Genomic DNA, 121,896 nt, shown 5'->3' on the forward strand with positions numbered 1-121,896 from the left:
GAGAGAGTGAAAGAGGCAGGAGAGAGAGAGGGGGGAACTAGGATTAAACTAAAAATCTAGCCCTGGCCATGTGACTTAGTTGGTTGGGCATTTTCTCTTTCTCTTTCTCTCTCTCAATGGTTGGGCATTTTCTCTTTCTCTTTCTCTCTCTCAAAGAAAGAGAGAGAGAGAAAGAGAAACATTGATATGGGAGAAATATCAATTGGCTTCTTCCTGCACAATTTCTGGAATGAGCCTGCAACTTGACCAGGAACTGAATCAGTAAACTTTTGGTGTACAGGAAAATGCCCAACCAACTAAGTCACATGGCCAGGGCTAGATTTTTAGTTTAATCCTAGTTCCCCCCCCCTCTCTCCTGCCTCTTTCACTCTCTCTTATCTCATTCTCTATCTTCTATCTCTCACTATCATTCTTTTTCTCTCTTAAAATGACACAGTATCCTATATAATAGAGGTAATATGTAAATAGACCATCACTCCAACACACAAGATGCCGCCTCCATGTAGTCAAAGATGTGGACATAAGATGGTTACCACAAGATGGCCAGCAAAGGAGGGCAGTTGGGAGGGGCCAGGCCTGCAAGGGAGGGCAGTTGGGGGCAATCGGGCCTGCAAAGGAGGACAGTTAGGGATGACTGGGCTGGCAGAGAAGGGGAGTTAGGGGCAATTAGGCCTGCAGGGGAAACAGTGGCGGGGGGGGGGGGGGGCATGCCTGCAGGAGAGGGCAGTTGGGGGTGACCAGGCCTGCAGAGGAGGACAGTTGGGATGGGATTCATGCCTGCAGGGGAGGGCAGTTAGGGATAACCAGGCTGTCAAGGAAAGGCAGTTAGGGATGTCCATCCTGCAGGGGAGGGCAGTTGGGGGCAACCAGGCAGGCAGGGGAGAGCAGTTGGGTATCAATCAGGCTGGCAGGGAAGTGGTTAGGAGATAATTAGGCAGGCAGGAAGGCTAGCAGTTGGAAGCCAGCAGTCCTGGATTGTGAGAGGGATGTCCAACTGCCCATTTAGGCCCAATCCTAAACAGGCAATCAAACATCCCTTGAGGGGTCCCAGATTGGATAGGGTGCAGGCTGTGCTGAGAGACACACACACATATCCCTATGCACAAATTTTGTGCACCGGGCCTCTGGTAAATGGACATTTTTCATTAATTTCTCAAGTGCTGTTTTTATCTCCCCCTTACATAGTTCTACAGCTCAACTTTGTCTTGATAGTTGTGACTTTTGTTTGTTTAATATAACGAATTTCTCATTACATTGTGAGTGTTTCTCTTGGTATTTGTGCTCAGTGTAAGAGGGAATTGACGTTTGGAAGCATGTCAAAACATTTGACCTATGATTTACAACATTTACTTAATAACACAAAAGATAACAAACAAAAAAACATGTTTTAGAGTCCCCTGAGATTTTCCCCATTAACGTCTAATTTTAGATTGTTTCAGTTCCTGCTATTAGCAGTCTTAGGAGCTGCTGGTTCACACAGTGCTTTCAAATTTACATGAGTAGGCAATGAGAACATATGGGACAAAAGTTCTGCTTTCATAGTCTCCATTTTAACCTTTCCCTTTAAAATTTAATCAGCAGGAGAGGAAATAAACACTTTTTATCTCCATTGTACAATGGAAGTGATCTCCTTCCTTTCCCCAGTGGTAGTCAAGTTCCAGATGGCTGCCTTGAACTGCAAATTTTAAATTAGGTTGACTCCTAAGAAAACTTGGCAGGTAAATTTATTTTCTTAAGTTTGTTTTCTATTGTCCCCTATTTTCCCCTAGACCCGGTCCCACCCCAGGCCTTTACCACACTACTGTCTGTGTCCATGGACTATGCATATATGGATGTAAGCTCTTTGTTTAATTTCTTCCTGCCTCCTCCCCCCCCACTCAGAGATCTGTTAATCTGTTCCATGCTTGTGGATATATTTTGTTCAGCAGTCTGTTATGTTTATGAGATTCCACAAGTTAATGAGATCATATGATATTTATCTTTCACTGACTAGCTTATTTCACTTAACTCCAGTTCCATATATTTTGTTGCAAAGAGTAAAATATCTTTCTTTTAAACAGTAACGTAGTATTTTATTCTGAAAATAAATGCACCACAGATTTTTTTATCTACTGTACTCACCTACTGTTGGGTACTTGGGTTATTTCTAGACCTTAGCTATTGTAAATAATGCCGCTGTGACCATGGGGGTGTGTATATTCTTTCTGACTGGTGTTTCAAGATATATTTCAAGAAATGGGATTTCTGGGTCAAAAATCAGTTTCATTTTTTAATTTTAGGGAATTCTGTATTGTTTTTCACAGTAGCAACACCATTATGCATTCCCACCGAAAGTGCACTAGGATTCCTTTTTCTCCACATCCGCACCAGCACTTGCTGTTTGTTGATTTATTGATGATAGCCATTTTGTCAGGTATGAAAGGAGGCAACAGTATGCAATGGAATAAAGACAGTATCTTTAATAAATAGTGTTGGGAATATTGGATAGATAAGTTTAAAAAAAATGAAACTAGTGTACTGATTTACACCATACACAAAAATAAATTCAAAATGGATAAAATACTTAAATGTAAGTCACTAAACCATAAAAACCTAGAAGAAAACACAGGCAGAAAAATCTCAAAACTTCTCCTAGGGCCGGGGTCGGCAAACTGTGGCTCGCGAGCCACATGTGGCTCTTTGGCCCCTTCAGTGTGGCTCTTCCACAAAATACCATGGCCTGGGTGAGCTTATTTTGAAGAAGAGGTGTTAGAAGAAGTTTAAGTTTAAACAATTTGGCTCTCAAAAAAAAATTCAATTGTTGTATTGTTGATATTTGGCTCTGTTGACTAATGAGTTTGCCGACCACTTTCCTAGGGCAAGAGAAACAAAGGAAAAACGAAACAAATGGAACTACATCAAACTAAAAAGCATCTGCACAGCAAAAGAATCCACTTCTGAAATGAAAAGCGAGCCCACTTTATGGGAAAACATATTTTCCAATGATGCATCTGATAAGGAGTGAATTTCCAAAATATATAAAGAACTTAATACCACTCAACAAAAGTAAGACAATCAATCAATTAAAAAATGGGCAAATGACCCAAATAAACACTTCTCTAAAGAGGACAGACAGATGGCCAATAGATATATGAAAAATACTCAATATCACTCATCATCAGAGAGAGACAGGTATTTTTTACCAAGTAAAGGACAAGTGTTTTTACTTTGGAGCCTCCAACTACCCCCACCCCCACCCCCTCCAGCCTGGTTGTCGCATGCAGCCTGCTGTTCAGTTCTCTGTCCGGTTGTTGCAGTCATTACGGCCCCTGACTTTTATATATTAGGATGATACATAATATATTTATATTACTATCTTATTTAATAGGATTGTCCTATAAAACTATTATTTAAATTGAGAAGATTGAAACTTAGGAGTTTAAACTAGCTTGCCTAGTTTCACAAAGAAGCCAGAATTTCCAACTCTGAAGCCCAAGTGTGTAAGCTGATGCTCTTGTTTCTCCAATATTCCCTCTCCACATACCATCTCCCAGTATATATACAACCTAAGTATGAGGGAGGACTGGGCCTCAGTAATAAACATGTGCTCAGTTATGAAAAGTCTATCTTGCTTACTGGAAAAGCACTCAACTCAACAGTGCTCTTTAAGTAGGGTTTTTCACTCTATTTTGTACTTACTGGGTTCTAGTCCTCTTTTCTGTGTCTGTTTTATATTTGTTTGCTTTCTGGTTCTCCTGCCCATTTTCCCTCCACCTATTCCATCCTTTATCTTCAAACCATCCAATCTGCCATGGTGAAAACCAGAAAGCTTCCCCCCATCCCCCTTGAGTTCTCAGTAGCTATGACACAATGTTAAGTTTATTTAGTCCCAAAATTTGAATTTGAAAATTTGTTGTTGTTAACCATTACCTGAGAATGTTTTTTCATTGATTTTTTAGAGAGAGTGGAAAAGAGTGAGAGACAGAGAGATAGAAACTTTGATGACTCACACCGATTAGTTATCTCCTACACACTCCCTGACTCGGGCCAGGACTCGAGTCCTGCAACCAAAGTATGAAGTATGTAATACGTGCCCTTGACTGGAATTGAACCCGGACACTCTCCAGTCCTTGGGCCAATGTTCTCTCCACTGAGCCAAACCAAACAAGTTTCTAATTTTTATAGGTGGTTAGGAATACCTCATTAAGAGATTACAATAGGCTCTTCTTAAGAAATTGTGTAAATTTGCATTGAAGAAATGAAACACCAATTATGTTTTTATGTGTGTATAAGGTGCTCAGGATCAAACATTATATGGTTGCCATGAGAAAGAATGCTTATCTCTCCTCAAAACAGTTGACAGAAAAATATTGTACTTCTTTGTGCATCTTAAATCTTTGTAAGAGTGAAACCAGATGGAAAAAGTAAATGTTTGAGGCAAGAATGTATAAATTGGAAAATTTTTTGGAAAAAGTACTTTGAGTATTAATTTTCATCTTTTATAGTACAGATATAGGGTCTCTAAGTTAAGCAGTTCTATAATGGAAGAACTGCTGCGCTATAAAGACACACTTATGGTGCAGGTCTTTTTCAGTGGGGCTTTGATGCTCACTGAGTCTGCTTCCTGAATGTGTCACTTATGGATGTAAGGAGTTGAAATCGGATGTCTCACACTGACCACTAGGTACACTGACTTCTGGATCTCCAATGGGGTACAGTTCAGCTACTGTCTGAGGCCATCCTGCAGGAGCTACAGTGAGAACCACAGTCTTCTCCTCCCTGCTTGGAACTTGGAGGCTTTGGAGCTGTCTGCACCAGGTTGCAAGTTTGCTAGGTTAAACAGCAATAGAGAAGCCACTGCTTGGAGCTTGGATGTGTTTGTAGATTGTGCGGGGCAGAGTCTCAGAACATCCCTAGGCTAGGACGTCAGCCATCTCTGCCTCTTTGACAGTCCCCGCATCTCATGCCCCAGGACAGCAAACAATTATTCTTGCGTGCAGCTCTGTAAGCAAGCAACCCTCACTTTCTGACCCAATGGCAGACAGTACAGCTTCTCCCCAGAAACTGGATTTCAGAGAGATTGGGAGCTTTTCGGGATGACGAAAGCAACACCCTCTGCTAGCCAGGATTTGCTGCCAGCCCGTATCGCATGTGTGCCTCCGTATCTCAATTTCTCAGCTCTTGTGAAATGCTCCTTTCTCTTTCAGTCTAGTTGTAGAGCTTCCACTCAGCCAGTGTTCCCGTGGTTCTGGGTGATAGATGTTTTGTCTTTTAGTTGTAGTTTTGGAATTGTTGTGCATGGCAGCAGTTAAGGTGTGTTTACCTACACAACCATCTTGGATCTGTTCTCCTTCAGTCCTTTAATTAACAACTGGTCAACATGTAATCACTGGAATAAAAATCAAGAGGAAAAGTCATCTTGCTATTTCCTGCCTTTCAATTAGGAATATAAGCAAACCTTTGGTAACTCTTCCTGTTCTCATAGCATTAGCCTTCATCCTAATGACCTAGAGATAACTTTTCCTGATTTTTTTCTGCAAGAGTAAGTCAATGACAATTTCTCCTATAGAGACTGGATTGCTATGGAAATCGGGACTGTTTATTTCTCAAGATTCTATTCTTAAATGATTACTTTGAATGCTTTACATGTGCTAAGTAATCTATCAGGAGATGAAGCACTTATAATTTATAAGAATAAAATCAACACTACTCTATAATATACTAACGTATCTGTTTTTCTTGCTTTTACCATCTCTGGGCAACAAATCCTGAATGAATTGATCACATAGCATTTCTAATGGAAATAATTAAAGGGCTCAACATTATTTGTTGCAGATGAATAAACATTTAGTGTGAAGTAAGACATTTATAAAACTAAGTTAGAAAGACTTTCCATATTGTAAAACTATGTGGTAAGTTCTAATGTAACTTCTAGATACTCATTTCTCAATGACTATTCATTTATGAGACCAAATTCATTCTTATATATTTAGTAATTTATTCCTTTATTATCTATATTTCTTCATCTGGCCAACTTCCTCATCTGTAATGATATTTTTGTTTTGTTCAATTTACTTAATCTTATGACCACTAATTCTCTCATGACTCAGAGTCCCATGATATGCACATGTTTGTAATGTGATATGTGTGCTTATGGAATTTGGGGATAAGTGACTGTCGATTTCCCTTATCTAAAAATTCAGAAACAATGTATTTTTTAAAAAAATTAATTATACTTTACATTTAATATTATTTTTATTAGTTTTAGGTATATAGTATAGTGGTTAGGTATTCATATACTTTACAATCAGATTAAAATATTAATAGATACTTTTTGGGTGTAAAAATGGTCTGATAGGGAATGATGCTATCAACAGATATCTTCATTTATCTATAAAATTGTCAATAGTTTATGGAAATTTTTAATTTTCTTTTTTACAACCTTAGAGCAAGTAAGGGAGAGACAAAAAGAAACATATCAATGTGAGAAAGAAACATCAATTGGTTGCCTTCCATATGCTCCCCAACTGGGGATCAGACCCACTAGTCAGGCATATACCCTGAGCAGGAATCAAACTGGCAATATTTCTGTGCACTGGATGACATACTTAACCAACTGAGCCATTCTGGCCTGGTTGAACATTTTTTTTTTTCTTCTGAAAAATTTTCACTAGTTTCTAAAGTTAAGACTATTTCCTTTTAGTGTTTTATTTTTATTTTTGTATATTTATGTTATTTTTTTCACTAATTCCTTATAAAATTAATTTAACTCATGGGCAACATGTGCTAGATAGATATCTCTGTTTTTAAATAATTATGCAAGATATTAGGTATTATGGACTGAATATGTCTTCCAAATGTTTATATGTTAAAGCCTTAATCCCCACTGTAACGATATTTGGAGATGGGGTCTTGGTGAGGTCCCTAGGTTTAGATGAGATCTGAGGGCAGAGCCCCAGCATGGAATTAACGCCCTTATAAGATGACGAGACCTGAGCTCTTTCTCCCCAAGAAGGTTTATTTCAGGACCTCACCAAGAACTTAACCATCCTGACACCTAATCTCAGACTTCCAGGCTCTAGACTGTGAGAAATAAACTGTTAATTCAGCTACCCAGTCTCTGGTAAAATGTTATAGTAGCTTTACCTAACTAAAATATTAGGGCTTAGTCTCTGAGTGAGTGTCTTTTTTTTTTTTTTTTTTTTTGAGTTGTTTATATTATATACATATATGAGCGAGGCATGCATTAAGCTCACATGGAGCTTATAATCTAGTAAGCAAAAACCAACCTATATACAGCAATTTACTACAATTGACTCAAACCAAAATTGAGCTAGTATGAGAGCCACATCCCATCCACCATGAGAAGAAAAAGAAAAAAGAAGAAGAAGAAGAAGAAGAAGAAGAAGAAGAAGGAGGAGGAGGAGGAGGAGGAGGAGGAGGAGGAGGAGGAGGAGGAGGAGGAGGAGGAGGAAGAGGAGGAGGAGGAAGAGGGGGAGGAGGAGGAGGAGGAGGAGGAGGAGGAGGAGGAGGAGGAGGAGAAGAAGAAAGAAGAAGAAGAAGAAGAAGAAGAAGAAGAAGAAGAAGAAGAAGAAGAAGAAGAAGAAGAAGAAGAAGAAGAAGAAGATTAATTAACAAGGAAGGAGAAAGAGAAAGAGAAAGAGAAAGAGAAGGAGAAGGAGAAGGAGAAGGAGAAGGAGAAGGAGAAGGAGAAGGAGAAGGAAAGGAGAAGAAGAAATGGAGGAGAAGAAGGAGAAAGAGCAGGAGAAGGAGGAGAAATTTGGGTGGTGACAACTGGCTCCAGTGTATGAAGTGCTTCAGTTTGTCAGGTTCCAGCTCACGTTTGCTGGTTAGACTTATGATCATTCCTGTGAGGCTTCACTGAGTGTTTTATCAAATTTCTTTCTCATTCCTCATGTGTAATCCTTCAACATGGACATGCTACTTTGGCTAAGATATGGCCAGAAATGAATAGTAGTGAGACATGTGCTGATTAGAAGACTCACTTATGTAGTATGGAGCATAAGACAGTGTTATTGAACACTGAGGTTTGGGAGTGACCTGAAGAATTAACATGAAGCTGTGTTAAAATTGCAAGACTTGGAATTATGGTTATGGGAACATTAAAGAAATGTATGGCCCTGAGGATAAAAAGTGATAAAAAAAAATATGCATCTACTTTACAGTACCTTTGTAATCAAATTGATAAGGTAAGTACTAGCCAAATAAATTATGTCAGCAATGTATTTAATGTCTTGACTTATGATTCAGTGGATGTAACAATTTGGTAGAAAAACGTAGACACATACAGAGGGCCTTAATTCTAGACCTTTACACAGTCTCTCGCATGATTATCAAAGATAAGCAGCAGGTGAAGAAATGTTATATATGTTTCATCTGCAGATAGAGGTAGAGATGATCAAATACAGAAGCAGATAAATTAAAATCTAGCTAGCTATAGACAATTAATAAAAGAAATTAATTCTGCCAAAGAGAAATATAAAGAAGCGTTAGCTAAAGGGAAAGAAACTGAAAAGGCCAAGAAACATTACTACAAAACCACATGCATTGCCTAGTTAAGTAGGTATTGGCATTGAAAGTGGCACAATTTCATCAGAATCAGTATTATGACACCATACTTTCTCTACTTATGAACACCTTACACAAGATGCAAGCATAAATTATAAAAGCACTAACTGGCATTTTTTATTAATACAGCCATATAACTTGTCTTGTTACAGAGGAAATAGTGAATGTTCATAAAGAGATTCAAATGTTGGTTTGAGTAGGTAGACCATACCACAGGATACAATAAATACAAAACATCAGCTGCTCAAGAGCAAGAAATTGAGTTTAATACTGCCATACTAGAAAAAAAATAAAAATCTTTAGGCAAATAAAATTATGTGGAGTAATTTAACAGCACAAAGTTTGCAAGTAATGCTGAGAACTTCAGCAGAGGAACTTATGCAGAACAGCAGATGCATTTAAACGAGGAAGAAGGCTGTCCTGGAGCTAGAGAAAAGAATTAAGGGTTCTTCTAAGCCCTATGTAAAGAAGTGTGATATTGTGCTTCTTTCTTTATTTTTTTTTATCCTCCTCCAAGGATAGATATGCTTATTGATTTTAGAGGGAGGGGAAGAGAGAGGGAGAGAGAGCTACACCTTCTGGAGAGGCCCGCATATAGGTGTGTGCCCTGATAGGGAATGAAACCTGCAATCTTGGGATGTACAGGATGATGTTCCACCCAACTGAGCAACATGGCCAGGACTGATACTGTGCTTCTGATGAGCCATAAAGAGACACTTAAACAGCTGAAATAGTCATTGTAGCAGCTGAGGTGCAGAGGCCAAATTTACAGCACAGAAAGAATTACTAGAGTAAATAATTCAATAAAATGATGGAAAAGAGCCACCTCTGGTAATAAATTATGAATAAGATGCATGATCAGGTACATTTATTGAAAGGAAGGAGATGCTATTTAAATTTGAGTCTATTTATCATTCAATTTCTTTTTTTTCTTTTAAATATATTTTATTGATTTTTTACAGAGAGGAAGAGAGAGGGATAGAGAGTTAGAAACATCGATGAGAGAGAATCATCGGATCAGCTGCCTCTTGCACACCCCCTACTGGGGATGTGCCTGCAACCAAGGTACATGCCCTTTGAGCGGAATCGAACCCGGGACCTTTCAGTCCGCAGGTCGACTCTCTATCCATTGAGCCAAACCGGTTTCGGCTATTTGTCATTCAATTTCTGGAATAATTAAGTCTCCAAAATCTGCATTGGGCTTTTCAACATTCTGTGTTTCATTCCCTGTAAGTGAGAAGCCCAGGCAGAACAGGAGTGGTGCCGTGGTGCAATTCCAAGAATAGAAGCACAGATCTGTTAAAACAAGGAGACTTCTTGGTAAATGAGAGCCATGGGGAACTTGGTGAATATGTCCGTTCTATATATTCTGATGGACAAAGGAGACATTTTTACCATACAATATGTTGATAATTTGTATGACATTTTAAAACACTGGTTTTTCAAACATCCATATACTTACAGATTATCACTATACAACAAAACTAGCCATCACTAAGAAATCAGGTGTAGTTCTGCTAAATCCTATTTCTAAGGATATGAAATGGATTCTCAATCATGAAGGTGTCGCATTGGGAGAATTACCGGGCAAGGGAAATTTTGGTGAAATATTTAAAGCATATTAAAGCACAAAACTGCTGTTGCTATTAAAACATGTAAAAATCTTCCTAAGAAACTAAAAATACATTTTTTATTACAAGAAGCCAATGTTTTTAAGCAATATGATCAACCCAATATTGTGAAACTTACAGGAATTTACACACAAAGATAGCCTATCTATGTCATTATTGAACCGATTCCGGGATACCAGAACAGTGTCATGTCACTTTTTATAAAGTACTACTGTGTGTAGTACTTTTTATGTCTTCATCCAAATTCTTAATAAAAACATTGAAAAAAAAGAGGATCAAGCATGTAATTATAAGCCGTACCTTGGATCACTTTCTGACAGAACTCCATCAAACCTTAAATCAAGATTCTAGTATGTTAGGTTGAATGGCTTTCACAGAAGAGAACATAAAGGCAGGAAGGTCAGTTTACATGGCTAGGTATGCTAGCTACAGGAGTACTGATGAAATAATGTTGAGCACAGGGTATAGAAAAGAACAAGAAGTTGTGGGTATTTTCTAAAATAACTTGTTAGAATGTGGCAACTGACTTAATATGGATCACAAGAGGAAAGGGAGAGGTAAACTAAAGAAGGGAATCATGCCGAAACGGGTTTGCTCAGTGGATAGAGCGTCGGCCTGCAGACTGAAAGGTCCCAGGTTCGATTCTGGTCAAGGGCATGTACCTTGGTTGCGGGCACATCCCCAGTAGGGGGTGTGTAGGAGGCAGCTGATCAATGATTCTTTCTCATCGATGTTTCTGGCTCTCTATCCTTCTCTCTTCCTCTCTGTAAAAAATCAATAAAGTACATTTAAAAAAAAAGAAGGGAATCATAATAAACTCATTTTTACTGAATATTTACCTTACATTAAACACAATGCTAAATATTTTACTCCAATTATTTCATTAAAGTGTTAATAAATCTCAAAGTCAAATACCATGACTTTTTTCCTATTTTTTTTTAAAAAGAGGAAAATGTGGGAAAAGATACTTAGAAAATATTAATAATAAGAACTTGCAAGTAGAAGACTATGCTGCAAGGCCAAACTTGTGTGATTTTATAATCTCTCATTTTTCTATAATGTCTCTCTAGGAGATATTTCAAAGAAGATTTTGAGTCTGAGTGAAGAGCAAAAAGATGAGGTTACTAATCATGACAAGAGGAAAACCTAGACATGAAGAATGATAATGAGTTTGGTTTGAAAGTAAAAAAGTCTGGTTGTCCTACAGTACTCATTCTCCTCTTCCATAGTAAATTACCACCCAATTTTTAACTGAAATTGCACTGTCAAGAGTAAAGTAAATATTTTCCAACTTTTCTTACAAACAGGTGTTGACCTGCAACAAAATTCTGGCCAGTAGGAAGTAGGGCAAATGCTAAATTCACTGTCTAGAGAATGCCATGAAGGGACAAAGTTATGTTTTTCTTCCACACCTTCTCCTGATAGATGGAAGGCAGAGGTCATGGCTGAGGCCTCGGCAGGAATTCTAAAAGATTGCTCTTTCGTACCATGAGACCGGAAGCCACAGCCAAATAAGATAAAAGTGGTCTGGATCTCTGCCACTGTGAAAGGAGAGAATCAACTTTTTAAAAAAATATGACTTCAGTGGAATTTCTACCAAGGGATGTATAATCTCTTCCTACCAGATTTCAATGCAATGAATTTTCTTTTTCTTTCTCAAACCTTTTTTTTCCCCAATTGTGTAAAAGTAAAATATCATCAACATATAAATGCCTATTTTTATGTTATTCTTATTCATAATCTTAGATATATTGATTATTTTAGTCCCATGGATTATATATGAGTATATATTATATGGTACCAATTTACATACCACATGGCTTGTCTGTCATCCAAGTGCTCCTGAATTCTCAGTTCAGTTACCATCATGCCATTGAAGAGTGTGTGGTTCTTATTTATAACGCTATAAAAACTGCCCAAGGGTCTCTCTCACTGAAGGCACACACAGACTAACTCCCAAACTGAGGAAGTTTGTAAAGTGAAGGATTTTTCTCCTAAAGCATTAAAAACGGGAAGAACCCACTTTGACCGTATGTTTGAGGTGCCAATCCTAATTAAAAATTTACATCTGATCAACAGACTAATGTAGGAGCTTGAGAAGTCAGCTGCAGCAGGTAACTGTGAATTGCTCAGTCTTACTAGCAGCAATCATTTGGGAAAGAAACTACAGTTACTGATGGCCAGAGTGGATAAAATGAGCCAAGATATAGTTAAATATCACATGTGCATGAGGAATATGAGTGAACAGCAGCAGCAGAAATGCCAGTAACAGCGACACTGCCAGCAGAAGCATATGCAGTTGCCAGATTTGAGGAGAACCTCCGCTTCCTGAGGAGGATCTGTCCAAACTTCAAACCATCCACCCCCTAGTTAGGAAGGATTCTCGGTTCTTTGCCAGCCAGGTTAATACTTACTGCCGGAACATAAAGGAAGTCATTCTGTAAAACTTAGGCAAACTTTTCATGTCCTAGGCTCTTCAAGTATGCCACTAAAAGGAATTTCCTGAAAAGAGCTTAATATTGACTCTTGCAGGCACATTAGGGCAACTCTTGGAAAGAAATATATTTGCATAATGAAAAGTCTTACTGGCAAGTAATCTAAAATTTTAAAATATCAATAGAAAGGCTGAGTAGCTATTTTTTTTTTTCTCCTAGAGTTGAATGCCTAAAATTTAGAGTTGATCTAAATTTTTATGACTAAAAACACTTCATAGAGAGGTAAGCTACTGGATGAAGAAAAACTTACATTTGCATGTAATCCCTCAAAATTTACAGTACTTAGTACAAACATAACAGAGATATTTGATTTTATAACCTATTATTCTTAATTTTAATTCTTACTTGCGCTTCAGTGAACTCATATAAATATATAATACTACATCATGTTTAAAAGACAGTAGATATTTTGAGCTAAAGCTGCTAATATTAAAATTGTTTAGATAATTTATTATAATAAATATTACTACTAATAAATTCATTAATATGATAATAGGAAACATTCAATGAAATTCAAATATTTCTTGAATCAGTGATGAGGCTTATATGGAGCATCTTTGATTAACAAATGACTGTGTTTGATTTCCAAGAAAATGGTGGAAGCTTTAGATACTTATGTGCTTCTTAACTATTACCTATTCAACATCTTTCCTGTTCTTGTGAGGCGTTGGCTTATCCCAAACTAGTTATCTATATAACTAATCTATAATAATAAAAGGGGAATATGCTAATTAGATCAGAGGAAGCCCAGGTGGAGTGCAGCCCAGGTCCCAGGTGCCTGCTGGTGTGGCAGCCAGGGGAAGAAAGGCCTACTCTTGCACAAATTTTCCTGCATTGGGCCTTTAATAAATGTGTAATATACAATAAATAATTGAAAAAGATGGGTCTATGTAGTTAGGATGTTGGGAGAATTTTTGTGTGGAAAAAGGAAGAGTTAAAAAGCAAAAGCAAAAGGGAAAATGAGTTATTAAGGAATGACACCTCACTGCCAGGAACTATAACCTGGCTCTGTTTTGATATTTTGAGAGACACAGTTAAATATATGCTTTGATTTTAATTATTTTGAATGACAGAGTGTGGCACTGGGCCATACCTTGTGCCATGAGCTCCTGGTGGACTAGGGAGCACCTGGCATTTGGGTCAGGTTGCATGGTTGTTGTAACATGGAAAGGAATAGAATAAGGCTTGGGTTCTGATGATATGTAAAGAGATGAAAGGGATTTTGAGGCTGGTGAATTCTTTGCTTCAGATATCTGAACGTGTGTAAAACAATCATTCAAGGTAGCATACATTGTTGGTGTAGTATATTAGATGGAGGAGCTCTGAGGCTAAGCAGAACATGATTGAATTTTTGGCAGCATCTCTAACTTCTGCTTCTATATTTTGTATTCACTTCTAATATTCTTTGGGAGAGTAAAAGCACTTATATTAAGAGTAGAAAATATGATGATGTGGATTGGTATCATTCTTCCTTGCTTGGAAATGAAATGTAGGCTCATTTAGGTTGGGAACATGCTTTGTCCATTCCTCATTTCAGGACAGAACTTAGCATATAGAATAAACTCAGCAATTATTTATTAAATGAATAAAAATATAATTGATAAATATAAATGATCATCCCAAATTATGCTGAAAAATATTTCCTTTCCAGTTATATATACATGTGTATATATATATGTGTATATGAACATACATATATCTATATATTGACTATGAGCAAGAGTTCATATATATGTGTATGTATTCGCATGTATGTAATATATAAATATAAAATCATATAAATATGAGTGAACTATCACATAAGTTGTGGTAGTGTAAAATTTGAAGACATGTATATTTGACTTCAGAGACCACACTCTTAAGCAATGTATACGGGTTTATAAAGATGTCTAAAGAACAAATTAACAATTATGTTTTTACTGCCTTTTAGTAAACTAGGAATAATTCACTTTTAACAAAATGTTTAAAATTTTTTTCATTTCTTTATGCTGTCACATACATGCAGAAAATAAAGAAAATGATGTGTCTTTCTCTCTATTCAATTTACAATACTACATTTTTTTTAATTTTAGAATATTAGTCTAAAGATGACAGAGTACACCAGTGAATCTGGCTAACTATGAATATGTTCAGGGTAAGTTATATTCTTACTTTCTCTTTTTTTAAAAAAAATAAAACAGGAATCCAATCCCTAGTGTTATTCCTAGTGTTATTCCATTACCTACTCTATATAAGCAAAAACAAACTTTTATATAGAACATATATGTATCATTATACAAAATATAAAATGATAATGATTTTTTTTCACTTCTTTTATTGGTTTGGAGCCATATATCTGAACTCTGGATAACTCTTCATTCTGTGAAACTCTTAGCAGGTTTCTCAGTACTTAATCTGGACATCCTCCAGAGTTCTGTCTTCTTCTGGACTGTACTCAACCTGGCAGCCTTCTAAGTCACCTGATAAATTACTTGGAGCAGTATTCTCAAATGTCATATATGCTGCTTCCAAAATTCAAACAGACTCACCAAATTGTGTATCTCTTTCTTTGATGTAGGAAGGTACAACCTGTCTTTTATCTTAAAAGGAATATCTAAAAAATAAACATTTCACTGGATTCCTAAGACTCTCTTTGATGATCTGGCTCATGAATCTTTACAGGTTCATCTTCCATCCTCTAGCTCAAAGGTTTCTAATGGGCCATCATCCAGAGGACTTGTGCTGTATGCTCACCAGTTTCAATCATCATGTCATGTTCTTTTTTTCCTCTATAGAATTACAGTGAAATTCTGCAGAATCTGAGGATGAGCAAGCATCCTATGTACTTTATGATAGACTGTGATATTATGATAGACTTAGAGCAAGCGATTGAACATAGCATTGGGCCATGCCTGTGAGTATTTGCTTCCCCTCCTACGTAAAGCTGCAATTACAGCTGCAATCAGAGATATTTAGTTAGCCTATGGTGTTCTATTTTCATTCATATATAGTTTTTATAAGAGCCATTCTGATTGCAAGAGAATTAAATGGGAATATCATGGGAACCATCACACAGATATCCTTGAGTCATTGAGGATGGCACTGATCTCTACAATTCCAGCCAGAAAATGGTGTTGCTCCTTAAATTTCAGAGGTGAGATATACCAGGGGCTTTCACTTGGTTCTTATGCTACCATAATGGCTCTTTCTCCACCGGTCATTTAACCAATACAAGGGCTTTTCCTACCACAAGTAGACTGTTGGTAATCAAGGAGGAGATCATAGAGAGGTCTTTAGATTTGTTGCCCTAGACTCTTTGTTACACTGTTCACATCAACCCAGTCTCGTGGGAAGCCATATGTGCTTTCAATTCCCTGGTATCTGTCATTTCATCTTGAGGAACTGAAAAGATTAGGATATTCCCTTTTCTTTTTTCTTTTTTCTTTTTTTTGTAAAGTTATTCTGGTAAATGTCTTAAAGTCCTCTTGGGGAAATATTGATGCAGTATTTGATTCTCTATGTTTGCAAATTTCTGAGAAACATGTCACTAAGCCCAGCCCCTACACCCAAAGGGAAGGAAGTCAAGATCTCTTGAATGGAGAAGTGTCAAATAATATGTGAAAAGATTTCAATGATAGTGGAAAGAACGTGTTAACCACAGAATTTTATTTTGTTTCTGGAAATATCTCAAAGACACTCTTTAATGCATTTGTCCTATTTGCTGCTTTATTTCTCTTAGACTTGGTGGGAATAACAAAAACAAAGTGAATTCCTTGCTCTGGTTATCCTTAACTTTTTTTGGCTGGATAGTAGACTTTTTCTATGTTTTGGACAGATTATTTCCGGGCAAATCACTAGGTTATTTCAAATGGAAAATAATCTATCCTTAGAGAATCAAGAATGAGATAGAAAGCTAAATGGTAAGTACTTTTATGTAAATAGTGTAGATAACCTGAAAAAATTACTTTGAGTTAACTAATATTTCTGATACTTAATTTCCTATTTGTGAAATGAAGTGGTCAAACAAGATGGCTTCTAAGTTCTGCCAAACTTGAACATTTATAATTATATTAGTTTTATTTGCCTTACAAATCTCTACCTTCCTTTTCATGGAACTATGCTGGCCTAAGCAGTTTCAACAAAGCATCATCTATATCCTACTGCTTTTCACTTAGTATCTTCACTATGTTCATGGCTGCACATGAAATTTGGCAGATAATATAGATAATATTTTGCCACTCTTCATTAAAAAGCAACTTCTTTCAAGGTTAATAATTAAAAGGAAAGGATTGTTTTTATCTTAATTGTTGTTGAAGTCTTAACTCCGGACTGGCCATTTAAGTTCATGTATTTGGGGACCCTTTAGCTATGTCTTTAGGGAGTATATGTATTAGAAGCTTATGTATATTTTGATCTGATAAAGCTGGTAGGATATAACTATATCCAGGAAAGCTTACTTGTTCTCAAAGGCTAAGTCAGATAGATGTTCAAAGGCAACCATCCAGGATTCATCATGATGTTTCACGTTCCTTCATATCTTCTCTCCACACAGCCCTCTCTGATCACTTTCCTGATCTGAGTTGACATATGCTCCCAGTCCCTCTTAGCTTGTGTTGAATTGAGCAGCATCGTCCTACCTGCAAACATGGCCCTAGCTATGGAATAAAAAAGCCCATTCTCCAATAAAAAAACTAAGCCTTAAAATACTCATCTCCTTAAGACACATGAGGAAGTTTTGCCCATCTGAAGTCTTAACTAAGGGGTGTAAATGTATGATTTCAAAAGAGGAGGCCTGACAATGACACAAGGGCTTTTGATCATGGGACAAGAGAGAGGACAACTCTAGAAGAGAAGAATTTCACAAGAACGGGAGGCCAGGGGATCTCAACCAAACTTGCAGCTACTTCAGATTTTTGCCTGGGAGGAGCCTTTGGGAGCTTTCCTCTTGCAAGGGTTCCTTGCTGGGTGTCCGCAGCTTCACTGAGCTGTGCTGTTGGGCTTGGTGCCAGGCTTTATTACAGGCACGTGACCATGACACAGTAAAAACCAGACTATAAGATTGGAAAGGCAAACACTTTTATTTCTGTTTAACAGATGATAAAACCGAGGCCCAGAGGGCTCACTCACGTGGACGTGGTCATGACAGAAACACACCAAGAATGCGGGTCTTCTCCTTGTTCTTTCTAGACCATGAGTACAATTCAGACGTTAGGAGTATTATTTTCATAAAGCATGTCATGTTTTCTTTCATTCTGCACCTATTTCTTTTTCACCTCCCTTCTTGTAGCACCGTTCTCTCATTTTCCTTGTCCTGCCCTCTATTTTCCAGGCACCTTTTGCATCTTGGCTTTGATGTGGTGTATGTTGCTCCATCATCTTAAATAAACTCAGTCAGAGATTTCCAGGCTAATCTCTGCCTTAAGCATGCCAGCACATTTCATAAGTGCCTTCCTTGGTCCTGTAACCAGATACCGTGACACGGGACAACGTAGCAAGGGGAGCCAAAGAAGGAAAACAGAGTGAAAGAGAAAAGGAGGAAACCACAGAATTACTAGCACAATCCACTAGAAGCAGAACAGGCTGTTGGGTTTTGCAGTTAGACTGTTTACTGTTTGTAAGCACAGGAAAGATGTTTAAATAAAACCTAGAGTCTGATGAAGTGAACATGTGTCAGGTCATTCGATCCATGATCAAAGACAAGAAATAGACATTTCCTTTGCAGCTCAGGACGCATGCTCTCCCTGAGCAGAGCTGGGCTACACAAGACTGCCATGGAGGCCTGGTTAGCTCACTAATGTTTGCAGCTCATTTTTCTCTGAAATTTGTGGCAGGTTTTGTTCCAGGGGATTCTAGGATAATCGGGAAATGTCTTAGAATATGCTTTTATGCAATCTTGTTTACATTTTTAAAACAATTGAAAAGGAGAGGGGTTTTACTTCACATAGCATTTTCTCATTCCAGGCGCCATCATTTCTGCTCACCTCAAACAGTTGCTTCATAATATTTGTTTAAATATTTGGCAAAAAATATATAGGTAATCAATACATTCTAGTGTTGAATACAGCGAAGGTTAGAAAATGATTGTGGTAAGGGACGCTTAAGGAAAGCACACATGTCTATCTCCTATCCCTTGTAAAAGAACTTCAAGATGATTTTTTCCCCCCAAATCATGTTATTTAACCCCAGCTGTTAGAGTCCTTATTGTCCCTGGTTATCTATACCCAAGATTTTAAAAATAGCTTTCATATTACAAAAAGAAACATTCTTGGAGTGGGTGTATGAGACTCATCTAGATGTGGGAGAATTTAGGATATGAGCTCATTCTGTGTATTTACAGCTCAATTCCTCTAAGGAAGAAATTTAATCCCTTTTTCATTTATAGGATCTCCCAGGTGGAAAACAATTGTTCTTAAGTCATTCCATTTTTTTTCCCAATCAAAATTCTTAAGCTTGAAAGAATTTTATTTTAAGCTGTATAGTTGGTAGAATGATTTGGATAAGGTACAAGAGGGAAAATTTGACATGCTATTTCATGTAATTTCTTAATGAATCTTCAATTGTATGATGAACTTCCCCAAATGCTATTTTTTTATTGCCTAATGGTGACACTTAATGAAGATAAACTATTGTATCAAAAATTTAGAAATTCAATGTTATTATTTAGAATAGAAAAAATGATAGAAAAAATAGACTAAATTCATTATGATAACTTAGCCCTCATTCATTTGGCTTTGCCTTTATTGGATTCTTACACTTTTTTTTTTTAGGGGGGGTGGGGTTTGGAGGAGTATTTTTTTGATGTTCTAAATACCTAATATTATAGTACATTTTGACCACTATTCCTAGATATTATGGCAGCAAATATCTACAGAGCCTAAACACACACACACACACACACACACACACACAAACAAAAAAACAAAAAACAACAACAACAACAAAAAATAAGAAACAAAAAAATCTCTGATTCTGATATCAGGCCTTTTGTTCATTTCAATTTCAATTTTGTAGTGATGAGTCCACTGCCAAGTGCAGAATTTATATAATCCACAAGCCACGATTCTGATACTTCTGGTTCATAGTTGAGAAAAGGTGGTCCTTGATTAAAAAACAAACAAACAAACAAACAAACAAACAAAAAACCTACTTGAGGCAGTTGAGTATTGGGAAAGAAATATTCATTGTGATCCGTGGAAAATGAAATTTATTCACTGGCCATGGCGGACTGTAGTTGCAAAGGTAAAAAGAGTAACTGGATACCATGATAAGGAAGATGCTACAATGAAAATAAAACTAAGTGTGAGCACTTGCTGAGGAGCTACTCCAGCAGCAATGGTAAAGAAGAAGGCCTGACTGAAAGCAAGGATGCCTTCCTCATCTCCTATGTGATCTGCTCTACAGTGCTCATTACACGAGGGCCTTAAGGATGGTTAATGTGCTGCCTGACTACTAAACACCTGTAAGGTGGAGTGTAGTAGCAGGGGTAGAAGTCGTATGAGGTTAGGTATAAACTGTGTACTGAGGGGAAATGAGCCCTAATTTTCTTGGAGACAAACTCAGTGTAGTGTAAAGACCAGGAGTTTGTAATGGAGTGTCCTCTAATAGTTATGGAGCCTTGAGGAATGCATTTAACTTTTCTCATCTGCCTCATATCTGACTCGAATTAGCACTATTAATTTGCATTCACTTCAAATAAGTTTCTTTATGTATATGTGTTAGCCAGTCTGGTTTTCATAGTCATAAGCCATCAGAAGAATCTTTAGTTTTTTACAAGTTTTTCATGCTGACTCTTAGTGGTAAGTGGTCTGATTAAAATATTTTCCTCAATATTATTGTGCATTGGTCATGGGTCTTGAGGATTGGGATTCAATAAAAGTATTGATTGATAGTTGATTCTTTCATTGAAGTATTGATAAATATATGTGATAGGCACAGTGATGACTGAAAAACTATAATCACTTCCTTCCAGGAACTCATAATTTAGTAGGTAACGATAATTAATAATATAAGACAGCATTTGTTAATTTTCAAATGAGTGTCACTGATAGTAAATTTCTCCAGGTGTTTTTAAGAATAAACAATCTCTCTGAATAGAGCAGCCCATAAATTCTCTGTTCTCCTGACACTATTTGTCCACCTTTCCTAAGAAACTAAATGCTCAACTAAATGAGTAGTCTTATCCAAGATGAATTAGCTGGTGTTTATGTTGACTTTTGTCTTGTTGTTGCCATAAGCAACATATCCTTTATTTCTGTCTCGTACATGGCTGGGAGCAGCAGCAAACATAAGTGGAGACACTAGTAGTAGTTCCTGAACATATTTCATTTATGCTTTAAAAACAAAATGTTTTTCATGCCACAATGCAAAACTATTAGAAGTGTCTGTTATATGACTGTAATTGTGAAAAACTTCCTTAAAAAGGAAGCTCCTAAGATATAAGAAAAACAGAAAATCATTAATCCTACTCATAAAATAAATTAGTGAAGATTAATCTAGGACTAGGGTTCTTGGTAGAGAGAAAAAAGTGGTTGCTTTGATAATATATCTTGATTCAATCTCTTACATTGCAATTGCATAAAAACATTTTAAAATTTTATTAAGCCTTCAAAATAGTTGACTTACCTACCCTTTCCTGAGGGAAATTGTGATTTTTTTTTTTAAAGCATATGTGGCATGCTATTCATTTAGTGGTTATTCAAAGGCTTGCAAAAGAAATATTGTGAATTTAGCCTTAGCTGATTTGGCTCAGTGAATAGAGCATTGGACTGCAGACTGGAAGGTCTGGGTTCAATTCTGGTCAAGGACACATGCTCAGGTTGCAGGCCTGATCCCCAGTAGAGGACGTGCAGGAGACAGCCAATCAATGATACTCTCTCATCATTGTTGTTTCTGTTTCTTTCCCTCTCCCTTCCTCTCTGAAAACAATAAAAATATATTTAAAAAAAGAAATATTGTGAATTTATAGAATTATCAATGCAAAGTCAGAAGATGGCAACAATTTTCACCAATTTTCTGAAACTATTCAAAGGCATCCACTGAGATACATCACATAATGTAGAAATGTGAAAAAAAAAAATGTTTTCTGGTTTTTATGTACCCTATCCAAATGCTTTATATGGGTTTTAGAGTGTGTCTAAGTATTGCTCAGAAATTTAAGATTGATAGGACTGTTATGGAGACTGTCCTCAAGATATTTAAGCTCTTTACAGGTCAGAATGTTGCACAAGTTACTCATTTTCTATAGTTTCTTCCTGTGAATATGGAAGTGAAATTCTCATCATTCTCATCTCTCAACAGCAAAAAGTAAAGGGAAATCCCATCTAGTTATTTAATTTAAAAGTATCTTCAAAAATGGAGAAGGGAAACTGGGTGTGGAAAGGTCGGAAAGGAAGATGGAGAGTCACTGGTTATATACATCTTCTGTTGTTAGTGCCTCGTTTGTGCTCATTGGAGTGTGTGAAGATTAGCTGATGTCTTTGGATAGCTGGTTTTCTAATTGGCCCAGAACTGACTTGGCTCAAACAAATGAGATTGACTGGCTTTTGTCTTCAGAGTATTACTAGCCCTTCCTTTGTCACCTGGTTAGTATATCAATCTCTCAATTATCTATTCTAGTGTCCAGAAGTTTCTTCACATACTTTATTGGAATAATTTGTCCCATTAATTTCCATAGAAAGCCTATACTCAACAATGATAAATTCACTAAGTTGGGACTGGCAAATAACTGAGACAACCCTCCAAGGGAATTTATATTATAATGTGACAAAGCCCCTATTTGACATGAAGGCAATGCACTAGAGCTCTCATTTGAAGTATTGTTAAGAAAAATAGAAATGACAATTTTAGACTCAGTGATTTATACTATCTCTTCATCCTACAGCTTTCTTCATATAACTAGCATATTACAGTGAGATAAACCTAATCAGTTTCTTCTGCTTTGGTATGCATGCAAAGCAAACATAACATTTTATGACTTTTTTTCCTCTAATGATTTCCACCCTTGATCTTTTCTATTCTAATCTAATCTCTGATTTAGCTTCCAACATCCAATATCTACACATCCCTCCATATTTCAGGTGGGCTTTATATTTCCTTTCCTAGTCATCAAGGCCTTTTGGACTGAATATCTCAATGTGTCTTGCTGTCCACATGGCCAATTGTTGATAAACATTGAAGCTGGGGAATGGTCATACATATCTTTATTTTCAGTTTTAAAAAGTCCAAAATACAAAGTTAAAAGATAAAAAACCATAATAAAAGTCATATTCAGATATTGTGTCTGTGAACAAGTTGAGGTCAAAGTTGACTTTTTATAGGAGAGAGAAGTTTATAGGAAGATTTACAGATCTAATTGCTTCCTCTGCCCATTAAAATACACACAAATATACCCACTAAAAAGCATTAAGTATTTTCTGCTTTATGCATTTTGTATGCAATGAAAGTCCTTGTATAAAAGACTGTCAGGCTCCTACGGTTTCTAAGTTTCCTTGATGGAGTGATGTCACGTAAATCCTGAACTAGAGTTAGGCCTTAAAATTGTAACTGCTGGACTCACTCCCTTCTATGTTGTGATCATTGTTGTTAACTTAATTTTCGAATTCCATAGGTCTGTTTCTTTTTTAACATATCACTAAGATTAGGGAGCAGATGTTTCCTTTAGATCCGGCTAGAGCTTCTTAGCTGCTTCCCCTTTTGCTTTTATAATGCATATCAATTAATATCTCTGTACAGTTGTTTGAGGGACATTATAATCTAGAGTCCTTGAACTGGGAGCTTGGCATAATGTCTCAGGGACAAGGAAGGAAACTACGTGAAAAATGGAAAAAACAAAAAGCTAACATAGTGTAAGCTAACAAAGTGTATAGATATACCAGATGAAGCTAAGAAAAAAAATAATAACATTCTCCAACTTCTTTAACTGTAGTCTTAATGTAGACAGAAAAGAAAATGTATTGTAGAAAAATGTTCCAATTTGCATTGTTGGTTTACTTCAATATTCAGGTAAACTTTTAATAATTGTCTTTTAGGTATGACTATCTCAATGGCTTAATATTATCATTGTATCATTAAGTATTCTATTATATACCATTTAATGGGGGGGAACAGTGCTAACAATGTTATTCATTATGTTTCTTTTTATATAACATTTGCTTCAGATGACCAAATAGAAAATATGGACCATAAAAAGGCATCCAAGATTGTACTGGCTACTATAAACTCAAGTTAGTCAGGCCATATTAATTTATCATATTTTTGCTGCATTTTAAAAATAATATAATTAAAGTTTAGGGAGGTTAAGTGGCCTAGCATCATGCATCTAAGGAGGAGAATCAGCACTCCCACTTACAAGCACTCCCTGATCTCCTGACTCACAATTAAATGTTAAGCGTTACCTAATTGAAAAACACATTATTTTCTTTGACAATAGAAAAAAAATCATTTAAAAATATATTCTGGCTTTTCTTTCAGCTTTTCTGAAGTCTTCTCTACAAGATTGAAATGACTCTCAACCAGGCTGTCATTTAATTTTTCAAACAAATTGAATTATTGAATTCTGTATTTTATGTAAATCTTATTGCTAATAATTGCAAACTGTTTTTGCCTGAAAAATTATACTATTTCTAAAGATACCATTAGATTTAAAATCAGGGTATTTCAGAGAAATTCTTGTGTCATATTCACCTAAAATGATATTTAGGACCAATGGACACAGACACTGGGGCGGTGGAGGTTTGCCCGGGGTGGCGGTTGGAGGGTGGTTATTAGGGGAAAAGGAGACATATGTAAAACTTTAGATAGTAAAAAAATAAAGCTATATAGGTCTGGCAAGAAACTATTGAGGTCCCAGTTCATTGTGTTTCCCCACTATTTTCCATAAACCTGACTGAATGCTGTTATGAAAAGAGAAAATGTGCTGGGATTACTTTTAGATATTTATTGAGTAATAAAATATATCTATATTAACAATGGAATTTTAGGATCATTAATTTTGGTTCCATTAGCATAAGAATGTATGCCTTAACAAGGAACATTGCATGATTCCTGCTTTAGAAATCCTTGGTATAAGAATTAATCTGTTGTCAATATAATGCATAACTCTAAAATAAATTAGTTTGTTGGATTAGTAACATGTTAATTTTCAATATCCATGTCTAGCAATATGTATATTATTATTTTTAAATTCACATCAAATAATTAGTTTAAGGTGGAAAAACAAGCACAGTGATTTTTAATAGATGATAGATACTGAAATTTAAATAACACCAGTCTCCTAGACTAGGAAGCTGCAATTGCTATGCCAATTCCATGGAAATAAGCAGCCATTTATCTCTCAGCTCTTCAGAATGTGAATAGTAACAACACAATTTGACTTGATTTGGAATAGTAGCATATTAGGTGTGGCAGACAGAATGCCTTGATGGTCCACTGTCCTGTTCCTAATACACACACCTGATAAATTTTCTGCTCTTGAGTATAATTAGGACTGTGAATATGGTAATTGCCACTCCAACAATCTGGCTATGTTATATTGCAAAATTGAAGGAAGTCAATTAGCTGGGAAGCTTAAAAAGTGGATAGAGATTTCAAGAATGAGAAATGGGTTTGCTTGTTTTTGAGAAGTAAGCTGCTATGTTGTGAGAGTCAAGTACTAGTATAAATAGGACCTGAGGGTCACCTCTAAGACCTCAGACAGTCTCTAGCAAACAGCAAGCCAGGAAGCAGGAAACTTAGCTCGAAAACCACAAAAATCTTACTCTGTCCAACAATAGGTGAGGTTAGAAGACTCCATACCTCAAACAAGAATGTAGCCCAGTAGAAACTTTGCTTTCTTTATTTTTCTTTATTGATTAAGGTATTACATATGTTCCTTATCCCCCTATTGCCCCCCCTCATGCCCTCACCCCCCTATTGTCTGTGTCCATTGGTTAGGCTTATATGCATGCATACAAGTGACTTGGTTGATTTCTCCCTCTTACCCCTACCTTCCCTTACTTTCCCTCTGAGGTTTGATAATCTGATCGATGTTTCTCTGTCTCTGTTTTTGTTGATCAGTTTATGTGGTTCATTATCCTAATATATAAAAAGCCAGGGACCGTTACGACTGAAACAACTGGACAGACAACCGGACAGCAGGCCGTGTGGGGCAACAAGGCTGGAAGGGGGGATTAGTGAGGGATGACCAAATGATTGAACAGCAGGCTGCATGGGGTGACCAGGTTGGCAGAGGGGACAGTTGGGGGCAACCAGGTCAGTGGGGGGGAGGATGGGGGCAATTGGGGAAAAGCAGGGGGTCAGTTAGGGGCCATCAGGTCAACAGGCAGAGGAGAAAGCAGGCTGGCAGTGGGGGCCATTAGGTGTGATCGAGCAGGCAGGCAGGTAAGCAGTTAGGAGCCAGCGGTCCCGGATTATGAGAGGGTGCAGGCTGGGCTGAGGCCCCCCCCCCCCATGCATGAATTTTGTGCACCTGGCATCTAGTAGTCCATAAATAAGTGAGATAATGTGATATTTATCTTTCTCTAACTGGCTTATTTCGCTTAGCATAATGCTCTCCAGTTCCATCCATGCTGTTGCAAATGGTAAGAATTTCTTCTTTTTTACCACAACATCGTAGTCCATTGTGTAGATGTACTACATTTTTTTAATCCACTCATATGCTGATGGGCACTTAGGCTGTTTCCAAATCTTAGCTACGATAAATTGTGCCTCTATGAGCATATGGGTGCATATATCCTTTCTGGCTGGTGTTTCTAGTTTCTTGGGATATATTCCTAGAAATAGGATCACTGGGTCAAGTGAAAGTTCCATTTTTAGTTTTTTGAGGAAACTCCATACTGTTCTCCACAGTGGCTGTCCCAGTCTGCATTTCCACCAGCAGAGCATAAGGGTTCCTTTTTCTCTGCACCCTCGCCAGCATTTGTTGTTTGTCGATTTGTTGATGATAGCCATTCTGACAGGTGTGATATGGTACTGCATTACTGTTTTGATTTGTATCTCTCTGATGATTAGTGACTTTAAGCATGTTTTCATATGTCTCTTGACCTTCCTTATGTTTTCTTTTGAAAAGTATCTATTTAGGTCCATTGCCCATTTTTTGATTGGGTTGTTTATCTTCCTTTTGCTAAGTTGTATGAGTTCCCTGTAAATGTTGGAGATCAAATCCTTATCAGTGATAACATTGACAAACATGTTCTCCCATGCAGTGGGCTTTCTTATTTGTTTTGTTGATGCTTTCTTTTGCTGTACAAAAGCTTTTTATTTTGATGTAGTCCCATTTGTTTATTTTCTCCTTAGTTTCCATTGCTGGTTCTGCTCCCTCTCTTTATTGAGCTTCTCTGCTCAAATGTTCTCTCTCTAGGGGCCACTATATTGAAAAATAATAATATCTCCCCATACTCCGTATTCTAACTTCACTTTACTTCCTGTATTATGCTACCTGACTTTATCACATACAGGGTTTGGAAAAAGTATGTTTACAATTGTTTGTGTGAAAAAATAATAAATAGTAATACAAATTAATAAATAAGTCATAATACAAGAATAAACTCTGTTTTGCATACTCACAACTGTAAACCTACTTTTGTCAACCCCTGTATTAGTTTGGTGTTTTTAAAATTTTTAATATCTTTCTTCCATATGAAAATGTAATTTCCTAGAGGCCAGGGGATTTTCACTGTCTTGTTCACATCCATATTCCACATTAAGAAGAGAACACAGCACATGGAGAGCATATCAGAAACATCTGTTCCCTATTTAAAAATAAGCTATGTTTCGCATATTTATTCCTTTAACCCACAACTAATATGCTTAAAATTTAATGCTGAACCTTAATTCCATGAAATAATTTATATGGGAATGGAACACCTATAGCCCCTAAAATAGCTTTCCTATTATTTACCTTTATGCAGGAAATTATAAAAATAGCAAAAACAAAAAGCCATAATTAATGTACTGGTTTCCTATTACTTCATAACACATCACTATAAACTTAGAAACTTAATGCAAAATCCATTTATCATCTTGCACTTCTGTCTGCCACAAGTCTGGGAAAAACTTAACTAAGGAGGTAAAAGACCTGTACTGGGAAAACTACAGGACATTGAAAAAAAAGAGCTAGAGGAAAACATAAACAGATGGAAGAACATTCCGTGTTCATTGATGGGTAGAATCAACATCATTAAAATGTCCATTCTATCCAAAGCAATCTGTAGATTCAATGTATTTCTTATTAAAATACCAATGGTATATTTCACAGACCTAGAATGAACTCTCCAAAAATTCATCTGGAATTAAAAAAGACCCCGAATAGCTGCAGCAATCCTGAGAAAGAAGAACAAAGTGGGTGGGATATCAAGTTGTATTACAAAGCCACTGTTTTCAAAACTGCCTAGTACTGGCACAAGAACAGACATATAGATCAATGGAATAGAATGGAGAACCCAGAAATTGACCCAAACCACTATGCTCAATTAATATTTGACAAAGGAGGCAAGAACATACAATGGAGTCAAGACAGTCTCTTCAATAAATGGTGCTGCGAAAATTGGACAGATACATGCAAAAAAAAAAAGAGAGAGAGAGAGAGAGAGAGAGAGAGAGAGAGAGAGAGAGAGAGAGAGAGAGAGAGAGAGAGAGAGAAGCTTTGCTTTTAAGCTTCTGAGGCCCTGAGAAGAGAATTTAGCCACTTCAAGCCCAGACTTTTTATTTTCCTATTGACTTTTCATTGACCCATTGACAACTTAGTAGAGTGCTGTTTATCCTTCACATTTTTATATAATTTTTAAAAATATTTTTTTATCCCTTTAGTTTGAGACTGTGTGTGTCTCTTGATCTGAAGTGATTTTCATATAGGGAGCATATGCATAGGTCTTGTTTTTTTTATCCATTTAGCCACCCTAAGTACTTTAATTGGAGTATTTAGTCCATTTTAATTTAAAGTAATTATGTATAGATACCTACATATTGCCATTTCATTAATTTTTAATTTTTAATTTTTAATTTTTAATTTTTAATTTTTATTTATTTATTTATTTATTTATTTATTTATTTATTTATTGGTGGCCAGTTGAACGTAAGCTGGAGTATGAGCCAAAGTGAGTCCTGGGGGCATGTAGCACCAGAGCCACTTTGGCAGGCCAGTTGAAGCTGGGATTGAAGTAGGTGGGTCTGTGGGAAGGCCCAAGAAGAAGAAGTACTAAGGCCCTGAGCTAAAGCTTGAATAGATACAACCCATGCAGTGTCTCAAGGGCAGACATTATGGGGGCCACATTAGTGGGCAGCTGGGGCTGTATTGGGAGCTGGCTCAGGCCACAGTATGTCCCAGGGTCAATGTCATTAGAGCCACCTTGACAGGCTAGCTGGAACTGGAGTTGGAGCAGGCTTGGACTGCAGGGAGTCCTGGGGACAAGCTGTACTGAGGGCCAGAGTGATAGCTAGAGTGGGCAAGGGCCATGGGCAGTTCAAAGGTAGGGGTGGGGTTTGCAAGCTGCATTGCAACCACCTTGACAGGACGATTGGACCTGTAGCTGAAGTGGGTGCAGTCTGTTGGAAGTCCAAGAGATAAGCTACATGGGGGGTTGGGACCTAGAGATGAAGCTGGAGTGGGTGTGAGCCTTGAGAAGTCCTAGGGTAAGCCATGCCAGGGCCTAGAGCTATAGATGAAGTGGAAGCAGATGGTGGGGAGTCCCTGGGTCAAATTGCCAGGTTGGTGTGATCCTTGTGTACACTCTTTCGGCTTTGGCTGGGAGGCTAGAGTGCCTGGATTGTGCTCCTGCCTGGGTGATCAAGAGGTGATGGGAGAGCAACAAATGGCAGTCTTCAGTGCCAGAGACTGATTTTGCAGTCCGCTCCCATTTGGCAGATGATTTGGGGTGTCAATAGATTTCCTTTCATATCATCTAGCTGCCCTTTAAACAACTGTTTTTTTCTCTGTACTCCAGGGTGGGCAAGTCAGCTCCCCGGCCCTTTAGTGAATGCTTTCTACTTCTCTACTTCCCTATACTTTATTGGTATAGGTAAGATGTGTTTACGGAAGAGGTGAGTTCAGGGTCTTCTTAGGCCACCATCTTGGACAGAAGCCCTAAAAATTTTAGGTGGAAGAAATATTTGAAGCAGTGGGAAATGCAAGGTGAGAATACAGGGATCATTTCCTTGAACAATAGACATTATGCAGGAATAGAAACGATAGTTGAGAGGGCCTTCAATAATGGTATGAGAAACTTAGAAATCATTTTTTAGGCAATGGGTATTATTAATGTTAATTTTACATAAATAAAGAGAAACATCTAACTTGCATTTTTAAAAATTAGTCTGAAAGCATTGGGAGGACAAGTGAGAGAGAAGTAGTTCTGCATGCAGGAAAATCAATTAGGAGACTATGGCAATAGTCAAGGTAGCTGGTAATAAAAAAAAAAAAAACCGACTTAGGCAGACAGTGAAAACGAAGCACAAGAAACAAATGGAGAGTGTATGGTGAAGTAGAGTTGTTAGGAATTGGAAGATAATTGGGTATATGGAGAACAGTTTTAGGCTGGGTGATAGAAAGTATGATGACATCACTTTACAGACTGAGAAGACAGACTTAAAGGTAGAGAAGGGGAAATATGTGTTTAAGACATCTGGGAAGAGATGTCCACAGAAGGTTTACATGCAGTTGTAGCTCAGGGAAGTCAATCACAACACTGAGAGCTCAAGACCTAGAGCCAGGAAGAGCTGGGCCCAAACCTGGCCCTTTGGAGCATTGCAACAGTGAAGTTACTTAACTTTACTAAATTTACATTCAAACCTGTAAAACTGTAAATAGTGGTTAGACCTATAGAGTTTTTACAAAATTAAATGAGATAATACAGGCATGGGTATAGTTTAGCTAGCATATGGGATTCTCAAAAATGCTAACTGAATTTACTATTAGGATAGAATTTAGGGGTAAAAATGGTTTTGGGGATTAGCTGTGCGAAAGTGCTAAATTAAGTCCACAGAAACTCAAATATTGCTCTGGAAGAGAAGATAAAGGAAGAAAAGAGCAAGAATAGGCATAAGCCTTAGTAGATTCTTACTAGAACAGGGAAATGATAGCCAAGAAAATGAGTGTCTGATCTTTACATGAAGAAAAAAAAAAGCAGAAACTTTTAAAATATTAAAAGAGGAATCATATGTGATGGACAATCTAAGGGCTGGAGTTCTTCATTCTAGAGCTTTTTAAGAATCTTTGGATTTACCAGAGATTTGTCCTACTCGGTCTTCCCATTTCTTTTGAAGAAAAGAGCACAGAGCTACTGTGTACTAGACACTGCTTTGTACAATTGTTCATCAAGAAAATACGTAAGAATTGTTTGATTATTAGCTGATTATTATGTGATAAGATCGAAACAAAATTTCATAAACAGAAATTGCCTCAGCAGGGAAGTAATAATTATAACCAAGGCTCCGTATGATTTAAAAACCAGTGGGACATCTGCTTGGTTGCTGCCATAATTGGCTACTGGCCTGTTGTTTTGTTGTGCTAGAGAAGGACTTTATGTTCTGTGGATATTATTTTTCTTGGTCCAGAGGGACCCAAGTTTCCATTGGATTACAAACTCTATACACATAGCCAGATTTTGCAAGATGCTTGCACAATTTCTCTAAATCACTGTAAATTTTATTCTTTCAGGATTGGATTCATTCAGTTTCCTGTGGTCCTTCCTCTGTAGAATTAACTATCTCACTGGATTTTTTTTGTCTCTAAGGTATCACTTGGTTCATTGTGACTCTCCCTGCCAAAGCCCTGTGAAAACTTCCTGATAACCCAAACAAAACTGGTATATTGATGATACAATATAACTGCTGACTCCTGTTCACACTGTACTCAATTCTATTCATTCACTCATTTCATTCAAAAAATGTTTCATCACCAGCTATGTGCTAATCAATTGGCTAGATCCATTTTCATATATTATCTGAAGAATAAATGTTTGTTAGGGTATAGAATAATTTCTAGAACAGCTTTGAATTAAAGACTACCTCAATTATTATTCTCCTTTTTTCATCTACCACCTGAACCTGTTATTACCTTCTAAATATTTATTAAGTCTATGTTGTTTTTCCCACATCCATTTTAGAACAAGCTACAATTAAAGTCAGTAATAGTTGCCTTATCTGTTTCCTCACATCCATTCTTTTTTTTTTTTTTTCTTCTTCTTCTTTCAGAAAAGAAGGGAGCGATAGAAACATCAATGATGAGAGAGAAACTTGATCAGCTGCCTCCTGCATGCCCCCTACTGGAGATTGAGCCTATAATCTGAGCATGTGCCCTTGACTGGAATCAAACTGAGACTCTTCAGTCTGCAGGCTGTCGCCCTATCCACTGAGCCAAACCAGTTAGGCCCTAATTCAGTGGTCCGCAAACCGCGGCTCGCAAGCCACATGAGGCTCTTTGGCCCCTTGAGTGTGGCTCTTCCACAAAATACCACGGTCTAGGCTAGTTTATTTTGAAAAAGTGGCATTAGAAGAAGTTTAAGTTTAAAAAATTTGGCTCTCAAAAGAAATGCCAATCGTTGTACTGTTGATATTTGGCTCTGTTGACTAATGAGTTTGCCGACCGTTGAGCAGGACATCCTCACATCCATTCCTACCTCTCTTCAATCTACCAGTCATGTCCTGTTAGAGAATTTGCTTTTTCAATGTAATTCAGATCTAGTAATGTATCACTCTTGATTAAAATTCTTCAATGTCTTCCTATTGTTCTTAAAATAAATACCTACAAATCCCTATGCTATCTGGCTCTTCCCTAACTCTTGTCTATCATCTCATATTACTCTGCTCTCCATCCAGTCACATTGGTCTTTTGTGTGCTGCTTTCAGTTACTTGAATCTACTATGTGTCTTTCTGTCTATGGCAGGCTTCATACACCTGCTGGTATGAATGCTTTCCTAATTCTTTGCCATTTAATACCTACTCATTTTTTATATATTTATATGTGTATGCGATATAGATACATATATTTGGCAAATAAGTAAGTAACCAAAGTAAGTGTTATCAAGTATCTTATTGCTTCATGAAGGGAGATAGGTATTATTTAAGAAATGATGTTATTTTTATAAACTGAGATAAACTGGGATACATTGTGAAGGAATGGTACACTGTGATGAGGTAAGCTGAGAGGTAAGAGAGACTTTCCTAATATATAGGGTTCTCTACCATATATAATATATATGCATATATCCATATATACACATATATAACATATCCATGTGTACACTAATATACATATGTAAACAAATTCATACTATGTATGCGCAATCATATACATATATATGCACACATACACATATATTGGGTCAGCAACTAAGTAATTGCGGATTTTTTAAAGAAAAAGACAATTTTTTCATGGAACTAAATAACTTTATTCTGTAATGTATTGCCCATTTTTATCAATGACCTTTTGCCATCTTTCAGGCAGCATCATAATCCCACATTCAAAAAACTTCTGGTTTTTATTAGCAAAAAACTGAATCAGGTACGATTTGACATCATCATCATTATTGAAATTTTTACCATTCAAGGAGTTTTGTAAAGATCGAAACAAAAAGTAATCAGATGGTGCAAGGTCAGGACTATATGGTGGATGTGGCAAAACATCCCAACCAAGCTCCATTAATTTTTGCCGAGTGACCAAAGATGTGTGTGGCCTTGCATTGTCATGATGGAATACAACACCTTTTCGATTTGTCAATTCGGGCCGCTTTTCTTCAACTGCATTGTTTAATTTCGTTAGTTGTTCAATGTAGACATCAGAATTGATCGTTCGGTTGGGTGGTAAGAGTTCAAAGTAGACAATTCCTTTGTAATCCCACCAAACTGATAACAAAACCTTCTTTTGATGAATATCAGCTTTTGATGTTGTTTGAGTTGGTTCACCTGGCCTGCTCCACGATCTTTTCCGCTTGATATTGTTGTAAACAACCCATTTTTCATCGCCAGTTATCAGTCATTTTAAAAATGGATCATTTTCATTACGTTTCTTTAGCAAATCGCAGCTGCTAATGCGTTGCGTTAACTGTGATTCTTTCAGTTCGTGAGGAACCAATGTATCGAGTTTTTGAACATAGCCAAGTTGTTTTAAGTGATTTTCAATGCATGTATGTGATACATGAAGCTTCTCTGCAATCTCACGTGTTGTACTGTGACAGTCCGAATTGATTATTGCTTTGATTAGGGCGTCATCAACTTCAACTGGACTACCAGAGCGTTTTTCATCTTTGAGTGAAAAATCACCAGAACGAAATTTGGCAAACCAATTTTGACACTGCCGTTCTTTTAAGGCTTCGTCACCATAAACAGCACATAACTTTTTATGAGCTTGCGATGCGTTTTTCCCTTTGAGGAAATAAAAAAGCAAAATATGACGAAAATGTTCCTTTTGATTTTCCATTTTTCAACGAACGCCAAACGAAAACTACAAAACAGATCAAAAAACTTTTTTTACTGATTAACAGCTGAATAGCCAACTATCAAATAACAAAATGTGTTTTACATTTGTACTACGTCTGCAAACCTAAAAATTCAACTGAAGCCATATATGTGTGAAACCCGCAATTACTTAGCTGCCGACCCAATATATTATATACAGTATATATATATATGTATATATATATATATGTATGTATTTTGGGAAAACCTCTCTGACTCTTTAGCTCAACTTATTAGAATGAAACTTTGTTTCATTATTCTTCTCTTCCCAGTGTATGATAATATATTAGATTTGATGAACAGTACAATCTTTATTTAAAAGATACTCAAGAGCTAAATGTTGCCTCTTGATTTAGCATTTTGTTCTCAAAGGAGTAGAACAATGTCATACACACAAATAGAATCTCAGTATATCTTGCTGTTGAATTAATAAATGATCAAATGATTGCCCATCCACCTTAAAAGGGAATAATGTTGCTTTGGGGTAATATTATTTTATGCATATTCTTGATAAGGCTTTTATAACCAGTGAAGAAATATTGGGAGGAAGCAAAAAATAAGGATATAAAATTTAGCAATAACTTTATAGTCTCTACTCCATTAGATGTTTGTCAATAGTAAAGATTTCCCATCAGCCCTCATTATTATAGAATAAGAAACATATAGCCAGCACTCTCCCCTAAAGTCAGATTGGAGAGTAAATGACAGTAAAAGCTTTACCTTAAGCTGATGTTTAGAATAAAGACATTTCACATGTATAGATATCAGTAGAGTAAGTTAAGCAGAGAAAATACAAGTTAAGCTTTTGTCACAGCAATCCAGAAGGAAAATGCTTCCTATGAAGAAGGTGTTATGTGAAATTATTTATTCCATGCTAACATGGTACCGTGAACAGACACACTGATAAGAACAGTGTCCTAATCAATCAGTTATAAACTAGCTCCAAAACATTGTTTAGATCCTGAATATATCCTTTATGCAAACTGATAATAACCCAGGGGCATTTTTCAAATGTGTCTTTCCTAAAAACAAGTTATCAGGTTAACACTTTAAAAAGTCTTGGTGAATATTCTCATTGTTTTCAAGTATGTACAGGGGTTTATGCCAAATTTTCCTGACAAGGCCACAGACTATTCTTCCTTTGTTATGTTGTGCCACAGAGCCAGGGATTCAAGGACGATTAATGTTAACTCTTACACAATGGCCAGGAATATAAAATAAAGGGCAAATCTTTGGTTTAAACTTTGAATGTCTCTAAAGGGAAATTTTTTGAAAGCCTCTTATTATTAAAAGTTCTAAACACTTTCACCGTGACATACTGACAGATAAAGCCAGTGCTGTTGATATTTTATGAAGTACACTGGGTAATGCTGGCTGAGTGGAGAAGAACGCTATCTGAGAGAAGGAGAGTACCCTGAAAACATCAGAGGAATAGGACTTGGGGAAGTGTCGGGAAGGAGAGAACATATGAGTACTATTACTGCCACTGTATCAATGACGCTTTTCATACAAGTAGGTACATTTAACTGCTTGTTCTAGAAAACACTTTCACACAGAAATAGGAAATCACAATGATATCTTGAGAGGAACATTCTATTAACAGTTGCTCTCAGCAGCAGGATTGTCGGTCAACTTTAATGCCTTAAAGTTATGTCACTCATTGTGAAACTCAAACCAGACAAGGTTTTGACTTTGCCTGCTTCACACTTGTAGATTCATAAACACTTGAAAGGCTACCAATGTTTTGGGAGGGTATTTCTAGATTTATTTGACATTCTCTAGTGAAGTGTTTATTTTTTAAGTTAAATTCAGAAGAAAACTTCTGATTATTCTCGGGATGAAGAAGGTTAGGGTCTTGTCCTATTTATTTAGCCCAGAGTCACAGTATTTTCTTTTTTCTTTCTTTCTTTCTTTTTTTTTTTTTTTTTAGCTCAATCCATCACTCTTCTTCCCTTTACCTCACCACCTACCCCTTACGAATCGGTGCCCAGCAGGAAGTGAACACTTAAATGATAATGAATAGTATATAATTCATGGAAAGGTAATTCAGGATGTCCTATTTCTATTTATAGAACATAATTTATATTTGAAGATGACGGTGCTTACAATGTTGGAGACATGATATGGTATTTATTGAGTCACAGAATACGTGTGATCCTGCACTCACTAAATTTTTAATTTGTTTTCTCACTTCTTTGATAAAACATTTTGTTTAGCAAGTTTCCAGTTCAAGTAATAGAGAGCTTTTTACACACCCCAACAACACTTTTTTTCTATTAAAAACAAGGGGGGTGGGGGGAGGATCACATTCTATGGTAGCTGAGAAGGTGGCCCTCTTTTTGCAAAGATCTCCCCGGAATTGGCCACTTGCCCTCATCTGATGACTCCTTGCCATGTAGCTGTTCCTTTCACAAGTAGCGTATTGAGCCTCTGACTGCCCATTGTGGTGTTAGGGCTGATAGGTGCCATCAGAGCTGGCCCTCCAGGCTCTGGTGGGTGAAACTCACTTGTACAAACTGACAAGGACAAATTGAAAAATGTAAAGGTATGAGAAATACCCCTGGCTAGAGTTGTATTTTACAGTTCTTCTATTTTTTTCCTTGTTTTATGGACATAATCCTTCTGGGTATTTCCTAGTGTCCTAGCAATACTCCATAGGGACCATTTCTATGCTTTCATAGCTTTAAAAAAAAAATCAAAAAGTTTTGACATTACTCATAGAATGGCTAATTTTTTTTTTTACTGATAAAGCATGAGTGGAACTCATTTTAAACCTATTACCAGGATGTGAAATAAACATGCTTTTAGTAAAAATTGCAAGGGTTAGATTCTCATATGAACCACTTATTTGCCATTATCCATTAGTCCATTTTCAATATTTAACGTTTACATTTCAGTTTTACTTTTCATAAACTGGCTCCTGGAAATATTAACTTAGTTTGGAAGGCTATTTTGGAATTATGAAAAGAGAATGACATTTTATGATATCTACCTAGCAAAGTTCCAAGCACGCAGACAGCACTTAATACATGGGACCTATGGTTAAAATATGAAAATAGTAATTTTTGGTAAGTTGAAGAAAAAAATAGTCATTCTTTTTTCTGAAATAGTAGGTACTACTGGTTACATATCAGTTTCATTTAGAAAACAGTAACTCCAAAATTGATTAGCATGTAAAATATAACATTAACTGAATACCATTCTGTAAAATTTAATACTAATTAAAACCATTTAATACCTCAAAATCTCAGGAGAATAGAATAACTTTGATAGTCCCCCTGTTCAGCTTGTTTTAATCTGAAATTAGATTCTTAATAAGTGAGTCCCAGAAAGTGAGATATTGTTAAAAAGGTTGTCATTGTATTTTTAAAGTAGTAACTTTAACCATAGGATCTATTCAGACTGAGGGTAGAGCCTCAGTCATACATTTACCAGTAGTGCTAAGCAAAATTCAATCTAAATCAACTACAACATAGAACTATACCAAAAAATTAACTGAAATCAAAATTATATCTAATTAAGAAAAGAAAATGTGAACCTTTCTCAACACTATCACAACAAATGCTAATCAAGGAGCAAAGCCAATTGATTATTAGTGATTGATTATTTGAATTACCATGTTTCATAAGCACAACAGCTATCTGGTAAGGACTATAACAGGTTTTAGCAGGAAAAGGATTAAGGGTTTTATTTTCCTCCGCTGAGACACAAAATGAGTGAGATTTTTCAACTTAACTTTAATTTCATCCGGCTCAGGTGTCAGGAATCTATATTTATCTGGTGTTAGGCATGCGTCTGAAGTACTGGGAGTTTCAGGTTGTCAATTGCTTTCAGAGGTCAGAGTAATCTTCAAGATCAATGAATGGTCAAGACCCCGTGCCTCAATCTGAGTTCTCAGCAGCTGTACTGTAGAAATCATGTGTTTATTTTCTGCGTCTCCTCCTTCAACAGTCTCTCTGATGCCACTCTTACAATCCTACATCTGGGCAAGCAGGATCCTGTAGAATTTGGTGAGCAGATTTTTTTTGTTTTTTTGTTTTTTTAGGGATGAAGCTATAAATAGTTACTGAACAATTATCTAGTAAATAATGTTATGATTTTTAACTTTGAAAAGGTAAATATTATCTGGCGTAATACTTGTCTTTTAAAAGATTTAAAAGCGTTCAACTAAATGGATGAAGAAATAAACATTTAACACACACATTTTCCATTTCCACTAGTCTCTAAATTCATCCTATGAAATTTACATTTTTACATTCTCATGCCTTTTTTTTTTAAAGTATCAGAAAATGTTAATCCCTAATTATTTAAAAAATATTTTATTGGAAATTTTTGTCCCTTCAGGTTCTCTAAATTCATCTGGCATGTACTTAATCAAGACTGATTTCCAATTTTTAAAAATTGTTTACTTTCATATAGGCTTTTAAACTACTTTTCTTTAAAAAGTAATTCTCTATAAAAATAGGACTACATTTTTATCTTCCAAATGGGATAGCCACCTGTTTAGTGAGACCAGAAGTTGAATAACCTTTGTTCACAAGACTATGAGAATGCTTTCTGCAGTGTTGTCAAAACTGGCAAGTATATCTAAGAAATAAGCTGAAAAACCCCATTCTTCTTTACAAATTGACTCCTAGAAAGAAAGAAAAAAAAAAAAAAACATAATCTTTTCATACATAAACTTACTGGTCAGTAGTGATCATAGAAGGTGTATTGAATGGGGGCACTGGGTCTTTTCTTTGCGGGGGAGGGGATCTTGTGGCATAGCAGAATTTTTGTAACTTGGTGTGTTTCATAATATGGCTATGGAGGAGAAGGAAGCACCTCAAAGAACAATAGTGACTTACGCAGACTGGAAACTTACGGTAGGGCTTTATCTGTTTAGATACCAAAGTTAAATGCTGATACAAAAAAAAAAAAAAAAAAAAAAAAAAAAAAAAAACAGTTCATTCTGACTCGTTAGCTATTCTACAAAGCCTGGGAATGAATTGGATAGGCTTCTGTACCTTTAAAGAAGCTCGCTTCCTTTTATTCTTTGGAGAATGGTTCCTTGGAGCTTGGAGCTGTGCTAAATTCTGGGGAAAGCATTCTGGGCTGATACTTACACATGCGCTAACGTCTTGTTCTCTTCCTGTGAGAAAACACAGCACTCACGGGGGTTTAGGATCAGGTGAAGAGAAATAGGCAAGCTGTTCTCAGGTGTACCTGACTAAATAATAAAAATGGACTTTGTTGGGTAATATATGAGGCTCATGTAATCCTGACAAGGGAAAAGGAGAAATATTTTCAAATGATGCACAGCACAAACAGTAATTATTTGGAATCAGATCCTTCTGTGAAGGACAATGACAACTTTGCAGTGAACTGTTCTGAATGTTTAAGGAAGAAAGAGAGCACCTGAGGATAATCAAACAATTTCTACCTGGGGATAAAAAAAATAAATAAATAAATAAAATAATCTCCTGCACTCACAAGAATCATTGTGGGAGAGGGGGAGGGGGAGAAAAAACATTAAAGTGCTAAAAATCAATGGCAAAGACCATGTAAGACTATAAAGCGCGCTAACTAAATGAAGGAATATATTCTTCTGAGAGTGAAGAAATACATAACAATATATCGCTGTGGATGTGATTATAGCCAATTTTATTTTAGGTACAAGTGGTTAATTAAGATTACTAATTAAGGAATTTAACCTAATTGTCTTAGTATTTATAAACTAAGCTTCACAGTTAAATTCTTTACAAAGAAATGCTTTAAAATGAATGAAAAGGGAACAAGTTTTGTGTTGGTCACTTGTCTATGTGTTTTTCTTTTGCTTTTTGGATAGAAATTGTGAAGTGTGTCACCACTTTATGACAACCTAAAAGGAGTGATTTGGAATGAGAAGCTGTAGATACTGGAGGAGGAGAAGTGACTTTGAATTTCCCTATCAGATTACTGGAATCCAAAAAAAGGGTTCCCATCCAAAGCAATCCTCTTAACTCGCAATGAATTAATTGTCCATCCGGAAAAGGAAATAGTCTAAAACTAGCCTAAGTGCATAGAGAATATAAAAATATTCTTACTAACTAATTAGTTTTACTGTTTAGTGTGTTGTTTGGCAAAGTACAGGCATTGGTGAAGCCACTGGAAACTGTTTTCTTTTACAAAGTGCAATTAGTACGTCATTACTCCTACAAGGAGCTTTCTGGCCATTTCTTTCTGGAGAAGGCTAGCATGAATTCTGTTTTGTGTCCCCTGAAAAAATGTAGCCCTGTGGAGAACAAATACCACTTTTAAATAGGCGCTGTTTAAGAGCTTAAGCTGTTTTGAAATATGCCCAGAGAACTTTGTCACACAAACCCTATCTTCTAAAGGAGGAAATGACAGAAAGTTGGCAAGCGTACGGAGGAGACACAGCAGACAGCTTGGCTACATTCACCAAGGACCCAGAGTGTGCACAAATAGAAAAGCATTGTTTGTCCTTCTGTGCTTGTGAAGTTTAAAAGTGGAATAAGCACAGTTGTTTTTTTGTTTCTTAAAAAATATTAGTTTCATCTCTTTAAATCTTCTAAGCATAAAGCTTATATTTCTCTCATTTTAATTTTAGGAAATCAGAAAGGCTATTCATTGTCATGTCGTGGCTTTAAAAATTAAGAACATAGACTAACAGAAACTTATCTGGAGGCCCCTTTCATTCTATTCTGGGGCTTTATCAATACTCTATTAGAAATGTAGCAGATGCCACTAGAAGGTGTCCTTCTTGCTCTCATTCTAGGAAATTGAAAAAAAAAATGATAAAAGTTAGTTTATTCAGTCTGCCTAGTCCTATAGCATGGGCCCTACTCATAGTATCTGTTTATTTTATTTCTAAAAAATATATTTTATTGATTTTTTACAGAGAGGAAGAGAGAGGGATAAAGAGTTAGGAACATCGATGAGAGAGAATCATCGATCAGCTACCTCTTGCACATACCCCTACTGGGGAAGTGCCCACAACCAAGGTATATGCCCTTGACTGGAATCGAACCTGGGACCCTTCAGTCCGCAGGCCGAAGCTCTATCCACTGAGCCAAACCGGTTTCAGCCATAGTATATGTTTATAGCAGCCATATAATTTTAGTAAGTAAGCAGAATCCCTTTAATAAGTATTCTTAAAGACCGAACCCTAAAAGACAAACACCACTATTTTGTTTTTTTTAATTGACTACATGATGGAGTCACTATATTCAGATTCATTTTTCATTGACACCTTTGTTAAAAAATATTTATGAGCACTTACCAGGTGTCAGGCCCTGTTCTGTTATTAGAAACAATATTGTGCTGAGCTTTCTTATAAGGACCCAGGAACTTTTTACAGGGGGTTGTTCCCAAATTTTAGTTGATGTAGGATAAAAGCTTTTGAAAGTGAAAAAGAAGAACTCTTAACTTTGTAAATGATGAAAACATAGGTTGAATTTTGTAGACACTTTCCCCACCACAGCACACAAACAGAACTGTTAATGAGCCATCAGTCTCCTAAAGAAAGTAGGCCAAACAGGGACTGTAGTATTTACTGAAGAAGTAGAAGGCAGAGACCGAACAGAGTTGCTTCCTTTGCACACTCTTAGCTTCTTGTCATTGTCTTTCTAAATGCATTATTTACTGTTCAAATGCTAAGTAGCATACAGCACCGGGAAAGCCCTTCACAATAACGTAAGTTGAAGTGGTGTACATTGTAAGCTTCAGATTTGATAGCTTCCTAAATGTATTTCGTGTTGAACTGTGTAGTCTGCAATGGGGAACAAACACTAATTTAAATTTTGGCTTGGGAAAGACCTGTGGTTCCTATGGAAACCTCTAGTTTCTACAAGCCTCTTCCTTTTAAGAGCTGCTTGGTCAAAAGTTACATCTCAGCAGACACGTCGATGGGCAATTACAATGCAGGAGGACACAAGCTGTGATAAGGGCCATATACAGTGATAAGGGCACTGCATGCAGACCTTTGCTATTACTTAACAGTGGCAGCTCCCATTGGGCTGATAACTCCAGGAAGACTGGGGTCATTTGTAACTTAATATTGGCAATGCCCAGTGCCTGACATATAATAAGCACTCAATAGTTGTATTTGATTCATCTCTATAAAATATTGTATCTAAATCTTCTCTAGGACTAAAATTTTAAACATTTTTGATCATTTCAATAATTTCAAAATCTATTTCTTGAATCTCTTATGCTTAGCACTTTTTTGGTAATAATCAAATTGACATCTCTCTACCATAAAGTAATATAGTGACCCTTGAACAACATCAAGGTTGGGGTACCCAGTCCCTGTGCACTTGATATTATATACAAATTTTCTTTTTAAAAAAATATATTTTATTGATTTTTACAGAGAGGAAGGAAGAGAGATAGAAAGTTAGAAACATCAATCAGCTGCCTCCTGCACAATCCCTACTGGGGATTGATCCTGAAAGCAAGGTACATGCCCTTGATCAGAATCAAACCCAGGACCCTTTAGTCTGCAGGCTGACACTCTATCCACTGAGCCAAACCGGTTAGGGCAATATATACAAATTTTCAACTGTCCCAAAACTTAAGTTTTAATTAGTTCCAGCACCCAAAATTCGTGAATGCTCGAGTTTCCTATATAAAATGGCATAGATCAATGCATACATTTGGCTCTCTGCATTCGTGGACTCCCAACTGCGGATTGAAACAGTACAGGTGTTTATTGGGGGGAAAAATCCATATACAAGTGGACCCACACAGTTCAAACCCGTGTTGTTCAATGGTCAACTGTACATAGATCTGTGAGTTTTTTGGTATGAGAAAACTCAGATAGGCAGTTTTATGAAGTGTTATCATCTCTAGCACTATCCCTGCCCTTTCCAGTCTGAAAGGGTTTTTGTTTGTTTGTTTATAATATAGAAACAATCATCTATTTAAAATTAATTATAAAATTTAATTAGAGAAACATTCTGTTATTCCATTTGCACTAAGTAGTATTTAAATTCACTGACACTGATAATTTCTCAGCGAGTCAACCCAAAAAGCTCATTCATTTCAACTAATTCCACTGAAGTCTTAATCCTTTCTTTAATCTGCATACAAAGTTTGCATGTGCTTGCTTCTGTGTTCACTCTCTTAGATACTGTCATTGAAGGTACCAAGTTTTAGATAAAATTAGAGAAAGAACTCTTGCCTCCAGGTGTGGGTTGTTGATGTCTCCACTTTTCACTTTGTAGGAAACCATAGCATGTGTAGTAATGGGTCTTTGCCATCCTACTCACATTTCTCTCAAAACCTCCTCTGGGGTGGAGGTGGTGGCTGGTCAATGGTAGAGATACAGACATCTTCTGTTTTCTTCCTCAATCCCCCGGCCAGAATTCCTTCTTGACTTCATTGAGAGCCTCTTGAAGTTTCTTCAGCTTTAGTTTCTAGACTTCTCTTTATTTCATCCTTATACTGCAGTCCTATTATAATAAAATAAAATTTATAGTTCAATAAAATTATATACTTTACCACTTGAAGTCAAGCAAAACAGGTTTAGGCAAGAAAAAAGTGATTCCAGTATAGAAGACAAAATGAAGAAAAGCATACTAATTAGCACTATTTTTCTCTATCCCATTAATATCCCTCTTGAGTGTTAAAGATGCCATTTTGTTTTCTCTCTAAAATTTCCCATGCTGGACTTCTGTACCTAGTAATAGCAAGAGCATTTCTTAAGCTGAAATGCTGTAGATTAAATAAAAGCAATTGAAACAATCTGAATAGCCTTTTAAAAAATTACCTAATAATTATTTACCATGGCAATGCAACAGTTTTGAAGCTATTTTTGTGTTATTGTTTTCTGAAGTTTAAGGGTAGAAGTGTGCATTCAGCTACTTTCCTAATGTTCACATATGTTCATAGCAAAAGCCGTAAACATTGCAAGTAGGAATAGCACTTAGAACACTCTTAAACCAAAGCCCATTAATTTTCACAAGTAAAGACTGTGAGGCTCATAGAAGTTAAGTGAGCTTTAAAAGTTGCCTAGCCGTTAGATTGTCATTTTCCAAGTTTCCCTTTCTGATGTTTTTCTAGGCTTCCCTTCCCATCAACACCTACTTAGTGACCTTACCAATTTTTATGTCTTCACCTATAATCTATATATTGAACAGATCCAATGATACATCTCATCGATCTAAGCTCTTCCTTGAGTTTCAGACTCATATATCTGTGTGCCTACTAGTCAAGTTCTAGATATGGATGGACCACAACCTGAGTTGAAATTATCTAAACTCTTGAACACATAACCTTGTCATTGTGTTCTGATGGGCCTCTTATGTACAAAATTAAATTGTAAATAGCCCCCCAAAAGGTTGTCTCTTATGTTTGGATCTATCCTGGTGTTCAGTACATTTACATGCACTCTGTAAAACCATAAATGGGTGGGTTAAATAATTATAATGGCTATTTGTCACCTTACAGAGTGCCTACAAGGCATTCTGACAATAATTGTGCAAAGTGCCTAGAATTTCATAAAAAGCATTGTAAATTATTAGTTGAGATACATTTTCTGTAGCTGGAATGAATAGGTTTGAAACTTGGATCTGGGCAAATTAGTTAACCTTTCTGTTCCTCTGCTTCCTCATCTGTAAAATAGAGATAATAAAAGTATCTACTTCATTGGTCAAAATAAGCAAATCACAATAGGTAAAAAGCACAAGTGTCTTCCACATAATAAGTGCTATAGAAGGTTGTCCCGGATCAGTGTGGGGTTCCCTTGGAGCATGGGGCGGCCTAGGCCAGGGGCCTGTGGTGGTTTGCCTGGTATCTGGGGTTTATTTATCTTCTACAATTAAAACTTTGTAGCCTGGAGCGGAACCAAGCCTCTTGCTCGCTCCATGGCTAGCAGCCATTTCTGTTGGAATTTATGTATCTTCTATAATTGAAAGTTTGTAGCCTGGAGTGGAGGCCTGGGCCGGCCAGGGTATGCGGAAAGCTTGGCTTCTTCCATTGTTCAGGGAAACCCTAGCCTCCTGCTCTTCCAGCTCTGGGGCTGCCACCATTTCTGTTTGGATTTATGTATCTTCTATCATTGAAACATTGCAGCCTTGAGTAGAGGCCTAAGCCAGCAAGGGCAGGCGGAAAGCTTGGCTTCCCCCATTTCCAGGGAAACCCAAGCCTCCCTCCTGCTCTCTGTGGCCGAAGCCATCTTGGTTGAGTTTATTTGCCTATTTGCTCCTTATTGGCTTGTGGGTGTGGCTTATGGCTGTAGCAGAGTGATGGTTAATTTGCACATTACTCTTTTAATAGATAGAATTGCATTGTGTGCAAAAAATTAATGAAACAAAGAACTGTTTCTTTGAAATGATTAATTAAAAGTCAACAAACCCTGGCTAGACTCACTAAGAAATAAAGAGAAATGATTCATACAAACAAAATGAGAAATTTAAGAGAAATTTCCACAGACATCACAGAAATATAAAGGATGACACTAGAATACTATGAAAAGGCTAAATGTCACCAAATTTAATAATCTAGAAGAAATGGAAACGTTTCTAGAAATATATAACCTTTCTAGACTGAATAATGAATAATTGGAAAATCTAAATGGATCAATCAACAATGAGGAAATTGAAATAACCATCAAAAGCCTTCCAAAAAATAAAATAAAATTTCAGTACCAGATCATTTCATTGGTGAATTCTACCAAACATTCAAAGAAGAATGTATTCCCTTCCTTCTCAAATTCTTCCAAAATATTGAAGGAGAGGCAATGCTTCCTAAGATATTTTATGAGGCCAACATAACCCTGATGCCAAAACCTTACAAGAATAACAAACAAAAAAGAAAACTTCAGACAAATATCTCTGATGGATACAGGTGTAAAAATCCTAAACAAAATACTAGCAAATGAAATAGAACACTATATTTAAAAAATAATATATCACTAGCAAGTGGGGTTCATTCCAGGGGCACAAAGATGATTCAACATATGCAAATCAATCAATATGATCCACCAGATCAACAAAATAAAGGATACAAATCATATGGTCTTATCAATAGATGCAGAGGAAAAAAAAAAACATTTATAAAATACAATTATCCATATATGAGTAAAACACCTAATAAAATAGGTATGGGAGGAAAGTGCATCAACATAATAAAGGCCATCCATAATAAATCCATAGCTAATATCGTGCTCAGTGGTGAAAAACTGAAAGCTTTTCCGCTAAAATTAGAACTACATTTTATACCTCTTCAGCGAGCTGTCACTTCCTCTGTCAGCTGTCCTTTAACAGTCTTCACTAACTCAGCATTCACTTTTCTCACCTGAGTGTAGGTCTCACACTGTTTTATAATTGTCTGTTTTTGAGGCTATTGTCCTAATCAAGCTGTGAGCTACTTGAGGGGAAGTATCAGCTTCTCATTTTGTTGATTCTCTCATTTTATCCCAATTAAAATTTTAGACTACAAATGTATAATATAAGGAGCCTGGCCAGTGTGGTTCAGTGGTTGAGCATTGAACCGAGTGGTCATGGTTTGATACCTGGTCAGTGCGCATGCTTGGGGTGTGGACTCGATCCCCACTAGGGAGTATGCAGGAGGCAGTCGATTGATGATTCTCTCTCATCATTGATGTTTATATCTCTGGTTCCTTTTCCCTGCCTCTCTCTGAAATCAATAAAACCACATTAAAAAACATATTAAGGAATCTATTTTGTTTTACTATTGCAAGGGATATATATAATTTCTTTATTGACTAAGGTATCACATATTTGTCCTCATCCCCCATTCCTATCCCCCACCACACTGCACTAATGCCCCACCCCCCTGTTGTCTGTAACCACTGGTTAGGCTCATATGCATGCACACAAGTCCTTTGGTTGATTTCTCTCCCTTATCCCCACCCTCCCCTACCTTCCCTCTGATGTCCAACAGTCTGATTTATGCTTCCTTGTCTCTGGGTCTGTTCTTGTTCATCAGTCTATGTTGTTCATTATTTCCCCTAGATGAGTGAGGACATGTGATATTAGAAATACCCTTATAAGAACCAAAAATGAGACAGCAATACTGGTTATTCTGAGAGGAAAATGAATCAGTCTAGAGTGAGTTTCTTTCTGGGCTAACAGTTCTTTTGAGTCCCAATTTCAATGTCAAATAGTTCCTTATGTGTACATGTCAGCAATGATATTTCAGTTCTGGATGGTGGACAAATGGTGGTAATTCAGGTCCGACCCTCACAAGGGTTATATATTAATAAAACATTTGCCAGTGTTAATGAGGAATAAAAGCATATGTAAGTAAAAACAAAGTTAGTAATTAACGCTATGATTTTTAAAAAGTAGCTTCAAAAGTAATCTGGGGATTTCAAGAATGAGAAAAAGTTCACTGGGGAAATGATCCAGTACTTGAAGCAGTAAAAAATAATGACATAAGACGGTATTTGCATATCTTCTGGGTGGTGATTCGGTGGTGACAGGAGCCAAATTTGAAGTTGGATCAAGTTGCTGCCATGACTGCTCAGCACGTGCTCGCTAAATAGGCAAAAGGTTGAGGGCAAAATAAGATTAGGGCAAGATATGCACTATGATAGATGACCCAAACTCAGTCTAATCTAGTTTTTTTTTTCTTCCCCTTCCAATATATTTTAATTGATTTTTTTTTAGAGAAAGAGGAAAAGAGAGGGAGACATAGGAACATCAATGAGAAACATCTGCTTCCTGAATGGGAATCAAGCATGTAACCCAGGCATGTGCCCTGACTGGGAATTGAACTTGTGACCTCTTGGTTCCTGGGTCAGCCACTGAGTCACATCAACCCGGCTCTTATTTGGTTTAAATTCTTCTTTCTTTTGGAAAACAAGGACTTCCAAGTGAATACTGGAAACTGGAGAATGAAAAGTTTTTTCTCATACCACTTAGCTCAGTTTTGATAGCTGTTTAAATTGGACTAGATTTAACAGTAATTCTTAAAAAAAAAATTGATGTGCATGAAGAAAATGAAAAATGTGTGGCATCTATGGCTTAGACAATGTTAAAAATTTGTCCCTTTTCAGACAGGATCTAGTTTTCGTCTGATTCATCATCACCATGGGGCTTTATCTAGAGCTGATGTTCTGTGAGATTGTTTGTACTCAGCAAGGGGATACCCTCGACCAGGCCACAGCCTGACTGTCATGGGTTATTCTCTCTTTCTCATGAAACATTTATTTTGTTATTTCAGTAATTAAGCCTAATTTCATGAAATCTACTTTCTGCTACTCTGGTGATAAAACTCTAATAGAATTTCCTTATAATTTTCTCCTAAACACTATGGAATACTCAACAATTTGAGTATTTTAACACAAAAGTTCATTCCTCTTATGCTAGCATTTTATGAGCAACAAGAACCACAAGAGAAAATCTCCTGAGTATAATAACTATAAAGAGCACAAATTGTTTAGGGAATTAATTAACTTTTTACACTTATAGCATAAAAAGTAATTTATCAATACATAAGTGAAAAATATATATCATTGGCATATATTATTATAATATGGCCACTAAGTGTATATCCTATATAATAAAAGGCTAATATGCAAATTGTCCTCTCAACCAGGAGTTTGACCAGCAGGCAGGCTGGCTAACCGCCCATGTCTCCTCCCCCTGGCCAAGCTGGCTGACCCCACCCATGCATGAATTCATGCACTGGTCCTCTAAAATATAATATATATATATATATATATATATATATATATATATATATATATATATATGATAGATAGATAGATAGATAGATAGATAGATACTGAGTGGCCAGATTATTATGTGTTCAGAGGTCATAATAATCTGGCCACTCAGTGTATAAAATATAGAGAATAAAATTTTAATTTTAATTTTACTTAGTAAAAGTTACTTGCAAATTAAGAGTGTTTTCCCTTACTACATAGAGCAAGATCTTAATCAGAGATTATGAAGAATATTTTAATTGGAAATTATTATAAGTAAACATATTTCTGGAAATATGCACCTAAATTGAAATTATATAAATTAAGTTAAAATATATATATAGCAAACATTTTACTGAGATGTTCTAGATGAATTTAAAATGACTATAAACATTGAAAAATTTCCATGCTTATAATTCACTTTGTAACTTGTTATTATAAGTCTGTAAAGAAGATGCTATAAGGTAGGAAATGGGAGAGGAGGAGATGATATAAGATTATATATTAAGCTTGAGTCCATAAAGCACACACAGAAAAAAATGTATTTTTCATAATGTATTATTTAAGACACTTTGAATATTGTTAAATATGCCACTTTCTTTGATTTCTATATAATTTCTACACACACACACACACACACACACACACGAGGCCCAGTGAAGGAAATTGGTGCACTGGGGGAGAAGGGTTGTCCCTCAGCCCAGCCTGCACCCTCTTCAATCTGGGACCCCCTCAGGGGATATCTGACAGTTTAGACATCCCTCTCACAATCTGGGACTGCTGGCTCCCAACCCCTCACCTGATCGCCCCTAACCATGCCCCTGCCAGCCTGATCAACATCTAACTGCACCCCTACCAGCCTGATTGCCCACAACTGCCCTCTCCTGCCAGTCTTATTGCCCCCAACTGTCCTCCCCTGCCAACCTGGTCAGCCATCTTTGACCACATGGGGACAGCCATCTTGTGCTAGGGGTTAAGGGTCAATTTGCATATTATCTCTTTATTATATAGGATATATATATCCTTTGCTGCATAATAAATTTAAGGTTTCAGTCCCATATATAAGATTAAGTTTCTCCATCACTAAATTTCTTCAATTAAGTCTTAAAATATATAAAGGCAATACAAAGGATAGTGTGATTTATTTTCAAATTACTTCATCATATTATCTTATTAATAAACGTAAGTTATTTTGTTTGAACTTTATAGAATTTGTCCTTTAGTTACCTTTGAAAATATGATCTAAAAAAACATGACCATTTTTTTTTCCACTTTTTTCTGAAGGTTTATGCTTTTGCTTGAATCCATTTTATCTTTTCTGTTTTTAAGGAAAACATGCAGTTCTGTTTTATTGAGCCAGGTAAAATAATTTACTGAACAGGAAACTAAAATTTTGAAGTTAAAACTACAGTTAAAGATCTTAACTTTTAATTGAACAACAAGGCTTACTTTATTTTTACAATGTAGGTAAGCATCATGGATCTAGGTGATGTGGTTTCATTCAGGTCTTTACAACCAATGGAAGCAATTTGGACTTTTAAGGTGAATGAGTCAATAGTTAAATTACAGTAGAATACTGATAAATAACTTAATTTCTTGTTAACAATAATAAAAGGAAAATAATTTCAAAAATATTAAAATATCCATTAGTTACTTGGGAATTAGTATTCTTGGAATCTATTTTTCATTTTATGGGGGGTCAAATTTACATAACATGTATATAATGATATATATATATTTTTTTTAATATATTTTATTGATTTTTTTACAGAGAGGAAGGGAGAGGGATAGAGAGCTAGAAACGTCGGTAAGAGAGAAACATCGACCAGCTGCCTCTTGCACAACCCCCACCGGGGATGTGCCCGCAACCAATGTACATGCCCTTGACCGGAATCGAACCTGGGACCTTTCAGTCCGCAGACCGACACTCTACCACTGAGCCAAACCAATTTCGGCGATATGTATATTTTTTAATATTACTGTGTAGAACTTTGTTACAGATGAACATTTGTTACTGTTTTTTTTATGGTAAAAAGGAGAATTTTGTGTGCCCATTTTAGCAGCAGGCACCTATATGAAATGGAAATAAAAAAGGATTAGGGTTAATTAGTTTTATTACCTGAAATATTTCCTGACTTGATGTGTTTCTGAGAAGTTTATACACATCAAATATATTTTTAAAATAGCTGTATGTTCATTAGATTTCACATGTGAGATCATATGATATTTTTATATTCCTTTGACTTATTTCATCTAGCATAATGTTCTCCAGATCCATCCATGCTGTTTCAAAGGGTAAGAGATCCATATTTTTTTTTATAGAACATAGTATTTCATTGTGTAAATATACCACAGCTTTTTTATCCATTCATCTACTGATGGGCATTTGAGCAGTTTTCAGATTTAGCTATTGTAAATAAACACTGCTATGAACATAGGGGTGCATATATTCTATCTGATTGGTGTGTTTTAAATATATATATATATATATTTTTTATAGGTCTCTGAGAGGAGGGAAATGGGAGAGATAGAAACATCAATGATGAGATAGAATCATTGTTTGGCTGCCTTTTGCACACCCCCTATTGGGTATTAAGCCCACGATCCAGGCATGTACCCTGACCTGGAATGGAACTGTGACCTCCTGGTTCATAAATCAAGGCTCAAACAGTGAGCCGCACCGACAGGGTCTGGTTGGTATTCTTAAGATATAAATTCCAGAAATGGGCTCGCTGGGTCAAACAGAAGTTCCATCTTAATTTTTTTGAGGAAACGCCATACTGTTTCCACAGTGGCTGTACCAGTCTGCATTCACACCAGCAGAGTATGGTATAGCACATGGGCACGGACAATAGTGTGCAGAAGGCCTGGGGTGGGGCAGGAGCTAGGTGGGGGAGTTGAAAAGGGGGAAATGGGGTCATCTCTAATACTGTCAACAATAAAAAAATATATTTGTTGTATAACTATGCCAGAATAAAATAGCAGCTTTCTCTGTTTTGTTTACATCCAATCCATGTTTCTCCAGAGCATTTAAGCCATAAAGGCCAAGAGTGGCCACTTCTCATTGGCGATTGTTTTTAATTGCCAAGACCACTCAGGTTATTTCTTGAAGAGCCTCCTTGTTTTCTTCAGCTTTAGGCTTAGATTCTCTTTCTCTCTTTGTTCTATACCTCTTTAAACTGTCATAATGCACTTACATTTTTTGCACCCACTGGCCGTGCAAGGTAAATTATATGTTCACCAAAAGGCAGGTTCATATAATTATTTTATTGCCTTCCAGACAAGGTCCTTCTTTAACTGAGTCCAGTTACTGACATTAAGTAAATCTAATAATCACTGTCTTTGTTTTTGGGTCCCTTTGCAGTGGAATTCTGTCTTGTTCCCTGTCCTCGTCCCCTTCATCTTTCCTCCAACCCTGTGACCTACAATAGAAGTGCTCCTGTGATTCTGCACTGCCTTGGGGGCCAAATCCCTGCTGGAATGAGAAGGGAGGAAAATGAGAAATTAGAAGATGTAATACTTCCTAATACCAACTGAAGTCTGTGCTTGCCTTTGCTACCTGGTCTGCTATTTGTTAGCTTTTTACTCAAGTTGTTACTTCAACCAGAGCCAATAATAGAAGTGCCAACTTCCCAGTGTCCTTTGGCCTTTTGTGGTTTTTTTGTTTTGTTTTGTTTTGTTTCCCCCCCTGCTATTACTGGAACTGTTGCTTTAGTTCTTAATTCAATTTTCATTACTTCTCCTTTTACATTCCACTGTTGTTATGTCTCAGAGTGCCATCAAAAAGTTTAGCAAAAGTGTTTCTCCCACTTATGATAATGACTCTTAGGGCTTGCTTCTCCATTTCACAGAGGTCTCTCGGCCTTAGCTGCCACGCAAGTTCTTCCCCACTAACCAAGCTCTGCCTAGAATAAGCCACCTTCTCTTCATTAGGTAAAATGCAACTTTTGGTTATAACCTTATGTCTTTCCAGTATTATTTTATTAGACTTCCATGTAGACTCTCATCCCAATTTATTGCTCTTAATATGACCTTTTAAAAATGAAAACTCTTATCTTGACTTTTACTTCTCCTATTCAATTACTTAATGATTCTATTATGCTTACAGAATAAATTTAAGTTTCTTATAATATCATGAAAGAGGCTTCAAAATCTGGTCTCTGGCCATTTTTCTTATTCTTTGCTATTTCCCTAAAAACATTTTTTTTTGGTGTGATTTTTGCAAATGTATTATTTCTCCCTGCCTCTGCATTTATTCCTGTGTGTGCGTGTGTGTGTGTGTGTGTGTGTGTGTGTCTGTGTGTGTGTGTTTGTTTTGTTTTTTTGTTTTGTTTTGTTTTGTTTTGCTGTACTGACCTTACCTCCTCTTGTTTGATTAGATAGTATCTATCCTTTGTAGCCCTTCCATTATTTTATGGTCTATCTTCTCTCAACAAAACCACAACTATTAAAGACAATATTTTATTAATCTTTGTATCATAGTGCTAAGCTCAAAGTCTGGATATAGTCAATGGTTAGTAAGTGTTTAAATGAATGAGTTGCCAAATACCTTTTCTCCCATTTTTTTCCTCCCCCCCCCCCCAAAAAAAAAAAAAAAAAAAAAAAAAAAAAAAAAAAAAAAAAAAAAAAACTTAGGGAGGAAACTTCATGAAAACTCTTGGAGTTTTCCCTTATAGCAGTTTCCATGTATAAAAATTATAGGCTATATGGCATTGGATAGATTTGAATTCAAGTACTCCATATTCGTTTTGTGACCCTGAATAAATTATTAACTTCTCTATGTCTCAGTTTTCCCATCTATAAAATGGGTGCAAAAATTGTCTATGGTTAATGCGTTAAAAGAGTGTTGACAAAAGAATGACCTGCATGAGAAAAAGTCTTATAAGAGTTATTTGGACCAAACTGATGATAGTTGCTGGGAAGCAAATCTCAAAATCTCAAAGCTATTCCTCAAAAAGAATGGCAGTTTTGCAGCTTGTTTTATACATTAGAATCAAAGGAGGAGCCATGGTAGATTGGTGATAGATTAGGAAGGTCAGAGAAAGCCAAGTGGGGGGAAGTCTCTGAGATTGGATAAAAAACTAAGCAGTTATTGAGCCAACTCAATACAAATATAATCTTCTTTTAAAATGTATTTGAATATCAAATTAATGTTTGTTATTGAAAAATCAAATAATATCTTTATTTTTTATCATTTAAAGTATTACAAATAGTAGTGCATATGTTTCCTTTTTTTTTTTAACCAAATGACCTTCTCCCAGCCTCCTCTACCCCCTGGCACCTGCCCTCACACCCTCCCAGTGTCTTGCATACATTCAAATAATATCTTAAAGTTTAAAGGACATTAAAAGATAGTTGGTTTATTTTCCCTACCTTTCCAGGAGAAAAATACTCTGACTTATTTCTAGATAACTTACTTATAGTGCTATTCTTCGATATGTAAAACGTGTTCTGTTTCACATATCAAAGAATATGGAAGAAAGTATCCAGCTTTTATAGTTCCACAAGCAATACCACTTCATCCATTCCACTTTCCATCTTCACAAAGATTTTCTTCTCCGAACTCAATCAATGAAATTCCTTAAAAAAAAAATAATATTGACCACTTACATGATTACTATAAAGTTTCTGAACAGCAGAGCCATTCAGTATATAATGAGGGCTTTTTTTTGGAATAACTTATTTTTCTCTGGTGGTGATAATTGCTTCCTTTATCCTCGTCCTCCTGATCCAATGATAAGCGGTTTGTTTCCTAAGTCCATGACATGTTTGTTACCATGAAACTTCCTTTCACCTTCTTCCTGGAAATTCCCTTTTAGTTATCAGATCCTCTATTCCTCAGTTCTCTGAGCTATTGTATAATATCTTGGTTTGCTTCCTTGTTTTAATGAAGTTTATATTTTGAGAGCTCCTTGAGATTCCTGAGAGAGGGTAAAATTATGGATTTATATTAACATTAAATGTCTTTATCCTCATTCTAAATATTTTGTGTGTAAATAGAATAATGATTAAAAATCATTTCCCCTCAGATTTTTTAAGAGATTGCTCATTTGATGTCTAAATTCCCAGTGTTGCTATCAAAATTGTTTGTTTGTGGGTTGGTTTTTTTTCTTTTCTTTTCTTTTCTTATTTGTATGAGACATTACCCACAAGTTCATCAAAGACGTTTAAGGTTTTCTGTTCATTCTAAAGACTGGCAGGTAGGCCATGGTCTGTAGATGCGTGGCATCTTGACACTTCAGTTCATGGGCTGTGCTCTATTCTCTGAGCCAAACCATAGGGTATGAATTCTATTCTTATTTCCCCATTTTGTTCTGATTCTTACTTTTTTTTTTTCTATCAAAATCCCATCCCGTGGATGTTGCAACTACCAGCCTTGTATTGTTCTAAAGGCTCCCCTGAGCTGTGATGCTGTTGCTCAGATGGCCTAGCCATTCTCCTGATGATGTTATTTCTACAACCCCTTTTGTTTAAATGTTTTAAATATGTCACGGTTTTCTGTTTTCCTAGTTTTATGATGTAATATCTTCTCTAAGTGGCCTGAAAACATTAGTCACAAACATATTTAGTGTTTTGTGTTTTTTTTTATCACCTTTTCTTATATTTGTTCTTATTGTTTGCTTTTGTTTTTCATTTTTTTTCTTGCATGCCAGAGGTGTTGCTGAAATATTTGCTAATTGTTCACTTATGTTTAAATTGTGGCCAATGAATACAATCTCATTCTAGAGCTGCATTGCCCAATGTATTAGCCAATGGTCACAGGTGACTATTGAGAATTTGAAATGGAGTAAGTCCAAATTGAGATGTGCAATAAGAGTGAATGAAAAACCAGGTTTCTAAGACTGCACCAAAGAAAGTAAAATATCTCACTAGTAATTTTATATTGATTGAAATGATAGTCTTTATGATAATGGGCTAAGGGAATATGTGATATCAGATGTATTTATTTTTTATTTTGGTTACTGTACATTTCAAATGTCTATATAACATGAGGCTCTTGTTTTACCTCTATTGAACATTACTGCTCTAGAATGACCAGACAAGGTCATGACCATTTCAGTATCCTCCCTCACTACCCTATATCATGAAAAAAGGGAGTATCAACAAGTCTTTTCTCTTGCAATAGTCAGTTCCCCCATAAAGGAATACTGGAATCTTTTGCTTGCTAGAGTTTTGGAACTGGCAGTGTAATACTTTAAACAATCAAATCAATCTTTTTTTAAAAAGGTACCTGTATGTTCATTTTCAGGTAAACGTATTTCAGCATGAACCTACCACGCCCTCCCGCCGCCCCCCCCCCCCCCCCCCCCGGCCTCCAACATCCTACCTTTTGACAGGTGAGGAAGGAGCAGGCAGGCTGTGTAGAATATAGAGGGAGACGATCTAAGGCTTAGGTCTTCTAAAAGTATTCAACCAAGTTAGACCCCATGCTATTAGTTCTTGGCCCTAGCTCAGATAATATAGAAGGTTCATTTTTACTCCTCATCATCTTTCTGCTCTAGACTTATACATTTAGAATCTAACACTTTAGTGTCTGCTGAGCAGTTATCATAAGCCCATTTGCTTTCTGAAAATTGCCTTGTTTTCTGTCCTCTCTCACTTAAATCTTTGGCCTAAACATGTGTTCCAAGTTTCTATAACTTCCATTACAGGCCCAATGCACAAATTCGTGCACAGGTGGGGTCCCTCAGCCTGGTGCTGATCAGGGCCAATGGGGACTGTCTCACCCCCATTGGGACTGATCGGGCCTGGCCAGCCATGGGAGGTTGGCTGTGGGAGTGCACTGACCACCAGGGGGCAGCCCTGCACAGAGGCCCCCAGGTGGTCAGGGCACGTCATAGCTACTGGCCAGTTGTCTGGTTATCTGGCCGTCTGGTCATAATGGTCACTTAGGCTTTTATATATATAGATTACTTCAATTTCAATGAGATTTCAGGTGCAAAATGTATTCAGTCTGCCATGTTTAACCAGAGGTCTTGGTCATGATTTTAAACCTTCAAATTATCTCACCATTTCCTTCTTCAATGTGTTTGGCTAGATTATACACAGTCATTTAAGGCTCCTGTAACCAGGTTTAGGTATACTTCCCTGTACTAATAGATATGAACCTTCAGGTCAAACCAGGCTTAGGTTGTTCACATGCCTTTTTTTCAACCATACCAATTACAGTTATAAATGCTTTATGTGATGACCTAATTTTATTTGCTGTGAATCCTACTTTCTTTTACTCATATATATATTCAACTAACCTAGGGAAGATTAAGTATTTAAGATTTCTGTGAACATATTCATAAGATTGCAGTCCCATGGATCTCTGATCTAAACTTCTGTCATGTGTTTGTTTCCCATAATTTATAGTTTTTGTAATATGATAAAATAATAGTATGAGGTATCAATCCTTGTGGCTTTGTCCCTCCCACCCTTCCCATTCTTTGTTTGGACTACAGGAAGTGAAACCACAACTACAGGAAGGACTTCATTAGAGAGAAGAAAAAGAAAAAGAAAACCTGACATTATGTTATTATTCAAGTTAATAAAGATTTGGAAAGCACTTAGGATGAACACAAAATAGTTGTTCCCCGCACAACCCCAAAATAAAGTAAGCTGGGATAGGAGTGAGAACATAAGAGCTTCAATGCCAATGAATCCCAGAGAGAACTGTCATCTACCCTGCAGCAGATTCATTCATTCAGCAGCAAGTCTGAGGATCTCAGAGCAGAGGTGTCACTCAGACAGAATAAGTGTCTGAAAACATCTCATCAATCATGGCAGCAGGGCAGTGGAGTATCCTGGGCTCTGTGTGGTGCATAGGCAGATTTTAGAAGCAGATTCTTAGAGTCCCTTGTTCCCTACCGCTGTGCTGAAGGCCCCTGGAGGTTGTGAAAGTAAACCGAGAAGAAGGGAGCCCTCATCTGTGAGGTGAGCATGTCCAGGTCAAGGGCAAGGCATCGCCTGAGTTTAGAGGGTATGCTCAGTATTCCTCTATCCTCTCTGACTATAACACCTATTCCAAAAAATACAATTTTTTTTAATTTTTAAATTAAATTATCTGTGTACATATACCATTGCCCCCCCCACACACACACACACATACCCTCCCTCCCCAGAGTTTTGTGTCCCTTGGTTGTACTTATAAATGCATGTATACAAGTCCTTTGGTTGATCTCTTATCTCCCCCAGATCTCCCTCCCCTCCCCACTGTAATTTGATAGTCTGCTTGTTGCTTTACTGTCTCTATATCTATCTTTTGGTTCATCAGTTTATAATGTTCCTTATTATCCATAAATGAGTGAGGTCATGTGGTATTTCTCTTTCATTGACTGGCTTATTTCACTCAGCATGATGTTCTCCAATTCCATCCATGTTGCTGCAAATGATGAGAATTTCTCCTTTTTTATGGCAGCATAATATTCCATTGTGTAGATGTACCATAGTTTTTGGATCCAATAATCTGCTGATGGGCACCTAGGCTATTTTCAAATCCTAGCTATTGTAAATTGAGCTGCTATGAACATAGGGGTGCATATATCCTTTCTGATTGGTGTTTCTAGTTTCTTGGGATATATTCCTAGTAGTGGGATTACTGGGTCAAATGGGAGTTCCATTTTCAGTTTTTTGAGAAAGCTCCATACTGTTCTCCTCAGTGGTTGCACCAGTCTACATTCCCACCAGCACTGCATGAGGGTTCCTTTTTCTCTGCAACCTCGCCAACACCTGAGTTTTAATCTGAAATGACTGAGAAACACACAAAAGAAATGGACATTGCTTTCAATGACTTTGTGAAATATGCTGGATCGGACAGAATAGAAGTTTGAGGTAAAAGCCGGGACCAGTTTGGCTCAGTGGATAGAGCGTCGGCTTGGGGACTGAAGGGTCCCGGGTTCGATTCCGGTCAAGGGCATGTACCTTGGTTGCGGGCATATCCCCGGTGGGGGGTGTGCAAGAGGCAGCTGATCGATGACTCTCTCATCGATGTTTCTAACTCTCTCTCTCCCTTCCTCTCTGTATAAAATCAATAAAAAATATATGTTTAAAAAAAAAAAAAAAAAAAAAAAGAAGTTTGAGGTAAAAATGCAGTTTAGAAAAACAGAATTTCTTATTTGCATTCCTGAATGTGTAACTGTGAAACTCACTTCCTTTTCAGTAATGTTCAGCCATTCCCAACGTCCAACTGTGATAGTTCTCTCCAAGGTGTTCTAGATTAGTTAATGTATTTCACATTCCCTTTGTCAGGATAGACAATTATGTTTCCTGGAATGATGAAAACTTGCACTTGCTTTTTATTTTTGAACTTTGATTTGCTCTTGAAGCCTTAACATGTAACTTTTTCTCTTGTTAAAGAAAATATCCTTCTGGATGGTAGGACAGCCAGTGGCATTTCTATGGTCTTTATTTTGAGTTTGTTACACATGCATACACACACATATGCAACTGAGCAAATAACAGAGTTATCATGATGGTACGTCAGCACAATATTTTAAAATGACTGCTTTGGAGAAGAGCTAGCATTTTAGAAGCTAATAAGTAGTTCTTAATATCTATTACTTTCCAAATACATATATGTTACTCCACCTTTTAGGTTACTTTTATTGGCGTACTCTGTCGCTTGCAGACAAAAGCTTCACAATTGATTGAACCATAGCTGAGCTCTGACCCTGAACAACTTACTTACCCTCTCAGTTCTTTTGCCTCTCAGTATTTTGCTGCTTTTGCCATTTGTGATGTTAGGAAACAACAATACTTACCTCAAATGGCTGTCATGAAGATTAATTTAAATAATCCACATAAAGTTCTCAAAATGATGTCTGGCCTGTGGTAAGTGCCCTCAGTGCTAGCCATTACCGTAACATGGCACAATGTGGACTTTTAAAAACATGTGCTTCACCCCAACCAGTTTAGCTCAGTGGATAGAGTCAGCCTGCAGACTGAAGAGTCCCAGGTTTAATTCCAGTCAAGGGCATGTACCTTGGTCGCGGGCACATCCCCAGTAGGAGGTGTGCAGGAGGCAGCTGATCAATGTTTCTCTCTCATTGGTGTTTCTAACTCTCTATCCCTCTCCCTCTCTGTAAAAAATTAATAGAGTATATTTTTAAAAAAATAACAACAAAAAACACACATGTGCTTCTGATAAGATTATCATTTCATAACCTAAGTACAAAGTGATATTATAAGAAAAAACAATGGCGATGTGATTATTTTAAAGGTCAGTCAACACACTAAAAGACTATGTCCCCTGTCCTTCAATGAACTTGTGAAATATGCTGCATTGGACAGAATAAAGGAAACAAGCGCAATGGATTTTAAAAATACTCAGCCTAAATAAGGAAGCATCACAAGATGCCATTTTGCATGGTGTTTATAATTAGCTTTCAATTATGATTTGCCCAGTTGTCTCATTCTTGTAGGCTGTCTATATATTTCTTTGTGGGTTTCAGTGTTGAGGCTCAGTGACATTCAGGCAAAGAGGAGTCCAGTCCTGCCCCCAGGAACTTTGGGAGTTACCTATTTGTCAGAGCAGAGCGGGACTCTTGTTCTTATTACCTAATCCAGTTGAGCAATAGAGAAGAGGGAGAGCCTCTGGGACAGACTGTCTGACAGAAGCCAGAGAGAGGCTGACACACACAGTCTGCTGTCCTCACGTTGGCTCTGCGTCTGCTAAGGTTAGTGAACTTGGAAATGAATATGACTAAAAATCACTTTGCTTAGGTGGCACCTGTAGGGTAGATTTTAAAACAAGTGACCTGGGATCCTTAAAAGACTTTGAAAGTGAAGGGAATAAAGGAGATTAGAGGAAAATCAGTACTTCTTAAAAGCCAACTTCCATGACATAGTGCTACAGTAGAGGTTATCCACATTTTAGGAACGTTTTATAGTGAATGATAGGAAGACAAAGAAGTTCTTATTTAAAAGTATTTTCCCTCTGGACTTTCAAATGGAAATACATTTTTTCCAACATTTAATGTATTGAAATAAAAATGCATTTCTTAGGCTTTTATCTTATTGTGAATTAGTATTTATACAACCTCAGGTTTCTTGTTTCCTTAGGCCTGAAGGTGAATGTTTGTTTTCTCTAAGCCCTAACACTCACAGTAGGATGATATGCTTTATCCATACGAAGAATCTTCATTATTTTCAAGTAAAAAAAAATATTTTTTATAATAGTCAATATACTTCCCTCATTTCCTAAATTTAAATGAGCCTTTCTTTATCTATAAAAGTACCAAATAACAAAACAGAGATACTTGTAAAATTTACCCAGCATGTTTTTCTTCTTTTTTTTCTCTCACTCTTATGTATAACTTTTATGCTGTAAAGCAAAAGTTTTAGTTGTTCCTTCTGCTTCTTTATATGAGCAAAGTTATAACTTTTGGCAATTTGATATCAATTGCTATTAAATTCTAAAGTAAAACTGCTTTTTCCTCCCTTTTACACTTCCTGAACATAGCAGGCTCTCAGATAATTTGTGATGAATTTTCTGTCAACTTATTTGACCTTGCTGAAACAACTGTTTGTTTTTCTTCTTTGAAGTCACTGGCTTCTGGTAGAAGCTGCTATCTTTCTAAGTACAGAGCAATGTCCTCTGCCAGTACCCCTTTTCTGTATTGGTCAATACATGGACATAATCTCAAACTTATGCTTGACGAAGGAGATGAAGAAGTTGGAATATTGGTTCATTCCTCCATAAAGCTTGTCATTTTTCCCCTTAAAACCTCCCCCTCTGTAGGACTTCTGCTATACTGCAAACCTTCCATTAGACCACCTATTCTACTATTTTAAAAAAATTTCCTATATGTCTATATAAACCATCACTCCATGAAGTTGGGGTTTTATTTTATTTATTTTCATATCTCTGGACCTAGAAATATTCAAAACTCATAAGGAATAGCTTATTAAATAATTGTGTGAGTAAATGTGTTGTTTTAACTATAATCTGTGTAAAAAGTAATGAAAATAATTCTAAAACATCAACATAGCAAAACCAAAAAACACACACAAACGCATCTGCTGAGAGAGTTATATTGATGAAAGATAATGTTTTAGGTTCAGGTGAGAAAATGCTTGTACTTAATCATGTATCCTTATGTCTTCTGACTAATCTTTGATATTACTTCTTGCCTGGATGCATAAATTCAAGGTCACCTACTTCATACTAACTCTGGAAATCTTAAGACTTACCTAATTTTCCCTGTGTCATTTATAGCCTCTATAGAAATGTGGCTAGCAATACCTTATTATAGATAATTTTTTGGTAACTTAACTAATGACACATGGAAGAATTTCAGTATGACACCTGATCTATGTTATGACACCTGATCTATGCCATTACGTTAAGAAATATAGTCCTTCTCCTTGTCCTTTTTTATAACTTTTCAAGTTGCCTTAAATGAAAGGAAGAAACATAATATTTTTTATCAAATAGAATACTATATTTTATATATAATTTAAATTAAATAATTAAAAAATATTCATGATTCCTTTTTTCTTTTTCTTTTTTTCATTGCAATTTATCAATCTATGACCTCTCCCACCTCAAAAATATTTAAAATAAGACAAAATTAGGAAAGTCAAAAGAGCACTGTAATCAGAATAGTTTAAAAAAATTAACTTTACTATAGAAACAGGGTACAGTTAATGGGAATCAAAAAGAGGTGTAAATTATTCCAATTATCCAGGACCTTCCTATTAACTTGACTAACATTACTGAAAGAGAAAAATGATATGCACACAAAACTAAAGCAATATTTTAACAAACATCAGTCCAGAACCTTAGAAAAGATATGCAAAAAAAAAAAAAAAAAAAAAAAAATATATATATATATATATATATATATATATATATATATATATATATATACAATATATATATGGGAAAAAATAATAGAACCACAAGGAGAAGATAAAAAAGTCATATTCTGGAAGAGATTATTTTTTTAAATTCTTTTTTTCAGAAATATAATCAATATTTATTGTTTTTTTTAGAAATTCCTTTTAGACATCACAAATGTAAAGCTATGATAATTCTGCTATAGATGAAAAGAACAAAACTTAGTTCACTGAGTTCCTAGATTGTCTTTGAATGGACCCCATCTGAGCTTCAGGCAAGAGAGATCTGGCTCACAGCACTGCCCTCATCTCTCATAACTTTAGGCAATGTAGAACAAGAATGTCCAGCTATCTAGATATCTAAAACCTCATCTGTTAAATTATCAGGACTTGCTGATTCCTAAGATTCCTTCCATTTCTGCAATATAAGGGTCATGAACAAGAGAAAAAAAACTTATCATACATAGAAGTGGGTGAAAGGTCTTTAAACTCAGAGTCGCAGCTATTTATATCTGAATAAATGTGGATGTCCTTCGAGCCCAAGAGACTTTGTGGTTTTCTGCCTTGAATCTTTATGTGGAATTGTCCTCTGTGGGTGAGTTGCAGCCCTAGTATGTGAATTCCTTGAAAGTATGTGTTGCTAAACTATCCATGTCAATTTGGGCACATACTATCATTGGGTTCTTTTACTAAAAATTGGTAGCTTTCAATAAATAACAGGAGAGGTATAGCTCTTCTCCCCAAAACAGGTACAGTAAAAGCCTTCTCTAACTGGCTTCTGACTGAAACAGTTGAGTAGCAAGAGCAAGCCCACCTGTTCTTTATGCTCCTTGAAGTCCCAACTCCCTGTACTTTTAGGTGTCCCAACAGTTCTTGCATGGAGGATTCATCAGAGGCACACACTTAGCAGTCTAACTGTCCAGCTAACTATCTAGTCATGGTCAGGCAGCCAGAAATGCCCCGAAATCAAAAGCTAGTCAATCTTTGAATTGTACTTGGTGGGTTGTTGTAGCCTGTGATGTAAGGGTAAGGAGTTATCCAGTGTGGCGAATCCGCATGGCCATGCCATACTCACTTCACGTTGGGCGCCTTGTGTGCTCCACCAGCTCAGCCAGATTTGGTGACCCTGAGAGGGGACAGTGAAGGACTGAGAAAAGACAGACAAGAGAAGAAAGCTGGGTCTGGGTGGGACGCTGTCCTCACTGATGGAGAGCCTCTGTGATGGAGAGAGACAGCTCCATGGACTACAAGCCGTGTCTTTATTTTATAGCCAGATTCCACGCAGCAAAGTAAGGGCGTGGTCAAGATGTTTACAACATGCTGGTGGGTTTCGATCCTACTCAATTACATGCAGCTGAACCCTACTAAGCCCACATCACTCAGGCACGTGAGGCCACGTGTTCGGACCATTGGTTCAAGCTTACAACCATAGCTGTTGGCTATGACTATGATAGGAGGGCTCTGCCCTCCACACTGGGACTTGCACGTGGCCATGAGAGGACTGTGCCCTCTCATTGGCCCACGGCTTGAACCTGTCCAAACACTGTAGTTGCTCTCCACAATCCAGTAATATTTATAGCCAATTCATAAATCTTTAAAACCATTAATTCACCAGTGAAAAATATCATCATTACATTGCAATTTTCTAGATTTTAGGAGATAAAGAGAGCTAAATTCTAGGCTTCATTTACATCCTAACAGATAGGTTTCAAATGCATGTTCACAACTAGGGTAGGGGCCCACTTTGAGAGGGTATATTAAAAATAACTAATGCTTCCACATTGTATTTTATATGGAAATATTTTAAGGACATCCAGAAAACCTCACAGTAGAGATCATACTTTTCCCCTCTTTTTGGCAGAGTTCTGTGCACACAGTGGCCACATTATAAAATCTTCATTGAGTATATGTGTGTACAAGGATGAATGTTCTCAGCATGAATCCCCAAAGAAGTACCACCTTAAGTGACCTGGGAAAAAGTATTTTTGTCTAATTTAGCATATATTCTCATGGCTTGGTTTGTTTTCAGAATGTCCTTATTTTTCTTTGGATGCTTATTCGGGTGAGTTGCATAATATTAGTATATTCACAAAATATTAATATTTTAGTTCTTTTACATGGAAAAAAAATGTTGTATTGTAAGTCTAACTTGCTTATTTTTCAACCCCCCCCCCCCCCGAATGTTGTTCTGATCTCCAGCTTTCCACAACTAGATATTCATTGATGCTTTTGTTCTTTATTCTAAAGACCCATGTGCATGTTGCTATGTGCTTCCTCTGAGGACTGCAAAGTCCTATAACTAAGACACAGGGTAAAAAAGTCAGGGGAGTTGCTGTGAGAAAATAAGTAGGCTATCTCTGGAGAGGGAGCTGCTTCTGTGTTCTTTTAAACACCACAGAGTCCTTGTTTCTTCCTTGCCGTCTTTCTTTTTTCTTTTCTTTCTTTCTTCCTTTCTTGTTTTCTTGCTTTTTTTTCTTCTTGCTTCTTGCTTTTTTAAAGAAAGAACCAGGGTGAAGAGCAGCTCATTTTCAAGCTGGAGAGCTTGGCAAACACTGGCTGCTGGGTTTACTTTGGTGTGGGAATCCCACTGCCTCACTGGAGTGCCAATCAAAAGTCCACAGCCATTCTTGGCTCCTTGGAGGTGGGGCTGACTGATGTGCAGCAGTGATTTGACCCAGCACTTGGGGCAAACACAACCAGATTCATCAGTGTTAATCCTGTTGTCTCCCAACCAGCATTTTGAAAGTGCATTAACGTTGGTGGCCTTACACTTGCGCATCGGACTTCTAACCGGTAATTATGCCTATGTATTCCTTGTAAACTTACGTATCTTGCCTTATCTTGCCTAACAGTGTAGGACTCTCAGTACTGGTGCCTGCAATACTAAAATCTCTCACTTTGATCTGATTTTTGCTTTGTTCTTGTCCATCTTAAGCTATAGTTTTATTTTTCTCTTCTTTCAGGAAATATTGATAGAATATATGAGATACTCAGGGGTCCTCAAACTTTTTAAAGTGGGGGCCAGATCACGGTCCCTCAGAGAGCTGGAGGGCCGGACTATATGAACTACTAATTCCTACTGTAACACCTCGGCTGCGCTCACTGCCCAAAAAACCTGGCGGGCCGGATCAGACTCCTCTGCGGGCCGCATGTGGCCCGCGGGCTGTAGTTTGAAGACCCCTGCAGAGTCTAGGCATTTGAACAACCCGTTCCAAACTTTTAGATAAGAAGATATATATATATATATATATATATATATATATATATATATATATATATATATGAAAATGGATGGAATTGGTTAGGTGTGGTAACTTGACTATGATCTTGCCAGTAATAACTACAATAGTAAGTGATAAGAAGATATTAAAACTATTTGAAATTATCCATACCCTCCAACATACATGCAACAATGCAGGTATATCTTAGTAGAAAAACATATTAAAAGGGTAAATTCATGTGCAGCTATTTAAAAAAAAAAAAGAATATACTAAGGAAGACTGTTAACTTATAGATGGTCACTTTTTACCTGAAGATGCAATTATAATAATTGTCATGATGTACTTTGGGCTCTATTACATTGTGAGGCAGCAGGGTGGTTGTCTTTCCAACCTTGGAGAAAAGAATCTATCCCCCTCCTTCTTTTCTTACAGTCAACAGTAACAGGTACAGATACAGGCAGTTTCTAATGCCACAATTCCTGGAATGGCTCTAGTCAACAGGTGGCTATTGTGGCCTGCTTGAGGGGTGGCTTTCTAACTCTATGTTACTGCTAGGTCAGAGAACTCTTCATCATATTGTAAACCTGACTTGTGTTCCTGCATCTTTGATGCAACCGCTAGCAGAATAGAGGAAATAATTTTAAAAAAAATTAATGGTTAATGAGCAAAACCAGTTTTCAATGTGCAAATCACTCCTATGGCATTTTTTTTTCTCTCTTGGTAATGCTTCCTTATTTTCTTGCTTTCTTGTTTATGATAATGGGAGGCATAGAAAATCCGGTACTAGAATTAAGTGACATTTTATAGTTCTAGACATAATTATTTTACTGATCACTTATGACCATTTCTAGTAATGATCTTTTATTTTGACCTGCATTGTGACAAAATATTCTATAGGGACTAATAATATTATATGCCTCAACTTTATTTCACTGAGATTATCTTAAATAGTTGGAAGTTGAGCCTTGTGAGTTAAAAGAGAGCATTGGAAGCAATGATTTACCTCAGCTGATACTGTGTGAAATTGGGAGACTGAGGAAAATGTTTAACAGAAACAAAGACAGGAAATGCTAATACAACATCATTCAAGGAATAATTTATAACCTTGCTCACAGCTCACACATGTACAATTTTGTCTGACATTTGGGGGGGATTAATATAGTTATTTAAGCCATCTAGACAAGCTATAATGAAAAGTGCAACACAAGATCTCAAGCAATTACTGATTTAAAATTGTTATCTAAATATAAGTAATAATTAGGAAAAAATTTGAAATGTACAGTATATGTTTTTATTTAAAAGGCAAGAACTTTATGAATGCCAGCATTACGTAAATGACTTTGTTTTCAGAGAATTGGATTGTGTATCGCATCTCCTTTATTTGTTTAGTAAATATTTGGTCCCAGCACAAAGTAGGCACTGACCATTTTCTATACTTAATTTTATCCACTTAGCACTTTGAGGATTCAATTTCCCCAGAATGAATATTATTATTTAATAAATTAAATGACTATCAATATAGGGGAGGCTTTGCGGGGGGTCACTGATCTACTGGGTAATCAGGAAATCCACCATTGAATTTGGTATGCCACAGGCTTTCATATTTCTCGCTTAAGGCTGATGAAAGATCAGTGGACTCCTAAGTATCTGAAGTCTGTGGAGTCTTAGGTTGCTTAGAAACTCAGTGACTATGGTCTTGCTATGGCAACCCAATTTATCAGTGAATGCAGAACTCACTTCACTGGCATTGTGCCAGATATTTTGCTGGTAAGAATTTTTAGATCAGCTCTTTTATCATATTAGTATTTTAATTCTTTAAACAAGCTAAGTAATATTATAATTTACAAAATTTGAAAATAATCATTTATAGTTTATAATAGAAACTATATACAAGTTAATCTTAAATTCACAATGTAATTATAGTTATTTCAAATATATTGTCTACTGGTTACTATCCCATACATGGGATACTATGTATATGTATGGGATACATATACATAGTATCTCATACATATACTATGTATATGTATGGGATACATATACATAGTATATGTATCCCATTGGGATACATATACTATCCCAATAGTATATGTATATATATACACATATACTATTTAATGCAAATAGTATATGTGTATATACTATTTGCATTAAATTAAAAGCATGAATATGTAAACTTGCATCATATATAATATCTGTGGTAATAGAAGATTCTGTAATTTTGACCTCTATTAAAATAGTTTTAAACAAATAATCTATAAATTTATTCATATATAACATAGTATATTTTAATATTTCAACTTTACATTGTTAACTCCTTATTCACATATAAATGTAATAAATATGCTATCACATTATTTCTCTTTAAAATCTATGCCTTAAATATTATGCCACATAATCCAACACAAAAACATATTAGAAAATTAATTCATTAAAAAAAAAAAACACCTCATTTCTGGCATAATGGAAAGACATTGGGGGACATATACACATCCTCAGTTTGAATAAATTCGCTCCCTGCAGTACATATTCAACTTGTTTGCCCTTCCTGATTTGAGGCATGTTTTCAGATTTTAAGGACACCTCTTTTTTAAATTTTACATAGTCATGCCATATATAAACTGTGCCTCATTCTATATTGGCCCAGCATTTCCTTATCTCCCTGTTGATTCCAACTCTTGTGTTTATCGCACTCCACAGCAGAGGTGAAGCCAGCAGCCCCTCCTGAGGGAGGATGGCTTCAAGGCACTAGTTACTGTCCTTTTCTCCTGGGTTCTGGCCTTTCTGCATTTTGTTTTGATATTTAAGAGTTCGGCATATTAAAGCTTCTCCCAGGAATACAAGAATCAGTCTGACTCAGTTTTTTATGGCTCAAGGATACATTTGGGGATTTTTTTTTTTTCATTTTTCCTGACACTTCATTCATTTCTACAGATTTCTGCGATTGATCAATATTTCTAATCCTCTATGTCAATTGAACCAAGCAATGCCCAGATTAATGATGATAAGACTCATCTCATAGATGGAAGCAAGAGTTAAGACAGACCTTAACCCATTTTTCTTGAATTAATGTACATCAGAGCAGAAAAGCTGTTCTGAGAATCCCTGTTTAAGGCTCCAATGACTAGCCACACTGGCACCCACACTAGGTCCATTTGGTAGTCAGATAAAGGCCCACTGTTAATGAGCAGTCCAGAATAAATCCCCTACACAACTCAAAGGAATCTAACTATTAGCAAGGTATCACAGATATTAGTCTATAAAGAGATATTAGATTGGCATGTAAAAATTTAAATGGTAGAGTATATTCAAGATACTTGGAAAAAACTTTTAATAGGCAGGAAAAAACAACAACAATGTTTCCACTTACTAATTATCTATATTTAATATTCAATCACACTTTTTTTGGTGTGATTGAATTATTCTAATATATTTTAGAAATCTTTATTTTAATTAATTATGACTCTGGCAATGGACACATAAACACAACCAGTACACTAGATCATTTAAAATGCTTGAGAAAAGCTTATTTATATGAGCTTGTCATTCATTTTTATTGCAGTTACTCAGTAAATGCCTGGAATAAAAGAAGTACGAAAACTCTTCAAAAAAGTATTTTTTAAAAATATATAATTTATTGATTTTTTTACAGAGAGGAAGAGAGAGGGAAAGAGAGTTAGAAACATCGATGAGAGAGATACATCAACCAGTTGCCTCCTGCACACCCCCTATGGGGGATGTGCCTGCAACCAATGTACATGCCCTTGACCAGAATCGAACCTGGGACCTTTCAGTCCACAGGCCAACACTATCCACTGAGCCAAACAGATTTAGGCCAAAAAAGTATTTTCTAATGTGGGAGAATCAGATTTTGCTTAAAGCAGATAACATCTGTTTCTTTGTTCCATTATGTGCCAGGTGTCTACAAATATTTAAAAACTAGATGCCCGGTGCATGAAATTTGTGCAAAGGTAAGGTCACCAGACCTGGCTGGCAATCAGGGCCAATCTGTGGGGTAACGGGGGTGGGAGGGGTGATCTGGGGCCTGCCACCCCTCTAACCCCCATTGGCACCTGCTTTGGCCGGCCTGGGGCCTGTGGGCTGGGGGCAGCTCCTGCATTGAGCGTCTGCCCCCTGGTGGTTAGTGCACATCATAGCAACCAGTCATTCCACCTTTTGGTCAATTTGCATATTAGGCTTTTATTATATAGAATGCACATTTGGAAAATAACCAGACCTTTTAAATTGATATCCGATCATTTGGAAAAGTAAGGTTATTTCCTCTCCTTACATCTCCTAACAATGGATTTACCACACTTATGTCTCCTTTTAATCTATGCATGTGATACCTGTAGTATAGATTCTTCAGCATCTAAGGTGTAGAAAGTCATATTGCAGAGATTTTTCTTTCTTTTTTTGTTTTCGACACCTACTTATTAAATAATGTTTTATGATAAGACTTTTGGTGAGGTGGTTTAGTTGTTTAAAGTATATGAGCTAAGGTCAATGTTTTACATAGGTTCTGAGAGTAACAGTTTGGGTACTTTCAACTAAACTAGCTGAATCAATATGGAGACTTGGAGGGACCATATAAGTGAAAACTGCAGAATTAGACCTCTTCAGGCACAGCTGGATCAAACTGCTCCTCTTTCTTCTTAACTTTCTGATTCTTAACTTGGGTCTTGGCTTTGATCCAGGGTTACTTTCCATGAGGCTCTAAAATGGCTACCAACAATATGAGCACAGGTTTCCTTGTTCTCATACACAGAGGATGGAGATGGGGCAGAGATGATAATAGAAAAATCGGTTTTCACCAATACTGAACCAAGGAACATAACACTCCCTATTGAATTAAATAAAGAAAAACATTAAATAGGATATTGGCATTTTTAATGGCAATACCATGTTAAGGCCATGTTCATACATACTTTATAAATCAAAATATGAAGGCAACTTTTGAATCTTTCCTTCTGAGCTCAGTATTCAAGGGCATCTCTGAAAGCAAAGTCAGACATTCATGCTTCTGGAGCCCAAGCAGCTGCTATCTACACAGCATGCATTAAAGATCTGAGGATGTTAAATTCTTAGAGAAATGTTACTTTTATCTCTCTCTGGGAAATGGAAGTATCTCTTAATGATTATGATTTAGTCAGCTGAATGGCTGAATTTAGTCAGATTTATCCAGTATGTTTCATCCTCAACTAAAAATTAAAACCAATTCCCCAAAGTATATAATACTCATGTATTAGAATTTTTTTCAAAACACAGTTTCAATTTTATTCACTTAGGATTGGATGACGATTGTCTGAGAATGACATATGCAAAGGTAGATAAAATCAGGTTTCCCAAGTAATTGGCACCAAAGACTTGTAAATCACCACAGTATATATATATATTTTTTACCCCTAACCTAATTGACATGGCTGATAAGCTAGAAAAAAAATTATTAGATAGCATACATTTAAGTTGTCATTTTTGGGTTACATAGGTTGGAGAATTTAAGTATTTTCTATTACACACAATGGTAGATACAAAGTTAAAAATAAGTGGCTGAATAAAGTTTGTTTGGACTAAAATGTTTTCTGGTGATATCTGGAAACCCATCATTGTGTATAGAACTGCCATTGAAGGCGGGATCCCTTTCAAAGCAGAAACATCGTAGAATCTGTGGGTGTGTGAGCATCTCCATAAAAGGAGTGAAGGACCAAAGACTTCCGCTGATTTAAGGATAGCTGTGCTTTTGTAAGTGCAATTACAATAAGTCAATTTGGATAGAATTCCAAATCTACATACCTAAAGCTATGTATTATTTTGAAAGAATATTAGATAAAAACTAGTTGTCATGTAAAAGTCAGTTAGGACAGGTAAATGTAGGCAGCTAAGGAAGAACAGCAGGAAAACTTAAAAAGAGAAGCGTGTGAAAGAGAAAAGAGTTTGTACTGCAGCTTACAAAAACAATATTTGGGACATGCCTCTTTATAACATGGAACCTGTTTAATGGTTTTAAATTCTGAGTTGCATAAAATGGTGTTGTTTCCATGTTTGGTGGACTTATTTCACCTCCAAATTTTACTCACTGTAGCCTTCTTTCTTCCAACCTTTGTGGTTACCCAATGTCCCCTGAGGAGTTATAGAAAATGAGTGGAAAAACAGGCCTAGCAACAATCTTGGATAATGCCCAGACAATGTTTTCAGTCCTTGGAATACATGGAGGATACTGCTGCAAGCCTTGTAGATACAGCTTGGGAAAACAATAATATTCCCAGCGTATTCACTGTAAACAGGAAAGCTCTGTGTTGTTAACAAGAGGAGTTTTACAAATATACAGAAACACACTCAGAGGACATAAGCATCTTGATCCACACTTGTATCTTCGCCCATAACCTGAAAGCATTGTGTAGTAGGATGGTAGGTTTACCTAAATACCACAACTGAGACGTCAAAAGCCAGGGGAACAGTTGTGTCATAGCAGGTTAGACGCACTGATTGAGCAGTGTAACACTAGCAGAAATAGTAGGTGTATTAAAGGGTGACATTCCATAGCAATTCAGATTCCATACCTATTGTTTATTTAAATCAGACTGTGTGACATTCAAATGTCTAATAGGGGATGATCACAATAAACATGTTTTGAGTCCTTTGGTGCTTGTTGGAGAACAAGAAAAATAACAAAACATTTGCATAAAGACAGAATTGATGCTACCTAAATCTAACTAGTAGAGTGAGAAGGATGGACTATTTATTTCTACTTAACCACAATGTAAATTCCTCTATCAAGTCCATTGCCTATGCTCCATAATGGTAGGCAAACTTTAATGCAGATACTAGTGTCAGGGCTAAAATGAAGTTTAATAGGTCAAATTTTCCCACTGGGATTGGGCCTAAACAGATGGTTAGACATCCCTCTCACAATACAGGTCTGCTGGTTCCTAACTGCCCCCTCCCCCTGCTGGCCTGGTCCCTCCCAACTGCCTCCTCTGCAGGCCTGGGTCCCCCCAACTGTCTTCCTCTGCAGGCCTTGTCCACCCGCAACTGTCTTCCCCTTCAGGTCTGGTTCCCACCAACTGCCCTCCCCTACAGGCCTGGTTCCCCCCAACTGCCCTCCCCTGCTGGCCTGGTCTCTCCCAACTACCCTCCTCTGCTGGCCCAGACATCCCTAATTGCCCTCCCTGCTGGTCTGATCGCCTACAACTGCCCTCCCTGGTAGACCTGGTCCCCCTCAACTGCCATTTCCTGCAGGCTTGGTTCTCCCAACTGTCCTCCACTGCAGGCCTGATCCCTCCCCAACTGCCAGCCCGTACAGGCCTGGACCCCCAACTGCTCTTCCTTGCAGGCCTGCCCTACCCAAATGCTCTCTCCTGCAGTCCTGGTCCCCCCAACTGCCCTCTCCTGCTGACCTGGTCTTCCCCAACTGCCATCCTCTGCTGGCCTGATCACCTCTAACTTCCCACAACTGCCCTTCTCTGCAGACTCTTTAACTTTTTAAATGTTGCCTGAACAGAATAACAAAAACTTGATATTATTTTAGCATTTTAAAGCAAATCATTTTGATCAAGCTATGAACCAATGCAAATTAAATTGATCTCTCTAACTCTTCTTAAAAAATATTTTCTTTATTTCATTTTTTAAGATCCCACTTTAGGGATTATTTCTAGCCTAGATTACATTTATCAACATAGAAATTTGTTGTACCTCAATTCATTGAGCTTTCTATATTTCTGCTCTGTGAATTTTTAAATTATTGATTGCATAATTTTTTATCAACCTTTTTTTAAATTTTGCATTCATTAACTAAATGCTAGCTTTTGTTATTGACTTTTTTCCTACTATTTCACCACACTATGTTTTGAAGCCCAGTTATTCTTTTACCTGAATATTTCTGTTTCCCAATAATTTTCCATCTACCAAAGAAATACAAATTTACTGAGAACTATGCTCATCATAACATTTCCTTATGTTTCTCAGTATCATTTAAATGTTGACTTTCCCCCATCTCCTTAGAAAGTTAAATCAGCTTTGCAAACATTTCAAGTAAAGATTGGATCTGTCAACATTTTTAGATGGTCTATGAAATTTACCTATTGATCTGACCCCACCACCTGAGAATTATCCACAGAGGTGTTCTCTCTTTAATTTCTCTTTTATACACATGTCTTACCAGGGCTTTTTTTTAAACATTTGGATAAGTTTATTTTACATTTTGAATGGATATGTTTGCTTCCATCCTGTTTCAGTTCATTAGAGTACATGATTTAAGTCAAAGCTTTATTCTGAAATTCTTTATATTATCTTTAATAATGTTTTGAAATATTATTTTAAAGGTGATATTAAAAACCTCCATTTTAGACTCTCAAGCTTTCACTGGCATTAAATTACACCATTGAGTCTTGTGCATTTAACATTCTCTTATTAAGTTATGTTCATATATATTTATTTATTTTGATTTCTACATGTAAATCCCCTCTTCACCAGACTAAGCAAGTAGGACATGCCATTGATTTAATATTTCTATAAATGAACATGGCAGAAAATGAAAAAAAAAAATATATATATATATATACACACACACATATGTAACAGGTATGTTATACATGTGCATAAATATGTATGTGTTTATAAATATCCATGATTAGTTATCTCCAAAAATTAAAGTGCTAAAATAAATTTTACCTTAGAATTTTACACCAATAACTAATATTTTGAGATAGTTCACAGGTCTTTAAATAGATTTTAATTGTTTTAATCTCAGAATAATTCTGTTAATTGCCTCTTACAGATTATGATCACTGTTCATTTCCTGTTTGTTGTGTTTAGATAAATTTTCCTCTTAATACGATATCAAATATCACACAATTATTTTAAACTAGAGTCCCGATGCACAAAATTTGTGCAAGGGGCTCAGCCCTCATAGCCATGGCTTCATCTGGAAGGTCGTCCAGAAGTTCACCCAGTCTAATGAGCGTATTATGCTTATATTATTATAGATTACTATAGATTACGCTTTTATTATTATAGATTACTAGAGGCCCAATGCACGAAATTTGTGCAAGAGTAGGCCTTCGCAGTTTACAGATCGTTGCACTGGTGGGGTCCCTCAGCCTGGCCTGCACCCTCTTGGAATCCGGGACCTCTCAGGGGATGTCAGGTAGCCAGTTTCAGCCTGATCCCCATAGGCCCAATCCAGACAGGAGGGAGCCCGATCCTGTGCATTTAGCATCTGTCCCCTGGTGGTCATTGTGCATCATAGTGACTAGTCAACTGCTTGTTTGGTCATTGGTCGCCTGGTCGCTTAGGCTTTTATACATATACTAGAGGCCCAGTGCACAAAAATCATGCATTGGGGGGGATCCTTCAGCCCACCCTGCACCCTCTCAAAATCCAGGACCCCTCAGGGGATGTCCAACTGCTAGTTTAGGCCCGATCCTGCAGAAATCCCACAGAAATCCCTGCGGATCAGACCTAAACTGGCAGTCAGACATCCCTCTCGCAATCTGGGACTGCTAGCTCCTACCTGTTCACCTGCCTGCCTGATCGCCCCTAACCACTCACCCACCTTCCTGATTGTCCCTAACCACTCACCTGCCTGCCTGATTGCCCCTAACCACTCACCCACCTTCCTGATTGTCCCTAACCACTCACCTGCCTGCCTGATTGCCCCTAACCATTCTGCCTGCATCTTTGGTGACCCCTAACTGCTCACCTGCCTGCCTTAATCGCCCCTAACCACTCTGCCTGCCTGCCTGATCTCTCCTAGCTACCTCTGCCTGCCTCCCTGGTGGGCCCTAATTGCTCACCTGCCTGCCAGATCATCCCTGCCACTCTGCATACTTTCCTGATCTCCCCTCACCACCTCGCCTGCCTGATTGCCCTTAACCACTCTGCCTGCCTCTGTGGTGGCTCCTAACTTATTACCTGCCTGCCTGATCGCCCTAACCACTCGCTGGGGGGCAGCCAGCTGGGGTGAGGGGCAATGGTAGTTCTGGTCATCCCACCATTTCGATTGCTGGGATTTTATTATATAGGATAGATTATTCAATTTGTATAAATGTGTTGAAAAGAATATGTAAAATTAGGTATTAGCCAAGAACTTATTTATCTTTCTTTTTTTTCTCTCTCTCTCAGAAAAGAGTATAGGATTTCAGGCAATGTGGGTTTTAATCCTCATTTTGTCATGTTTAGCAGGGTGACCTCAGCTAGTTGTCTAAAAAAACTAGTCAGATGATATGATAGGTCAATGAGGTAACCTAACACATGTGAACTACTTAGTTTAAGAGTTAGCAGATAGCAAGCCCCCAGTATTATAAGCTCTGCAGTTCTGATTGTATCACCATCATAACTCTTGCCTTTGATTACTTATAAAATCTAGAGTTATAATGTGTATTATACTAACATTCTTTTCACTTGCTAAATTGTAAAAAAAATAAATTAATTATTTAAGAATCTTTACTACATAGAACCTGCATACAGCTTTATATTTTTCAATGTAAATGTACCATCTGATTTGATCTTCAATTCTAGTGCAGGTAGACTCCATAGTTATATATTCTTTGACAAGAAGGAAAATCAGCAATATGATTACTGTGGCTTGCCCAGTTCACAGTTCTATTAATGTTCCTGAAGCTGTGATTAGCACATGGGCCATGTGATCCCTCTTCTAGAACTCATATAATACATCTATCATCTGCTTCTTGAATATTTTGCAATATTTATCTTACCCAACTTTTATCTTCCTCTTTTACTTCACGTGTTAAATTCCATGAGTCAGCTTATCTTAAAGTATGTCATAAAGGATTTTTAAGAACCATACAAATTCTAGAGTAAATTTTCTTTATTCTGCTTACATTCTTGAAGTGGCAAAAGCCTTTCAACGCATGATTCAATACTTAAAAATACTCTATGAAAGTTAATGGTGTAAAAATGGAAAAAATTGGTAATTTAAAAATATAATAGTTTGGTAAGGCCAAGGAAGTCCAACATTACAAATTTTTCATACAAATAATAAATTAAAGTAAAAATACAATAAAAATGAAGTTTTAAAAGTTTAATATTTTTTAAATTGTCAAATGTTAAAAGACTATTTCCTTACTATTATAAGGACAAAAATACCCCATACAAAAGGATAAATAAGGACATTATCACAACTTAAAGTTGTTAACAAAATTAAAGATCTGAATAAACCAGTTGAGTGATGTGTGAAAATAGGTAATCTCATACATTGTATACATGTATGAACAAACATGTAGTGAAACACTCCTTATCAAAATAAAGTCCACATTTCTTGACTTAGAAATTATACTTTCTTCTGTTTACAATCTTAAGCAAAACTACATGTACATGAATTTTCAGCATTGTTTTTTGTAAGGTCAAGATCTAGAACCAATTAAAAATGTCTATTAAATAGGAGTCTGATCATTAAGACACTATATTATTTTTTTGTGGACTATGTTTTAATTTTAGAAAAGAGTTTCTTCATGATAGGGTATGTCCAAGGCACATAATATGAGAATAGACAAGTTGTAGAAAGTAGATTCAGTGTATATATTATCCCATATACATATGTATATGATGTTAAAATTAATTACTGGGATGGAGAGAACATATCTAAAATGTTTTACTTCTGAGAAATAGAATTGGGGGTTGAAAAAAACTTCTTATTTTATATATTTCTATAATTTTCAATATTTCTTAGTTGTATATAATACTATGATAAATTCTCTAAAATAAAAATGTATGATAGTCAATGATGACCATTGCAATCATTTATGAAACAAGTACTATATGTCAGACTTTGCGCAGAGTCCTTCAGATCATCACTCGCTCAGTCTTTATAAAAATTCTAAACTGGAGATATTTTCATTGTGACTAAGAGAGGCACTTTATCACAAATAGGAGGTGATGGATGATGCCAAGTTCAAAACTCAGGTCCGTTCACTTTCACATCAAATGTTCTATCCCAATCAAACCATGGCATTTTTATGGTATAAACAAAGCAGCAGAATAACCCTGGATTTCTGGGTATTTCCACCCATTGGAAATATTTTATGGTTCAGATCATTGTTGTGTGAGGTCATTCATTCAACCAGTTGAGCCTGGTCTGTGCTTTAGGGATTCAGCAGTAAACTAAACAATAAGTATCCCCCTTGTTGCCCTCCTCACAGAGCCCACATTCTAGCTGATGCAGAGCCAGGACAAGAAAATAGGTCAAGTGCATGTCTCCTGGTGCTATGTATGCTATATAATCTGCAGAAAACAAAGTGGAGAAGGGAGAAGGGCAGGAGCCCCGTCGGAAGGGAAACCTAAGTGCCTAGTGGTCAGGCCCCTGTCAAGTGTAGCATAAAACTCACCCCATTTCATTCATATCATCACCTTCTTATTTAATTTTCTCTCTTTTTTTATTTATTAAGAAAGTAAGAGTAAGTAGTTATATAAATCCTTAGTGATTATAATTAGCACCTGGTAACATCAGCATTCATTTATGTCTGTCTGATTACAAACCCTATGTGGTTTCTCACAAAAAAAAAAAAAAAAAAAAAAAAAAAAAAAGTTCCCAAAGAATTGTGCCTAAATTGACTTTATGATATTGAAAAATGTACTCTACTCTTTATTCTGCCAAAAATATCTAGTGCGATAGTGGCTTTACATAAGGCAAGGGTATACCGTCATATAAGGCATATGCCTTCAAAACATTGTGGGTCCATAATCTTTAATAAATAGTGAAAACCTCAACATTCTTTACTCTGAAATGGATACAGCAATTTCCTGCCTTGCTGCTCGGGTTGTATGTTTTGCTCAAAATCTAAATATACGATGGCAGATCTCCCTTAGCCGTGCGCTTTCCGGGGCTCATGTGCTAAGCCACTCAGGAACGGTTGTCTCTGGGACTGAACACTTAACAGCTGCCTCTGGGAATGTACATTTGATTCTTTCTGCCGCTCATGGGACTGTGGGACATTTTCCTCTCCAGAGACAGAGGAATTGGATAGAGGGCATTAGGCTTCTGATTAAATAGTGATCCAAGTAAGTGCAAGGCCACTTTAGGCATCTGTTTTGCATGTATTTATTCTGAAATATCTTTCTCTAACACTGTTCATAGTTTCATTATAATCTAACTATTTTTCAGTATGTTTAAAATATACTTTTTAAAAACAAAACAAAAAACATTTTATCTGAACTCATGTTGGTGAGCTATTTCTGGATTGTCATATTTGTGTGCGCGTGTGTGTGTGTGTGTGTGTGTTTGTGAGAGAGAATTAGATTGAGAATAAAATTTATCAGAGCATTTTAAATAAACTTGATATGTTTAATCAAAATACTTAATTATCTTTTATATTTCCTTTTTACTAATACAACAAAGGTAAAAGGTCACCATTATAAGGAAATCATCTTTCTAAGGCAACTAAAAGTCTCTGTAAGTTATTCGTTTAAAATGAAAAGCACAAATTATAATGAAATTGTGCAAAGCCATTTCTACATTAACCTAATTAAGTGAAATCTGAGGGGGAAAAACCCCAAAATACCTACAGTGTTTTATAACATGTTGTTGATTTTTAAATACATGTGTCTGTAAAAATGCCTTGGAAAGAGAAAGAAACACATGAGGAAAACATTTTGAAAAGAGTGCTTTGGATTCCTTTCTTCAGTTGTACCGCTAACATGTGATAGGATTCTCCGCATGCCCAGAGGGAATAGCAGGAGCAAGCCAATGATGAGGACTGGCTTCCATGTGATGTAATGGACTAAGTATATCTCTGCTTGTTTTTGTCCTGTTGCTTCATTTCAAGGTTGACTTGGAAGCATTTATTAAAGGCCTGTCTGACAGGTGACAGTTTAACCTTCTGAATAGTTTGATTTTGCCTTTGGGATTCTGAAAACTTCTTTGTAAGAATGTATTCTTAAGATTGAGGGTCCTTGCCCCCTCCCCCCACTCACCCCCCTACCCCAAAGTGCAAGGCCTTCTATTTTGGCTAGATTTAAAAATAAGCCAGTCAGTGACAGAAAAGTACCACATGATCTCACTCATTTATGGATAATAAAGAACATTATAAGCTGATGAGCAAAACTAGATACAGAGGCAGAGAAGCATGGAACAGACTGTCAAACAACAGCGGGAAGGCTGGGGAGGGGAGGGTTGGGGGACAGGGAGAGAGAAGAGATGAACCGAAGGACTTGTATGCATGCATATAAGCATAACCAATGGGCACAGACACTGGGAGGGGGGTAAGGGCATGTACTGGGGGCTAGGGGAGGCTGCGGAAGGTCAATTGGGGGGGAAAAGAAGGCATATGTACTACTAATGGTAATACATAAAAAATAAAGGACATGTACAATATGAAAAAATAAAAATAAAATGATGTTCTTTTAAAGTATACTTTTTAAGATATGTATTAAAGGCTCATTCTAAATAGTAATGCTATTTGCAAGTTATTTGATCATTGTATTTTGGCTGAAAACATTTAAGATCAACTTAATATTGTGAATTTTTTAGGTGGATTTTGCTGTACCCATGAAATTTTTATAAGATTCACAGAACATGATAAACAGTTAAGAACTTCCAGTTAGAACAATAGGCCATTTCCTTTTGTAGAGTCTGTTTGTCATCTCTGTTGATTGACAGGGTCTCCAACTGTTCAAGATATTAGCCTCCATGCACTTCAGATTCACGCTGTATAGAAAAGTGTATTCTACTTAAACTTCATGAAATGAGCTTGGCAAGCTGGCCATGACAGTGAAGTGCAGCTCTCATTAATCTCCCTAATTTACATTCCATCATTTGGGGTAATGGCCGTATGGTGAAACAGAATGTATCACAGGCGGCTTCAGTTCTTTTTCCACCCTGGCCTCTGACTTAGTTGGATAGGCAAACGGCCAAAAATAAATAACTAAAATGCTGCTGTGTATCTCAGATATAGGTAAGGGGTCCTTTCCAGACCGCAAGAATAGACGCTTAAGAGCCACACCAGTGTGATGTGTGTGGGGTTTTTTTCTTTTCCTTTTTTTTTTTTTTTTAAATTCCTCTGGCAACAAACCACTCACTGGGATTTGACAGACATTGTGGCCTTTTTTTTTTTTTTTTTTTTTTTTTTAAAGCATATTTAAACTCACACACTTTGTAATGAGGATTTCAGTGCAGGGTTTTTTCTGCAGAATACCATTTGATCCTACTAAGAGTTGTCTGTTCCAATGTTTGAGCACTTGACTGAAAAATCCTTCTTAGCTTTTTTAAAGGTAAGTCATATGATTTTTTTTTAAAGATAAGAGATTTCTATCTCCCAAATGATAGATGACACTACTATATAAAAACCTCTTAAGAAGTTATATAACAACAACAAAAAGCAGTGGCTGTTTTGTTAGTCACTAGGCTTTATTTAAAAATTAGGTTTGTGTTGTTTTCTAAGTTATCAATTTTCTACCTTTTATGTTTTAAAAAATATTAAAACCTTGTTCAATGCTCAATGACAGTTCACTTCTTGACATTTAAAATGATATGTTTTTCTGTAAACATTTATTTGTTAATATTTAAGATGATTTACAATACAATTAGATTATTATAAAACTTACATTGTATAATTAAACATGGTTTTTTAATTTAAATTATGAATAGAAATGATCATAAGTGAATTCAATATAGTAGAATTAGTTGTTATAAATGACTTGCCACTCTTATGTCAACATGCTATCTTGTATGCAATTGTTAACTATTTATTACTTTATAGAATATTAGCATACTTAATTTTCTATCTGATTACACAATTTTTGGTGAATTTGACCTTGTCTGCATGATTAAATATATAAATGCAATGTATATTTAGATACAATGTATATTTAGATACATTCTGATTAACTATTTTTTTAATTATCAAACATTATAATTGTCCTGGAAATGGTAAATTATATTAATTCCAAATAATGATTCTAGATGTTATCCCTGGCCCAAGTGTAAATTACATAACATTTGTTAGCAAAATAAAAATAAAACAAAACTGACTTTTTGGGCTATTTAGGAAGCTTATTAAAAATAGTAACAAATTATTTTATTGAATCATCATACCAAGTATAAATAAAAGATAAATCATTCTGAAGAAATTAAAAGTTTCAATTTAATTGCACTAAGTGAATCCATCTATAACTGTAAATGGCATAAATTCTCTAGAGTGAATCTCAAATAGTTACTTGGATTATCAGGTCACATATTGAAATACATTTTTAAATTGCATGCATGTACTTTTTAGTCCATTCCTATCTGAGTAATGTTTTGTTTTGTTTTAGTACAGGGATATTTTTATTTAATTTCTAAGTATGTATCTTTTTTAGTAGTCCTATCAGGTTTCTCTGAATCTATCAGAAGTTTTAGAATCTTTATCCAAACAAACCTCACAAGCCTAAACCCTTGCCAGTAATGTCTCATGGATCTAAAAGAAACATTGCTTTTAATATTGGTTTGTAAAATAACCAAAATTAAATTTTTAAAAGTTTTGTTATATAGAGTCTCCAGCAGTCTACTGAAACTTATGAAAGAAGAAATATGAAGACATTTTTTCATTTATCAGAATTACTATTAAACATGTACAATACATCAAATACACAGTCATCATCTAATAGGTTAAACTAGAGAATAAAATTCTCAGAATATAATTCTGAGAGAAATCTCATAATTATAATTGGAGAGATACTTGGACAGAGTATACTGAAAATTTTGAAATTTATCTCAGAAATTATTATAATTGCCACCCTTATTTTTGTATGAAAATATCTGGTCATGCTTACTCAAACACATTTGAATCTGTTATGGATTCTCTTGTTTCTGAAGGAACTCAGTAACTTAAAAAAAAAAAAATCTAATCACAATGTGATTTAGTTCACTGGCCCAAGTCATGGCTAAAAGTTTCAAGTAGCACTTTCTAACCTAGTAGTTTTCATTCCATTTGCATGATATTCTCAGTTTCTGTATATAAAACGTTTAAATCATTTTATCAGATTACTTTGTAAACTAAGGGTTTTGAAAATAATCATTTCTATTTGCAAACTGGATACATTTATTAGACTTTTTTAATAATACTTGGTCAATATATAATAACATTATGCTATAGTTGTTTAACATAATGTTTTATAACATTTTCTATTATAGGGAATTTTTATAGATTATCTCATTTAATTTTATTTGCTAACTTATGTAATGTATAATAAACCCATTTTAGAGAAAGTTGAGTCATAACAGAGGTGCATGTGGACTGTTTTCTTATGTTAAGGAAATTAGAAGGAAAGCTTACAGAGAGAATAGGAAATTTGAGGTACTAGTCACTCATGAGTAAGAAAATATCATCCAGGTCTTGATATTCACTTACGATACAAGTACTCTTATAATTTGAAACCTTTTCAAGTTTTGTAGTTCACACCCCAGGAAATTTTACCTCTGGGCCATATTTTTTTTTCTGGGTGGAGTTTCCCAGGGCACAAAGCTGTACCTACACATGGGAATAATTGCAGATTCTCTAGGGATGTTCTGATTTTCTGACCTATGTATTATAGACACTTCTCTACCACCAGGTTTTCAACATAGTGGAAAGGCATAATGGTCATAAAGTCATTCTAGAAATACTCTGATGATTTATCAGCTAAAATAAAAAAAGAAAAATTCTATGCTTCTTTCTTCTTTCAAATATAATCCAAGGGAATAAAACACCTTCACTAATTCTGCAGAAGGATTTGGATTTGTAATCTAGAAACTGAGAGGATACAGCTAATTTCTCTGTAGACTCATGAAAGGTATAACAGTGACATCATCAGACAGGCCTTAATTTTTTTTTCTTCCTTACAGAAATCTCAATAAGTTTTCTTTTCTGTACCTGTAATCAATTTTTGCTTTCTAAACTTAGGTACTTTGCAAGGAGCAAAGTACTACAGATAGCAATGTCTTCTCTATTTTGTATGAAGGCAAATAACAATAAATAAAGAATAATAATACTAAATTAGCAAATGAAATAAATTACCTATTTTTAATATGTAAGGAGTTGTGTTATTAAGAAAAGTGTGTAAGACACAAATTTTGCATGCTCTCAACATCTAAATTTGAAAGAAAAGTGGGAACAAACTATACTTTTTTTTTTCCACCCCTTTGGATAAATGTAAGTGGAGGCACTGTTGAGTAGAATGTCTGAACTTTTCCCTTATTTACACAATATACATATTACATAATATATTAGGCCCTCCTCTGTCTCAGGTGAATAAAACTGATTGTCATTTTGTAATAGGAAGCATAAGGTTAAAGTATAATTATAGTAGCTATAATTAGTTACTCATGATTATGTCAAGGCACTGATGATAACAAATGAACCCAAGTATACCAGATATCTTGCCTAAGCTTAAGGAGAAAATGTTGGAAACTTACATCATGTTAACAAAAGTGAATCAATCAGAAAATCTGAAAAAGTAGATAAATGTAATTTCGCTCTCGCTAATATATATATATATATATATATATATATATATATATATATCTCAGTGCATGTTTGAATATTTGTATCTTTGCTTATATATCAATGTGATTCTACAGAATAAATGTCCTGACACTTCTGTTTTCTGATGAACCTGACTCAACAGCAGTGGGATGTGGACACTATTTCACTTCAGTTCACAGCAGGCAGAGTGTAGGCAGTACCCAGACACCCATATTTTGTAACGTATTTTTATTAATTTTAGAGAGGAAAGAAGAGGGAACGGATGTGTGCCCTTAACCAGAACCAAACCCAGGGCTCTTCAGTCCACAGGCTTTATCCACTGAGCCAACTCGGCTAGGGCCAGACATCCCTATTCTTGACATCCCTGGCCCAGGGTTCTTGGAAGTAAGAATGATGAGTTCTCAGCGGTAGAAATGGAGGCGTGTGCTGCCCCCCTGAGTCCTCAGGTGGACATTCTTAGGACTGTTTTCTCCTTACAGAAACTCTTCCCTGTAGTACAAGGGGCTACCTGAAATAAAGGAGAAAGATTCTGAGTAAGTCAGAAAGATTCATGACTACATTATGGCATGGAATCTGCAAAGGAGCAGAATATGCATATATACCTATTTCAGCAACAATCAATAGCAATAGACTTGTAATTTGCAAATCACTTTACATTCCATCTGTCATATTTATAAATTACATTAATGTTGAATAATTTATAGTGGCTTACATAGGAGATAAAATAACTTTCCAAAAAAGATAACTTCATCTTTGAGTTGTGTTTTTTTGGTTTTTGTTTTTTTTTGTTTTGTTTTGTTTTTAAAAATCATGATAGTATATAAACAAAACTGGAACCTGACACTATGGATTTTTTGTCTCAATTTTTAAATGGGCTTGCAAAGCCATAGGTCTCCACAGAGATTCTCCTAGAGCTTCCTAAAAGTGTAAAGGAACCGAAACCGGTTTGGCTTAGTAGATAAAGCGTCAGCCTGCGGACTGAAGGGTCCCGGGTTCGATTCCGGTCAAGGGCAAGTACCTTGGTTGCGGGCACGTCCCCAGTGGGGGGTATGCAAGAGGCAGCTGATGGATGATTCTCTCTCATTGATGTTTCTGACTCTCTATCCTCTCCCTTCCTCTATGTAAAATGATCAATAAAATATATTTTTTTAAAAAAAAGTGTAAAGGAGAATGTCAGGAAAACTGAGTTAGAAACCGGGGTCTCTGGTTCCCACCACTGCTGTAATCATAATAATTCTGTCTATTGGTTTTCCATGTAAGAATTGGAGTGAAGAACTGGTTCAGATAAATTAAAAATAAAAAAAGCCCTAGGCTGTTTTTCTCAGTTGTTAGAGTGCCCTCCGTGGACTGAAGGGTCATAGATTAGATTCTGGTCAAGAGTAGGTACCTTGGTCGCAGGCTCAATCCCCAGTGCCATGTGGGATACATGCGGGGGGTTGGGGGGGAGAAACAAAAGATGTGTCTTTCTCACACTGATTTTCTCTCTGTGTCTCTTCCACCCCTACTCCACTCTCTCTCTAAAAAAAAAAAAAAGCAATCAATGGAAAAAATATCCTCAGGTGACAATTAACAAAAGTTAAAACAAGAAGAACCTTATCTGGTCTTAATATCTTTGTTTTACACACAAGGAAACTGAGGTAGTCAGATTAAAAGACTTTCTCACGGTGACCTAGCAAGAGTGGCAAATCAGGTTTTGGTTTCATCACAATTACATCAGGTTGGATCCTGCATTTGAGTGCAACTTACGTTATAACTTGCAAATAAGAGTTGAGAGATGATCTATGCAATTGGCTTTCAGTAAGTATTACTTCATAAGCTACCTTGAATATGGTTATTTGTTTGTAGTATACTAGAGGCCTGGTGCATGAAATTCATGCATGGATGTGGTCCCTAGGCCTGGCCAGCGATCATCAGGGCCGATAGAGCCTTCCTTCTGGTTACTGCCTGGGGCCTTCCTTGGTTCTGCACCACCCTCTGGTGGTCAGCACACATTATAGCAAATGATCAAACTCCCAGTCTCCTGGTTGAACTCCTGAGGGGACACTTTGCATATTAGGCTTTTATACAAATAGATAAAACATCAGGATGATTTCTATACTTACCAATTACTATGATTGTTTACAAGATTATGATTCAAGAAAAGTTTAAGGTGCTGTTTAGTTATACTTTGCAAGGTAATTCTGCTTGATATTATCCAATCCTATATAAACTTTAACTAACTTAATCTATGGCATTATGACAAGCATAGCCAACACCATAGGAGGTAGCATGTTGCATGATTTTTGAGGGTATAGAAAGCTATCTTCACACTCTACCTTCAAGCAATTAATAAAAAGCCAACCCCACTTACTCAGTGACACAAAACTCCACAGGAAAAATGTCACATGTAAGCTTATGTGTTTTTTCCTTTTATAGTTGGAAAAAACACGTGACACTCACGACTCAAGCCTCTTAGCCACCAGGACCTAAGTATGAATGAATCTGTTACATCCTCACTTCTTGTGGAAGTATCCTAAGTATAAGGCATATGTAGAGAGAAATCACAATGGATAAGAAGTAAAATAAATAAAATTGCTCTGGAAAATTTTTGTAACATTTATCTTTCTCCATCTGGGAAAAAAAATATTTTTTAATTGTCTTACCATTATTTTCTTAGCTATGCAAATAATACTTAAAAAAAATAAATGGTTCCACAGTAGGAATAAATATTAATAAAATCATAACACTGTAAAACTGTTGCAATAAAACTGTGGAGGAAAATCTGAGACCCTAACAAAATGTAATTTTTATTATTACATTTAAAGTGTTGACAAAAATATGTTGTGTGTGAATCTTTTTTTGTAGTCTATGTTCTGTTGGCATTTATGTTTTCCTTGGCCATAGGCATTTTGAAGTAGGGGATGTCTGTTTATAAACTACAAAGCATTCTGACTGTTCATTAATGTTTGGTCAGCCCCCCTTTAAAAATGCTATTACAGCCCCTCTGGCATGGCATGGCTTGGTTGAGCATTGACCTATGAACCAGGGGGTCATGGTTCTCTCCCAGTCAGAGCATGTGCCTGGATTGCAGACTCCATCCCCAATAGGGGGTGTGTAGGAGGCAGCCCATCAATGTTTCTCTCTCTTCATTGATGTTTCCATCTCTCTTTCTTCCTCTTCCTTCCTCTCTGAAATCAATAAAAAATATTTTTAAGTGCCGTTACAATCATAATAGCTCAAATTAACATGGTTTTAAATATTAGTAAAAAGTAATAGGCTCTTATTAACTTTGTTACAAGAGGAACAACTCACTCCACCAATCGTTTTCTTCCAATCTTTATGAAATAAACACATAGTAGAAAGATACCAAAAATTGACTTGGTGAAATACATACTGGCACAAACAAGTTCATTTTAACAGTTGGCATGGATCAGCTACCCATGACAAAATAAATATTACAAATGAATATGTACAAAAAATTACTTGAGACGAGTAACAAAGCAATGCTTAACTTTAAAACTAGACATCCTTTACATTATATAATTTCTTCAAATTCTTTGCACCTTTAGTCTATCCAAAATCAATTATTAACAGTAAAATTGAAAGTAAAAGACATTTCTTTAAAATATTTTAATCTTTTCAACAATTCTAGAAACAATTTAGGCATAAATTCAACACTCATGAAGATGGGATTTTCTTTTCATAGTAATGATAATTTGGATGATATTAGTATTCTAGTATTCATTTTCTCATATTGTATTCCCCCAATTTACCCATTTGCTTCTTTTTTGTTTTAACAGATAGCTGACAATGACTAGAAGAATTGGTTGTTTCTGAGACGCATCAAATCACTTTCCATAAAACCCATACCTTGCTGTTCATTTGTGAATAAGGTATAGTAAAGAGAACATGTTACCATACTTGCTTAGCTCTTAGATGGAGCAGACATCTGCCCACTCACAGTCAGTTTGAAGGAAAACTCCAGCAGAGTGTGGCAGGCAGGCTGTGTTTGAGTGGATAAGTCGGCTAGAGGGTGAGGATGCAACTGAATGTCTCAGGCTGGGGGAAGGTAGGTAAGGGTGAGAGTACAGTAAGCACGTTCTCCTTAGATAAGATTTCCTTGTTAATTATCCATAAGAAGAAGAAAACTAGGGGGAGACTTTTTTTTTTAAATGCTATATATGACAATATTTTTAATTTCTACCCGTGGTAGATAGTAAAAAGCAAGAAAGGGGAGGGCCTGCTCTAGAAAATCAGTTTCTTAAAAAAAAAAAAAGAAAAAAAAGAAAGAAAGAAAGAAAGAAAGAAAGAAAGAAAGAAAGAAAGAAAGAAAGAAAAGCTCTTGTTTATTGATAACGGGGAAAATAATCTGTTTCATAATGTGTTGTCTTTGTACTTTGATCTGTTTGTATTGATATTTAAGCTTCTGTTTTATGATCTCTTCCTAATGATAGAGCCAGAGCTCTTGGAGCCTGGAGTTTAAAAGGAGCAGGTGCTGAGCCTCTACTTTTTCCCTGAACAAGAAAGATGGGCTGTGATCGGAACTGTGGGCTCATCACTGGTGCTGTCATCGGGGCAGTGCTGGCTCTGTTTGGTGGTATTCTAATGCCAGTCGGAGACTTGCTTATTGAGAAGACGATTAAAAAGGTACAAGTAGTCAGAAGGATATTTTTTTTTGGTCAGTCTGACTCATTGTATCTTCTGTCCCTTATTTGCTTTGGGTGCCTGTTTTATATTTTATGGTAACTGGTCACTTTGTGTCCTCAGTACAAAAGTGATTATGGGCTGCCACAGCTGTATGCAACAGAGAAATGTTAAACGTATATTTACCATAAATTGCTACCTGAGGTGTAAATATTCAAATTCTGATAAAAGCTATTCATTGGTGCACAGGTAAGTTGAAACAATTGTTTATGTCTAAAGAGTATGGTTTTGAATAAAAAAGAGGTAAGTGTATAAAAGTAGATGTATCTTGGTTAAAACTGAGAAAAGTAAACTTGTATGTACAATACATAATATAGAACATATATAATATTAATATATAGTTACACATTATACATAGTCATTTAATCATAATTAAATGAATCAAGAAATTTTTGGTAAAACTGATAACTTTTATTTGGTAAACTGTTGGGTTTCTTTTTATAATTTGTATAATAACATAAGTATTTCCTGTTTATAAAGCTTACATTTTTAAAAAATGCTATGAGAAATGTTACATAGGACATATGCCAGTGTATATACAAAGCAGAGTAGTTGTGACCTAGTTAGAGTAATTCAATAGATAGTTTGCACAATAAACTAGAATTAATTTCCCACCTTAGCTCCTTAGCTTCACACTCACCATCTTCAATTGATAGAGAGAGAAAAACTAGGATAAGGTCATACAGAACTGCTGGAGTTCTAAACCCAGGATGGCAAATTCAAATGGTTTCAGAAGTTTGGAGTCAGAGTAAAAAAGAAAAAGTGAAGCTATGAAGCACAAGAGAAAATGAAGAATAGGAACTATTGTGAATGTGAATGTGTGCCCTACCTGAATACATGTAGGGTTTCCTTTTTTCAAAACATAATTCTGGCCAAATAAAACATGTCTGAGTACTGGCCTCAGTTCTCAGCCTGATTAGATGTCAGTGGCCTAGACAGAGAGTTAATAAGTACAGTGCACAATTGAGAACAATAAAAATTAAATAATAAAATAGGCTATACCTACGAACTCATACTGAAATGTCTGTTACTGCCAAGGCCTTTGTCTTCCTCATCCATTTATCTATATTTGACATCTTCCTCTTATTAGGAATATAAATAAATACCATTTCATTTCTCAGAAGCATTGACTTAATTGACTAATATGAAGAATTCATTTTAAATCTATTTTCTGATGATGACAATACTACTTTCTATTCCTTTCTTTAGCTAAAAATTATAAAGTTAAAATAAATAATCTCACTGTATCATTATAGCTGCTGACTTATGGAAAAATAGGAATTTTTTTTAGGTTACAGTTTCTTTACTTGCATGCTATATTTGCTCCATACTAATATTGTGGTTTATGGCTTCTTTATTGCTCACGGATCATAAATCTTAAGCACTGAGAATTTCATTTAAAATATTACAAATTGAATGTTATCCACTTCTTTGGAATTCCCAACTTTATTGATATTACTTTTGATATAGTTTGATAGAGACAGATAGGTCTCAGGGAGATGAAGCTTATGTGATTGTGTGAGATGGGATCGCCATTGCTTAATATCCTTACTGCTCTGTCATCTGCACCCCTCCTGGGTTTCTGTGGAGAGAGAACAGATGCAGTGTGTGTGTTAACACCGATACTACAATTCATCTTTTGGAAAAGTCTCCAGAATAAAAATATCACAATAATCTCCCACTGCAGAGCATTTTAGACCAGGACTGTTTTTTCTAATACATAATTGACAACCAGTTGCTAATTATTGATCATCATTTATTTAATTCATTCAGTAATAGTAGTAGTACTTATAGAATCTTTGTTAGATGGCATACAAGCTAGTAGCGTCTATTTTGATTATTTAATACTCATCTCATGCTCATAATAGCTAACCCTGAGAAAATAACAATTTCAAGACCTCAAAATTTGCTTTTGTATAGAGACTAAGAAAGAATAAAATAAAATCCATCTCAACAAATGTATGACTTAATTTGGGGAAAGCATATTGTACACTAGAGACACTAGTAAATGAATTTTAAAGTGTAGAATATGGAAAAGTAAATGCTATATAGAAAGAGAGCTCTCAGTGAATTCAAAAACTTCAGGAAGAAAGTGAGATTTGAGTTGGAATTTCCAATTTTTGAAGTACTATATAATTTTGAAAGTTCAAAGAAGGCTGCAATAAATGCATGAAAAGACTGATAAATGCTATGGAAAAAGTTGTGGTAGTGCAATTAAACGGTTTAAAGAAGAAATAAGGAAAATAGAGGATGTGCCAAAAAATATAGGGTTAACAAGAGATGATTAGAAAGACAAAAACATGGGGTGAGATTTAGAAAGTTTTGAACATGAGCAGAAGAATAATTAATGATGTTCTAGGCAATAGTCATTGGTGTATATTTTGTAATAGGTATGCAGTTAGAAGTTTATATCAAATGGCTAGCATTTATTTAGTGCTACTAAGAGCTTCACATATATTCATTTATTTAATGTTTACAAATATCTATAAGAAGATACTATTATTTTACCCATTTTACAATCATAAGATCTTAAAAAAAACAACACTTGCCAACTCACCTAGCCTAAAGGAAGAGGATTCAGTTTCCAAAACTAGGCAATCTATCTCAGGCAGAAAGTAAATGATACAAGTCTTGTGCTCTAGCTATAGTAGACAATGTTGGAAAGTAAGAAGACAGCAAAACAGGGGAAAATCTTTCCAGGGGAATTTGTGATGACTCTCTTTTAGAAAGATGTTTGCATATTCTGTAACAAAAGTCATTGTTCTAGTGTGATAGAGTCCATAGAAAGAAGTGGTGGTACATTGGATGCAGTGGCAGCTTGGGTGGAGGGACTGTTAGGAGAGATGAGAACATACTACATATCTAGTCCCATGACTAAGAGAAATGTTTACCTTAGAAGAATACAACACAGAGGTTTTATTATCAATGGTCTGATATGGACTCCAGTGCATATTTCAAATGTCAGCGTTCAGGTGGATTTTATCATTACTACACAGATAACACTAAACATTGGATTTGCTATCTGGAGACTGACTGTAGAGACAAATGGGCAGAGAGAATGCTCTATGACTTGAGCATAATATAGAGGTAGGGAGACAAAATGAAAAATGGAAAGAACTTATTTTAAATGAAGAAATAAAAACAAAAGAGTAATTTGGGCGCAGTTAATAGGAGACCAACACTCAAGGAAAGAGAATAAAATGTTCTCAGGCAGATAAAAATCAAGAAAATAATGGTTAAAACATGGTCAATATGATTTTGAAAGTATAATTTCTGTAGGATAGGACAATAAAGTGGGCATGAAATAAAGAAATGGGGTTTTTTTTTCTCTTCTTGTTTTGAAATGAGGATGTACTGTGCAATCTTTTACAAGACAAAAGGTATGAATCTAGACTCTGGAAGAAGGAAGAAGTACAAAACTGACATTTGAGAGAAGAATGAGTTCCCAAAACCTATCAAATGATGGTTTACATTGTATCTCAACTACATATCCATCAACTAAGGCAATATCAAAATCCCTTCAATGGTCAGGGTCTTTGGTACATCTGTTACTGAGCCTGATTTTTGTCTCATGTTTCTATATAACCATGTTGAATTGAGGATTTTAGTCACATTAAGATGCTGGAACTTTTTCTTTGTTTAAATAAGACTGTTCTTTTTCCCCTTTAGTTTACAAAACCATTTTTTTTTAAACAAGACTGGCATATAGTAAGAGTCAAATGGCTGAATTATAGACAAACACAGGAGCTGATGGACTTACCCCTGCCTTAGGAGCACTTAGGATATTGCTATTATTTTAGAAATATGTACAAATTTTTGTACTGGCCAGCTTTTGTTTACCATTAAAACTCATTGAAAATTATTTTCTTTATTTAATTGACTAATAACAAATTGGTAAAGTTATTGCCTGTATACTAGCACTATTAAAAAAAAAGAATTAAAGTATTTAGTTGGACAATATTAGATAATCATCTTATATTGTTATTTATAAAATATAGGGTCTGGATTCTATGATACCATCCCATTCTAAAAGATGACATCCTGACACTAGCCTTTGAAATGGTCTAAACTTGCTCAGAAATTTCCTTTTATATATAAAGTTTACTCTATTTCCATGGGATGTTTTTTAGGGACTTCATGCTTTTTTAATGGATCATAGTGGAAAGCTTTCTTACCAACTTTTTATACTGTGATTCCTAGTGGATTTGTGTTGAGTCAGCAGGCTTATGTAATCTTGCTAAATAGACTAAAAGCCAATGGCTCAAGCTGCCACAAATGTGCAAAGCACTTTGGAAAAAGGTCAAAGTTCTGCCACTACTTACAAAAGATAATTTATCACTCGATGTTGTTAATGTTACTTGATAAATGTTTAGTGACTATTGTGTAACGTAAGTAATTTTAAATACATTTTAATTCAATTTTCCTAGGATATTAACCATAGAACACCAAGGATAGAATTAAACTTTTCCATTTATTTGCCTATTAAAAGACTAATGTCTCAGTTATGTCATCATTCAATTATACCATCCTTTTCTTCCTCCAATTCTTTAAAGAATGATCCTTTAGTAGCTTGAAGTAAATGCTTTTCAGAGAAAGTAAATTGAAATAATAATTATCGCTGTTTATTAAAAAATGACTAGGTTTTTAAATCATTGGACCACATTTTAATAATATAAATTAATTTATATTTATATTAACTTCACATAGATGCTTATAGTATTTCTACATATAACAAAATAGTTCATACATTTTTAGCATTTAAGATTTAAAAAATAAATGCCTAAAGTATTCGTTGTTAAAGAAGGTAGAATTTTTAAAAATTTAGTGACAATATCTGAGTACATGAAATAATTTAGAGCAAATTTTAAATTAATATAGCAGTAAAAATTGGTTAAATACTAGAAATATTTGCATTATAACTGCATTAATAAAATAACTTAAAAACAATATTTCAAGAAATAGCAGGTAAGCATATATAATTTTCTTCATCCAGCCCAATATAATGTGAACATAATTTAATTTTCATACCAAATATTAAATATCTTACTTTAAGTTCCCACATAAATTCTTGGGAGCTAATTTCCTGAATTTTAGAAATATTAATTTCAATCTGTTTCATTAAATTTTATTCTGGATTTTAATTGATAACTTGATAATCTGAGACTAAGGCCATTTTTTGACTCAGCATGTGCGCGCGTGTGCACACACACACACACACACACACACATAATGCATATGAAAATGAGAACTATTTTTGAACTTGGGGAAATCACTTGTAACTGGTCCTAACCGAACAAGTTGTGGTAGTGTGCCGGCTCCCCACAGTAGTGAGAGGGGAGAAAAATATTATTTTTAGTTTCTGCTTTTTAAGGAAGTTTTTATCTCACTGGGGTGAGTATAAATATAAAAACAAGTAGCAGAAAAAATAGTTTCATGGGATAGTACATGAGTTATTGCCAAATGACTTATTCAGATAGTATATAATATAAGTGATTACCATTAAAGCAGCCTGGGAATAAATTACATTAGCATTTCCCCTCTATGGAGTGGGTAGGATTTGTAGAGTAATAATAGCTAACATGTTTATTGAATGCTTGCTATGTCTAACTCTTTTTAAGTGCTCATATTTATAACAAACTATAAAGATAAATATTTAAACTATGTTCAACTAATTTTGACTTTCAAAAATTCTAATTCATAAGGCTTAACCTAATATTATTCCCATTTACACATCAGAAACCTGAGGTACAAAATAATTTAACCTGCCTGAGTTTAAATGATTAATACATGACCAAACTAATCTCACAGCATATTAGATTCATTTTAACAATTTCATTTTATGCTTTGAGGGAAGAAGCCACTGTACTTGGTCAGGAAGAGGATAGGATAAGAGAATCTAACTCATAGATTACAATCTGCTATACATGATTTTGCCTCTTAGTGTTTTATAATATTCTTGAGAAATGGATATACTTTCTACACCTGCACAGTCCATACTAAACACATAAGACATCAAGGTCATTTTAATAATTACATACACTAAAGTTGTCAGTCATGTAGATGAGTACTGTTTTTTCTGCAATAATAATAATCAAGCGAGCATGTGACTAGATAGAAGATATTACTATCACAAACATCTACTTTCAAGTTAGTGAAACAAAATAGAAGTTTCAAAGTCAATGGCTTTCAAACCCAATTGGAGACCATGCCTCAAGCACCATCAGGTTAGAATCCAGCCATTGCTGGGGCTGGGTAGCCTGTACACTTAAAGTCAGAGATAGATACTCATCTGCACATCAACCAAGTCAGAGGATCTCACATTATATTACTTTGGGCACATAATGACCAGCTTTATACTTCAAATTTAGCCAAGCATTTGCAACATAAGCTAGATAGCCCAAATCCAATTTAAAATTCACAAAGGCATAAAATCGTTTGCTCTTTTTAAAGAACTTGTGACATAGTTAGTCTAGGTGGTCAAAGGGTGTCTATACAATGTTCTAAAAAATAATGTAGTGTTAGGATCAGAAGAAATGCATTCCTATTTTGACCACTTCAATATTTTTGTCTCTGAACAAATCATGACGATATGGAAACTATACAAAATTGTAGTGAAAATACCCGGTTTCTTTATTATCTGCCAACTAAATTGTCATATGTCATTGAACCAGATTTCTATTTTCTTTAGGACCCATTTCCACCTCTGAAAAAAATTGGATAGGTTTAGATGACCCTAAATTTAACAGTTGGCAAATCAAAGCATTCATTTCAATATTCGCATTTAAAAAGAAAAATATCTTCAGATTAATCTTTAAGGCAAAGTGATGTATTGGCCTTTAGAAGAAAAGGCACATTAGGTCTTTCAAGATTAAATGCATATGCATTAGGGTGAGGGTGGTATTCTGTCCTACCAAGGATATCCCATCATATTCCCTTTTCAATTCCATAGGCAAGTATTGATTTTCTTTCATTTAGTTTAGAATTAAACTAAAATAAGTGGCTTGAGAGGTACATGATAAATAATTGATACTGCATTAGGCCCTAAGATTCCTGAAGTGTGTGAGAGATGTGTACAAACATAGGTTTGTGTGTGTTTTCCTCTCATAGGTCTCTTGAAATGGGTAAATTAATACAGCACGCAGCTTCTATATAGATTTCAGCTTCAGCATCCTCATTATACATCTTTACATTTAGAAAAATAGCCATGATGCATTATCTGCTTGTGCTTTTGTCTTAATATGAGGCTTGTTAGTATAGGAACCTAACTGTCTGGGAGGGAATGGGAAGTTTTTCAAGGATAATTGGTTGTGAAAGTAATGGGGCCCACCATCCCTTTAGCAGCTCCAATGTATCCAGTGTAAGTGCTTGCAACAGCAAGGGTTTTGTAATGGCATTTTTTATTGATGCCCTGTTCTTCCCCAAGGAATTGCCTTAGTCTCTGCTTTAAGCAATCAGTAAAGTCTCCGGAAGATATGAAACTCAGTTTCACTTTTACCAACTCAGTGCAGAGGTGACAGGAAACAGCACGGTGTAAAAGAGGACTAGTCTAAGGGTCAGGGCCTAGGATTCTCAGTGTGATCCTCCTACGATGGGCCTGGGTTATCCTTGGGCCAGCCTGGCTTCTCAGGGCCTCAGTGCTAGAAAATAGGATAACAATGTTCAGTGTCCTTTCTGGATTCATCATTCTATGAACTGGCGCTTCCAGGTGAAGGAAAGGAATAGATCAGATCGTGTTCCTCTATTTCTGGGCCTCTTTCGGTTCGTGTTCTGTGAAATAGTTTTCTTCCTCTTCCTCTAGCATCACCAAGGGAAGTTGGAGCTTTCTATCGGGGCATTTTTAACAAGGTTCTTCGTTGGAAATCCTGCCTGCCATGAAATCACCTTTGTTGGCACTAGTTACTGTAGTAGACGTCCAGCCCAGAGAGCAAAAGCCCAAGAAGGAAACTGGGAGAGCGTCTAATGAGATTAACCCTGAGGCGTTTGGTGGCTTTCCACTCAGTCCCACAGCTCCTAAAGAAATGGGCAGATTTCTAAGGTGGGGTTTTCTGGTCCTGCCATTGGCATTTTGTTTGTCCACTCCAGAGAATGTCGACAATGTTTAATGGATTCCACAAAAGAATACTAGGACAACTTCCTTATTTAATCCTTTTATTTAAAACTAGAATCCTAATAATCATGAATTAGACTATTGTAATTTTTGGGAGCATGTACTGTTGCGTTGTCGCAGATATATAGAGAGTTGGGGGAAGCCATATTGAGCATGATTTTGAAGTGAGGAGGTCAATTTTGTGTTTCTTGTTCGGGAGTTGTTTGTTTTCTTAATTTAATTAACCTTCAGTGGTCATCCCCTGAAGTCTCCAGCTTTTGAAGAAAATAAAATAACGTCTATGACCACTAGACTTTTCTCTCAATTTTTCTGCTTTTGCCTCATCGGCCCAATTCACTTATTGCAGAAGAAAAGTGAATGTCTCACCTGAGAGGAACTTTTTGGAAGAGCTTTAATACAATTTTGCTTAATAAATTGTGTTGTTCCTCCTAACGGCTGCAATATTGCCAAAGGTCACTGTCGAAGGCTTGCCAGTGACTGGCCTTAACATCAACAGACGTGTGTGCAGTGTTACACAGAGATCCTTTTTGTAAAAGGTTAACTAAAGTGGGTGCTCCGATGGTTTGTTGAAACATTTCTGTTGCAATTGAGTGGCGAGATTGCAAAGGTTCTCATGCACAAGGTACTTGCACCTGCTCTTTTCCTTGGCTAATTAAAGGTGAAAACACCCAGAAGGGCCCTTGTTTACTACAAAGAAATAACCCACGCTTGTTTCGTGTCTCTGTGTTTTTTGCAGGAAGTCGTCCTTGAAGAAGGTACAACTGCTTTTAAGAACTGGGTTAAAACAGGCACAGAAGTTTACAGACAGTTTTGGATTTTTGAGGTGCTAAACCCAGAGGAAGTGATACTCAACAGCACAAATGTCAAGGTTAGGCAAGTTGGTCCTTATACATACAGGTGAGTCCCCTCTACTAAGTGCCACTCTTTCCTTGACCATATGTATTTCTGAACAGGCTTCCATACGATAGATGCCATTGATTTGAAAGGTACTTATATTATCTTGTCAATTGTAAACATTGAAATATTTTGTTTTTGCCTGGATAGAATCCTTATATAAGGACTTGTTGATTATAAGAAATATCTATTTAGATTTTTAAGTTGACTAGCATCAATTAACTCCTACGTTTAAGAAGTTGCAGGTGTTTTACACTTATGGAATATATTCTCCATGACTCTGAGCTAAGTGTGATCTATTAGAAAAAGGTATCTATCAGAATTTTTAAAACTAGACTATTTTTTAAAAATATATGTTGTTGATTTTTTACAGAGAGGAAGAGAGAGGGATAGAGAGTTAGAAACATCGATGAGAGAGAAACATTGATCAGCTGCCTCTTGCACACCCCCTATTGGGGATGTGCCCGCAACCAAGGTACATGCTCTTGACGGGAATCAAACCTGGGATCTTTCAGTCCGCAGGCGGATGCTCTATCCACTGAGCCAAACCGGTTTTGCCAAAACTAAACTATTTTAACATTTTAAGATTGAATGTGTAGAATACATCAGTGGTTCACAAAGTGTGGTCCCTGAGCTAGCAGTATCAGCATTGCACTGGGGACTTGGTAAAAATGCAAATTCTCAGACTCTACCTCACACTCAAAATATAATGAAATACTGATACTTGTGAAGGTAGTGCTTGTTGCAGTAGCACATGATGTGTAGAAGGCCATGGTGCCTGTTGTGTCCTAGCAATTATTCCATGTCTCCTGTGTCTGTGCACATGTCTGTAACAATTACAGCTCTGTCCAAGAAGATTTGATTTTCATTGTTACAAAAAAAAGCAAGCTTACTTTAGAAAGAATATTCATTTTTTTCATGCTCTTATAGTTTTGTGTTATTATCAAAAGCCTATATGAATATCTTGTTTCAAAAACTGTTGCACATATGATGGGTACCTACGAAAATCTCGAAGTCACATGTGACCAAATGATGACTATCGAAGCATATTGTTAAAAAATTATAATCTGATTAATTTAATGCATGTGAGGAAAGAGAATAGTTGTATTTGAAAATTTGTATTTTCTGTTTAAATTTTTGTTTGTGAGGACGTTATGTTTGTTTGCTTTTTACTTTATGGAGAATGTCAGGAAACATTAACATAATATTAAATCTAGTCCTAGCCCTACTCTGATAGGTGAAAAGTAATATATATATATATATTTCATTCTTAGAGGCACTAACCTCTAAAGGACAAAAAGGAGTGGGCTAGATACACTCAATTCATTTGAAGAAGCAATGATGGAGGGTTGGAGGAAACATGTTGGGTTTGCAGCTAATGTTCATAAGCAATAAATTTCTACTTACATTGCCAACAGTCAAACAATAAGAAACAGTCAAACCTGTGAAGAATTTTTGTGAGGGTTTTTGTTTTTTGTTTTTTGAGCCTAATTTTTGACCACACTGGGGAGCAAAATTTCAAAGGATTGAGATAATGCTCCAGAGAATGGCAGTTGTGCATCTTATATTATACATTACAATCAAAAGAGATGCTGCAAGTGGGTTACATGAAATCCATTGGTGATAAATTAGGTGGGGGGAGGGTGGAAGAAAGCACAGCGGGGAATCTCTGGGGTTGGATGAAAAGTAAAATAATAGACACATACATCTTTTACATAGGTGGGTACAGGACAGTTAACAGTCAACAATTAACATGATAAAACAATGAGAGGATTTATGATCTTTGTTCTAGTGTACTGGTTGTGCCCTGTGATGTCTGGGAAAGGGGAGTTACCCTGACATTCCAAAGGAATGTTATCAGATGCAAAAGACAATAGGCAGGCTTAGTTAAGGTAAAGATTGACCTTTGTCAGAGAAGATACCAGAGTTAGGACATGACTACCCACCATAAACTGCTTTTAGCTAAAGAAGGTTTAATTTCATACCCATCCTTTGTGGTTACTTTAGGTCTCTGAGTTTACAAGGATGCCATGCAGGCCTTCCCTGAGCTAGACAGGTTAGCCTGTGGCTGCTTTTCATCCACACCATGTTAAAGGGATTTTTTATCATGTTGGGGTCATCCTGTCTCACAAATGTCACCATAATTGAGTCAATAGTGTCTGCTGGTATGCCTTAAATAATGGGAAACTACCTTTCAGAAAAAGTTAATAGCTTGAGGATCTTACATCATATGATGCTCTGAATCGGGTGAAATTGGAAGTGTAGGGGGGTATTTCATCTCAAACAGAACCACAGGCTTATTTGGCTGATGGCTGCTTAAGTGACTTTGAATTTTTATTGATAAGGTATGGCAGGGTTCAAAGCATAAAATTTCCGGGATTGAAATCTTAATGGCATTTATTCCAACATTCACCATCTCTATAGCTCAATAATATTTAGTAAATCCTTCAGAATATTCTTAAATCTCAAACATATAGAATGTTTGAGTTACTTTATTTTTGCAGGAATATAAAGAAAGCAGTTTGGGGAAATATATAAGGCAGATTACTCCCTTTGACATTCTTAACCATTTTCCAAAACCTGCTTACATCCTAATTTTTAAACCAAAAAAATTGAGTGATTATGTTCTTTTTAAAAGCACATTATAGTAATAGGCCTCCATTTAAAGAATTTTTCTCAGTGAGTGCCATCTACTGGTATAATGTTGTAACTGCAATTTAAATAAGCTAGACTTGAGGTCACAATTTTATACCTATTATTTCAATTTTAAATGTGAATAATATATAATATAATTTTAAATTTACATTTATGTAAAAGAAAATAGTAATAAACTGTCATGGGTGCTGATTTATATTTGTATGTCTTTAAAACTTCGTATGTCTTTAGTACTCCAATAAGAATAAATAATAAAGCTTGGATTAAATATTACAAATAAAATTTTTTTTTCTAGGTGATTGAGAGGTCTCTTTTGAAATAATATGAGCCATTAATTTGTTCATTCAAAAATATTTATGGAGAGCTCACCATGCACTAGACCCTGAGCTGGAGGGACAAAACACTCATAATCCACACCCTATAGAAATTTACATTTTTATTATACCTGAGTGAAAAGTATTGCTTTTTACATTTCAATTCCATGTTTTTTCAATATTTATCTTAGTTATCTATTCACCTTACATAAACATTAAAGTATATTCTAGTGCAACAAACAATTTGTCCATTATTTCATCTCAGTGAATGTCTTGTACTTGCCAAGATTTTTCTCCACAATAATCACCCTTCAATACATCCCTAAAATGCAGTTGGTGCCATGAAACTAGATATGGTAGAGCCAATGAATACTGGTTTAATACTAAACAGGATTCAACATATGGGAAAGGGAGGAAAATTAGTCTGGAAAAAGTAAATTATATTCCATTAGTTATCTTTATTCTCATCGAAGCACTGAAAAATATGGAACAGCCAGTGCTGGATAGATTATGTATTTTGAGCATTCTTTCTAAGACAATGTGTTCTAAACATTCTCCTGCTTGAACCTTTCTCCCATCCCCTTCTTATTCTAAGGAGAAAGGCTAAACATTTGAGTGTGAGATATAAGCCTTTATGTTTGAGATCTTGGTTATTTCCTCCCATTCTCCTTACTCTCTCACTTTATAATCCAACCATATTCTACCATTTGCATTTCTAAAAATACCTCTGGTTCTTCTTACCTTCCATGTGCCACTTTCAAACTTGTTTTCTCTATTCAGACCACTTATGTGGAGTTGCTACAAAAAGTATCTTGACCCTTATCCCCACCATGACCTCCCCAAGCCTAGATCTGTATCTGTTCTGTTTTAACCATGAACTCTGTAACGTCCTGAAATAGCACACATTAGGATGTACAAATGTAAGATCCATTTCTCTAATTTGCTAGAGAACCAGCATCGGCTTATGCCAATGGCTTAGCATAATTTCTGACACGTTCTATATATTTTTTAAAAAAAATATTTGTTGTGTGAATGAATGGCATTTGAGACCTAACTTTCACTCGACACAATATTTTTTAATTTTATTTACTTCTGTATTTCAGAGTTCGTTATCTCGCCAAGGAAAACATAACCCAAGACCCTCTGGGCAACACAGTCTCCTTTGTACAGCCCAATGGTGCCATCTTTGAACCTTCCCTGTCAGTTGGAACAGAGAATGACACTTTCACTGTGCTCAATCTGGCTGTCGCTGTGAGTAGATAAACAAAATGACGTGTTTTGAAATGCTCTAGAATCTGCTATAATTAATCTCATGATTTGAACTCATACTAGATACTATTTATTCTGCTCCTATGTCCTTACTTGAATAGAGTTTTGGTCATCAGGAAAGATGGGGAAAAAAAATCAACTGAATTGGAAGACCACTGCAAGTGTATCATTAGAAAAAAATAGGACTTAATTTTGAAAGACTTGTTGTTGAAACTGAGGCACTCAAATGTGCTTATCTAGGGATTAGAAAAAAATTATACTCCTAACTCTGGAAAGATTTGGCAGTAATTTTAGAAAAATAGTTTTTAGACATTTTTATTAAAATTAATTCATACTAAAATTAATTCATAAATATTAAATATTTAACCCATTTATTTGTTAAATATTTAATACTATGAATGGTGTCTTATCCAGTTTTGGGTTTCTTTGTAGGCTGCAGCCCATCTCTATCCAAATCCATTTGTTCAGACGATACTCAATTCACTTATCAAAAAGTCAAAGTCATCTCTGTTTCAAAGGAGAAGTGTGAAAGAACTATTGTGGGGCTATACGGATCCATTCTTGAGTTTGGTACCAACCCCAGTTGCTACAACAGTTGGAGTGTTTTATCCTGTGAGTATCAAATATAAATGTTGATATTGTTATACTTTAATTGGATAAATAAAATGACATTGGAAATCTATAATTTTATAATTTAGTGCTTTAGTCCTATTTATTATCTGGGAATATATATTCTAATTTTTCAAAATCTTTTATTTCACATGCTTCAGCTTTTCAAGTTTATAAAATTTACTTATATAAATTTAACAATTAAATTTTTAATTAAGAAGATATTTAATCAGGATTTCTTTTTTGTTAAATATACAATTTGTCTAAAGTTAAGTTATACACTGGTAAGGCTTTGAACACTATTTTCAGTTTTTACTTACCTTCTCAGAAAATCAAGTTTAATTTCAACATTTTAATTGTATTAAATGTACTAGTTCTATCATTTCTCCTTCTCTAGACCTCTTACAAATTGTTTTAATGTAAATTTAAAGCCTAAATTTACACACATGTCACTGATAAATTAGCATTGTCTTATTTTAATGGAGTTTATTAATAAGAATTTCTAGTGGCTTATAAATGAAATAACAGTTTGAAAATTAAGGAAAATGTCAACTTAGTGATAGACTTAGCTATAGCTCAATGTTTTGAATTATAAATAAAACAAGCTAACCCTTGAATTGGAATTTTGACAATGATTTGACACTATGTGTTATTAGTTATATTCTCCAGTTCATTGTTGTTAATTTACTTTTAGAAAGTGTTCATGATTGCAACGTTATCGATTAAGTATCAATGTAGACAGCCTAAGGGATCAGATATTCAGTTATTATTTTTTTAATCTTTATTGTTGAAAGTATTGCATATGTACTCTTTTCCTCCAATTGACCAATTATTATTACTATTATTCTCATATATTTTTATTGAGAGAGAGAGAGATAGAAACATCAATGATGAGACAGAATCATTGATTGCTGCCTCTGGCACTCCCCACACAGAATGTGCTTTGATTGGGAATTGAACTATGACATCCTGGTTCAGAGGTCAACTCTCAACTACTGAGAGATGGCGGCAAGGCCCAGTTATTATTTTTTAATTCAAATACTTGGGTAATTTTGTTTTTAATTATGTATACCTAGTTTTTTTATAACCACTTATTAAAGATCATAATATTTAGAATACCTCTAGAAATCTGTCATTGTTCTCATAGATTTTGTTTAATAACCCCTCACTTCAATATAATAGGAATAATAATCCAAACTGTCTTACTGGCTTAATTATGAAAAAGAACACTAGAGTCTGGGTTATATCAACTTCTGATATGTTTTTTTCCTTTGTCTCAGCAGCTAGCACTTATTTCTTGGAACCTTTTATATTCTATCTTTTTAGTGTATTAAAGAACAAAAATGTTAAAACTTTATGGCCTATAAATTTTAGATCACATAAAATAATTATGAATAACCAGTCTCTGAGAAATGCAAAAATGAGTTAATTGTATATTTTATAACTTGGAGAGTATGGGTTGTTCTAGAAATAATTTGTTCTTGGTACATGTATTTTCAGTACAACAATACTGTAGATGGACTTTATAGAGTCTTCAATGGAAAAGATGATGTAAGCAAAGTTGCCATAATTCACACTTACAAAGAGAAAAGGTAAGTATTCAGGTAAAGTGTGTGTGTGTGTGTGTGTGTGTGTGTGTGTGTGTGTGTTACCAGGCTACTCTAAAGCAGGTGTTTCATAGACATTCACCTCTGCCTGTATCTCAGCTCCGAGAATTCCTCTTCTACAAGGCATGAACCCTTTATTTATGAAAGCTGGTTATACTAAGGCCTCCCTGCTGGAAGCAGCCCCAGGTTCTCTTACATGAAGAAATCCAAAGGGACTGTTTTCATTTCTGCTGTGTCACCAGCATTGCAGTGCCCCATCCAATTAGATAACCACAAAAGGAAAAGAGAGAAAATCAATGCACCAACTGACCATCTAGGAGATACACAAATCTGTTTTACTGGCTTTTTAAACTTGTTTATGGAGCATACCAGATAAAAATATTCATTCCATTGACATGACCTAGTGTGTCTATAAAGATGAAAGCTTAATGAATCCATGCTAACACTTCAATGGCTTTCCCCTTCAAAAACTTCTTGAAATAATTTCTACATATGATAGCTCAGCTTTTTAAAAATTTTTATCAATTAAAAAATAAAATGTTTTTATATTTTAAGTAGTTTGTTGTATTTCAAGTAGCTTTAAATTTTGGGTATTCAACTTGGAAATAAAGAGCATGTTTCTTTGGAAGTAGTAATAGAATGTGATATGTTCATATTGACAGCCATGATTTTCTTCCTTTTCCTAGCTCCTGCCTATTCATCTGAAGTATAGGGAATTTATCATATGAGTAAAATAGGAAGAGCCCTAATACATTTCAGGGTAGAAAACCTTTTCTTCTCCTCAATGTTAATAAATATGCTTTAGGCCACATGCTTTCCGAAAAAAGATCCAAGTATTCAAAATAGAAAGAGCCCTGGCCAGATGGCTATTTGGTTGGAGTATCCTCCCATACACCAAAAGGTGGTGGGTTCAATTCCTTGTCAGGACAAACACCCAGGTTAGGGTTCCATCCCTGGTCAAGGAACATGCAGAGGAGCAGCAGATCAATGTTTCTCTCATCTCTCTCTCTCTCTCTCTCTCTCTCTCTCTCTCTCTCTCTCTCTCTCTCTCTCCATCCCTCCCTCCCTCTCTCTCTCCCTCTCATCTCTCTCTCAAAATATTGAAGAGATAAATGTTTTTATTTTATTTATTTATTTTTAAATATATTTTATTGATTTTTTTCCAGAGAGGAAGAGAGAGGGGTAGAGAGTTAGAAACATCGATGAGAGAGAATCACTGATCAGCTGTCTCTTGCACACTCTCCACTGGGAATGTGCCCCGCAACCAAGGTACATGCCCTTGACCAGAATCGAACCTGGGAGCTTTCAGTTCGCAGGCTGACGCTCTATCCACTGAGCCAAACCGGTTTTGGCTAAAATGTTTTTATTAATATAAGTAACCATTTGCTCACACCTGAGTCCCTATGGAAGAATTGACAACAGTTGAGTATTCACTATTGCGGTACTTTTTCTTCTACAGAGTCCATAGTTACATGTTTTCATAGAGAAGTTTAGTGGAGGAAAACAAACACTTCTAAATGATCATTTACGGGGAAATCACATAATGGTTTATATATCGAAGAACATGAACATTTCCTCCATTTCAGTATTACAGAGAGATTTTCAGGAGAGTTGCTAAGTGCTCTAGTTAGAGTAGGAATTTCAAGATTGTAATAAGGTTGATGTAACCGATCATGGCAACACTGAGCATGATTAACAGCTTATTCTGTTTTTAAAAAGAAGTATCAACATGCATTGATATCTCACTGGATGATATATTAAGAATAAGAAAAAGGTTTTTCTATAACTAAAAAGTGGCTGAGGATACAGAGAAACTATTACCATTATATTTGTGTGTGTGTGTGTGTGTGTGTGTGTGTGTGTGTGTTTGTGTGTGTGTGTGTGTTATCTAAACAGGAGAGCATAAATTAATAAACTTAGCCCTACTTTAATGCCAGATCATGCAAAAACTAAAAGGGGGGGTTATAAATTGGTTAACTACATGTTTCCAATCTCTGTTAATCAAAAATCTGCTTCTCTTTCTTTCCTCCCCCCATTACCCTCTTTTCTCATGCTGAGCTCACATCAGTTATCCACTGAATATTTTTCTTCTATTCAGTTTGAGTACTCAACATACTACCAAATAATTTATTTCTCCCATTGGCAAAATAAAATAAAATAAAATAAAATAAAATAAAATAAAATAAAATAAAATAATAAAATAAAAATAAAAATAAAAATAAATATAAATATAAATAAAAAATAAAAAATCCCTACACAGAGATCTAAATTTCTGGTCAACTTTTCTCAATTTCCTTTTTTTCAGACTGGTATCTATTCCAAATTGTTTCTATGTAAGCAGTTTTATTTTGTAATCTGGTTACTTAATGATATCAGGCACACAATTTATTTCAACAAGATGAAAGCTTCAAAGAAAATATGGACTGAATGCGTTACATTTCTTGAATTTAGCATTTGTCATGTCTAATCTTTATTATAGTGGTACTGCATCATAATAGACAAACTAACATAAGTAAGGTGCTCTTGAGAATACTTGTTCATTTTTTTTCTTTTTATTTCTAAGGACTCTCGGCTATTGGCCAAGTTATTGTGACATGATCAATGGTACAGGTAAGAGCATTTTTCTTGGCAATAATCACAATGAACCCACCTCCCTCTCTTACAAATCCACCACCATACCTAAAGGATTCTGAAGGGAAGAGTATATGTTTACTTTTCTTTATAACCCCAGAACATAATTCAGAGTCTCCACTCTTTTACATGTTTAGTAAATATCTGCTTAATGTGATAGGATTTCTAAAGACTAAGCATCAAGAATTGGCCTTTATTGAATTACTAGGGACATGTTTGCTTTGTAAAAGCTTTACTTAATGAACTGCCTTCCTGACAATAGAAGTAATGGATTAAAAAATGTAGAGAAGGAGCTACTATTCACATCGTTTGTAAATACTGTACAGATAATAATTTAAAATTGAAAAAAATATATCAAGGTAATTTACAGAAGGTGAATCATGGTTCCAAGTAAGGTTTCTAGCTGAGGTAGGATCGATCGATAGAGTTGCAAGACAGAGCTGTCTATTTGAATAAGGTGGTCAGAATGAGAGAGAAAAATAACAACAATAAACAAGCTTAGGTGTCTACTAACCATGAAAAATGTATGCAAAGATGAACATTCTGAATAAGATTTGGGAAAGACACAGGACTATGAACTTACAGTATGGTTAGAACTGGCTGATTGTACTCCTTGAGGAAAAACAAAGTACACGCATGCCTATTCATTTAAGAATTAGGATTTTAAAGAGCAATGCGAATCAAACATTGTGAGTAACTAAAACAGAGGTGAGCTTTCAACAACTAAGAAGTAGAGGCAGAAGAATGATGTTCACAAAGTTGGCGAGGCAATACCCTTTAGGAAAACGGTATAATAAAGACAAAGAACTTTAGGTACAAAATTATGCAAAAAACTTGGAAATAAAGAGGAATACCAAAGTGTTATTGAGTTTGGCATTTTAATTTAATTTTATTATCACTCCCTTATAGAACAAACACGGGTTTGATTAGTAGTGCTTTGAGCCTTGAAGGTGGATGCAAGGAAGAAAGGAAAAAAATAAATTCCTTCCTAAGTAAAGCATGTCTGCAAATCAATTGTAAAGTGTGCCAATACCACTAACTCTCGTAATTGCACAGGCATAATATTTCCATCCTTAGATGCAGAGTGAAAGGCACTGTGCTGTTCTGAAGCACTGACGGGTTCTTTCTGGTCTAGAAAAAAAAGTGTTCAACATTTCTGTTCAAAGGCAAGAAGTAGAGAAGTTTTAAAAGAGGAGCTACCATATTGTCATTCAATAATGACAATAGTATAAATAAGTGAGAAACTGGCATAAAATTATAAATTAAAAAATAATTTTAAAAAAACAGAAATAAAACAAATCAGGAGCAGAGGCAGATTGGACAAAGTAGGAGACTCTGCTATGTGTGATCCCTATAAGACAGGTTATTGGTCAAGAAACAGAAAAAATTGCAATGTGTTTTCATCACAATTTAAAAAGGCTTCCTCTACCTTCTTCATAAAGTTCGAAGATATATGAAAGTATTAATATACATTTGAATGCTTTTTTTAACACCATGCTCATATCAGCTATCTTGTTGGTATGATTATGATGCAGTCTTCAGTGATATTTCAGATAATGATTTTTAAATATTTTCATTGTTTTTTTTTTTTTTTCTTTAGTGGTCAAGACATTGATAAGACAGTTGTAGGCAATGACCATTCAGTGACCTGTTTGAGGAGTTTAAGCTAATCTGTAATATTTCAGTTCTCTTAATGGCAGGATCAAGTTCATTGTGATCTGTTACATTTTACTTGTCACAAAAGTATAAATGAAAGGTAATAAGATTTCATGGTTAAAAACTTACCAGAAAAATAGCCTAGAATTCATAATTGAAGGATGAGTCTTGTCATTATAAACAAAAACATTCAGTGATGGCTCAGTTTGGTGATATTCTATTAAGGAGCAAATAGAGGAATTATCTCATTATTTCTTCATATATCCAAAGTGTGGCATGCATTATAACCACAGCATAAATTCAATAAACTAAAAAAAAATGCTCTTTTTAGTTTGATGGGTGTACAATTTGCAAGAAATTCTTAGTGAGAGAACTTTCAAAAAAAATGATTTCAATAATATTAGTCAGCCATTAGAGCAGATAAATGAATCACTATCAAAAGTTCAATGCAAACTGAAAAGAAATCCTAAATCAATTCCATGGTTAAAAAAAAAAATGTGCCACTCTACTACATGTTTAAATGACAATATTTTGGGTCTATTGGGTTAAATAAAACATACATATTTTGTTTACCTTTTAAAATTGTGGCTGCTAGAGAATTTTAAAATTACATACAACTTACATTACTATTTCTATTGACCATGCTGGAATGGAGATTTCTATATTCTTTTAGGACACATATTACATCTAATCACTTGCCACTGGCTTACTTTTTAAACAGATGCAGCCTCATTTCCTCCTTTTGTTGAAAAGACCCGGGTACTGCAATTCTTCTCCTCTGACATTTGCAGGTAAGACAAAGAATGATACATTTCTGTGAGTCAGAAAAGTTTCCCCATGTAACAAAATACAGGCCAAGAAGCTCACACATAATGTTATTTTGAGAAAAATAAAGTACACGTAGTGAAACTTTGCTTCATTTTTTAAGAATAAATGTAATATGGCAGTCATTATGTGTTTACTAATGCTTTTTTTTTTTTTAAAGTAAAGGGTGTAGAAAGCTATTTTACATAATATACATCATTATCTTCTTGTTAGTTCTAAGTAAGAACTCTATCTTTTACTATCCTTGCATTATATTTAATAATAGTCAAGTCTAGCTCTCTATGCCCATTTTTTTTCTAAGATGTCCAGAGAAGGTGATGCCACTGTCACCGAACTGTGTTAATTAATGTGTCCTACCTCCACTATAGCATTTTTTCCAATTGAGGGGGCCTAGTAAATACCACACGGCATTGGAACCCACACCAACATGCTTGAATCCTAACCCTGTTCCCAAAGGTCATGTGGTTGTGAGCAAGTGTTTAAGGTCTCTGAATCTTTTCCTTATCTGTAAAATTGAAGAGAGCAGTGTTTCTTCCTATAGAGTTATGGAAGAAATATTGATTGAGCCCTAGCACATTACCAAGATTATGGTGGACATTTGGTAAATGGTGGAGGTATAGGATATATTATATTAAGCACACATGCACACACAACATGTAAGTGGTCTTTCTCTTCATGACTGTTTTGAAAGACAGATATTTTATTTTAATTTTTTTGAAGTGGGCACAAAAATATATGAGGCAGTCATATAAATATTTAATCTATGAAGGAAATAAACTGAAAAAAATTATATTTAGTATCAAGACACCATGGTACTTCACCATGTAAAAAATTATTCTTAGAAGATTTTGAAAATAAAGGTAAGGATAGCTCAAACCATTTGCAAGAAATTGAGTTCTGACTAAGGCATATTGAGTTCTAGTATGACTTAAAAATTCACAAGGACTTTGTTTTTCCTAAAAATTAGTAAGAATTCTGATAAGAATGGGTTAGGTTTTTCCAAGTTAAAGCAAGCATATCAAACTAAGAAAAATAATTAATCTCCTGAATATAGTTCAGATCCCTGGAATGAAGCTCTTTCTTCTCTGTGTTTAGGTCCATCTATGCTGTGTTTGGATCCGAACTTGATCTGAAAGGAATTTCTGTGTTAAGATTTGTTCTTCCACCCGAGGCCTTTGCATCTCCAGTTCAGAATCCTGATAACCATTGTTTCTGCACAGACCCAGAGATCTCAAATAATTGTACATTTTTTGGTTTGCTAGACATTAGCAAGTGCAAAGAAGGTGAGTAAATATTTACAGTATTACAGTTCAGGATGTAATTTGCAGTATTCTTTGAAATATAACCTTTACCCAAGATCCCTTTGACCAAAAATTTAAAGTAAGAAAACAATAAGGACAAAAAGTAAGGGTGATGTAGGAAATTTTTGTTTTGATTTTATATTGTGTTCAAGGTCCTAATTATGTTTCAGTGCTACAAAGGTTGGTTATTAGTTAATAAAATCATTATTGTTACTTAAGGAAAATGTCTAGGCACTTTTCCATTTATTATTATTATTACTAGGGGCCCAGTGCATGAAATTCAGCCTGCACCCTCTCCAAACTGGGACCCCTTGAGGGATGTCCAACTGCCTGTTTAGGCCCGATCCCTAAACTGACAGTTGGACATCCCTCTCACAATCCAGAACTGCTGGCTCCCAACTGCTTGCCTGTTCTGCCTTCCTGATTGCCCCTAACCACTTCTGCCTGCCAGCCTGATCACCCCCTAACCACTCTCCTGCCAGCCTGACTGATGCCTAACTGCATTCCCGCCAGCCTGATTGCCTCTGACTGCCCTCCCCTGCAGGCCTGGTCCCCCCTAACTGCCCTCTCCTGTAGTCCTGGTCCCCCACAACTGCCCTCCCTTGCAGGCCTGGGGTCCACCCAACTGCCCTTCCCTGCAGGCCTGGGTCCCCCCTCCAACTGTCTTTCCCTGCAGGCCTGGTCGCCTGCAACTTCCCTCATTTGCTGGCCTGGTCATCCCTAACCGCCCTCCCCTGCAGGCTTGATTGCCCCCAACTGCTTTCCCTTGCAGTCCTGCTCCCTCCCAACTGTGCCCTCCTCTGCTGGCCTGATCGCCCATAACTGCCCTCCCTGGTCACCCCACCTGCCCTTCCCTGCTAGCCACTCATGGCAGCCATCTTGTGTCCACATGGAGGCAGCCATCTTGTATGTTGGAGTAATAGTCAATTTGCATGTTACTCTTTTATTAGATAGGATTATTGTTGTTGTTGTTGTTATTATTATTATTATTATTATTATTATTATATTCCTTGTCTTTTTGGGTTGTATGGGTTCCTTATATATTTTGGATTTTTGGCATATTAACTACTTATTGGATATCTAGTCTGCAAATATTTTCTCCCATTCCATTGATAGCCTTATTATTGTTATTGTTGTTGTTTTTATTATTCCTTTTGCCATATAGAATCCTTGTGCTCCTTTTTAATTTAGGGTAAAAGGAAAATAATTCCCAAAATACTGTGAACATTTCAACTTATCCATTGGCCATTTTTCCTTTCTTTGAAAATAGTAAATAAAAATAAGTATATTTTCAGTATGTCTCTGAAACAAAGGCTGACTTACACACAATGTGTGGTCTGTCTTGGTTTGCTCATGTTCTTTATAATGGAGTGGTGAGAATAAAGAAAGAAAACCTCTTACTTAATTCTTAGATCATAGATATATCACTACCTAAAAAAAACCATATATGGCTAAAATTGTGTTCAGCAGCTAAACCTTACATATTAAAAATTAATACCTATGGCATAAACAATAGAATCAGCTGACTGGTTAGTAGAATAATGGAGAATTTTGTCATTTTATTTGTACAGTAGCAATCAGGTGTTATAATTCTCCCTCACCTTCATCCCCCAAAATTAGTGTTCAAACCCAGCTATGCATTTTTTAAATTTTATTTTCAAAGAATCTTTTCTTAGTGTTATGTGAAATATTTACCCCCAATTATCTTCTTAAAACTTGTTTTCAGGAAGACCTGTGATCATTTCACTTCCTCATTTCCTACACGCCACTCCTGAAATTAGAGAAACTATTGAAGGCTTACATCCAAATGAAGAAGAACACAGCACATACTTAGATGTTGAACCTGTAAGCAAACATACTATTGATCCGCCCTGTTTAATATTGTGGGGGGTTTTAATTATCTAAAGAAAAAAATAAATTATCTCCTTGTCAATTACATTTATTGATCATATTTATTGATAAATGACTTATTTCTATAAAAATTACATTGATTTTTTTCTATTACTTTATGAAATATCAGGGTAATTTAATTTTACTTTTTAATAATATGAAACTTTTTAAGCATTTTTAATGGATCATGGGTCAGGAATACTAGTGATGGGAATGATTCTAATCATTGCTTATATGAAGAAGCCCTTTATATTATATTATGAGGGATAAAAGGGGATTTTATAGGTATATGTGAATTGGGGGTTAGATTTATTATATTTAGTGTCACAAAAAATCTATAAAAATCCTATAAGCACAACAGTTTTGATTATTTTACTGTTCTACTTTTCAAAAATTTAATGGAATGCCAGAATTTTAGTAGCAATTTTTATTTTATTTCAATAATGATAGTAGTATGATTAAACTGAAGATATATGGATTCTGACAGAATATATATTTGACCTTGCATAGTTTAGAAACTATATAAACTATATATGCTTTTATGTTTTAGTACTGTTATGTTATTGTTGATTCCCCAAAACCATTTATGATAAACATCACAAATCTAGCTAAAACCTTGACATTAGAGTAGGCAAAGAAATTAAATGTCTGTATACATGTATATGCATGTGTGCTTGCATGTATATGCATGCACATATATATCTGCATATGCACATAATGCAATTATGGATAGTTACGTAGGAAATATTTAACATGTCCAATTATTTATTAATAACTATACAAGTTTCAAATAGAAAATATTAACCTTAAATTCTATATAACATTACAAATTAATGTTGGCTATTATAAAAGAATGTGCGGTGGGCATTTTCTCTGTTTTCTGCGTCCCGTATGGAAAATGACAGGTTCCTGAGTGGAGGAGCTGGAGATTAAGAAATTAGAGAAAGAAAGAGACAAGAGGCAGAAATAGATTCATTAAGCTGGGCGCTAGGTGGTCACCACCTCTCTGATGGAGAGGCAGTCACACCCACCACAGACAACACAGCACATTTATTGATTTCCAAAGGGGAAGTTTAAGGTCAAAAGGAGTTTCGGGTGTGCCCAGGTCCTATTCATCAAGACCTGGGTAAGTTCCTCATTTTTTGGTATAAGGAGGAGATTTATCATATCAAGACCTGGGTAAGTCAAGGTCCTATTTGTTCCTCATTCCAAGCACAAGGATAAAGATAAGAAATCAGTACTGATAATATGACTCTGCCAGTGCCCTCGGGCTCAGCTGATTAGAATTAAAAGAATGTTAAAAATAATTTTAGTTTGTGCTCTTTTTTAGATAACTGGGTTCACTTTACAATTTGCAAAACGTCTGCAAGTCAACCTATTGGTCAAGCAATCAAAGAAAATTGAGTGAGTACCTTGACCAAGTTTATCTTTACATGATTTTTAGTATTTTCTTATAAGAAAGTGAGTAAATCTATGAAAGTAACTGGAAATAATATAAAACTTCAACTTTTCTTTGGCTTGACTATATTAAATTATTATCAAATGCTTATAACTTTCATTTGTAATTAAGAAGTATATCAGGTATTCAATGAAGTCAATCTATACTAATAAAAGTGTAATATGCTAATTAGACTGAGTCTACTGAACTTTTTCTGGATATCTGATTTCTGGACAAAGCCACAGTGGGGAAGGCTGAGGCATAGATGGTTAGAGGCGATCAGGCTGGCAGGGGAGCAAGTAGTTAGGGGCAATCAGGCCAGCCAAGGAGAAAGCAGTTTGGGGAAAGATCAGGCCAACACAGGGGAGCAAGCAGTTAAGGGGCGATCAGGTTGGCAGGGGAGGGCAGTTAGGAGGTAATCAGGCTGGCAGGGGAGGACAGTTTGGGGCAATCAGACCAGCAGGGGAGCAGTTAGGTGGCTATCAAGCCAGCAGCAGAGTGGTTAGGGTGCGGTCAGGCAGGCAGGCAGGAGAGTGGTTAGGAGCCAGCAGCCCCAGATTGCAAGAAGGATGTCTGGCTGCTTGTTTAGGCTTGATCCCACAGGGACACATCTGGCATCTGGACATCCCCAAGGGGTCCCAGATTGGAGAGGGTGCAGGCTGGGCTGAGGGACACTGCCCCCTTCCTGTGCATGAGTTTTGTGCACCAGGCCTCTAGTTTATATATGGTTTGTAATGTTTTAAAATATTAGGTAGCATCTCACATTTTGCTTACTCTCCAAATATTTCTATGACAATAATTTCTAAAATTCATATTTTACTTTCCTGAGTAGAATTAGTTTAAAGGGAAAATCTGTGTTTAGAAAGAGTCAATCAACTATAAATCTGCTATGAAGGCTTTTAGAATAGAAAATATCTGAGAAACAGTCATATTAAAATCTAAGTGAACAAAAATCAAGGAACTTAACCAAGTTGCAAGAGTAACTAATTTTTGAATATTTATTGATACTGGTAATTACTAAAATTTCTGTCATATATGCATAATATATTTTCATAATTTTAAATTACAGACCTTTAAAGCGTCTGAAAAGGAACTACATTGTGCCTATTCTTTGGCTTAATGAGGTTAGTATTTTTATCTATTAGTATTAAAAGCAGTAAACTTCTTTGTATATAAAAATACTTTTGACATTTGAAAATTGAATATAACTTTAATGTATATTGGAGGTTGTATGTGTTTTCATTGTCCATATAGATGAGTTTACATAATATTAATTATAGCTATTTGAGAGAACCAAACCACATAGAAATATCAAATTTATCTTAGTTTTCTGTGCACTTTTTATCATTTTAGATTATTTTCAAAATGCATCTGCTAAACATTTTTTCTCATCATATGTTTGTGTTAGAATTGTTCACACATCTAACTTCAAATAATTCAAGGCTCACTGAATATTATAGTTAATAAAAGCCAACCAAGCTTACAAGCCAGGTTAAAGCAATTGTAAATGGTCAATCCTGACAAGATATTTTTTGTGTAAACCATGGAATTGATTAGTCACAGAATTAGGAAATGCATCAAGTCTTTATAGGGAATTAAATAGTTGACCCTTGCCATTTTCCTATGTCATTAGGAAAAATACTTTGGAAAATTGTGAAAGATTTCAGTAAGACAGTTTTAAAGATCAATGAAACTGGCATATTGAAGAGTGCCAGACAACATGTGTAAAGAAAAGTGGGTTATATATTTCACTCTGTATTCTACCCTTGGCATGTATTGTCTCCTTGAACATGCAAAGGGAATTTCATTGGCTTGTCTTACAGAGACAGATGACTAATACCTATAGATATGTTGTTGGGGGGAAAGAGTGATATGTAAGTGGAGGATTTTAAGTATTTTTCTCTAATGATCTACTCAAATAATACTAATTATTAACTTGATTACAGACTGGTACCATTGGAGATGAGAAGGCAGAAATGTTCAAAAGCCAAGTGACTGGAAAAATAAAGCTCCTTAGCCTGGTAGAAATGGTCTTACTCGGTGTTGGCGTGGTGCTATTTGTTGGATTTATGATTTCATACTGTGCATGCAGATCAATGAAATCAAAATAAGTAAGTATATGCAAAATACAAATATATGTATACTACTTTAGAAACATTAATTTACATGTGTTTTTTTGTTGTTGTTGTTTTGCCTTTTATCAAAGAGGTTTTATAAAGTATTTTGTAACTCTTTCTGGACATGTCTAGCCAATTATTGTTTTTCAATACATTCTTTAACTTTTGAGATACTTAATGTAAATGGAAATACAAATGAAGACTGAGTAAATAAGGCTCATAACTATCCAGCAGATCAATGGATTCCATCTTTATTCTGAGAGGAATGGGATAAGAGATAATTTTCACCTTTGAAAAGTTAGTACATATTTATGTAGCTTTTTTTTGCAGAATTCTAACTTCATTTATTGATTATTTCTAGTTTGTATTTTTAAAATTAAAAATAATTTAACATATTGATTAGGAGAGGTATTGTAAAATTGAAAGTGGTAGCTATTTGGAGAGACTGAAATTTATATGGGAAAAGAAAAGAAAAAGAGAAATTAAATAACCTAGGAATTAAAAAGAGTCTAAAAACTTGATAATAAATAGTCGAGATAAAATATGCCTTTAAAATAAGTACTACATTAAAATGAAATTTAAAATGAAGATAACATTACTATAAATACCGATTGTTTCACAGACATGCTGGCCATACATTGTCTAATATCAGGATGTGTTCCCCAAATGGTTAATATGGAAGCAGGATTAACAATTAAAATTCATGAGCTAAAATTGGAATATAACAGTAAAAGAGAATAGGAGAAAGTAGTGATCAACACAGTAAAACCAATTTACTCAGGCTTTAGAGAGATTATCATGTAAATGTGGACATTTGCGTGTTAGCAGAACTCCAGAGATGGTCAGGTCTCTGATTTAGTTATTAGTTAGTGTCTGTGTCCCCCTGCCCATAAATAGGAATGAGTGCCCCATCCTACCTTCCCTAAGTCGAAGCCTTTCTGTAATCATTATAGGTGCCACTGGTGTAGACTTTGGAGGGAGAGGGGGGATTTTTCACTTCATCCATAATTCGCATCAGCCTTTTTTTCTCAGGTGCATTAAAAAACAAAATAAAATAAAATAAAAAATAAAATAAAATAAAAGATAAAAGCAATACACTTGCTTTAAAATCACAACTTTAAAACAAGTTTTCTTATTTTACTTCCAAAAAAGGCTGAACAATTATGGCTACAATCTATTTGTAGAGGAGGTACTCAAAGTGACAATATAATATATTCATATTATGATAAATAAGGGAAATATTGCCTCACTTATAAAGCCATTAGTCCAATAACAAACATGCTATGATTAAACTAAGATATTCATATAACCATTTATATAAAAGAGATAAAAATAATCCATTGAAAAACAAACAAATAAAACAAAACAAAAACTTGTTCTGGTGGGAAAGCATATTTTCAAAAGGAAGCATAATAGTTCATAGCGGTTTTTTTTTAATTTTAGCAAGTATTCTCTCTTAAAATTATATAATGAATTTTATCACTGCTCCATGAGCCCTGAATGTCACATCCCTTGGATCTCTGCATGGCTAAATTAGGCTAAAGGATTGAAAACTTTCTAGAGCATCTCTGCCAACAAATGTATTCGTTTTCTTTACCTTTAACAGTTACGAGGAAACATGGCTGGTATTTATAAAACTACACGCCTTTCTTTTACAAGTAGAGAAAAAAATGTCTTTGTAGTTTATTGGATTTATTAGATTTAGAAGAATCACAGAGTTGTAGATTTCCTCAAAGAAGCCTCAGTTTTCAGTATTATAAAATTACGCCCTTGGGGAGATTTGTAAGCAATTGGAAAAACAGAAGATAGAGGTACAAAAAGGAAATAAAATATAAGATGGTGGAGCTAAAGTACGGCTTTATTCAATGGATCACAAAGAGCACAAGCAAATAGTCCCTTCGAAAGGAATAGTATAGTAGAGACACCTCCGAATGGGAGATGGCCTGAAGGGAGAGCCAAGAGTAGAAATGCTTGCCCAGAGCAGATTCATTGATGAACAATCTTAACCTGGCTACATGCAGGTCTGCAGCTTTGGGAAGCTTATCCTTCTTGATGGGAATATGCATTGTCTTACTATATAGTCCACCATATAGTGGACTTTTTCTTTGCCGCTTGACAAAGAAAAAGCGGCATTTTGTTATGGTGAATAACAAAAAGTAGGGTATCTTAGAGATGTAAATTTGAGTATTATCTGTTTATTTTTTTCCATTGCTTCCTGATAAACAGTAACATTTCTTCTGCTTTCTAGACAGCAAGTGAATTTTTACATTAATGTACCAGTAACATCGGGACCTCTGTGAATATTGACCTACAAATGAAGACTTAATATGCTTTGTTTTTTTTTGTTTTTTTTTCAAAACATACCTAATCTTATAGTTGATGAAATGGTGGCACTATTCACTTTTGCAGTAAGCAGCAATACAATCCTAACAATTATTAAGATGTCATTAAAATCCATAATCTGAACAAGAAACCAGCACCTTTTAAAATTCATCTTGTGCACAGTTTCTACAGACCAGGTTCTAGCATGGACAAATTATTTGTATTTGGTGCTGAGGCATGCATTGATTCCCTGGTGACAAATCCAGCAGAGGAAGTGGACATTCTAAACAAATTCTAGACCCTGAACTCTTCTTACGTTTCTCTTCAAGGGAAGACAGCATCATTGTCGGCGGTGTCCCTGTGCATTTGCAACAGACCCCAGGACTGTCAGTACATTACATTTCATGAGCGTCGTTATTTTGAAAGACATTTAAGAATGGAAAATAAATGATTAGCCTGTGCATTTATTTATTATATATTGCCTAAATCTCCTTCTCTATGGGATTCTTTGCATAGCAACAGCAGGCATTATACTTACGGTCTTACTTTATAACAGTATAAGCTTCTATTTTTAACACTGATTATACAGACGGGAGTCATTGGTAGCACGTTTTGGCTCTCCGTGTTAAGGTCTTTGTAATTTTCCACATTCTGCAGCTCTTCTGGAAATCTGATTTGATTTTGATCTTTCTACTCAGTTACATACAACTTATACTTCATGACTTCAGAACGTTGTCCTAGTATGAACATATGTAAGTGAGAATAAAGGAATTAATGTATGAACAATGATGAAGAAGAGAATGCATTCATAGTTATTCGTTGTAATATTTTTTGCTTTCATTGTCAGCCCTGATTTCAACCATTAAAAGACGTTCTTACTTAAACTCCTGCACTTTGCCTCGTTCCTCTTGTGACACAAAACATTTACCCTGATTTTCTGTTTAAAGTATTTTCTTTGAATCTATATTTCTTTGTGAATCCATATTTCCTTCTGAAATAGTCTTCCTAATTCAATACTGACACTTTGTTCTAGCCTAATTTTTTGAGTCAGTTGGAAGAAAAGCAAATATAAAACACTCATTTGTATCAAATACATACATGATCATTGCTTTTTTCTTCTGTGGCGTTTTTAAGTATCCGTGAAATACCTTGTTTTATTGAGCTTCACAGATGGTGCTTTTTAATATGTATAAATTAAAGGCAAGACCCCTCTGCTAGCAAAAAGATTACAACTCTCTTTTATTGTAGCACTTGCTTTATCGCTTTATTACAGTGATCTGGAACTGAACTCCCAATATCTCTGAGGCTTGCCTGTAAATACTTTTGTTATTAGAAAAATAATTTTTCTTTTTCTTTTTAACTTTTGATTATAGAAATGGTGTTTAATATTGCTACTATAAGCAGCTATTATTGTCTATTCATGGATTGTTTACGTATTACTCCTATTTTCCTTTGCCAACCGTTCTCAGATGCTAGTAAGCATATGTCTACACATTTCAGAAATGCTCCATTCAACACGCTGATGAAGGGAAACTGTGACAAAGCTAGGAAAAACATAGATTTTAAAATAGTTCTTTAATTGTGCTACAGCTGAGCCAACAGCCTCAGCATCACCTGTAGACTTGTTAAACATGCATGCCCACTGAATCAGAATCTGCAGTTTAACGGGATCCCCCAGAGATTTATGACTGATCATTTAAAAATAATGGTCCTGTAAGTTTGTGAAGACTCTATTGGCTACTACTGTAATAATTTCCCCCACTCTCCTTTCCCATGCCACCCCATCCCTGCCACCAGCTCACCTGTAGCAGTTTTCATAGATGTGTAAGAAGAAACAGCAATAAGAGTAGCGTACCCAACTAAATGGACGGGTGGATCACTTGATTCTAAAATTTTTCCTGCAAATAATTTTTTGCTGAATGTGTTACCTTGCTGTACTATTTATGTTTGCTGTGTTACTTCGAAATGAGAGGCCTGATTCATGAAATTCATACAAGGGGCTCGGCCCTCACAGCCCTGGCTGTCTCGGCCCTCATGGCCTGGCCCCGGCCCACTGGTCATTCTGGAAGATCATTCCAGTCTAATTAGCATATTAGCTCTTTATTATACAGGATATTCAGCTCTGGTTCTGGTTTAAAATGGTAGCACCCTGAACTCACCTTCTACCACAAACACACCAGATCTATAACTACATATGGAACAACTTTCTCTGAACACAAACAAACAAACTATAAACTAGCTTACCAACTGCTACACATTGGGCAAACAAACAAAAACACACATTGAAGAGGGTAGGAGAGACTGATACCCAATGTTGCCATAAATCCCTCCCGTGGCATGGCAACACACATTCAAGAGGGGACTCAAAACTTGAAGCCTCTCCCTGAGGAATGAAAAGTTTGAACTCTGTATCAGACACCCGAACTTTTAACATCTGTACCTGAAAGATGCACTCCCAAAACATCTAGTTTTAAAAGCCAGTGGGTCTCATATCCATATGACTTACAAGACAATAGCAAACTGAGAAACAGCTTTTAAAGGGCTTGCACACTCAGACTCACCTAACTGAGGACCCAGTTTAGAGGAAGCCAATCAAGAGGGGTCCAGACTTGGTGTGAAAGAAGCTCATTTGTTAATCTCAAAGTGGTGGCCTCAGCGGCTGGCATCTAACTGGACACACATTAGGGACCTGATGGGATGCTCTCCGAGGATAGAAGCTAAAAGTCATCATCTTCTTTCTATCCCTGGACGGGCACCATTTATGATAAAAACTCTCAGCAAACTGAGTATAGTGGAAATATACTTCAGCATAATAAATGTCATATATGGCAAGCCCACAGCTATCAATATGTCAATGATGAAAACCTGAAAGATTTTCCTCTAAGATCAGGAAAAAAGAAAAGGATGGCCAGTGGTATTAGGCAACAAAAAGAAATAAATGATATCCACATTGAAAAGGAAGAAGTAAAACTGTCACTATTTATATTGATGACATATACACTGAGTGGCCAGATTATTATGACCACCCTATCAGTACTTCATTGGGCCACCTTTTGCCTTCAGTTCTGTGGCAATTCTTCTGGGCATTGACTCCACTAGATGTTGAAAGGTGATGGGAGGAATCTGACACCATGCCTGATGAATAGCACTGTCCAGTTCTGTAAGATTTGATGGTTGTGGAACCAGCTGCCTGATGGCTCTTAATTTTGTCCCACAAATGCTCAATTGGATTGAGAGCTGGTGATTGTGGGGGCCACATATACAAGGTAAAGCATCCGTCATGTTCTTGAAACCACTCCTG

General features: G+C 35.8%; 1 protein-coding gene and 1 pseudogene across 11 annotated transcripts in view; both read left to right on the plus strand.

Annotated features, from left to right (window-relative positions):
• LOC311629339 (tyrosine-protein kinase Fer-like) overlaps window positions 1-8,555 on the plus strand; it is an 11,876-nt pseudogene extending 3,321 nt beyond the window's left edge. The window contains exon 3 of the transcript in view: window positions 8,028-8,555. The product of the transcript in view is annotated as a tyrosine-protein kinase Fer-like (transcript). The remainder of the gene's footprint in view (window positions 1-8,027) is intronic.
• A 44,064-nt stretch (window positions 8,556-52,619) lies between these two features.
• CD36 (CD36 molecule (CD36 blood group)) lies at window positions 52,620-119,479 on the plus strand. 10 transcript variants are annotated; one of them, XM_084897053.1, is made up of 17 exons: window positions 60,359-60,437; window positions 65,337-65,394; window positions 80,967-81,047; window positions 88,057-88,149; window positions 88,711-88,903; window positions 97,804-97,964; window positions 102,034-102,181; window positions 102,632-102,811; window positions 104,309-104,400; window positions 106,979-107,025; window positions 109,424-109,493; window positions 110,623-110,810; window positions 112,555-112,673; window positions 114,049-114,122; window positions 115,226-115,280; window positions 116,103-116,267; window positions 118,522-119,479. In XM_084897053.1, exons 5-16 carry the CDS (start codon window positions 88,784-88,786, stop codon window positions 116,265-116,267), a joined length of 1,419 nt encoding a protein of 472 aa, XP_084753179.1. In that variant the 5' UTR covers window positions 60,359-60,437; window positions 65,337-65,394; window positions 80,967-81,047; window positions 88,057-88,149; window positions 88,711-88,783; the 3' UTR covers window positions 118,522-119,479. The 10 variants fall into 10 exon arrangements, with proteins under 10 accessions (XP_084753175.1, XP_084753180.1, XP_084753176.1 ...); XM_084897050.1 differs by lacking the exon at window positions 65,337-65,394 and having other exon boundaries at window positions 60,218-60,437; XM_084897057.1 differs by lacking the exon at window positions 80,967-81,047 and having other exon boundaries at window positions 60,371-60,437.
• The last annotated feature ends 2,417 nt before the right edge of the window (window positions 119,480-121,896 follow it).

The sequence above is a fragment of the Pipistrellus hanaki genome (assembly GCF_964339955.1).
Source record: "Pipistrellus hanaki genome assembly, chromosome: 10".
In the NCBI taxonomy this organism is placed as follows: domain Eukaryota; kingdom Metazoa; phylum Chordata; class Mammalia; order Chiroptera; family Vespertilionidae; genus Pipistrellus; species Pipistrellus hanaki.

Coding starts and splice junctions, on each gene's coding strand:
- CD36 (XM_084897049.1), top strand. CDS start 88,784: ATGGGCTGTGATCGGAACTGTGGGCTCATCACTGGTGCTGTCATCGGG. Junction 102,812..104,308: donor CAGTTGGAGTGTTTTATCCT/GTGAGTATCAAA, acceptor ATGTATTTTCAG/TACAACAATACTGTAGATGG. Junction 107,026..109,423: donor TGACATGATCAATGGTACAG/GTAAGAGCATTT, acceptor CTTTTTAAACAG/ATGCAGCCTCATTTCCTCCT.